This window comes from Sorex araneus, chromosome 1 (assembly GCF_027595985.1).
Source record: "Sorex araneus isolate mSorAra2 chromosome 1, mSorAra2.pri, whole genome shotgun sequence".
Taxonomy (NCBI): domain Eukaryota; kingdom Metazoa; phylum Chordata; class Mammalia; order Eulipotyphla; family Soricidae; genus Sorex; species Sorex araneus.
The window spans coordinates 129,023,650-129,167,828 of record NC_073302.1 but is presented as its reverse complement, the minus strand read 5'-3'; the positions used below and the strand labels follow the sequence as shown (position 1 = coordinate 129,167,828).

General features: G+C 43.0%; 2 protein-coding genes and 1 pseudogene across 3 annotated transcripts; 2 read left to right on the top strand and 1 right to left on the bottom strand.

Moving 5' to 3' along the window:
• Window positions 1-89,959: 89,959 nt before the first annotated feature.
• On the top strand, window positions 89,960-90,056 carry LOC129400899 (small nucleolar RNA SNORA70; annotated as a pseudogene).
• Window positions 90,057-91,848: 1,792 nt separating this feature from the next.
• On the top strand, window positions 91,849-101,277 carry SELENOP (selenoprotein P). 2 transcript variants are annotated; one of them, XM_055136429.1, is made up of 5 exons: window positions 91,849-92,000; window positions 93,911-94,126; window positions 95,490-95,702; window positions 97,629-97,746; window positions 99,915-101,277. In XM_055136429.1, exons 2-5 carry the CDS (start codon window positions 93,924-93,926, stop codon window positions 100,530-100,532), a joined length of 1,152 nt encoding a protein of 383 aa, XP_054992404.1. In that variant the 5' UTR covers window positions 91,849-92,000; window positions 93,911-93,923; the 3' UTR covers window positions 100,533-101,277. The 2 variants fall into 2 exon arrangements, with proteins under 2 accessions (XP_054992404.1, XP_004605590.2); XM_004605533.2 differs by having other exon boundaries at window positions 99,915-100,442.
• Window positions 101,278-101,442: 165 nt separating this feature from the next.
• On the bottom strand, window positions 101,443-133,390 carry CCDC152 (coiled-coil domain containing 152). The gene is made up of 8 exons (XM_004605578.2): window positions 133,304-133,390; window positions 130,354-130,459; window positions 123,032-123,100; window positions 117,872-117,936; window positions 115,326-115,428; window positions 108,267-108,394; window positions 102,015-102,098; window positions 101,443-101,592 (listed from the first exon to the last, which is right to left on the bottom strand). The coding sequence occupies exons 1-8, from the start codon at window positions 133,388-133,390 to the stop codon at window positions 101,443-101,445; spliced, it is 792 nt and encodes a 263-aa protein (XP_004605635.2).
• Window positions 133,391-144,179: the final 10,789 nt, after the last annotated feature.

Below are 144,179 nucleotides of genomic sequence, written 5' to 3'. Positions count from 1 at the left end.
ATATGGGATGCCGGGGATCGAACCCAGGTCGGCCGCGTGCAAGGCAAACGCCCTACCCGCTGTGCTATCGCTCCGGCCCCTAAAAGAAAATATTTTTTGTCCTTAAAAAATGATTTTTTTCTTTTTGGAAACTCTCCTGCCCAAAAACAATATTTTAAGTAGAAAATAGTGTCCTCTTCTGGGGTCACACCAAGCGTTGCCTAGGTGATGGTGGTGGGAGTCATGAGGAACTCAGGATCATCAACTGGGGTTCAGCACTGGTAGAGTAATTGCTGCACTTGAGCACTCTCTATCTGCCCACCCCTAATAATCCTGTTCTCAGGAAATTGGTGAGTTTCTCTGGCCAGAAAGAAAGTTTCTCATTGAGATGGAGCAGGTGAAATTAGGACTGCTGGTGCTAAGAACTAAAGAGGGACTGTGTTCGCAGTGTGGGCACAATCCCCTCTGGATCAGCCACACCTCACTAGGGCTAGGGTATTCTTTTCTTTTATTGTGATTGTGTGTGATGGAGGACAAGGAGCTTGAGGACTGTTCCAGAAGACCTCAGGGATGCCACTGACTGCTCTCTAGCCAGGCACTTATTTCCTAGCCCATCTAACATTTTTTCCCTTTTTTAAAAAAGATCTGGGGGACACTTTTATCCTTTTGAGCCTGGGATGTGACTTTGATGGAGAACACTTAACCTTTTATGTGTGCGGCTCTGGATTAAGCTTTCTGAATGGCCACCATGCCAGAGCCCTGCGAAATATAAATAAATTATATGTTTTGTTCCGTGTTTTCTCAGCTGCTGGTGTTGTTGGTTTGTTTTAATGTCTTTTATGTGAATTTTAGAATTTATTTAATTTCTTGCTTTAATTAAGTCAAATTTGCTGTTTCAACAGTAGCAAACACTAATGCTAGATTTCCCCTCCCTCCACAAAAATGGAGTACTAGATTTTCTGGTTAATCCCTTTTTTCCTCATAATGAAAACATAAGCCATTTTCCTAAAAAGGTAAAGAGGAATCACTCATAGCTTGCTCTTTGGAAACTCGCTTGTAGTAAGCAAATATTTCAAAGCAAAAAAGTTTTCTTTTTACAAGTATTTATATTTAATAATGGTGGACTGATGCAATGGTGGTGGGATTGGTGTTGGAATATTGAATGCAATAAATTGTGAACAACTATATAAAAATTAATTTGTTTTAAAAATGTTTATTCCTTTTGTTCTTGAGGAAACACACTGCAGTGTTCGGGGGTTCCTCCTGTCTCTAAACTCAGAAATTATGAGATCATATAGAATGCCTGGGTTTGAACCTAGTGAAGCCACATGGAAGGGAAGGGTCTTTCATGCAGCGGTATCTCTTTGATGCCCCCAAAATATTATTTTAATTTATTTTTCAACCCCATCAGCAGAGCTCAGACTTATTTCTGGTTATGAACTCAGGTAGGGCTCAGGGGACCATATACAATGCTGGGGAAGGTAAAGCCAGATTCGAATTCACCTTATTCCGTTGTCCAATTCCAGCTCCTCATCAAGGGACTCTTAATCTTTACTATATTTCATTCTATTTGACTCCCTCCAGATCCAATTTTTTCCTGTCTTAGAACTATTTTATTCCTTTTTAAAAAATTTTATTGAATCACCATGTGGAAAGTTACAAAGCTTTCAGGCTTATCTCTCAGTTATACAATGCTTGAACACCTGTCGCTTCACCAGTGCACATATTCCACCATCAAAACCCCCAATATACCTCCTACCCTGCCACCTCCCCCCCGCATAGCTGATAAGTTTCACTTCGCTTTCTCTTTACCTTGATTACATTCCATATTTCAACACAAATTCCTCACTATTGTTGTTGGAGTTTTCCTCCCAAAAACAGCCCTACTGACAAGAAAACATTTGATAATTAGTTTTCCATTGCTGAGAATGAAGAGATATGAAGTTGCACGGTTTGGGAGTTCTGGATTTTAGTTTTTTAGTAACTAAGTCCAGGGAGATTTATGTTAGAAATTGCATCATTTCCCTTCCTGAGGCAGCATGGGGCTATGGCTTAGTTCACAGTCTGGAGACATTGCGCCAGCACGAGATCGCCCACGCATCTCGCTGTTACAAGTTCATCCCTCTTTTTTTTTTCCCTTCCCGTACCATCAAGTTTGTACCTCCTTAATGGTCCTTATAAAATGGAGGACGTCACGCCGTTTTTTCCCAAAAAGGGAAAAAAAATCGAGAAAGGAAGACCTTTCCCTGCCTTGTCCAGCATGGGGCTAAGGTTCAGTTCACAGTTTAGAGACATTACTGCAAGCTGCTGGTACAAAAAGTAATCTAGCTGGCCTCCGGATTGTGGTCCCTCAGCAGCAGCAGAGCGGCCGCACAAACATGTGGCCACCTGAGTCGCATCTCAGCAGAGACAGAACTATTTTATTCTTAATGTCCAAGTTCTTGGAGATATTTGGAGAGGGGGTGGTGCACATTCAGTGGCACCCTGGGGTCCAGTTCATGCAGGGAGGTGCTTGGGTGACAATGACCTGAGGGTCCAGGGGTCAGGCCAGGCTCCCCCCACACCGTGAACTCACTCTGGCCCTTAAGCCACTGTTCATTCTCCTATGAATATCCTGTTCCCATGAGAGTGAGGACCCTGATGACCAGCTGGGTCTCAGATGGCTCTGCCTAGTGCCCAGGTTTTTTTTTTTTTCCTTTTTTGGGTCACACCTGGCGATACACTGGGATTACTCCTTACTTTGCACTAGGGAATTACTCCTGGCGGTGCTCAGGGGACCACATGGGATGCTGGGAATAGAACCCGGGTCGGCTGCGTGCAAGGCAAACGCCCTACCCAGTGTGCTATTGCTCCAGCCCTCTTGCCCAGGGTTTTTAACTAGTCTTATGCTCAGTCTCAAGTCTACCCCAGGGTTTCAGAGGGTGTCTGAAAGCATTCACACCACCCCACTGCTTCTTGAGACACTACACCTTGTGGGCACTTAGGGCCCTGCTATGTGCCAGGCTCCTGCTGAGTTCCCAAGTCAGTGCAGGCTGTGGCACCCTGGAGCTTTCACACGGCTGGCCAGATACTCTCCTAGGGAGCATTAGAAATCGCCTTCCCCATCACCTGAACTTTGCTGGGAGTGCAGCCATGGAGACCCTGCCAGCACAGCAACCTCCTGAGGGAAACAACAGAGCCTGTCTCACCCCTTCTGGAGCTTTGACACGGAGCAGTTCTCATTAGCATCGCACCACCACTAGCCGAGGACTGCAGTTGATGAGACAGATACAAGGATTGAGGTGACTCCCTGAAACAGTCAGTCAGCTCCAGGGGAGGTGCTTCTGAGGGAAATAAACAGGCTTGTGCTCCCACTTAGTGCACTGCTGGATTGGCACCCACTCTTCAGCACCTGCTCTATCTCAATCTCAATTTCAGGTTGGGAGAATGAGCAATAGGAAAAGAGAGGAGAGAGTGGAAGAATACAGGACTTGTCACCCATCTCAAAGGAATCATTCATTGCTGAGTGTGTCTTTGATTTTCGAGCTGGGAAAGAAGGAAATGGATCTGTGCAAAATGCACGGATTTCTATGGCGATACACTCTTCTGTAAAGATGAAAGAAGGTGCGGCCACTTCAGCAGGGGGTCGTTAGGAACCCGGGGGGTCATAAGACTCCTGAATGGAAGGCATTTCTACTACACGTGCTGGGTTTCTCTGAAAGAAGTTCCTTCTCTATCAGTTGCTTCTAAATAAGATTGTGAAGCAGAGAGCTAGAAGAGTTGGTCTGGGATTCAAAAGCGCAGTCAGTGCCTAGCAGGGCTGTTCAGGAAAATGCCTTACCTCCTCTAGGAACTCTCTCTGCAGACTCTCATTAGGCTGATTCCACACAATCTCTTAAAAACAAAGGGATAAAAACTGTGAGGTGAGTATATCCCAGGATTTAACAGAAAGGGCAAGTTTTGGTTTAAAATATAATCCTTTGACTAATAAGTTAGGAAGGGATCCATCCATTTTTCATTTTTCTTGCCCAGCAATTTGTAAGAAATGATCTAGGTTTTGCATTAAGCAAAATTATTTTTCTGGATGGATCAAGACTCCCCTTAATACTACCCTACCTCCAAGAGGATGTTCATGCTTGCAGGCATTTTAACTCACAGGTGGCATTTTAACACTTTTACCCTTGGTCCTTTTTCAGTCTCACATTATTCCACAGCTGCTGATTCAGAGCCTTGGGAGCTGAACTCGTCCCCTGACCCCCCTCCATGCTAGCATCACTGGTTCAGTTCATGAATTGCAGCCTAGCTGCCTTATTTCCCTCAGCATGCCCAGAGAGGCTGGTAACAACTCGACATTGTTGAAAGTTGGTGCAGTTTACCAACTTTCCCTTTAGCTGGGCTTTGAGTTGGCTATTTGTTTCTGTCAGATGTGATTTTCAGCAGAGATGGTAGGGGAGGACGTCTCAAGAATGGGGCAGGGGTGTCTCCCAATTAGAGGTGAGTGGTACCAGGGCTTTATTAACCACACGAGGCTAGAACAAGTTTGCAGTTCTGGTCAGGTCATCCCTACGGTGCCAGGGACCACCAAGGTCATTCCTCCCATGCAGTATTAAGGTCCTGGTGTTGGTGGGGATCGCATCTGACTTTGTGATTCTTCACCCCCAATCAATCTGTTTTCAGCAAATTGGTGAGTTTCCCTGACCAGGATGGATGTTGAACTTTGAGATGGAGCATGGGAAGGTAGGGCAGCTGGTCCTAAGAACTGTACATGGACTGATGTTTGACTATGGGCACATTCTCCTCTGGCATGGCAGTATCCCCACCAGTGGGGCAGGATTCTTTCCTTTTATTATTATTGTGTGTGTGTGTGGGGGGGCACAACAGGCAGAGTTTGGAGGTTGTTTGAGAAGACCCCAGGGGTGCCAGGGCCACTGACTGCTCTAGACACCAACAGTTATCTCCTGGCCATTTTTTTGGGGGGGATTTTTTTTTTTGGCCTTACGAGCTTGCCTTTCCCCAGGAGAGCTGGATTGAACCCTGGTCTCTGGCACCTGGGAGACACTTTTACCCCTTTTAATCTGGGATGTGAGTCGGAGCAAGAACTTTTAACCAGTGGGGCTCTGGGTTCAGCTCTCTGAATGCCACCATACCTGAGTCCCTCATGAAATAAACAACTTAAATGTCCCTTTCTATGCTTTTCTCAGCGATTGGCATTTGTACTTTTTGTTCATTTCTTTTGTCTCCATTTTAGAATTCATTTCCTTCTATTAATTAAGATAAGTTAGCTGATTTAACAAACAGAAAAACCAATGCTAGCTTCTCCCCACCCTAAAATGTGGAACAAGGTGATTTCTTGTAAATGCCTTTGATTCTCAGAACGGAAACTTAAGACCTTCCTAAAATGGTAAAAAAAGAAACCACTCATCTCCTGCTCTCTGCAAACTTCCTGTATGAAGCATTTATTTTAAAAGAATATATTTTTTCTCTTTAAAAATGATTTTTTTCTTTTGAAAACTGTCCTGTAAAAAAATATTTTAAATAGAAAATAGTGTCCTCTTCTGGGGTCACACCAAGCGGTGCCTGGGTGATGATGGTGGGAGTCATGAGGAACCCAGGGTCGTGAAATGGGAGTCCAGTAAGGGCAGAACAATCCCTGCACCTGACCACTCTCTATCTCCCCACCCCTTATAGGTCTGTTCCCAGCAAATTGGTGAGTTTCTCTGGCCAGGAAAGAAGTTTCTTCTTTGAGATGGAGCAGGTGAAGTTAGGACTGCTGGTGCTAAGAACTAAACAGGCACTGTGTTCACAATGCGGGCCACAATCCCCTCTGTTTCACCTGTACCCCACTAGGGATTCCTTTCTTTTATTATGTTGTGTGTGATGGGGGAAAAGGAGCTTAAGACTTTTCCAGAAGATCTCAGGGGTGCCAAGGGGCACTGACTGCTCTCTGGCAAGACACTTAGCTCCTATCCCATCCTTCCTTTTTTTTTTTAAAAAAAAAAAAACCTGGGGACACTTTTATCCCTCTGAGCCTGGGATGTGACTTTGGCAGAGAACACTTAACCTTTTATGTGTGCGGCTCTAGATTAAGCTTTCTGAATGGCCACTGTTCCAGTGTCCCTCTGAAATATAAACAAATTATATGTTTTGTTCAGTGTTTTCTCAGCTACTGGTGTTGTTGGTTTGTTTTAATGTGTTTTATGTGAATTTTAGAATTTAATTTCTTTCTTTAATTAAGTCAAATTTAACACTAGCTGGTTTAACACTAGCAAAAACTAATACTAGATTTTCCCTCCCTTCAAAAAAAAGGGGTACTAGATATTTTGGTTAATGCCTTTATTACTCATAATGGAAACATAAGCCATCTTTCTAAAATGATAAAGAGGAACCACACATCGCCTGATTTTTGGAAACTCGCCTGTAATAAGCAAATATTTCAAAACAAAAAAGTTTTCATTTTACAAATATTCCTATTTAATCATGGTAGTGGGCTGATACAATGATGGTAGGATTGGTGTTAGAATATTGAATGCAATAAATTGTGAACAACTACATAAAAATTCATTGGTTTTAAAAATGTTTATTCTTTTTGTTCTTGAGGAAACACATTGCAGTGTTCAGGGGTTACTCCTGGTTCTACAATCAGAAATCACTCCTGGCATTGCTAACGGGACAATATAGGACACCTGGCTTTGAACCTCGCTTGGCCACATAGAAGGGAAGGGTCTTCACTGCAGTGGTATCTCTTTGGTGCCCCCAAAATATTATTTCAACTTATTTTTCAATCCCACCAGCAGACCTCAGGCTTATTTCTGGTTCTGCTTTATGGTAGGGCTCAGTGGACCTTATATAATGCTAGGGATCAACCCGGGTTTGAATTCACCTTATCCCGTTGTCCAGTTCCTAAGTGCAATGCAGGCTGAAGCACCATGGAGCTTTCACACTGCTGGCCAGATGCTCTCTTAGGGAGCATTGGAAAATCGCCTTCCAAATCAACCTGAACTTTACTGGGAGTGCAGCCATGGCGACCCTGCCAGCACAGCAATCTCCTGAGGGAAACAAAAAAGCCTGTCTCACCCTGTCTGGAGACTTTAGGACTGAGCAGTTCTAATGCAACTTCACGCAGACACCAGCAGTTGACTGCAGTTCATGAGACAGATCTAAGTACTGAGGCAGCTCCGTGAAACAGTCATTCAGCGCTATGGATAGGAGAGGTGCTTCCGAGGGAAAAAAATGTGCTTGTGCGTTTCCACTTAGTGCACTGCTGGATTGGCACCCACTCTTCAGCACCCGCTCTATCTTGATTTTTAGGTTGGGAGGACAGGGATGGGAAAAGAGAGGAGAAAGTGGAAGAAGAAGGCAAGGCTGGCCGACTAATCTCAAAGGAATCATTTATTGCCACATACATCTCTAATTTTTGAGTCTGGGAAAGAAGGAAACGAATCTGTGAAAAATGCACGGATTTCTAGGGCAGCGCACTCTTCTGTGAAGATGAAAGAAGGAGAGCCCGCTTCAGCAGGGGGTGGTTAGGGACCTGTGGTTCATTAGGCACCCAGACAAATGGTATTTCTACTACACCCACAGGGTTCCTCTGAAATAAGTAACTCCTTTGTGAATCAGAGGGCAGAGAGTCGGGAAGAGTTGAGGTGGTCCAGAGCCAAAAGCGAGGTCAGTGACAGCCAGGGGCGTGCAGGATAAATGCCTCACACCCTCTAGGATCTCTCTCTCTCTCTCTCTCTCTCTCTCTCTCTCTCTCTCTTCAGATTCTCATCAGGCTGAAGGCATGCAATCTCTTAATAACGAAGGGGTGGGACTATGAGGTGAGTCTATTCCGGCATTTTACAGAAAGGGTAAGTTTTGGTTTAAAATATCCTTTGACAGATATGTTAGGAAGAAATCCAAGTTTTGATTTTTCTTCCCCAGTTATTTGCAATAAATGACCTAGGTTGCACATTAAGTGAGTTTATTTTTCTGGATGGATCAAGACTCCCCTCTATGCCGCCCCCATCCCTAAGAGGATGTTCATGCTTGCAGGCATTTTCATTTACAGGTGGCATTTTAAATCTCTGATCCTTTTCCAGGCTCACATTGGTCCACAGCTCCTGCCCCAGAGCTTTGGGAGCCGAGCTTCTCCCCCTTCCCTGCTAGCGTCAGTGGTTTGGTTCCTGAATGCAGCCCAGCCCCTTCCTTTCCTCAGCGTGCCAGGAGAGGCTGGCAACACCTAGATAGGCTCAGATTACCAACTTTCCCTTTAACTAGGCTTCTCGTTGCTATCTAACCGAGATTTCCGTTAGATATGAGTTTAAGCAGAGATGGTCCTGAAGGACATCTCTGGAATGGGGCCCACATCCCCACAAATGGGGCAGGATTCTTTTCTTTTATTATTATTGTGCGGGGCGGGGCACAACAGGTAGAGCTTGGACGTTGTTTGAGAAGACCCCAGGGGTGCCAGGGCCACTGACTGCTTTAGAGCCCAACAGTTACCTACTGGACAGTCCTTACTTTTGGATATTTTTGGGATTTAAGAGCTTGCCTTGCCCCAGAAGACCTAGATTGGCCCCTGGTCTCTGGCACCTGGGAGACACTTTTATCCCTTTTAATCTGGGATGTGGGTCGGAAAGAGAACTCTTAACCAGCGGGGCTCTTGGGTCAGCTCTCTGAATATCCATCATGCCTGAGTCCTTTATGAAATAAACAACTTAAATGTCCCTTTCAGCGGTTTTCTCAGGGATTGGTTTTTGTGCTTTGTTTTCATTTCTTTTGTCTCCATTTTAGAATAATTAAAAATTTCCTTCTTTAATTAAGACAAGTTAGCTGAGTTAACAACAGAAAAACCAATGCTAGCTTCCTCCACCTAAAATGTGGAACCAGATGATTTCTTATAAATGCCTTTGCTACTCAGAGTGGAAACTTAAGACCTTCCTAAAATGATAAAAAAGAAACCACTTATCTCCTGCCCTCTGCAGACTCCCCTGTACAAAGCATTTATTCATTTATTTGTTTATTTATAAATAATGTAGGAGTACTGCTACTTGTTTAGCCATTGCTTTGCTGATTGAATTGGGTATGAACTCCACATTATTATTATTATCATTATTATTATTATTATTTTATTTTATTTTTTGCCTTTTGGTTTACACCTGGCAATGCACAGGAGTTACCTCCTGGCTTTGAACTCAGGAATTACTCCTGGTGGTGCTCAGGGGACCACATGGGATTCTGGGAATCGAACCCGGGTTGGCCATGTGCTAGGCAAACACCCTACCCGCTGTGCTATTGCTCCAACCCTCCACATTAATTTTTTATTTTTTATATCACCGTGAGATAGAGTTACAAAACTTTCATGTTTGAGATTCAGTCGTACAATGATGGAACACCCATCCCTCCACCAGTGCACATTTTCCACCACTGATGTCCCCAATATTCCCCCGCTTCAACACATACATCCCAGTCCTCACCTTGCCTCCATGGCAATTTCCCTAAAACTCTCTCTCTAATTTTGGTCATTATGTTTTGCTCTAATTTTCCCATCACCATTCAAGCCTACCTGCCTGGGGCCGATGCTAGATAATTTATTTTTCATTGCTCATTTTGAATATCATGAGAGCTTGTGCAGTTGCGATTGTTAACGTAAATTTCTAGATTGTAAATTGTTGGATTCCAGAGACATCTCTGTATGGCAGTAGTTCATTTTGGGATTCAATTGGCATTCTCTGTTGGTGCACTAAGATGGTGGCGGAGGAAACTTGTGGGTGTGGCAGCCAGTCTTCTGGGTGGGCAGGGACCCAGGAAGGGACAGCCCAGGTTGTCTTCTGCCATGTGGCCTGGGTGGTAGCTCTTGGTCACTGGGATTCCATCTGGAGTAGGCGGGGAGACTGCACCTGCTCCATCCTGGGTTCCCTGGCGATATTGTGATATTGGCTCGGTATGGGACCCGGAGAGATCTCCAGTGCTGTGGTTTCTTCTGGGACTCGTTGCTGTGTCTCTGGGCTGTTGGTGTGCTAAGATGGCATTCAGAGGAAAATTGTGAGCATGACAGCCAGTCTTCTGGGTGGGTGTGGACCTGGGGAAGGTAAAGCATTTATTTTAAGAGAAAAAATTATTTTCTCCTTAAAAAATGATTGTTTTTTCTTTTTGGAAAGCCTCCTGAAAGAAGCAATATTTTAAATAGAAAATAGTGTCCTCTTCTGGGGTCACACCAAGCGGTGCCTGGGTGATGGTGGTGGGAGCATGAGGAACCCAGGTCATGAAATGGGGTCTAGCAAGGGTAGAGCACTCACTGAAACTGACGACTCTCTATCTCCCCACCCCAAATTGGTCTGTTTCCAGCAAATTGGCGAGTTTCTGTGGCCAGAAAGAAAGTTTCTCTTTGAGATGGAGCAGGTGAAGGTAGGACTGCTGGTGCTAAGAAATGAGCGGGGACTGTGTTCGCAGTGAGGGGCACAAGACTGTCTGGGTCAGCCTCACTCTACTGGGAGAAGGGGATACCTTTCTTTTATTATCATTGTGTGTGGTGGGGGACACCGGCCTGCAGAGCTTCAGGAATGTTCCAGAAGAACTCAGGGGTGCCAAGGGGTGCTGACTGCTCTCTGGCCAGGCTTTTATCTCCTGGCCAGTCCTTTCTTTTGGATCTTTTGGGAATTTAAGAGCTTGCCTTACTCCAGAAGAGCTGGATTGAACCCTGGTCTCTGGCACCTGGGAGAAACTTTTATCCATTTAAACCTAGGATGTGGGCCACACCGGCTAACAGAGGAAATAACCTTCCTTCTTGGTCTCTCTCCCCTCCGGGAGAAGGCGTGGTGTCCGACATTTTGTGGGTCCGTTGAGAAGGTATGAACTTTTGGCGTGATAAAAAAAAAAAAATGTGTGCTTTGAGCTTGAAACAGCCGCGGGATACAGGGCCAGCCCCAGCCGGGGACGGTGCTCGGCTCCGGCCGGCTGGGTTTCGGCCCGGGTGCCCATGCCTCTGCAGAGCCGGTGGATGTGGAACGAGTGGGAACCAGAGACAGCTTTAGGAATTGGGGTTCCAGCGAGTGCTTGCACCCATGTATGGAGACTGTGAACTAACTTTGGCTACATGCTGTTCCAGGAAGGGAAATGATTCATTTTCCAACTTAAATCTTCTCGGACTTAATTACTATAATACAGAAATTGTAAACCGCGCGGCCGCTTTATGTCTTCATTCTCATCAGTGGAAAACGTATTATCAAATATTTCCCTGTTAATAGAGTTGTATTCTTAGAGGATAAATTCCAACAAAAATAGTGAGTCTGTTTTGAAACTCTAACAACAATAGTGAGTTATGTGTTGAAATCTGGAATGTAATCAAGGTAAAGAGAAAAGGAAGTGAAATTATCACTCACGTACGGGGTGGGTTGGGGGGTGAGGGGTGGGATGTATACTGTTTTCTTTTTTTTTGTTTGTTTGTTTGTTTTGTTTTTGCTTTTGTTTTTGTTTTTATCAGTGGTGGAATATGGGCACTGGTGAAGGGATGGGTGTTTGAGCATTGTGTAACTGAGATATAAGCCTGAGAACTTTGTAACTTTCCACTTGGTGATTCAATAAAATAAATTTAAAAATAAAAAAATAAAAAAAAAATAAACCTAGGATGTGGGTCAGAGCAAGAACTCTTAACCAGTGGGGATCTGGGCAGCTCAGCTCTCTGAATGCCACCATGCCTGAAACCCTCATGAAATAAACAACTTCAATGTCCCTTTCAGCTGTTTTCTCATGTATTGGTGTTTGTGCTTTGTTTTCATTTCTTTTGTCTCCATTTTATAACTTAATTTCTTCTTTTAATTAAGACAAGTTTGCTGATTTAACAATATAAAAAACCAATGCTAGGTTCCCCCTCACCCCAAAATGTGGAACCAGGTAATTTCTTGTAAATGCCTTTGCTTCTCGGAATGGAAACTTAACACCTTCCTAAAATGGTAAAAAAGAAACCACTCATCTCCTGCCCTCTGCACACTTCCCTGTATGAAGTGTTTATTTTAAAAGAAATATTGTTTCTCCTTAAAAAAATGATTTTGCTTTCTTTTTGGAAACTCTCCTGTAAAAAACAATATTTTAAATTGAAAATAGTGTCCTCTTCTGGGGTCACACCAAGTGGTGCGTGGGTGATGGTGGTGGGAGTCATGAGGAACCCAGAGTCATGAACTGGGGGTCCCGCAGGGGTAGAGCAATCCCTGCTCCTGACGACTCTCTATCTCCCCACTCCTAATAGGTCTGTTCCCAGCAAATTGGTAAGTTTCTCTGGCCAGGAGGAAAGTTTCTCTTTGAGATGGAGCAGCTGAAGTTAGGACTGCTGGTGCTAAGAACTAAACAAAGACTGTATTCGCAGTGGGGGGCACAATCCCATCTCTATCAGCCGTACCCCACTAGGCGTAGGGGATTCCTTTCTTTTTATTATGATTTTATGTGCAGGGAACACCTGCCTGTGGAGCTTGAGGACTGTTCCAGAAGTCCTCAGGGGTGCCAAGGGGGCACTGACTGCTCTCTGGCCTGGCTCTTATCTTCTAGCCCATCCTTCCTCCCCCCCTTTTTTTAAACTGGGGGACACTTTTATCCACTTGAGCCTGGGATGTGACTTTGACTGAGAACACTTAACCTTTTATGTGTGAGGCTCTGGATTAAATTTTCTAAGTGGTCACTATGCCAGAACCCCTCCGAAATATAAACAAATTATATGTTTTGTTCAGTGTTTTCTCAGATGCTGGTGTTGTGGTTTTAATATCTTTTATGAGATTTTAAAAATTTATTTAATTTCTTGCTTTAATTAAGTCATATTTCTGGTTTAACACTAGCAAACACTAATGCTAGATTTCACACCCCCCAAAAATGGCATACTAGATTTTTCGATTAATGCCTTTATTACTCATAATGGAAACATAAGTCATCTTTCTAAAATGATAAAGGGGAACCACACATCGCCTGATTTTTGGAAACTTGCTTGTAATAAGCAAATATTTCAAAGCAAAAATGTTTTATTTTTACAGATATTCCTATTTAATCATGGTGCTGGGCTGATGCAATGGTGATGGGATTGGTATTGGAATATTGAATGCAGTAAATTGTGAACAACTACATAAAAATTCATTGGTTTTGAAAATGTTTATTCTGGGGCTGGAGCAATAGCACAGCCGGTAGAGCATTTGCCTTGCACACGGCCGACCCGGGTTCGATTCCCAGCATCCCGTATGGTCCCCTGAGCACCACCAGGAGTGATTCCTGAGTTCATGAGCCAGGAGTAATCCCTGAGCATCACTGGGTGTAACCCAAAAAGCCAAAAAAAAAGTTTATTCCTTTTTGTTTCTGGGGAAACACACTGCAGTGTTCAGGGGTTCCTCCTACCTAGCTCTACAATCAGAAATCACTCCTGGTGGTGCTCAGAGGAATGCCTGGAATTGAACCTTGTTTGACCACATGGAAGTGAAGGGTTTTACCTGCAGTGGTATCTCTTTGGTGCCCCCAAAATATATATATATGTATATATATATATATATATATATATATTTTTTTTTTTTTTTTTTTGCTTTTTGGGTCACACCTGGCGATGCACAGGGTTTACTCCTGGCTCTGCACTCAGGAATAACCCCTGGCAGTGCTCAGGGGACCATATGGGATGCTGGGAATCGAACCCGGGTCGGCCGTGTGCAAGGCAAACGTCCTACCCACTGTGCTATCGCTCCAGCCCCCCCAAAATATTTTTTTATTTTTTAAGTCCCAACAGCAGAGCTCAGTCTTATTTCTGGTTCTGCTGGGGACCAAACCCGAGTTTGGATTCACCTTAGTCCGTTGTCCAATTGCAGCTCCTCATCATTGGACTCTTAACCTTTACTTTATTTCATTCTATTTGGCCCCCCTCCAGATCCAATTTTTCCTGTCTTAGAATTATTTTATTCTTGGGGCTAGAGTGATAGCACAGCGGGTAGGGTGTTTGCCTTGCACTCGACCAACCCGGGTTCGATTCCCAGCATCCCATATTGTCCCCTGAGCACCGCCAGGAATAATTCCTGAGTGCAGAGCCAGGAGTAACCCCTGTGCAGAGCCAGGTGTGACCCAAAAAGCAAAAAAAAAAAAAAAAAAAAGAACTATTTTATTCTCACTGTCCAAGTTCTTGGAGATGTTTGGAGAGGGGGCAGTGCACATTCTGCGGTACCCTGGAGTCCAGTTCCTGCTTGGGTGACAATGATCCTGAGAAGACAGGGCTCAGGAACTCACTCTGGCCCTTGAGGCACTGTTCATTCTCCTACAGATTTCCTGCTCCCAGGAGGTGAGGACCCTGGCGCCCAGCTGGGTCTCAGGAGGCTCCACCTACTGCCCAGGGTTTTTCACTAGTCTAATGCTCCAGATCTCAAGCCTACCCCAGGGTTTCAGAGGGTGGCTGAAAGCATTCACACCACCCCACTGCCTCTTGGGACACTACACCTTGTGGGCACTTAGGGCCCAGCTATGTGGCAGGCCCACTGCAGAGTTCCCAGGTGCAATGCAGGCTGCAGAACCATGGAGCTTTCACACTTCTGGCCAGATGCTCTCCTAGGGAGCATTAGAAAATCACCTTCCCCTCAACCTGAATCTTTCTGGGAGTGCAGCCATGGCGACCCTGCCAGCACAGCAATCTCCTGAGGGAAACAAAAGAGCCTGTCTCACCCTTTCTGGAGCTTTAAGACTGAGCAGTTCTCACGCAGCATCGCACTGCCACAAGCAGAGGACTGCAGTTGATGAGACAGACCCAAGTACTGACTTGAACCCTGAAACAGTCAGTCAGGGCCAGGAAAGGTGCTTCCACGGGGAAAAAATGGGCTTGTGCTCCCACTTAGTGCATTGCTGGATTGGCACCCACTCTTCAGCGCCCTCTCTATCTCGATTTTCAGGTTGGGAGAACGAGCAATGGAAAAAGAGGAGAGAGTGGAAGAAGACAAGGGCTGCCCAACAGATCACAAAGGAATCTTTCGTTGCCCCTTGCATCTTTTATTTTGGAGTCTGGGAAAAAAGGAAATGGATCTGTGCAAAATGCACGGATTTCTGGGGCAACCCACTCCTCTGTAAAGTTGAAAGAAGGCGAGGCCACTTCAGCAGGGGTCTTTAGGCACCTGGATGAAAGGTAATTCTAGTACACCTACAGGGTTCCTCTGAAAGAAGTTCCTCCTCTGTTGGTGCCTCCTAAGTAAGGTTGTAAAACAGAGGGCAGAGAGTTAGGAAGAGTTGAGGTGTTCTGGAGCCAAAATTGCAGCTAGTGCCCTGCGGGGCCATTCAGGGTAAGTGCCTCACCTCTAAGAACTCTCTCTCTCTCTCTCTCTCTCTCTCTCTCTCTCTCTCTCTCTCTCTCTCTCTCTCCAGACACTCATCAGGCTGAAGGCATGCAATTCCTTAAAAATGAAGGGGCAGGACTGTGAGGTGAGTGTATTCCGGGATTTTACAGAAAGGCAAGTTTTGGTTTAAAATATAATCCTTTGGGGCTGGAGCGATAGCACAGCGGGTAGGGCGTTTGCCTTGCACGCGGCCGACCCGGGTTCGATTCCCAGCATCCCATATGGTCCCCTGAGCACGGTCAGGGGTAATTCCTGAGTGCAGAGCCAGGAGTGACCCCTGAGCATTGCGCTGGGTGTGACCCAAAAAGCAAAAAAAAAAAAATATATATATATATAATCCTTTGACAAACATGTTAGTAAGAGATCCAAGTTTTGATTTTTCTTGCTCAGTTATTTACAAGAAATGATCTAGGTTTTGCATTGCACTACAGCACTGTCATCCCATTGTGCATTGATTTGCTTGAGCGGGCACCACTAACGTCTCCATTGTGAGACTTGTTACTGTTTTTGGCATATCGAATACTCCACGGGTAGCTTGCCAGGCTCTGCCGTGCGGGTGGGATACTCTCAGTAACTTGCTGGGCTCTCTGAGAGGGATGGAGGAATCGAACTCGGGTTGGCCGTGTGCAAGGCAAATGCCCTACCTGCTGTGCTATCACTCCAGTCCTTGGTTTTATATATGTAATTATGCATGTAAAATTAATTTAAAAATATATAATCTACCACATTAACTGGCATTAAAATGGACTAAGTTTATCACCATATGCTAGGGAAAAAAGACTAATTATGTCTTGTTTAAAATTTAATCCCTCCAACCAATCTCAGAGGAAAAATTATTTTATACAGATATATATAAAAGCACACAAGGCTCAACCTTTAACAACATGTTAGTGTTGTTAACATTAAGCCCTCTTACAGAAGGGCTTAATGGCCCTGGGTGAAATACAACAATCTTCACATAATCTTTCCCTTAAGGATACTTTTTCGTAGCATTTTCAGCGTTTTTTTCATAACAAACAATACAAAATATATTATTTTGGTTCTGCCTTGGGGCAGGGATTGGGGCTCGGGCTGGAAACATCCGAAATATGGTGGTGGGAAGGTGTAATAGTGGAGGCATTGATGTTCAAATATTAAATGTAATCAAATATTGTGAACTTCTTTATAAAATAAAAAAATAAAAAAATTAGTCCCTCATAGTATTTCCTCAGGTGACCAAATCCTTGACCTGAGCTGGTGGCTCCTGGGGCCTCAAACACAAGAGTCCCCTTCAGCAGCTGCGCCATCACTGCACCGAGCTCCCTCGTGGTGAGACCGTGGCTTCCACCTGCTGCTCGCTCCCCGAGACCCCCAAGGGCGCTGTGATCCCTTTCTGTCCCTTAGTGTCCTCAGGTCCCTCTTCTACTTCAGCCAGCAGTGGGGACCATGCAGCCCACGGGCTGGAGGTGGCCCGTGGAATCTGGGTGTCTGCTTGGTGCATGGTGCGATAGCTACGGGGGCTTCCTCCTGGCTGCCCATGGCTCTCTGCCTTGTTTCAGAATGGCCTGCAAAGGACGTCAGAAGTGCCAGACGGCCCCAGGCCAAAGAGGCCCCTGCCTCTGATCTATCCTCCTTTCTGTCGCTGTCCTCATCCGTGTAGGACAGACTGCTCCAATGCCACCCAAGTTGCAGCCAAGTGCCAGACTCCACCCTTCTCCGAGCTGTGCAGTACCCTGCTGTGAAGGTGGCTCACCGTTTCTTTATCTGCCCATTTGCTGTGGGGCACGTGGGCCAGTTCCTGGCATGACCTAAAGTCTGTCCGCTTCCCTAGGACACAGCAGCCCAACACTGCCATGGAGACGAGTGTGTGCTGCCCGTCATCCGTGGGCCCTGCGTGCACGACTCAGGAAGCTCACGGGGAATCAGAAAGGTTGCCACAGCAAAATGACCCCGGGGGCGGGAGTGCACTAAGCAAAATTATTTATCTGAATGGATTAAGACTCCCCTCCAAGAGGATGTTCATGCTTTTTGTCTATTTTCATTTCAAGGTGGCATTTTAACACTTTTACCCTTGATTCTTTTCTGGGCTCACATTGGTCCACAGCTTCTGCCTTGGGAGCTGGGCTTCTCTCCTCCCTTCTCTGTGCTAGCATCACTGGCTTGGTTCCTGAATTGCAGCCCAGCTGCCTCCCTTCCCTCAGCATGCCCAGGAGAGGCTGGCAACAACCAGAGAGATTCAGTTTACCAACTTTCCCTTTAGCTGGGCTTCTGAGTTTGCTATCTGTTTCTGTTAGATGTGATTTTCAGCAGAGATGGTCCGATGGATGTCTTGGAGTGGGGCAGGGGTGTCTCCCAATTGGAGTTGAGTGGTCCCAGGGTTTTATCTCTACACTTGGCTAGATGAAGGCTGCAATATGGTTATGTCAAGGTGCCAGGGACCACCAAGGTAGGTCATCCCTCCCCTGCACTTTCCGGGTTCTAGCGTTGGTGGGTCACATCTGACTACTTTGTGATTCTTGACCTGAATCAATCTGTTTTCAGCAAATTGGTGAGTTTTCCTGACCAGGAAGAATGCTGCACTCTGAGATGGAGCATGGGAGGTTAGGGCGGCTGGTCCTAAGGACTGTGCATGGACTCTTGTTCACCTTATGGGCACACTCCCCTATGGCATGGCTGCATTTTATAAGTGGGGCAGAATTCTTTCCTTCTATTATTATTGTGTGTGTGGGCTGGAGTGATAGCACACTGGTAGGGCGTTTGCCTTGCACATGGCCAACGTGGGTTCAATTCCTTCGCCCCTCTCGGAGAGCCCAGCAAGCTACCGAGAGTATCCTGCCCGCACGGCAGAGCCTGGCAAGCTACCTGTGGCATATTCAATATGCCAAAAACAGTAACAACAAGTCTCAAGATAAAGACATTACTGGTGCCCCCTTGAGCAAATCGATGAGCAACGGGATGACAGTGATAGTGATTATTGTGTGTGTGTGGGGGGGGGCACACCAGGAAGAGCTTGGGGGTTGTTTGAGAAGACCCCAGGGGTGCCAAGGGTCACTGACTGCTGCTCTAGGACCCGGTAGTTATCTCTGGTCTGTTCTTTCTTTAGACTGTTTTCAGGTTTTAAAAGCTTGCCTTGACCTAGAAGAGCTTTGTTGACTTCTGTTCCCTGGCACCCACAGGACACTTTTATTACTTTTAATCTGGGGTGTGGGTCAGAGCCAGAATACTTAATAACCAGTGGGGCTCTGGGTTCAGCTCTCTGAATGCCACCATGCCTGAGTCCTTCATGACATAAACAACTTAGTTGTCCCTTTCAGCGGTTTCTCAGTGATTGTTGTTTGTGCTTCAGTTTCATTTCTTTTATCTCCATTTTAGAATTTATTTCCTTCTTTAAATTAAGACAAGTTTGCTGATTTAACCATAGAAAAACCAATGCTAGCCTCCCCACCTACAATGTGGAACCAGGTGATTTCTCTTTTAAATTTTTTATTTTTATAATTAAAACATTTTTTAAGTTAGTTTACAATATTTGGTTACATTTAATATTCAAACACCCATCCCACCACCATTACATCTTCCCACCACCAAATTCAGGATGTGTCCATCCGAAGCCCCAATCCCTGTCCCAAAACACAATCGAAATAATATATTTCATATTGTCTGTTATGAAGAACTGCTGAACATGCTTACAAAAAAGTGTTTATATAGGAAACAGAGTGAAGATTGTTCTATTTTGGTAGGAGCCATTAAGACATCCTATAGGATATCACTAACATGTTATTAAAGTTTGGGTGATCTGATCTTTGGTATATATATCTGAAAATATGTATATATGCATATATATTTCCCTCTGTGATTTGTTGCCTACTATCTCAACCCCATCAAATGTGGTGTGGTAATTGTGGAGAATGGGTAGGGAGTGTCTTATGATATGTTTCTCGGCTGCATGGTCCAGGAATGTGTTTACTCATATGTGAGGCTCGGCCTGAGCGTGTGGAAGTGGCCTGGAGCATGGCAGTGGTTAGATTGTGGAGTCTTTTGGCTGCCAGAGCTGGATCCCTTGGGACGGGGAGAGCTCCCACCTGCCCCCGTCTGGGGTGCCCTGGGTGAAACCGCCTGGCGTGGAGTCCGGTGGCATGGTCATGGGGTGGGGGGTCTCATGTTATGCTCCCTTCCGGGAGAAGCAGCGTGAGTGGAACCAGGAGATTTCTTGTAAATGCCTTTGATTCTTGTAAATGCCTTTGATTCTCGAAAACTTAAGACTTTCCTAATATGGTCAAGAAGAAACCACTCATCTCCTGCCCTCTGCAAACTCCCCTGTATAAAGCATTCATTTTAAAAGAAAATATTTTTTCTCCTTAAAAAAATGATTTTTTTTCTTTTTTGAAGCTTCCTGTAAAAACCAATACTTTAAATAGAAAATAGTGTCCTCTTCTGGGGTCACACCAAGCAGCGCCTGGGTGATGGTGGTGGGAGTCATGAGGAACCCAGGGTCATGAAATGGGAGTCCAGCAGAGGTAGAACAATCACTGCACCTGACCACTCTCTATCCGTTTCCAGCAAATTGGTGAGTTTCTCTGGCCAGGAAGAAAGCTTCTCTTTGAGATGGAGCAGGTGAAGTTAGGACTGCTTGTGTTAAGAAATAAACAAGGACTGTGTTTGCAGTGGGGGGCACAATCCCGTCTGGATTAGCCACACCCCACTAGGGGTAAGGGATTCCTTTCTTTCATTATGATTGTGTGTGGTGGGGACACCTGTCTTCAGAACTTGAGGACTGTTTCAGAAGACCTCAGGGGTGCCAACAGGCACTGGCTGCTCTCTCCCAGGCACTTATCTCCTAGCCCATCATTCCTTTTAAATTTTTAAACCTGGGGGACATGTCCTTTTGAGTCTGGGACATGGCTCTGAAGGAGAACACTTAAGCATTTTTGTGTGGGTCTGTGGGTTAGGCTTTCTGAATGGCCACCATGTCAGACCCCTCATAAAATGAACAAATTAATGTCCTGTTCAGTAGTTTTCTTAGCTACCGGTGTTGTTCTGTTTCCATTTCTTTTATATGAATTTTAGAATTATTTTTTTCCTTGGCTTAATTAAGTCAAATTTGCTGGTTTAACACTAGCAAAAAATAATGCTAGATTTCCCCCCTAAATAGTGGACTTCTTGATATATGTATTTATTACTCATAATGGAAATATAAGTCATCTTTCTAAAATGATAAAGGGGAACCCACTCACCACTTGCTAGAATTGCACCCATTCTTCAGCACCCGATCTATCTGGATTTTAAGGTTGGGAGGACGGGCAATGTGAAAAGGGAGGAGAGAGTGGTCAGAAGATGAGGTCTGGCTGACCAATCGCAGAGAGAAATGAGGAGGAAGACCAGGCACAAATGTAACAAAATCTGAACCAGTGGTTCAGTGATAAGCAAGGAACCAAGTTGTACGAGGCCCTTTGACCCTGCATGCAAACCCCCACTGGGACCCCCAACTCCTGACTAGGGAAGCAGCAGTGTTGGCTCTTTCTGTGTCAGGGGAGAACTCCCGCTTTCCCATCCAGCACACTCACTCATAGTTGGTGCCTCAGCTCTTTCCAAGGACATGGACAGGGCAAACACACATTGGCATGTTGTGAAACTTCTAATCTATGGGATTATCCACAATCAGGCCGTTGTGAAAATGTCTGCTGCGAGGAATAGAGACCCTTGGTGCCCACCATATCAGCCAGAGTGCCAGGGAAACTGCTCCTAGGGCTTAAGCAGTGCAACAGCCAGTGAGACACTGTGGAGTTTCCCTTGTGCTTGATGCCCCCTGCAGGCCGGGTGCCCTGGGAGGCTCATCTGTCTCCTTGGGCATCTGAGGGTGCTGGCCTGGGCCACTGGCAGCTGAGGCTGCTCTGGGTGCAGCAACATGCTCTTGAAATGAAAGTGACCACAGAGAGAACCAGCTCTAACATGATTAGGCCAGACCCTAATCAAAGCTGCCTGAGCACATGTCACCAACCCAGAGCACAACTGGAAAAACCCAGAAAGGCAGACCCTTCCCAGGACCGAGGCTGACAGCAGGAGAGAACACACCTGAGGTGTCTGCTCTCAGGATGATCCCTGTCAGTCTCAACCCAGGACTGCTGCTGCCCCAAAGCCGGATCCCTTGTGCTCAGAAATCACGGTGCCCACCAGCCAGCTGTCCCTAAGCCAAGAGACAAATGGGCAGTACAGTAAAAATGAGCTGGAAACGCTCAAGCAGGCTGAGCACAGCAAGCAAGAGGCTCCCTGGCCACAAGGGCAGGCTGGGAAGCTGCAAGTAATCCTAAATGCTAGTGGGGGAGGGGACCTTCCAGGGGAAACCAGCAGAGAGTCAGACACAGGCCCTGCTCCAGCAGAGATGCTGCCTGGGATAGACACTGTGCAAGGGGGTGGCGTCAGCCTGGACTGAAAGGGTCAGGGGTGGGGAGCGCCAAAGCCAAGTATCAGGGAAGAGCCAAGAGAGAATGTGCCCAGAGAGCGAGGTACTGGGCAGGGAGACAGTCCAGGGAAGAAAGCTCTTGCCTAGGAAGCCTGAACCCACTCAGATCTACGAACCACACATGCTTCCATGAGCTTCTGTCACTCGGGAGCATTCCTCTGCTCAGTGGCCCTGTTGGACGTTTCTGGATATGCGGGCAGCACAGAGGGCGGTGCCAGTGAGCCCGAGCGCCAAGGGACACAGCAGACCAGGAACATGGGTCAGTCCACACCTTCACATAGTCGGTGGAGGGATTGCACCGGGCGTCAGAGAAGAGAGCCGACACCGCGGCCTATGGGTCGCCACCCGGCAGGAAGCCCCCGAGAGCGGGCGGTGTGTCCAGCGGAGGAGTCGTTGGTAGCAGCGAGCGAGCAGCGGCAGAGGCCCGGGAGGGAATGAGGGAGGAGGGCCAGGAGCTGGCGCCCCAGCCGGTTCCCGGCTGGCTCCGTCCTGCCCCGCCTCCAGTGACGCTGGGCCTGGCCGCTCCCCTCCTGTCTCGTGCTGGAGTCTGCTCGGAGCCTGGCGCTGGTCACCCGGGGTTTGCTGTCCAGCCCTCGGGGGCGGCTGTGCCGGGGCGGGACAGCGCCCAGTCTGTGCGGGAGCCGCCAGCCCAGGGCACCGGGTCCCCGCCCGCCCCATCGCGGCGTCCACCGGCCCAGCTTAGGGCACCCGGTGCCCCCACGGTACCTGAGCGCGAGCCCAGAGTCCACAGTCCTCCTTGCAACCGCGGTCCTTAGCCTGTCCACCAAGCTCTGGCCACGACGGCGAGGACGGCCACGACCACCTAAGGCGGGACACACAGGCCACTACCGCGCGGCTTCCTCCTCTCCGCAGGGGCCCGGGGTCAGAGTCCTGGACGCCCTGCGGGTTCCGCCCTTCTGAGGTCTGCACTGAGGATTGGACACTCGGAGACCCCAATGCGACTGACCCCAGGGAAAGTTTCTCGGGGGTTCAAATCCCTCCCCAGGTGGGATCCAGAGATGCTTAATGGTGCGCGGGACTTTTTTTTTTCTCTTCTCTGCGAGGTGACTCTCCTGGCGCTCTCCCGGATTGTTTTCCTTGTTACTGCACCTTCCCTACTTTTCCCCCTGAGTCAGGGCAGCTGGCCGGAAACGAGGAGCGGGGGAGGCACAGCTGGGTCTGGGGGCTCCGCACAGCGATGCAACAAGGGCGATGGAGATGGAGGAGACAGAGTCAGGGACAGGGGAAGTGACTGGGCAAGGGGACACAGCACAGTCCAAGAAAGGAATCAGATGCAACAGGCTACACAAGGTCTGAGACTCGGGAATCTTCTGTGAAGTGGACATAGGAGTTTCCTATAGTGCACTCACTACTCAGCACCTGCCCATCTATACCCACTTGTTTTTCACAGGTGAGCTGGAAGAATTAGGCAAAGAGTGGTGGTGAGGCAGGTCTGAGAGCCAAAAGCACAGGCAGTGCACTGGGCGCTCCTGATTTTCAAGCTAGTGAAACCAGAAAGGGATGCAGGGCTAAAACAGCAGTGAAGACACAGTTTTATTGCGGACACTGGGTGGTACACAGAGTTTCTAACATGAAGCTGCAAGGTGGACATAAGTTCTTCTGGATGTAGCAGGGTAGACTGGAGTTTCTTATACAGTGAGGCTCAGACAAAGCAGTTTCCTCCTTTCCCTGCCAGGATGTGTGTGCGAGTGTGTGTGTGTGTGTGTGTGTGTGTGTGTGTATGTGTATGTTTTGTGTGTATGTGTGTTATCCAGTATCTAACAGAGGTCTACTGTATGAAAGGCATGTGATTTCTCATTCAGCTCCCAATATTTATATAAATCTCAGAGGGGGTTTGAGGGGACAATAGGGTTCTATATATAGGGTGCTATATATATATTTTTGCTATATACATATAAGTGCTATCTACAATATATGCTGCTGAAGCAAGCACCTTTTTAAATTTATTTTTTTATTGAATCACTGTGAAATACAGTTACAAAGTTTTCATATTTGATCCACCACCAAAACCCCGCATACCCCCCTCCTACTCCCCCTCTGCCTGTGTGGCAGACATTTTTCACTTTACTCTTTCCTTACTTTGATTACATTCAGTTTTCAACAGGAATCTCACTATTATTATTTGGAGGTTCTCCTCCAAAAGTCAGACATGCTGGATGGCATCAGTAGATTGTATGTTTTCATTTTTCAGAAAAGGCCACTAATGCGGCCACACGGTTTGGAGATGTCCCAGTCCCGCATCCCGGAGCCGTGTTAGTAGCTGCTCAGTGTCGCCGGGGCTCCATCTAAGGAAGGAGTACCTGCTGTACCTCCTTCATCTGGCTCCCTGGTGTTGCTGGCCCGGTCTGGGGTCTGGAGCATTCTCTGGCCGAAGCAAGCACTTTTGGGGGTTTGTTTTTGTTTTTGTGTCTCACCAGCTGTGCTCAGGGCTGACTCCTGTGCTCAGGAGTCACTCCTTGTGCTGCAGAGATAGCACACTGAGTAGTACTTACATCCTGCCCAGGGCCAACAGGATTCCATGCTTGCACCCCATAAGGTTCTCTGAGCACTACCAGGAGTGACCCCTGATCCAGGTCAGGACAAAACCCTTAGCATCTTTAGGTGTGACCCCCCCAAACAAAAAATTACTCCCTCCCCATACAACCCCAGGAATCACTCCTGGCTCTGTGCTGAAAAACCACTTCTGGTAGATCTGGGAGACCATATGTGGTGCTGGAGATTGAACCTGGTTGTCTGTGTGCAAAACTTGTGCCCTACCCGCTATGCTATTGTTCTGTTCTCCAAAGGAATCACACTTTTGTCATAAATTCAAAAATATATGTGTTTTTTATTTTGTATTTTCAATTCCCTTCTATTGATCCTATTGTCTTTTTTAGTTCACTATCATAAAGTTTGAATCGCCATCACCTGGTGTATTATTTGAAGTCTGATGAAATAATTCCTTCATTTTCCTTTGTTTTTTTGTCAGCATTCTCTTGGATTCATTTTTTTTTATTTCATACAAGACTTACTATGTTTACTATTTTTTCTTATTGGGAGTTTCTTTTGGGTTGCATTAAATCTAGGTATTATTTTAGCTAAAATGCAAAACATTGTATATATATTGCAATACTTAAAGATGTATAATTCTTCCCATACATCAAAATGGAATATATTTTTATATATTATAAGAATTTTTATTATTTTTTATTTTTAAATGGCTTTCCCACTGTACTATTGCTGTGGCCCCCCCTGTAAGAAATGAGCAAGGAAAATCTTATCAACAGATGGTGTTGGGAAACTGCTTAGACATGCCAAAAAAAAAGAAAAAAGAAAGAAAGAACTTGGATCCCTATCTCACACCATCCACAAAATACTGGTTGGTTTAAATTAGTTGATGTTACACCTAATTAGAGAGAGAGAACAAAAGGGAATACCCTGACCCAGTGGCAGTGTGGGGTGGGGGGAGATGGGATTGGGGGGGTGGGAGGGATGCTGGGTTTATTTGTGGTGGAGAATGGGCACTGGTGAAGGGATGGGTTCTCGAACTTTGTATGAGGGAAACATGAGCACGAAAATGTATAAATCTGTAACTGTACCCTCACGGTGATTCACTAATTAAAAAATAAATAAATTAAAAAATAAATTAGTTGATGTTATGGCTAGTGTGATAATACAGCATGTAGGTGTTTTGCCTCCCAAGTGGCCTGCCCAGGTTTGATTTCCTGCACCCCAGATGGTCCTGTAAGCTGAGCTAGGTTTGGTCTCTGAGCAGAGAGAGAGCCATGAGTAAGCCCAGAGCTGTGCCAGTGTGGTTCCCAAGCACAAACCCAATAAATAATAAATCAAAAAGTTCTTGATATTTGATCAGATTCCTTAAATTACACCAAGGAAAATACACCGTGGGGGCAGGTGGTGCTGGGGAGCTGCCTCCCATCCTCTGTGTGCAGGACACGCACTCTAGCCCTTTGCACTATTGCCACCCCTGCAATCCTAAGCCAGTCACTGGAGTTCCATGAACTGCACTAGTACGTTAACCCTATGAGAACATGACCTGTCTTCCCCTGAGGGAAGGTGGCCTTACCTGAAATCCTTCCTTCCCCTCTTCCTTGTAAATCAGAGTGATATACACATTAACAAAGTGTTCATGATTGGATTTCATTCATATAATGTTCCAACTCTCATCCCTTCACCATTGTAGTTTTCCCACCACCAATGGTCATAGTTTCCCTCCCATCCAACCCTCCTGTCCCACCGCCTGCCACTTGATTAGCACTATCGTTCTCTGTCTCTCTGTCTCTGTCTCTCTCCTTTTGGGCATTATGGGTTGCAATACAGATAATGAAAGGTTATCAGGTATATCCCTTTACCTGTGCCTTCCCCGCCCCACCCCCACACTCTTGTGGCAAACTTCCAACCATTGGCCTATCCTTCTGTCCTCTGCTTACCCTCACCTTGGATATTAGTGTCATTATATATATAATATATACATATAGGGATATATATACCACAAATGAATGCAGTCATTCTCTGTCCCACTTCTTCTGACTCATTTCTTTTTTTTTAAATTTATTTTATTGAATCACCATGTGAAAAGTTACAAAGTTCTAAGGCTTATGTCTCAGTTATACAATGTTCAAACACCCGTCCCTTCACCAGTGCCCATATTCCACCACCAAAACCCCCAGTATGCCTCCCACCCCCACCCCCCACCCTCGCCTGGGTAACTGATAAATTTCTTCTGACTCATTTCATTCAACATGACACTCTCCATGTCAATCCATTTGTAAACAAATTTCATGACTTAATTATGTTTTAGGGATTTAAATATCAAATTTATATTATGAAAAATCTTTAGAAATTTAGATCATTTATAATAGCCCTTCTGGGCTGGAGTGATAGCACAGTGGGTAGGGCATTTGCCTTGCATGTGGTCAACCCAGGTTTGATTCCTCCGCCCCTCTTGGAGAGCCCAGCAAGCTACTGAGAGTATCTAGCCTGCATGGCAGAGCCTGGCAAGCTATTCGGTTTGCCAAAATGTCTCACAATGGAGACGTTACTGGTGCACGCTCGAGCAAACCAATGAGCAATGGGATGACAGTGATACAGTGATACATTATACCTAATAGCTGCATAGTATTCCATTGTGTAGATGTACCAAATTTTCTTTGTTCTTGGGCACTCAGTTTGTTTCCAGATTCTGGCTATTGTGAATAGAGCTCCAATGAAAATTGAAGTGCAGATGACACTTCTGCTGTATGTTTTTTGGACCCCAAGGGTCTATTTCCAGAAGTGGTATTTATGGGTCAAACAGGAGCTCAATTTCTAGTTTTTTTGAGGAATATCCATATTGTTTTTCAAAAAGACTTGAGAGGTTGGCATTCCTACCAACAGTGAAAGAGAGTCCCTTTCTCACTGCATCTACACCAGGACTGGTTGCTCTGTTCTTTGGGATGTGTGCCAGTGTCTGTGGTGTAAGATGATCTCTCATTGTGTTTTGATTCCCATCTCCATGATGATTAATGATATAGAACATTTTTTCATGTACCTTTTGAATTTTGGCCATTTGAATTTCTTCTTTGAGGAAGTTTCTGTTCAATTTCTCTCCCCATTTTTGATGGGGTTGGATGATTTTTTTCTTGTAAAGTTCTACCAGCATCCTGTATAACTTTGATATTAACCCCTTATCAGATAGGTGTTGGGTAAATAAGTTTTTCCATTCTGTGGGTTGTCTTTGTGTCTTAGATACTGTTTCTTTTGAGGTGCAGACACTTTTCAGTTTCCTATAGTCACATTTATTTTTCTTTACTTTCACTTGCTTGGTCACTGGTTTCATTTTTGAAGATGCCTTGAGCTTCACTGTCATGGAGGGTTTTGCCTTTATTAAGCTTTGTGAAGCCTTAGCGCTGAGTCCCTTGTGTGAGTATGTTTTGGTGTCTGAGTAAAAGCTTGAAAAAATGTGTTCTCTCTGTGTTTCAGTGGGTGGCTGAGTTCAGATATGTATTCACTTAAAAGAAACCGTACCCACCTTTCAGCAGGAGAGAACACACCTGAGGTGTCTGCTCTAAGGTGATTCCTGTCATTCCTCAACTCAGGACTGCTGCTGCCCCAAAGCCAGGTCCCTGGTGCTCAGAAATCACAGTGGCCGCCAGCCAGCTGTCCCTAAGCCACGGGAGAGAGATGGACAGTACAGTAAAAATGAGCTGGAAATGCCCAAGCAGGCTGAACACTGCAGACAAGAGGCCCTCGCCCACAAGGGCAGGCTGGGAAGCTGCAAGTAACCCTAAATGCTAGTGGGGGAGGGGACCCTCCAGGGGAAACCAGCAGAGTCAGACACAGGCCCTGCTCCAGCAGAGGTGCTGCCCAGTGTGGACACTGTGCGAGGCGGTGGCGGCAGCCTGGACTGAAAGGGTCAGGGGTAGGCAGCGCCAAAGCCAAGTGTCAGAGAAGAGCCAGGAGAGAATGTCCCCAGAGAATGAGGTACTGGGCAGGGTATAAAGCCTTGCCTAGGAAGCCTGAACCCACTCAGATCTCGGCACCCCACATGCTTCACTGAGCTTCCCTGTCGCTCAGGGCGTTCCTCTGGCCAGTGGCCCTGTTGGACGTTTCTGGACGTACGGGCACAAGAGAGCGGACACCGCGGCTGATGGGGCGCCACCTGGCACCAAGCCCCCAGAGCAGGCGGTGTGTCCAGCGGAGGAGGCGTCGATGGCGGCGAGCGCGGCGGCAGAGGCCCGGGAGGGAGGGAGGGAGGGCCAGGAGGTGGCGATCAGCCGGTCCCGGGCTCCGTCCCGCCCGCCTCCAGTGACTCTGGGCCTGGCCGCTCCCCTCCTGTCCTGTGCTGGAGTCGGTTCGGAGCCTGGTGCTGGTCACCCGGGGTTTGATGTCCAACCCTCAGGGGCGGCTGTGCCGGTGGTCGGGACAGCGCCCAGTCACTATGGGAGCCGCCAGCCCAGGGCACCGGGTCCCCGGCCCACCCCATCGCCCCGCCCCATCGCGGCATCCATCCGCCCAGCGCAGGGAACCCGGGGCTCCTTCGGCACCTGAGCGCGCAGCCCACAATCCATAACCCTCCCTGCAGCCGTGGTCCTTTGCCTGTCCACCAAGCCCTGGCCACGACGGCGAGGACGGCAACGACCACCAAAGGCGAGAAGACACCCAGGTCACTACCGTGGCGCTTCCTCCTTTGTACGGAGATGCCCAGACCGGGTTTCCGGGGCCCTTTCGCGCGGGCTCAGAGTGTCCTGGACGCCCTGTGGGTGCCGCCCTTCTGCGGTTTGTTTTTAGTTCACTATCATAAAGTTTGAATCGCTGTCACTTGGAGTATTATTTGAAGTGTGATAAATAATTCCTTCTTTTTACTTTTTTTTGGTCAGCATTTCCTTAGCCCTATGATTTTTTTAAATATGATTCCATACAAGCCTTACTACGTTTACTGTTCTTTCTTATTAATAATATTGGAAGTTTAATGTGACTTATGTCACATTAAATTTATGTATAATTTTAGCTAATATACAATATATTGTATATATTGTAATTTCTTTTTCTTTTCTTTTTTTTTTTTTTTTTTGGTTTTTGGGTCACACCCGGCGATGCACAGGGGTTACTCCTGGCTCCTCACTCAGGAACTACCCCTGGCGGTGCTCAGGGGACCATATGGGATGCTGGGATCAGAACCCGGGTCGGCTGCGTGCAAGGCAAACGCCCTACCCACTGTGCTATCACTCCAGCCCCGTATATATTGTAATTTCTATATAATTCTTTACATACTTCAAAATGGAATATATTTTCATTTCTTCTTATGTAATCTTTAATTTTTTTTCTCTTTTTTGGGCCACACACAGCGATGCTCAGGGGTTACTCCTGGCTTTGCACTCAGGAATTACTCCTGGCGGTGCTTGGGGAATCATATGGGATGCTGGAAATCAAACCCGGGTCGGTTGCGTGCAAGGCAAATGCCCTACCCACTGTGCTATCGATCCAGCCCCTAAATTTTTAATTTTTAAAGACAAACTCCTTACCTGCTACTCACTGGACTATTGCTCTGACCCCCCTGTAGGCACATGCATGAAAAGAGCAAAGAAAGTCTTATCAACAGAAGGTGTTGGGAAACTGCTTAGACACATGCCCCCCCCCAAAAAAAAAAAAAGAAAAGAAAGAACTTGGATCCCTATCTCACACCATCCACAAAATACTGGTTGGTTTAAATTAGTTGATGTTATGGCTAGTGTGATAACACAGCATGTAGGTGTTTTGCCTCCCAAGTGGCCTGCCCAGGTTTGATTTCCTGTGCCCCAGATGGTCCTATAAGCCGAGCTAGGTTTGGTCTCTGAGCAGAGAGAGCTCCATGAGTAAGCCCAGAGCTGTGCCAGTGTGGTTCCCAAGCACAAACCCAATAAATAATAAATCAAAAAGTTCTTCATATTTGATCAGATTCCTTAAATTACATCGAGAAGAATACAGAGGCCATATATTATTGACTATAGAGGGATGTTCAATAAGTGAATACCACTAGCCAAACAAACATAAGCAAACATAATCATATGGGAATATCTCAGATTAAGAAGGTATTATACTGCAAAGGAAACAATGACTAGAACAAAAAGACCCCAACCGGGCTGGAGCAATAGTACAGAGGGTAGGGCATTTGCCTTTCACGCAGCTGACCCAGGTTCTATTCCCAGCATTCCACAGGGTCCCCTGAGCACCACCAGGAGTAATTTCTGAGTGCAGAGCCAGGAGGAACCCCTGTGCATCGCCTGGTGTGACCCAAAAAGAAAAAAAAAAGACCCCTACCAATCGGAAGAAAACATGGGCTACCACACTCTGGGGCTAATAGCCTAGATTCATAAAGTAATCACAAACCAGCTACAACAATAGCAACAACCCCATAAAAATGTTAGAAAAGCAGGGCTAGAAAGATCAGCTATGGTGCTTGCCTTGCACATACCTGACTCTAGTTCAATTTCAACCACCACAAAGAGTTCTCTGGACACTGTCAGGAATGATTCATGAACAGAAAGCCAGGAATAGGGCCTGAGAATAGCTGAGTGTGACCTCTAAAAACAAAAAGTACATACACATACGCACATGTGCACGCGTGCGCACACACACATGCACAGGTGGGTTTGGGAGCTGAACAGACACTTCCTCAAGGAAGACATACATAGAACAGATAGATATCTAAAAAGCTTTTCTGCTCCAGAGAGATAATAGGTCGGGTGTTTGCCTTGCATGTGCCCGACCAGGGTTCAATCCTGGCACCACATATACTCCCTTGAGCATGTCCATGAGCAGTCCCTGAACACTGAGCCAGAAGGAAGCCCTGTGCACCACCAGATGTGGCCCCCAAACAGAGAAACAAAAAAGTACTCTTCATCACTTAATGTCAGGGACATGCAATTCTAAACAAGAGTAACTCTCCCTTCACATGAATAACATTGGCCCACATCAAAGTATAAAAACTGCCAGTGCTGGTGGAGATGTGGCGGATCACCCTGATCCACTGAGGGTGGGAATGTCATATCAGCTACTCTGGAAAATGATATGGAGACTGTTCAAAAACAGGAATTGAGCTCCGACATGACCCAGTGCTGCTATTTCTTGGCATTGACTCCAAGAGCATAAAAGGGCATGTTTGGGCGGGTTTTGTTTGTTTTGGGGCCACGCTTGCATGCTCAAGTTACACCTGACTCTGCATTGAGGAATTACTCCTGGCTCTGCTTAGGGGCCGTATCCAAGCCAGGTTGGCTGTATGCAAGGTGAATTTCCTACTTGCTATGCTGTTGTTCTGGTCCCTAACAAAGGGTGATTTGACCAGGTATTTGGGCCCCTGTGATCATTGCAGTCTCAGTCATAATTACCAAGATTTGGAAACAGCCCTAGTGTCCCAGCATAGATGACTGGATAAAGAAACTGTGGTCTAGGTACGCAATAAAATATTCCTGTTATAAGAAAAGATGAAATCATGCAGTTTGTACTCTGTGAAGGGAACTAGAGAGTATCGTGCTAAGCCAAGTCAGTTACAAGAAGAGGGAAAATGCAGAGAAATTCCTATTATATGTGGGATATATATGAAATAACAAATGGCCAGTGGCCAATGTGAACAAACTCTGAGAGTTTGCCCACAGAACTGAGTTTCCCATGTGGGTGGGAAGGGCCGTGTGTGACAGGGGATCTTGAGACATTGGTGGAGGGACACCAACTCTGGTGGCACATTTGGTGTTGGAACATTGCATGCCTGAAACTATTATCAACAATGTTGTCAATCAGAGGCAAGAATAACAACTGTGGGGCAACAAAATAATAAATTAATAAATCAACCCTAAAATGTGTAATGGGCTCCTTTTTCTTTGCTTTAGTGCCCCCTTCAGGAAGGCGGGTAAAGAAAGAACAGGGTTTCAGGGAAGGAAGAACCAGAGACACTCCCAGGGGTTACTGACCAACCCTGCTTTGATTCAGTGTGAAGGCCCAAGGAAATGATGCTGCTTTCACCCAGTGGTGCCAGGACCCTTTGTTGCCGGGTGCCATGTGGTGTTTGGGATCTAAATTGACCCATTTCCCTTAACCCTTGTACCATTAGCTGTGGGGGAGGGCACCACATCTGGTGGTTTCTGGGTAGTGCTTGAGGAGCTTAATAGGGTGCCTGCATTGTAAAGTAATACTGACCCCGCTCTCTAGCCCCCTAATTTCTCCCCTCCTCTCCCCTCCCCTCTCCTCCCCTCCCTTCCCCTCCCCTCCCCTCCCCGCCCCTCTCCTCCCCTCTCCTCCCCTCCCCTCCCTTCCCCTCTCTTCCCCTCCCTTCCCCTCTCTTCCCCTCCCCTTCCTTCTCCTCCCCTCCCCTCCCCTCCCCTCCCCTCCCCTCCTCTCCCCTCCTCTCCTTTTCTTTTCTTTTTTCAATGTCTTCTCTTCCATAGGTTGTTTTGGGAACTAAACTCAGACGCTCACACCAGAAGCATGTGCTTTACCACTGAGCCTCTCTCCTCTCCTCATCCTCGACCCTTTTTTCCTTGCTTCTGTCCTTCCTTTTTTCTTTCTTTCCTTCTTTTGGGCCATATATTTGAGTGCTTAGGGGCTACTCCTGACTTTGTACTCAGGGATTACTCCTGAGGATACTCAGAACACTATGTAATAGCAGTGATTGAACCAAGGTCAGCCAACAACTAGGTGGGCATCTTAATCCTTGTACTATCATTTGGACCCTAGTTATTTAAAATTTATATGATGGGTGCTCAGGGGCCATTCCTGGCATGATTCAGCCCATTGGTGCTGGCCTTACAGTCCAGTGTTTAACCCCGCAGGATTTGGGGCCCACTCTGACTACACACTCCCAGGGGTACTTAGGGAGGCACGTGGCACTGGTGGCACGCAGAGCCTTGAATATGCTCACACTCTGAGTTCTCCCTGACCCTGGATTCTGGGAGGAGACAGTAGGGCCATATACACAGTGCTCCGGGTCTTCCTCTAACGCTGTGCTCAGGGATTGTTCTCAGTGGTGCTTGGGGACATTGCTATGTTGTGGATCAAAGCAAGGTGAGGTGCCTGCAGGGAAAGCTCATGATTCTTGGGTGTTTCCATGGGTTACTATATCACTGTATCACTATCATCCCATTGATCATCAATTTGCTCAAGTGGGTGCCAGTAATGTCTCCATTCATCCTAGCCCTGAGATTTTAGCAGCCTCTCTTTATTTGTTCTTCTCAGTGGAGCCGCATTGGAGGCTCTTTCAGGGTAAGAGGAATGAGATCCATCATTGTTACTATATTTGGCATATTGAATACACCATGGAGAGCTTGCCAGGCTCTGCCATGTGGTCAGGATGCTCTCGGTACCTTGCCAGGTTCTCAGAGAGGGAGAACTTGGCTATAAGAGGTTGTGACCATGTGCTTCAGGGAGCTTTGTTTTATAGTCTCTGAATCTTGGCCTTTGATGGGATTACATGGTGCAGCTGGGGGTAGTTTGTGGGTGTGGCTGCCAAGCTACTGGAAAATGGGGAATCTGGGTGGAGGAGGCCTAGTCCTGATCTGACCAGGCTTGGAGATCTCAGCCCCGGGTCCCTGCACACCTGGGTTCCTCTGCCGGTTCCTTCATACGTGAGGCTTGTCTGAATGTGTGGAGAATGGCCTTGAGCATGGTTGTGGCTGGGTTCCAGAGGTCTTCGGCTGCCAGGGCTCTGCTCAGGATGGGGAAGGAAACTCAATCCATCCCCCTCTGAGGGGCCAAGGTGAAGACAGTCAGGTATGGGGGTAAGAGACTCTATCTCCGTGGGTTACAACTTCCATAAATCTTGTCAAATGCAGCCCTGCAGTGACTTCTGGAGATGGAGCTGTGTGGGCTACAGGAAGGGGTGACAGAGAATTTGAAGGCTGGGGTGGTGCAGAGTAAACACGGATCTCTTGCACCGGGTCGCTGCCCTCTCCTGTGGTCCTCTCTTTTGACCCTAGGCCCACCTACAGCTTCCCCAACAGTCACTACTGCCCACCCTAGCCAGACTAATCCCTAACCGCAGCCCAGGGGAAAGGATGAGCAAAAAGGAGGAAACAGGGAAACACTTTATTCAATGGGCAGCTGCAATAAGACAAGGGTCCCCACATCGGCACACACAGTGATCAGTCTCTAAAGCCACTGATCATGAGAGACTGAAATGGTCGTGGCCTCCTTGGTCTCAGCCTCTGGCTCCTGGCCTCACTCTGGCTGCAGAGTGGGGACTCCCCTCAGCAGCAGGAGTCCCTTCCCACAACACTGGGTCAGGACAGGGTACGAGAAGGGCTCTGGAGAGAGGGCCTTGCTCACCCTTGACTGGCTGCCCCCAAACCCAGCCTGAATGCACTCTAGGAAGCTTGCCCCTCCCTAAGGCCCTCCCTAAAGCCCTCCCCAAGACCCTCCCTAGAACCCTTCCTAAGGCCCTCCCCAAGGTCCTCTAGGCAAGCTGTCAGTCACACCTGCAGCCGGGAGTTTGTGCAGCCTGAATTGGCCCCAGGTAGGTGTTGGATATCAACCCTAAGTGTTTTAGGCTACACAGTTGAATTGCCCCTTTCCTCCTCCCAGAGAAGTTTACCATGTCCTTGCTAACATCCCTAATTTGGTTCAAGTCTATCTTCAACCTTTCCTTTGTGTTGGATATTAACCCTAAGTGCTTTAGGCTTCATCAGTCAATTACCCTCTTTCTTCCTTCCAGAGAAGTTTAACATGCCCTTGCTAGCATCCTTAACTTAGTTAAAGTTTATCTTTAACCTTTCCTTTGTATTTTACCTCTCATAGTCACAGTTCCCCAAGTCAGTCTTGATTACTTGTAAGCCAAAACTTTCTGGTAATTCTGAACTTGTATTTGTACTGCTTTGTATTTGAAGTGTTGTGTATTTGTACCTGCTTTTCTATTTCCCCTAAAGCCTTTTTATATTTTACTATAAAGCAATGTTCTTTGGTTAAACACGGAAAGACCATTAATGCTATGCTCCTAATATTTGGGAGTTGATTGATGCTGAAATATATCTACTCCTGGGCATTATTACTTGGTCATAACATGCTTGACTCAGGCTTCAGTTTCTGTAGTTCCTAACATCCCAAAAGGGAGGTCCTGCCATGGGACTGTGATGGACCTGGGGCGAGTGGCAAAACTACCCGGCATAGAAATGGGACATTCTAGAAAGCATAAATGCATGGTCTTGATGCAAACTGTTACAACCTAAGAGACAGGACCCCCGTGGGGAAGGACAAACTGAACTGGCCTGAGGACTTAGTCTGGGATTTATGGTAAAAGCCTTGCTTGCTCTCAGAGCCCAGAGAACTAAGTGTTGGGGTCTTTGTCTCTTACTGTGTTTATCCAAACAACTCAAATATTGATAACTTATATAATTAGAGGGAAACATAAAAGCAATGTAGATGTCTCTGGAGACAGAGTGTCTTCTTGAGTTGATCTCCCTAAGAGAATTTCCTCTGCCAAATGTTTATCTATGTAAATGACCAATCACACCTGTCCTTACCTCAACTCCCCTTCAGATGTTCTATAAGTATGCTAGCAACTCTGCATTATACGAGCCATTTTCACCCTCAGACTGTGGTCCCCAGCCTCCCTGTCTCCCCGTCTCTCTGTGTCTCTGTTGGGGAGCCCTGGAGAGGTGGGAAGGCGGGGAGGTGGCTTAGGGCCACTGAACGAACACATGTGTCCAGTAGCAGCAGCAGCCTCCCAGGATTATTTTGTGAATTTATAGGAGGGTGTGGGTAAGGTGTGTCTGTGACATCACAGGGGATAGGCACTATATGAAGGCAGGGCAGGGCAGGGTGGCTTCATTCTCTCCTTGGCTGCCCCTGAGACTCTCCTCCAGGGACTCTGCAGCTGAGGCCATGGGGCACTGCACAGCCAGCTGGGAGGAGAAGCCCTGGAGGCCCAGGGGTCCAGAAGCCCAGAGGCCAGTGGGCCTGAACCCTGAGCCTGGGCCATGGACAACTTCCTGGGGCTGTGCCGCACCTCCTGTATCAGCCTCCAGCACCGCAATGAGAAGAACCCCAGGGCTCCTTATCCTGAGGAAGTGGCTGAGACTAGGAAATTCTTCCGGAATACCAGAGAGACGAAGTCCTGGAAGCCAAAGGGTCCAGAGCCCCGGTTCAGACCCCGGACTGTGGCGACTGTGGGCTGGGTCTCAGAGATGCAACCATGCTTCAGAGGGGGACACCCTCTTCCCTGGGGTCCTCTGAATGTGGCCCTGCACGGGCAGAGGCCCCACAAAGGCAGGAGACCCAAGAGTTCCTATTCCCCAGATCTCTGCCCTGGCCACTCCCCAACAGCCAGATCAGGATACCCCAAGAAGTTTGCTTTATTAACTATAAATAAATAAACAGAAGAAGTCTATTATTTACAGAGGAATTAGAAAGACTTCATGTAACATAGAGCACAGGTGTCCCGGGTGCTAAATTCAGGGGCACAACCGTGAAGAGGAGTCAGGCTGGAGGTGCTGGCTGGGACCAGCATAGAAAGGGGTTAACAATATGCAAGGCAAGGGCCTTAGCCCTGTATTATCTCTCCAAACCCTGCTCTTTAACTCCTGATCTTTTGTTAAGTGGTCAGACTTATGACCACTTAATGAAAGAAACTGCACATACCTTTCAGCATTGTGTTCGAACACCATCTACCCTGTCACAGTGTTAGAAATTCCCTCTAAAGTGTGGGTCCAAAAGAAACGACATAGTTCATGCAGCATCCATAAGAAACTACATCAAACTACAATGGCTATTTCTTATTTTATTTATTATTTATTTAGCTTTTTGGGTCACACCCAGCAATGCTCAGCGGTTACTCCTGGCTCTGCACTCAGGAATTACCCCTGGCGGTACTCAGGGGACCATATGGGATGGTAGGAATCAAACCCAGGTCAGCGGCGTGCAAGGCAAACACCCTACCCACTGTTCTATTGCTCCAGCCCCTACAATGGCTATTTTGTGATACCTTAGAACCTGCATTTACCAGCCCCATGCACAAGAAACTGTGGAATTGCTGTGACTTAGAAACTCTGCCTTCATTGCCAGGTCCTCAAAGAACTGCATTGTCCAGGTGGCATTGTATTAGACAGTCCTTCAACCACCATGCCACCTACACAAGAAACTGCTGTTACCATGAGACATCTATATGGAAACAGTCAGCTGTGCCAGCTCCACCAGAAACTGTGTCCAACATGCACCTTCCACAAGAAATGACATCATACTGCACCCGATAGTGCCTTGGCACATTAGAAACTGCATCACCAGTCCTGAAAAACTGTGATGACCAACACCATGCTCAAGAAACTCCCTCTGATGAAGGTGCACAACATTGTATCATAAACTCTGTCTGTGGTGCTGTTTCTGCATTAGAAACTGCGACTGCATTGCCCTGTCTGCCCTAGGAAGTGCCACACCACTTTCTAGCTTTACTAACTTGAAAACCAAAAGCGCTACTGTGCATAGTCTGTGCTTGCAGCTGGCAGACTTGCCTTTCAATCTTTTTGCTCGCTTCTTCAAGCCCGTCCTTTCAGATTATAGACATAGGTTAGTGGGTGTGGACTCTGGAGTGTGAGGAAACTCCTTGTCTGAACAAGACAGAAGAGGCGTCCTTCTGAGAACTCTATCCTCTTTCCACCCCTTCTTTCAGTTTGGCAATCTCTCTGTGCCATGTTGTGTACCCAGTGACCAGCTCCCTCAACCTTTCTGTATTGCTGTGCTAGTGCCACGGATCCAGCTTAGCCTCCACCCCCCCAACTTTTTTCTTGCTTATATGCCAGCTGGGGTCAAGCAAAGAAGATGCAGTAAGTTGACCAATAACCAGGAGAGAGCAAAGGGCAGCTAGCGCGCGGAGAGAGAAAAAAGCAAAAACCAAGTCCCATGGACCTCGAAGTATATCTTTATTTCATGCGGGGGAAGGGAGAAACTTACCCTGGAAGAGTCAGCATTTGTCTACGGTCCTCAGTTCAGACTACAGAGGGACACCGCCAACAGGACAGAGAGGGCACTGCCCGTTGAATCCACTCCAATCGGCCTGGGAAATATGGTGTTGGCACCTGTGGAAATGACGCGGGCTCCAGGGAGATCCAGAAGCTGATTGATAAGGGAGTGGTCTGCGTGACCCTCCATCCTTCGTCGCCGTCGACATCGTCTACCTGGGAGCCAGGGCTGGTGGGCTTGTGGTTGTGCCACCTGGCCTCCACCCTCAAGTGAATCTGGGACCCGGGTTCCCTGCGCTGGGAGGGCTGAAGGCCGCCAGGGGGCGGACCGGGGCGTGGTACCCAAGTGCTGGCGGCTCCCGCAGAGACTGGGCGGGCCCGGAGACCCAGCACAGCCGCCAGGGAGCGCTGCGGAGCAACTTCCGGGTGTGCTCAGCGCCTAGGGGTGGAGCCTCGCGGAGCTTTGGATTACTAGAGCCACCAAGGTCCAGCGTCTTCACAGGTGGCACGGGAGGGAGGCCAGGGATCTCGGAGCTCCTGTGCAACCTACCGAGTTTCCCATTAAATACACTCACCCCCCTCCCACCCCCAGTTGGTGCCTCAGCCCTTTCCAAAGACAGGTTCAGGGCAAACACACAACAGTGTCCAGTAGACCCGATGATCTATGGGGTTATCCACAATCAGGTAGTTGTGGAAATGTCTGCTGCGGGGAATGGAGACCCTCGGTGCCCACCATATCAGCCCCAGTGCAGGAAACTGCTCCTAGGGCTCAAGCAGTGCAACAGCCAGTGAGACGCTGTGGAGATTCCCTGGTGCCTGATGCCCCTGCAGGCCGGGCTCTGCTCTCAGGGCAGGAGAGCAGCTCTGGGAGGCTCATCTGTCTGCTTGGGCATCTGGGGGTGCTGGCCTGGGCCACTGGCAGCCGAGGTTGCTCTGTGTGCAGTAACGTACACTTAAAATGAAAGTGACCACAGAGAGAACCGGCTCTAACATGCAGGCCAGACCCTAATCATAGCTGCCTGAGAACATGTCACCAACCAGAGCACAACTGGAGAAACCCAGAAAGGCAGCCCCTTCCCAGGACCTAGGCTGACAGCAGGAGAGAACACACCTGTGAAGAGTCTGCTCTAAGGATGATCCTGGTCTCTCCTCAACCCAGGATTGCTGCTGTCCCAAAGCCCAGCCCCTGGTGCTCAGAAATCACAGTGGCAGCCAGCCAGCTGTCCCTAAGCCACGAGAGAGGGATGGAGAGTACAGTAAAAATGAGCTGAAAACATCCAAGCAGGGCACAGCAACCAAGAGGCTCCCTGGCCCCAAGGGCAGGCTGGGAAGCTGCAAGTAACAGGAAATGTCAGTGGGGGAGGGGACCCTCCAGGGGAAACCAGCAGAGTCAGACACAGGCCCTGCTCCAGCAGAAGTGCTGCCCGGTGTGGACACTGTGTGAGGCGGTGGCGTCAGCCTGGACTGAAAGGGTCAGGGGTGGGCAGCGCCAAAGCCAAGTGTCAGGGAAGAGCCAGGAGAGAATGTCCCCAGAGAGTGAGGTACCGGGCAGGGAAATAGTCCAGAGGATAAAGCTCTTGCCCCACACATGCTCCCCTGAGCTTCCCTGTCCCTCGGGGGTATTCCTCTGGCCAGTGGCCCCGTTGGACGTTTCCCGACGTGCGGGCAGCACAGAGGGCGGTGCGAGTGACCCGAGCGCCAAGGGACACAGCAGACCAGGAACACAGATCAGTACACACCGTCACACAGGCGGTGGCGGGATTGCACCGGGTGTCAGAGAAGAGAGCCCACATCGCTGCTGATGGGCGCCACCTGGGACGAAGCCCCCGAGAGCGGGCGGAGTGTCCAGCGTAGAAGGTGGCGGCGAGCGCGGCGGCAGAGGCCCGGGAGTGAGGGAGGGCCAGGAGCTGGCGACCAGCAGGTCCCGGGCTCCGTCCTGCCCCGCCTCCAGTGACGCTGGGCCTGGCCGCTCCCCTCCTATCCGATGCTGGAGTCGGCTCAGAGCCTGGCGCTGGTCACCCGGGGTTTCCTGTCCAGCCCTCCGGGGTGGCTGTGCGGGGGTCGGGACAGCGCCCAGTCTCTGCGGGAGCCGCCAGCCCAGGCCACAGTGTCCCCGCCCACCCCATCGCGGCGTCCACCCGCCCAGCGCAGGGAACCCGGGGCCCGGGGGCACCTGAGCGCGCAGCCCAGAGTCCACAGCCCTCCCTGCAGCCGCGGTCCTTAGCCTGTCCACCAAGCCCTGGACACGACGGCGAGGACGACAACGACCGCCTAAGGCGGGACACCCAGGCCACTTCCGCGGCGCTTCCTCCTCTCAGCACGGACACGCCCTGACCGGGTTTCCGGAGTCCTTTGACGCGGGCTCAGAGTGTCCTGGACGCCCTGTGGGTTCCTCTCTTCTGCGGTCTGCACTGAGGACCTGACACTCAGAGACCCCAGGGTGGACTGACTGCAAGGAAAGTTTCTTGGGGTCCAGATCCCTCCCCAGTTGGGGTCCAGAGATGCTTAGAGGTGCGCGGGACTTGCTTTTGCTCTTCTCTCTGCGCGGTGACTCTCCTGGCGCTCTTCCGGATTGTTTTCCGTGTGTCTGCACCTTCCTTGCTTGTCCCCGAGTCAGGGCAGCCGGCTGGGAAATGAGCGGAGAGGCACAGCTGGGTCTGGGGGCTCCGCGCAGCGATGCAGCAAGGGAGACGGAGATGGAGGAGACAGGGTTTAGCGACAGGGGAAGTGACTGGGCAGAGGGACGCACTCAGCACAGTCCAAGGGAGGAGTCAGACGCAACAGGCTACACAGGGTCTCTGACTTGGGAATCTTCTGTGAAGTCGACACGGAAGCTTCCCTGTAGTGAACTCGCTACTCAGCACCTGCCTGTCTAAACCCACTTGTTTTTCACAGGTGATAAACTGCAGGACGAACCTGGAGAATTGGGCAAAGAGAGGTGGAGAGGCAGGTCTGAGCGCTGAAAGCACAGACAGTGCACTGGGTGCTCTTGATTTTCAAGCTAGGGAAACCAGAGAGCGATGCAGGGTCAAAACAGCAGTGCAGACAAAGGTTCTAGGGTTCCCAGGAAAATGTAGACACAGTTTCTATGCGGACACTGCGTGGTACAAGGAGTTTCTAACTGAATCTGCAAGGTGGACACAAGTTCTTGTGCATATAGCAGGATAGATTGGAATTTCTTATACACTGAGGCTCACTTAAAGCATTTTCCTCCTTTCCTTGCCAGGTTTTTTTTGTGTGTGTTTGTATGTTTTTTTTGTATGTGCACGTGTGTTGTCCAGTATCTAACACAGGTCTACTGTATGCAAGGTAAGTGATTTTCCATCGAGCTCCCAATAATTATATAAATGTTAGCATGGGGAGGGGTGTTGAGGGGACAGTAGGGTGCTACATATAAAATGCTATATACATATACATAACTATATGTACATATAGTTGCTATGTACATATAGGTGCTATGTAAATATAGGGTGCTATATACAATATATGCTGCTGAAGCAGCACTTTAGGGGGTTGTTTTTGTGTCTGTGTCTCACCGAATGTGCTCAGGGCTGACTCCTGTGCTCAGGAATCACTCCCTGTGCTGCAGAGATAGCACACCGAGTAGGCTTATGTCCTGTCCAGGACCCACCAGATTCCATGCTTGCACCCCGTAAGGTTCTCTGAGCACTACCAGGAGTGATCCCTGATGCAGGCCAGGACAAAGCCCTGAGCATCTTTTTTGGTGTGGCCCCCAAACAAACAATTTAAAAATAACCTTAAAACAAAACACAAACAAACCCCCAGCAATCACTCCTGGCTCTTTTCTCAGAAACCACTTCTGGCAGGCCAAGGAGACCATATGTGAACTTGGAGAGTGAAGCTGGTTGGCTGTGTGCAAAGCTCATGTCCTAGCCGTTCTAGGCCTCCAAATCAATCACTCCTTTGTCATATATTCAAAGATACACGTGGGTTTGTGTTTTGTATTTTCAATTCCACCCTACTGATCCTATGGTCTGTTTTTAGTTCACTATCATATAGTTTGAATCTCTGCCACATGAAGTACTATTTGAAGTCTGATAAAATAATTCCTTCAGTTTCCTTTTTTTCTTTTTTCTTTTTTTTCTTTTTGGGTCACACCCTACGATGCACAGGGGTTACTCCTGGCTCTGCACTCAGGAATTACTCCTGGCGGTGCTCAGGGGACCATATGGGATGCTGGGAATCGAACCCTGGTCGACCATGTGGAAGGCAAACTCCCTACCCGCTGTGCTATCGCTCCAGCCCCTTCTTTTTTTTCTTGTCAGCATTCTCTTAGCATCATGTTTTTGGTTTTATTTTTTTAATGATTCAATGCAAGATTTGCTATATTTACTATTCTTTTTTATTAATAGATTGGGAATTTCTTGAGTCACATTAAATCTATGTATAATTTTATTGCATATATATGCAATATGCAATATATATTGCATATATTGCAACTTTTATAGATGTATAATTGTTCCCATACATAAAAATGGAACATATTTTTATTTCCTCTTGTATAATTAAAATTTTTTTTTTTTAAATTTTGAAGGCAAGTGCCTTACCTGCTACCCACTGTACTATTGCTTTGGCCCCCCCAGTAGCTACATGTATAAAATGAGCAAAGAAATTCTTATCAACAGATGGTGATGGGAAACTGCTTAGACACATGCCAAAAAGAAAAAAAAAAAAGAACTTGGATCCCTATCTCACACCATCCATAAAATACTAGTTGGTTTAAATTCCTTGATATTAGGGCTGCAGTGATAGCCCAGCAGGTAGATGGTTTGCCTCCGAAGTGGCCTGCCCAGATTTGATTTCCTGCACCCCAGATGATCCTGCAAGCCCAACTTAGATTGTTCCCTGAATACACAGCCATGCTTGTTTATTTGATCCCCAAGTGCAAACCAAATAGCCAAATAAATGATATTTGGCCAGATTCCTTAAATTACATCAAGGAAAATAGAGAGTCCACACATTATTGACTCTTGAGGGATCTTTAATAAGTGAATACCATTGGCCAAACAAACATAAACAAAAATAAACAAATAAGACTATCTCAAACTAAGAAGCTGCTATGCTGCAAAGGAAATGATGACTAGAATATAAAGACCCTTACCAACTGGAAGAAAATATTTGCCTACTACACTCTGATAAAGGGCTAATAGCCTAGATTCATAAAATACTCACAAACCAGCCACAACAACAAAAAGCAACAGCCCCATCAAAAAGTGACAAATAGCCAGAGAGACAGTAGATCAGTTAAGGTGCTTGCCTTGCATGCAGCTGACTTCTTAAAGAAGAAATAGTTAAAGGGAAAGGAACCTAGTTCAATTTCAACCACCAAGTTCAATTTCAACCACCACATACAGTCCTCTGGACACTGTTAGGAATGATCCATGAACACAAAGCCAGGAATAGGGCCTGAGAAGAGCTGAATGTGACCCAAAACCAAAAAGTACACACACACACACACACACACACACACACACACACACACACACACACACACACACGGTTTTGGGAGCTGAACAGACACTTCCTGAAGGAAGACATACAGAGAGCCGATAAATATCTAAAAAGTGTTTCTGATCCAGAGAGATAATGGAGCAGGTCGGGTGTTTGCCTTGCATGCGCCTGACCAGGCAGGCACATGGCACCACATACACTCCCCTGAGCATGTCCATGAGCGGTCCCTGAACACTGAGCCAGAAGGAAGCCCTGAGCGCCACCAGATGTGGTCCCCAAACAGAGAAACCAAAAGTACCCTTCATCACCTAATGTCAGGGACATGCAATTCTAAACAAGAGTAACTATCCCTTCACAGGAAGGACATTGGCCCACATGGAAGTATAGAAACTCCCAGCTGGTGGAGATGTGGGGGAGCGCCCTGATCCACTGCGGGTGGGAATGTCATGTGGATCAGCTTCTCTGGGAAACAGTGTGGAGAGTGTTGAAAAACAGGACTTGAGCTCCTACATGAGCCAGTGCTGCTTTTTCTTGGCACTGACTCCAAGAGCATAAAAAGGGGCATTTTTGATTTGTTTTTGTTTGTTTGGGGGCCACGCTTGTCAATGCTCAAACAGAACATCTGACTCTGTACTCAGGAATTATTTCTGGCTGTGCTTGGGGGACCGTATCCCACCCAGGTTGGCTGCATGCAAGGCAAACTCCCTACTTGCTGTACTATTCTGGTCCCCAAAAAGGGGCGTTATGACCAGATATTTGGTCTCCTGTGTCCATTGAGGTGCAAGTCATAGTCACCAAGATTTGGAAACAACCCAAGTGTCCAAGCACAGGTGACTGGATAAAGAAACTAGTCTAGGTAAACAATGGAATATTCCTCAGTTATAAGAAAAGGTGAAATCATGCAATTTGCACTCTGTGGTGAGAATTAGAGAGTATCATGCTAAGCCAAGTCAGTCACAAGAGGAGGGAAAATGCAGAATGATACCTCTTATATGTGTGTGTATGTGTGTGTGTCTATATATGTAATAACAAATGGCCAATAGCCGATGGGAACAGACCCTGAGAGTTTGCTGCAAGAACTGAGTTTACCCCGGGAGTGGGGAGAGCTGTGGGTGAAAGGGGGTCTTGAGACATTGGTGGAGGGACGCTGACACTGGTGGCACATTTGGTGTTGGAACATTGCATGCCTGAAACTGTTATCAACAGTGTTGTCAATCAAAGTGCAAGAATAAAAACTGTGGGGCAGCAAAATAATAAATTAATAAATCAACCCTAAAATGTGTAATGTGCTCCTTTTCCTTTACTCTAGTGCCCCCTTCAGGAAGGCGGGTAAGGAAAGAACAGGGTTTCAGGGAAGGAAGAACCAGAGACACTCAAGGGTTACAGACCAAGCCTGGCCTTTGGTTCAGGGTGAAGGCCCAAGGAAATGATGCTGCTTCCGCCCTGTAGTGCCAGGACCCACTGCACTAACCCAGCAACGTTGATGGGTGCCATGTAGTGTTTGGGTTCAAAATTAAGCCCTGTACCATTTTGTTGTTGGGTCTTTGTGGGAGTGGGGACCACATCTGGAAGTGTGGGTAGTACTTAAGGAGCACAATAGGTTTATGTCAGCTACATGTTAAAACAATACCCACTCTCTAGCCCCCTAATTTTGTTTTATTTTATCTTGGTGGCATACTCTTTTCTGAAGGTTGTGCTGGGTACTGAATTCAGACACTATCACCTGGAAGCTCGTGCTTTACCACTGAGCCTTATACCATAGTCCAGTATTGGCATATTTTAAGGCAACCTAGATTCAATGCTCACTCACTTTCTCTCTCCACTTCTCTCTCTCTTTCTCTCTTCTTCCTTGCATCCTTCCTTCATTTTTCCTTTCTTTCCTTCTTGGAATTGGGCTATGTCTGCCTTAGCTCTGAGACACTGCCAGAAGTGGTCCCTGAACACAGAGCAAGGTAAACCCTGAGCACAGCCAGGTGTGGACCAAAATTCAAATGTATCTATGTCTATGTTATACCTGTATCGTCTATGTACACATACAGTTCTTATAATTCTAAACCAGGCGGTATCTTTCAGGAGGAGGAAGGAGAGAGATTATTTCAAGTACCAGGATAGGAAGAACAGACAACCTCTAAAGATAGCTGTGGCTAATCCCTTGTCCCTATATGGCAACAAGGGACCAGGACCTCTAGTATAAAGGAGCATCCTGGATTAGTGGGTAGACCCAGTGTGGTCAGTGTACCTGGTAGTCCTTTGAAAGAGAAAGGCCAATACTGTCTGATTTCATTCACATGTGTGGGGTCCCATCCTGTCCCGCAGGGAGGACCCCTCGTGGGGCTAAGGAGGGGACGTAACCGAATGAACAGATGCAGAGTCAGAAGGAGGAGGAGAGAGAGAGAGTTTATTCACAGCAGTTACAATACTTATACCTCTTGGTGGGAGGGGGCAGTACGCATGCTTGGACCCCCATAGGAACAATAGTAAAATGCAGATCAGGCATGGGCGTTGGGCAGATCAGGTATGGGCGTTGGCTAGTGAGAGGAATGGCGAACTGATAAGATCAGTAAGGTCAGCAGTGGTGACCTTGTTACAGGAATCCCAAGTAAGCCTCCACTTGACTAGAGGATAAGAGCCAGGCTTGTAAAATGGCTCCCTACATCTCCCCCTGTTTTGTTTTAAATTAAATGTGGTCAGGGGAGGCATTGTCCGGTATCCCTTGTGACACAAAAACTCCATTTTTGCAGGGAGAGGAGGGAAGGGATGATCGGGTCTATGCAGGGGGCTCCTCACAGGCCCTATCAGTCCCCTGGTCTTGGAGCAACCTCTATGCTATACCGGAATACCTCACAGGGAGCCGGGCCCGGGTATCAGCCCTCCCTTGCAGTGCTTTGCCTGGCAACCTGAACCACAAGACTAAATTCCTGGGAGCCCGGCATCCTCAAGGTAGAGAACTAGGGGGGGGATGAGGTTTGAATCTGAACGGAGATGTAAGCGTCCTGCAAATCAAGCCAATGGTAGTGAACCTATATAGGCTCGACTTTAATACCAAATAAAGCTGAAGTCTTCATAGCAAGGGAGAAAAGGACTCACCAAAATCAGGCCCAAATTATTAGAGCTATATCCCAGCATCTCCCCCTTTTCTGTTTACAAAATTACAAAAATTTGAAATAGAAAGAGGAACAATTCCAAACACAATACAGTCTTATAAATTGTAGTAAAATTTCAGTCCGACCCTTGGCCAGAGCAGTGCTTGTAGTAGTAAAGCGTCCAATTGTCCTGCACTGTCCAAGGGTGAGGCAAGTCACCAATGATGAGAGTCAGTTAGTCCCATTCTGAAGAAATGAAGTGTCTGGATCAAAATTGAAGAGTTGTTTCTGCAGCAGCAGCAGTAGTGGTCACAGCAATGAGTCCTAGAGGAGCAGCTATAGGAGTCTGATGAATTTCATGAAGTACTGCATCAGGCAGGGAGCACTGGAACAGGAGCATCACAACTTCTGTCAGGAGTCCTTCAGCAGAGGGATGCAGCCATTCTCTGGTCAGGTTCACTAGCAGTCATATCTGTGCAACCTAGCTTATGTTTGGAAAAATTACTTTTTAAAGTTATTAGAGGCTTCGACCATTGGGGTTTGGTACATCTCCACGCCTGTGGATAAAGAGACAGAGGAAAAGCTCCAATACAAATGGATATCCTAGAGAGAAATGAGAAGGTGTTCCTGTTAAAAGTCATTCCTTCCTCCTTTGGAAACTGAGGCACCTGTGAATTCCAAGGAAAGGGTAAAAGTAAAGAATTATTAATCCAAAATATGGGGTCCTGGCGTTTTCCATTCTACAACCTGTAAAAGAAGGATACAAGGAATGCTCTTAATGTGGCCTTGTGATATGATAGAGGAGCTAGAGGCCTTTGCTGCAGGCCCTCTGATGCAAGCTCCTCCTCTGGTTTCCTTGTGGCTTCCAGCTGAAATCAGCTTGGTGATGGCTTGTGGCTGGAATTTGGAGGGTTATAAAACTGCAGAGTTCTGAAAGTTAAAGCAGGCAGATGAATTCAGCTCCTGATGGAATGCAAAACGGGACCCAAAGTTTCTTGGTGGGGTTGTCTGTTGAAAAAAAAAAATAAAAACATAGCCTTTTCCTCGAGTGAGGAGTCTCCCTGCTATCCAATTTGTCAATTTTAATCCACATAGGAGAATTAGTAGTTTCCTGAGTCTGTGCATTTTCCTGAAAATGCCTTTCAGCTGCTGTATATGGCTCTCCTTAAGGTAAATTTTAAAAGTTTAAAGTGAACAGTGTCAAGGACAAGGAGTCAAACGGGGCATACCTCCTTTTTTTTTTTTTTTTTTTTTTTTTTAAACTGTGCTCAAGTCATAGATCCAGTCAGACCAGAATGAGATCAGATAAAAGTAATAAAGGAAAAGGAAAAAAAAAATTCAGAGCACTTTTGTAAAACAGCTTGTAGCTGCTGAAGCAATTTTTGAACTATAGTGTTTGATGCATTTAGAGACATAGTCATAATACCAGGGAAGAAACCAACAGCATAAACTGAGTTTGAGATGATATTAGCCAGCCCTGGCACATGGGCAATGAAAAAACCAATGTGGCAAGTTACAGCCTTCATTGGAAGTTCTTTTCTGGTATCCAAAATAACCTGCTTCATAACCATGCACACACACAAGCAGAAGTATCCTAGTGACAATGCCTTCTGTCCCTCACCAGACTCAGCATCTGTAGTGGCTGAGTGGGTGAGCACCCAGGAATGAGGTGTCTCTGTGCCTCCTGGGTCAATAAGCAATTGCTGAGTGGGAGAATAACCACGTACCCACTGGCCCTGAAGCCGTTTTCCTAGAGGTGGCATCTCATGAACTAGAAGTAGAAGTTCACTTCCCCAAAAATAAAACTGTACCAGCCTGAATTTTTGAATAATCTTCTTTGGAAATAGCATATCACCACAGGTTCTGATAAAAAACTTAAGATTCAGTTGTCCAGACTGAGTTCCTGACTGATGGTCTTTGGAATTAAGACTAGAAACTAGACAAGGCTTTCTCCACCTCTGACCTGACTGAGGCCTCTCAGGGTAGCTGAGCCCTTTTATACAAAGTTCTGCTTGGTTTGCCAGCGCAAATTCACCAATAGACACAACTCTTTGATTCCAAATTTCCTTACTTTTATCCTGGCTCAAAACCTGATGCCCATTAGGTACAGAACTCAGCTCTGCATGTCCCATACGCGGGATAGCTTCCTGTTCCCTGAACTCAGCCGCTTGTTGCTGAGATTCTAGATGCACTCCATGAGTGGAGTCAGAGATTGGCGACGCCTTTACCTTCACTGTCAGGAAATCCTCCAGACAACCATGAAAACCTGATGTGCTGCTTGCAAGGTTCACTTGAGCAAGCTCCCTTTCTACCTGGGGGCTCAAATCTTGTCCCTTTACACCAGAATTTAATATGTTGGGACTCTGAGTGGGGCAAATGGTAACTGTATCAGGACAGGGAATATCCAACACATTGCTCCCTGCAGTGGCTGGTTGTAGTGAATCTATTGACTGGAGCTCTGAAGCTCCACACTGGGGAGAAGGGCTGCAGCTGGGAACATCCCCTGGTTTTTCCGGGGCCTGGGGCTGGCCCCGAATCAAGTTTCCCGGCTTGGCCTTCTGGCGGCACTCTGATGCCCAGTGGAAGCCCTGTTTGCACTCAGGGCAAAGAGTTTTAGGCCTGGGCTGTGATTTTCTATTGGGACAGTTTTTTAAAAAATGTCCAGGCTGCTGACAGCCAAAGCACAGCCTGTCCTGGCTGTTCACTGGTTGAATGGCAAACTGTTTGAAGGCCGCCCCTATAGCAAGCCCTATTTTTTGGGCGGTGGGATCGACATCGGAGCATAGCCGGATGTATTCTGAAAGGGTCTTCCCACGCTTATGGGGGCGAAGTGCGGCCTGGCAGGTGGAGTTAGCATTCTCATAGGCCAGGTGGCGGATCAGCTCATTATCTGTCTCTTCGCTTCCCATAAGTTTTTCAGCTGCCTCTGTGAGGCGGCCAATGAAATCACTATAGGGCTCACTAGCTCCCTGATGAACCTTGGCTAGGGATGTTACGACTGACCCTTTAGAGGGAAGTCTCCTCCAGGCCCGGAGGGCAGCGGTTTGTATCTGAGCAAGTAGCCCTTGGGGAAATTGAGCCTGCACCTCGTTAGAATCAAATGGTTCTTGACCCTGAAATTTAGCAAAGACCCAGGATGAGGAAGAGCCTCCTGCCGAGACATTGCCGCGCGCCATATCTTGGCATTGATCAGAATAATCTGCTTTCCACAAGAGATAGTCTCCTCTACTGAGGACAGCCTTAGCGACTGAGAACCAGTCGTTTGGCGTGAGCCATCCCTCACTAAGGGAGTCCAAAAGGCCAAGCGTAAAGGGAGCAGTAGGGCCGCAAGAAGAAACAGCAGCCTTTAAATCTTTCAGGTCCCCAAATTTTAATCTACTATAGCTTTGGCGGGTTGGTGCCTGAGGAATTACGTCCTTAGGGGGATTTTCCTCTCCAGTGTGTGCCCCTTCTTCAGGCAGATCGGCCTCCTCCGCTTCTCTATCTGAGGAATCATCATCGGGTGGAGCCGTGGCAGAGGTGGGGTAATTGGGGGCCCGAGAATGGGACCTGGTAACTGGAAAAGCAGCCACAGGTTTTAACGCTAAAGTGTGACGGGGCGAAGGAGAGACCGAGCTTTTCTTACTAGGTCCTTGAGAGGGGGCAGAAGGCTGCTGGGCACTTACTAGTTCTTTATCCAGCTGCCTTATTTGAGTCAAAAGGTGGACATATTCCTGCTTCTGTTGTAGGACTGCGCGTAAGGCAGCAGTGTCCCGGGTGAGCTGGCGGACTGCCTCACTGGTATTATATGGGGAATTAAAAAAGGCAGTGGCATGGGACAGATAAGGGGGTGGCTTGTTTTCCAACGAGGGCCAAGGGGCTGAGGGCTGATTCCTCGCTACCTCATCTTCCTGGATAGCCCCGTCCTCTGGGGGTAAGAATTCGGGTTCGGGAGGAGAAGGATCAGGGATATCAAAAATCACAGGATAAAGTTTTGGAGGTGCCTCCGCTCGGGAGGGCTCAGGTAGGGGGGCAGAATGGTCAGAGTATACATTAGTAGAATTTGAGGAGTCAGCCTTCTGCATGGAGGGGACCTCATCCCCACAAACTAAGGGAGCCTTGAAATTCTTATACTTTTTCCTTAGAAAGGTCTTGGATTCAGAAACCAGGTGCTGATTCTCCGGCTGTCTTTTTTGCGGCTTAAGAGTCTCATTTATTAAGTTCCAATAAAAAAAAGCGGAAGTAGGAACTTTCTCAGGACCAAACCGTTTATAATAATCTTCCATACAATCACCTACTCTGGCCCATTTATTTTTACTAATAGTCCCCTCCTGAGGGAACCCGGGGCAAATATCTTTTATAAAGAGAAAAAATTGCACTAGGTCTTTTTTCCTTACTTTTACTCCACGGTCTTTAAGGGAGTCTTTCAGGCTATTGATAAAGAGCTCCTGTTTAGAAGGTTTTTGTCCCATAATTCTAGGGAGTAAAAGGGCGGAATCGGAAAAGGCACCGTTCAAAAATGGAAATAGCAGCTAGGATAAAGATAGCTAGAATAAAGATGCAACAAGCGGGGAATTCCCAAGGGTGAACACAGGTGAAGGAAACAGAGGATAAGCAGACAATAAAGCAAGAAGAGAAAAGAAAGGGTCACTGGTAGGCTGTTTCTGCCAACTCGACAGAAATGAAAACACAGGACAAAGGGATTCGACCTCCCACCAGTGACTGTCTACACTGGGAGGTAGTTTCTGCCAACTCGACCGAAATGAAAACACAAAAGACACAAGAAGGGGCAGGGGGGATGGGGACACTCATAACAAACCACTCAGATGCATGTCTGGCCGGTGAGGAACTTAGCCATAGTGGATCAGCCTGAGAGGTGACTTGCGGCCGGTGTCTAAACCAGCACCACCCTAGACCATATGTTCCTCGTGGAATCGCAGACAGCCCAATCGGACTCCGTAACCTTAAAGGGATCTTAAGGATGCCAAGTCGTGGAGCCACAGACTCAGTACAAGGACGAGGACGTCCAAGACTGCACAATCACTCACACATACACACAAGACAAGGGAATTCAAGCCTTTCCGCCAGTGACCGTCTCGTCCTTAACAGAGACTGTATTCAAGCCCGGTCCCATACCAGGGTGTGCGCCAAGAGAGAGGCGACCCTCAGAGACACTCACTTTTCCGTGAATTCGCCGGCCGACGTGAACTTGACCGGGCGTTCGGTGGTCCCCTAGTGCCCCACGCTGGGCGCCAGATGTGGGGTCCCATCCTGTCCCGCAGGGAGGACCCCTCGTGGGGCTAAGGAGGGGACGTAACCGAATGAACAGATGCAGAGTCAGAAGGAGGAGGAGAGAGAGAGAGTTTATTCACAGCAGTTACAATACTTATACCTCTTGGTGGGAGGGGGCAGTACGCATGCTTGGACCCCCATAGGAACAATAGTAAAATGCAGATCAGGCATGGGCGTTGGGCAGATCAGGTATGGGCGTTGGCTAGTGAGAGGAATGGCGAACTGATAAGATCAGTAAGGTCAGCAGTGGTGACCTTGTTACAGGAATCCCAAGTAAGCCTCCACTTGACTAGAGGATAAGAGCCAGGCTTGTAAAATGGCTCCCTACACACATGTATCAGCTTAAAACAAAAACAACAACCAAAATCAGAGATCCAGAGAACAATGATTGCCAGAGCAATAGGGGAAGGGCAGGTAAAATGAGAGGACAGGATCAAAGGTACAAATTTTCTGTTACAAGCCATAAATATGAAAGGAACTCTTTACAAGAGAGAAAATATGACTGTGAGAGAGGGGTGGGGTGGGGAGAAAGAGAAGGAGAGAAAAAGAGAGAGAGAGGAGAGGAGAGGAAACAGAGAGAGAGAGGGAGAGAAAAGAGAGAGATAGTGAGAGGGAGAGAGATAGAGAGAGAGGGAGAGAGGGAGAGAGAGGGAGAGAAAGGGAGGAAGATCTATACTGTTGACCTTGAAGATGGAGGAAGGAAGTGTAAACTAAGTAGTGCCGGTGGCTCTAGAAGCTAGAATAGACACAGCATGGTCTCCCCTAAAGCCTCCAGCAGGAACATGCCCTTCCAACACCTTGATTTCAGTTTTTTTTGGAAGGGCCACACCCTGTAGTGCTAAGAGCTTACTCTGAGTTTAGGATCACTCCTGATGGGACGGAGGGGCCCTATGGCATGCTTGCAATCCAGCCTAGGTTGTGATATGCAGAGCAAGCACCCTATCCTGCTGTGCTATCGTTTTGCCCTGATTTTAACTCCTGACCTTCAGTTCAATACCTACTGGGGTTAAGCTTCTGCCTTTGTGGTAGCTTCTCAGAACACTGGTTGGACTCATAGAAATACACCCTCGTGGGTTCCCTGCTCTCTTCTCTCCACTGGTGTAGGCTTCACACCCTTGGCCACTGCTGAAGGGCTCACAGTCACTCAAATCCAGAATGCGAGATATCTCACAGGAAACTGTGACAGAGTTTCTTCAGTAGGTATCCAGATGAAAGAGGGGAAAATTGTGACAGATTTAGAGACATCCTGAATATCTTTTTTTTGGGGGGTGGGGTGGGGTTACACCCTGCTTTGTGCAGGGCTTACTCCTGGCTCTGTGCTCAGGGGTCACTTCTCGCACTAAAAGGCAAGTGGCTTACCCACTGCGCTTTCTTTCCAGGTCCCACCCTGACTGCCTTAACTTGGGTTACTAAAATAGCAGAGACTGAATCAAGGATTAAAATGCCAACAGGTATCAAGTTGTGCAAGGTCTGCTGATGGAGAGAAGAAAGAGCAGGAAAGGGAAGACAGTAAGCAGTGTGAGGCAACGCTGTCTGGCTCCTGTGCCTTCTCCACAGTGCAAGACTCAGCAGAGGTGATTGGGCTCGGGACAGCCCCAGCTGGACAGCAAGGAGAAACCATGTTTTACATTGTCCACAGAAGACAGAACTCACTGATTACCTGTTTCCTTGGTCAAACTTGATCCTTGGAGGAATTAATTTTTGTGTAGTTCATCTAGCCTTCTGCATCTTTTATTTTATTTTATTTTATTTTATTTTTTTAGGATGTTAGATCCTATACTTAGGGGGTCAGGACCCAAGACTCAGGGCTATATATCATCATCATCATCATCATCATCATCATCATCATCATCATCATCATCATCATCATCATCATTATCATCCGGTTGATCGTCGAATTTCTCGAGCAGTCTCAGTAACGTCTCCATTTGTCCTAGCCCTGAAAATTTAGAAGCCTCACTTTACTTGTCCTTTTCAATGGTGCCGTGAGTGTCTCCCATGTGGGCAGGAAACTCTCGGTAGTTTGGTAGGTTCTCCCAGAGGGAGAAGTAGGCTATAAGGTGTTTGGTTTTATAGTATCTGGATGTTGACCATTGGTGGGATTACACCAATGGCGCTGGGGGCAGTCCCTGGGCATGTCCACCTAGCTACTGGGGAATGGGGAATCTGGGCAGAAGAGGCCCAGTCCCGATAGGAGCAGGCTTGGAGGTCTCAGCCCCGGGTCCCACACACCTGGGTTCCTCTACCTATTCCTTCATGCATGAGGCTTGTCCGAATGTGTGGAGAAGGGCCTTGAGCATGGCTGTGGCTAGGCTCCAGAGGTCTTCGGCCATGGGAGCTCTGCTCGGGGTGGGGAGGGAAACTGAAGCCCACCCCCTCCGAGGGCCCCTGGAGAAGACAGCCAGGTGCAGGGGCAAGAGACTCTCTGCAGGGCTATATATATAGCCAATCAGAAAGGAGAGAGCAGCTGAAAATACCTAAGATTCATAAGTTTGTATCCTAAAGTGTTTTACTCAAATTTTCACTCAGATCCACATATCACTTCACCTTGGGAACAAAATGTTTTCACTCTGTGCCTCCTTTGCCCCCACCTCCTTTTCTTCCTTCACATTGTCTGTAAGAAGTTCAGGTCTTTCCAGTCAGATTCTACTTCAGTGCATAGTGATTGTATTTATTTTACTCTTTGTTCCAACCACACCCTGCTAGGCTCAGGAGCTAGTCCTGGCTCTGTGCTCAGGAGTGCCCCCTGGCGGCACTTTGGGGACCATATGTGGTGTTGGGGATTCAAAGTGGCAGGGCCTGTGGGGTGGGGGGGAGGGAGGAGCCCATGGGTACAAGGCAGTGCTATCTCTTTGATCTGGGAGAGCACGGCTACACAAGTTCTTTTGTTTGTTTTGTGGTCACACCCGGAGATGCTCATGTGTTATTCCTGGCTCTTTGCTCAGGGATCATTCTTAGCAGTGCTGGGGGGCCATATGGAATGCTGTGGGTCAAATTCGGGTGGACCATGTGTGAGGCAAATGCTCTAACCATTGTACTATCTCTCTGGCCTCTGCAGAAGCTTTTTAAAAGTGTAGTCACCATAATTTACAATACCTTTGATAGAGTTTCATACATACAATATTCCAACACCACATGCTCCGACAGTCAGCTTCCTTGCAACAGTGTTTCAGGGTCCCCCCCAGAGCCCCACTTCCCCCACCCTGTCTCCCCACCATACTAAAGCCGATTTTGTAGACAGATCCTTAGACTCCATTGTCTTTGGCTATTTGTTATTCCCTTGTTATGTTTCTTTATATCCCATATATACAAGATATTCATGTGTCTGTTTTTTCTATACAGAAGATATAAAGATACATAGCAATAAAGATACTACATAAATGATTTTTACTATATAAAATGATTTTTACTATAAAAATCATTCTATACCTCTCTTTTTGACTAACTTCATTCATCATGATAATCTCCAGATATGTTCATGTAGCTGAAAATTGCATGATTTCATCTGTTTTGATAGCCAAGTTGTATTGCATTGTATACATATAAAACAGAGTAACGTTATCATTTTTTTCCCCCAGACACTTGAGCTGAGAAAGCAAGAATTTAAACAAATTACATGATACAGCCACCAGATGGTGTTATTAGTCTGGACCAAGTTTTTCACATCAGGTTGGATACATAAGAACAAGAAAATTTAGGAAAATATCTCAAATAAGGGAAAACTAGTTAATAAAGTGTCATTAGCAAACTACTTTTACAATCTTTAGATGTTGTGGTGAAGACATATCATTTTATTGATGAAGAATGACTTTCGGTTTATTTTAGCAGATTTATTAGGCTCTTTTTCTGGGCTGAGCCTTGGAGCTATGGAGACCACTAAGGCATCAAGGCATTCATCACTTGTATCACTTGTCATCCCACTGATCTTTGATTTGCTTGAGCGGGTGCCAGTAACGTCTCCATTTGTCCCTGTCGTGAATGAGTGTAGCTCAATGATATCTGCTTGCTCCAGGAACAAGAAAAGCCTCAAACCGTTCATTCAGGGTTTTGACGAAGAAGTCTGACCATCTCATTGGTGGGCGGCCACATGGTCTTTTATGTTCCATGGAATCCAGTCGGTACTCATAAGCAAACAAAACACTCACACCAAGAGACAATCACAGTACAGAATGCTAACAGCAAAAACAAGCATTTTAAGCAGATAGATGTGGCAACGACATGGAACCCAATGAAAGGGACAACTTTCAAGGAAGATCCTCAGAGTAGAGGGTATCAGAATTGATTTGGACTTCATGAAAGAGAACAGCGAAGGAATGGTCTGAAGAAGCAGAACACAGAGGGCAGGTGGCCTGGGGAAGGTGATCATTTCAGGAGCCTGAGGCCTGGGGCTGGGCTCTTTTTTTTTTAATAATTTCATGAATTATTTTTATTTTTTTTATTTTTTTTTAATCTTTTTTATTTTTATTTTATTTTTTTTTAAATTTTTATTAAATCACCATGTGGAAAGTTACAAAGTTCTCAGGTTTATATGTCAGTTATACAATATTCAAACACCCATCCCTTCACCAGTGCCCAAATTCCACCACCAGAAACCCCAGTTTACCCCCCGCCCCCACCCCCTACCCCCTACTGTATAACTAATGAATTTCACTTCATTTTTTCTTTACCTTGATTACATTCCATAATTCAACACAAAACTCACTATAGTTGACATAACTCTCTCTCTCTCTTTTTTTTCTCTTTTTCCTTTTCCATTTTTTTTTTTTTTAATTTTTCCCCCTCATCCCCCTTCCTGCGCCTCATAGTATGGTGTACTCCACGCCACGTTGGCCAGCGTGGGGCTTTTGCTTAGCTCATAGTCCAGAGGTGGCTGTTACATTAAGAACCTTCAATATTTCAACAAAAACTTACTGTTATTATTTGGAGTTTCCCCCCCAAGTCTGACCTGTTCAAATGGAACCCTTTCACATTGATGACAATTATAAATGTTAAGTCGCGCGGATGCTGCCGCGTCCGCGCGGTTTTGGATTTCTGTATAAAGTCCTGGGAAAATTCTGCCAGAAATTACATATTTCCTCCGTTAGCCGGCGTGGGGCAAAGGCTTAATTCACAGTCTCCATACATGGGTGCAGGCACTTGCTGGAACCCCAATTCCTAAAGCTGTCTCTGGTTCCCGCTTGTTCCACATCCACCGGCTCTGCAGGGGCATGGGCGCCCGGGCCGAAAACCCGGCCGGCCGGAGCCGAGCACGGGCCCGACTAGGGCTGGCTCTGTATCCTGCGGCTGTTTCAAGTTCAAAGCACACATTTTTTTTTTTTTTTTTCCGCGCCACCAAGTTCGTACCTTCTCAACGGACCCACAAAATGTCGGACACCACGCCTTCTCCCGGAGGGGAGAGAGACCAAGAAGGCTGGGCTCTGACACCTAAAACTGCAGCTCTCCTAAGAGATTCTCCTCCTCTGCTAAGGAAGATCCTCCCTTAGTGCTCTGCCTCGCCTCCAACTGCTGCTTCTTTTCTCAGCTTCCCTTGATACACACACAGACACCCCAGGCAGGAATTGGTCAATTCTGGGTGGAGGCAGGACGATCTTTGTTTAGGTCAAAGGTCCCTGCAGGGGAATCAGAGTAACTAGAATGACGGAAGGAAAAGTTGATGTGGTGGGGGCTGGAGCGATAGCACAGCGGGTAGGGCGTTTGCCTTGCATGCAGCTGACCTGGGTTCGATTCCCAGCATCCCATATGGTCCCCTGAGCACTGCCAGGGGTGATTCCTGAGTGCAGAGCCAGGAGTAACCCTTGTGCATTGCTGGATTGCCTGGTGTGACCCAAAAAGCAAAAAAAAAAAAAAAAAAAGTTGATGTGGAAGTACTGGGTCTGTGTGAGAGTTGATGGGTTGCCATAAAGCTTTTAAAAGCCAGTGATTAAACCTGTTTGGGAACCAAGAGCCAAGAGCAAGGGAACTCTCTGGAGACGTGCTTGGAGCTGAGATGAACATTTCTCCTCTTCTCCTCTGAGTGGGAAAGTCTGTTAGTCCTGCAGGTGGGGGCTAGCCTGGCTCAGTGGGGCCCCTCCTGAGAAGACTGGGCTAAGGATTTAGTCTGCATCTTATCTTCCTGGTCATAGATTGCACGAGAGAGAGAGAGAGAGAGAGAGAGAGAGAGAGAGAGAGAGAGAGAGAGAGAGAGTGTGTGTTGGAGCTCAAAAGCATTTTCCGTATTTTTAACTGTCCTGGCTCAGAAGAATTGTCTGGTTTTGAATTTTGAATTTCTTTGGGGTCGGTTTGAAAAGCACGCAAATAAGAATAGATTATCCCAGGTATCTTACTTGTTGGAAGTTGGGTTAAGCTAGAGTCCTGGTAGCACCTTGACAGACTGTGTTATCACCACTGGCCCAAATTTCTTCACCTATAAAGTAAAATCGAATGGGAGGGCAGGATAGATAATATCTAGTCTCATTTGCTCAGCAGATGACTGCTCTCTAATGTATTCGTTTTGGAATTGTCACGGAAGTGAGGTGCAGTTCCAACCTTCCTACACAGAGATGCTCCACATCCTGCTTTACTGGAAGTTCAATGCGCTATCCACTGCACAACAGAACACATACCGCTTTGTGGGGGGGAGGAGGCACACTCAGCGTTGCTCAGGGCTTGCTCCTGGGTCTGCACTCAAAGATCAGTCCTGGCATATCTCAGGGAACCATCTGGGGTGCCGGGGATTGAACCCAGGCCGGCTGCTTGCAAGGCAAAAGCTTAACCCTATAGCTCCAGCCCCCACTCAGAGTATCCTGGAGCTCATGAGGCAAGTACTGCATGGGTTGCCCCTTCAGCTCTCCAGGTGTGTCTTACACGTAGCAGATATGGGCCAGAAGCCTACTTTGTTGTTATTGCTTGTGTGTGGGGGGAGGAGGGGGCAAATCAGTGATGCTCAGGGAACTAAGTGATACCTCCATAAAACTTGGGCCTCCTGCAGGCAAAAGAGGTCCTCCCGTCCTTAGCGCCATCTCCCCAGCCCAGACGCCCTGCCTTGGGGCCATATACCCCGGTGCTCCATGGGCACTAGCATAGGCATCATTTAGCCACCAAACAGACACAGGGAGCTGCTGTTAGAACCTGTAATTTAACAAGATTCTGGATGATTTGTGTGCACATTAGCTCCCTGGAATGTGCTGTCACATCTAATTGCAACGCCAGGGGTCACTGTAGTAAGTCACGCTTAAGGGAATGGGGAATGGTCATGTTTTTCTCAGTGGAATGTAAATGTAAAAAGTGAGCCTATAAAACTTATTCTTATAAATCTAAATTATTCCCTTATTAGAAAAGGATGAAAATTGCCACTGAAGTAGTCCAACTTCTATAAACATGACCTTAGATTTAGCTCTTTTCGATTACTCGTATTGAAAATTACTGACACTGAAAAACACCAGAATTTAAAATAATTCAAGTAAGTGTACCCCATTTTGCCAATGATTAAAAAAATATACCACATTCACTCAGTGGATTTTTTCAAGCAAGACAAAACTGGGTTTTTAATAAATATTCAGATGAAAAAAGAGTTGTGTTGACATTTAATTTTAAAAATGCAAGGTGTACTCTTGATACAATCTGTTAACAACTATATAACAAACAAAAAAGCCTTACATTGTGCAAGAAAAAATGACAGGAAAAATATGCACCTAATCAATAACAATTGCTTGTGAGCAGTAGACATGTTTATTATTTTTGAAAGGTTGTGAGGTAAGTATATTTTTCCAGGTAATTTTACCCATCTCCCCAGACAACCCAGAATTTATGCTTTGAGAGCAAACTAACTCTCTCTCTCTCTCTCTTTTTTTTAATAATGTAGGAGTATTGTTATTTGTTCAGCCATTGATTAAGCTGATTAAATTGAGAGCAAACCAACTCTAAACAAAATTTTTCCCCCTTTGGACCACATCCGGTGGCACTCACAACTTATCCTAAATTTGCTTGGTAGTTGGGATAAAATTATGGGTTAATTAGCTTTATCCAAAGGAAATGAAACTTCTCATGTCTTTCTGGTAGTTTTTAATAATTTAAAGCAAGGCAGCCCCTGAAGTCTGTCTTTTTTAATGGCTGTATTGCAAAGACAAGGTTCTTTCATCCTTGAGAAAGACATTTCTACATACCAAACCCAGGAGAAGCTTGCTGAGATTTCAAAAGATGAAGAAAAAAAGTTTTCTGAGCTAAAGACTCTAAGAAAAGGGAAGGGAGGAGGTCTTCTACTTTTAGCGGTGAGAAGAGGCAGCTATTATGAATGCATATTTGTCCATTCATAGTCTAGAGTCAATAGATTATTCTAAGAATGATCCATTGAAAGTCTTAATTCAATTTTAATTTTATTATTATTTTTGATTCTTTGCAGCCCCTAAGCACTGCCTTCATTTTGGCAGTACTGCCAGTATTAGGGGCTCTTTCGGTGTCAGGTGAATGAGGCCCATTGTTGTTACTGTTTTTGGCATATTAAATACGCCACGAGTAGCTTGCCAGGCTCTGCCGTGTGGGATACAAGTGATATTTTTGCTTCTTTGCAGCCCCTAAGCACTGCCAGGGAGGGCCCCAAAACAAAACAAAAACCATTATATGTGACTTCCCAATGTTTTCTCCTGCTCAGTTTATTATTCTCTAGGTGCAGCGACTATGATGCAGGTCACTTGTGTCAGGAAAGGGGTACTCCGAGCAGCAGGAAAGCTGTGATCCTAGCTGAAAAGTAGGCAGAGATGATGCCCAGGTAGATGGCGGGTAATTGGCCCTGAAGGTTCTGTTAGTTTCCCAGGCAGTGCTCAGGGACCATATGGGATGCCGGGGATTGAACCCGGGTTCTGTCAGTTTCCCAGGAAATGACAGAGCCGTCACTAGCCCAGGTGGGAGTGGGGTCCAGGGCCAGCCATAACTTCTCAGGTAGTTGATGAATAAGGAATCACATGTTAACCACATTAGGTTCTTGCTTAAATCCTGGATATGGTTGTCCGAGAATTTGATCAAGCCTGTGGTAACTGGCCACAATAAAACCAATCTGACTGGCACCTTCTACCTCTGTATACCAGGTCGGTCAAAAAAGAATGACATGGATGGATTTTGTGACATGTCCAGGTTGCAAGTGGATTTCGACAGCTGTGGACAAGGGAGTAGCCAAGCCAATTACTGAACACAAAATCTGTTCCCTCACCTTGACTCCGAGGCTCCAGACCCCTGAGCCATTGTCTTTCTTTATAAGCAAATTAAGATGGCAGGTACATTAAGAGTATGGGCTAGGATATTTACATAGCTGTGACTGTAGTGTGGTACATAAACATCAAATCCCTTGATTTTTCAATTTTTTTTTGTTTTTTTTGGGCCATACCTGTTGATGCTTGGGGTAACTCCTAGCTCTGCACTCAGCAATTATCCCTGGTAGTGCTCAGGGGACTATATGGAATGTTAGGGACTGAACCTAGGTCAGTGCTTGCAAGGCCAAGGCCCTACCCTCTGTACTATCACTTTGGAATATCTTTATAGTGTAGTATTAAAGTCATGGTAATTTCTTATGCTATTCTTGACTGGGTGTGTCTTTGCTGTCCTAATCTTGTGTGTTTTTTTCTATTCCTGCATGGATGCATTGCTGCCATTATTGTGAACTAGATATTAAAACATTTATTCTTGGTTAAAGGTTTCTGTAACTTGGCCTTATGACTCAATGGTCTTCACATCTGTTTATTTATTTTTGGGTTTTGGTCCACACCTGGCAGAGCTAAGGGCCTACTTCTCACTCTGTGCTCAAGGATCACTCCTGGAAGGGCTCAGGGGATCTTATGGGATGCCAGGGATGAAGCCCAGGATGGCAGTGTGCAAAGCAAGTGACTTACCTGCTCTACTATTTGGCCCCTGAATCAGGATTTAGATTCCCAGGTTCAGTGTGGCTGAGCACCACTTGTCCTGCTGGTGGGTCTAGTTTAGATACTGTTCCTGTTTCCAGGTTTCTGTTTTATACCTAATCTAATCACCTTCCTCTCACCAGATTGGCATCTTGCCTCATGCCCTTGATACAACAGGAGTTGAGGTGTAGAGCACCAGGTCACTCTAAATCTTTACCCATGGAATAAGTAGCCAATCAGAATTGATAATAGGATGGCTGGGATAGGATTTCGCAGCAGATAAAAGGAAGCCCCCCTCATCCATGGGTCAAGGAGAGGTCTGGATACTTAGGGAGGGACCCGACCTATTAACTTTATCTAAACAATAAACTAACTTTCAATCTCCTGAAATTTGTATGCAAGTCTGTCATATAATTCTGAAGAACCCACCAACACAGGAAAAATCCACTTTTGTGCTAACACCCTTATTCAGAATAAACACATTTCTAATGTACCCAAGACTCTGCTAGCCTGGAAACCTCCATGCCACATGAGAGCGTCAAACTTGAACCCTATGCACAGTCTGGGACCCTTTCTCTGATGCTGGATGACCCTTAGAATTTCTTTTGTCTTCTGCAGAAGACCCATTGTCAGTCCTTCTCATAATAGGGACCTCGGCACATAGCCAGGCATCAGACAAGCATCTCCAGTAAGTTTCTTGTTACCTTCTGAATATTGCACCCATTGGAATCTTCTCCCCAAGTCTCCCAACCCCTAGGCCCTTGGCACACACCTAACCCTGAAGGGTCATTTTGGTCTCTCATGAATCCTTTTCTTGTGTGTGTGTGTATGTGTGTGTGTGTGTTGTGTGTATGAAGCAGAATAGTTGAACAAAACTTGCTTAGAAAGATACTAGAAGAGAGGAAGAGAGGAAATACGTGTGCAAGAGGGAACTTCTCCAATGTGGTAAAAGCAAGCAAAGATATATAGGGATAAGCAAGGAGAATACGCTTGAAGAGTAACCCACAATGACTTTCAGGAGGTTTTATACAAGTCCTCAAGATGGGTTTTTCCTGGAGTTTTGCATACATTAATCTGGGGGTTTGTTATAGGAAAGGCTTTTATTGTTGATGGTGTTTTCATAATCTCGTCCCTTGTACTACTGATGATCTTTCATAGCATCATAGATTCTTCTGCAGCTTCTTTTTTTTGAGGGATTCATCCTTCTCTGCCTCAGTTTCTCCTCTCCAAAGAGCTCAGGATTTGAAGTTCGTTCAGGGGAATGTGGTCTTCATACCTTTGAGTTATTTCAGGACTAGGCAATCTCTTTTCAAGTTTTATTATTTCTCAAAAAAACCATTTTTGGATTTCCCCCTACCATTTTTCTTCTTGCCTCTCCATAGCTAATCAATCTGTTGGTATTTATGTGTCTTCCTTCCCGCTATGGGAATTGAGTTGGGCAAACTAGACAGCAGTGTTTTGTGAAAGGTTCCTATACTATTCAGGGGGAAATACAACTCTGAAACCAGGGCTGAAACTTGTGACCTGTTCATTTGGCACAGGTGTGAGAACTAGAGTTGTAGTTAACTTCTAAGAAATAGAAACGGTGATAGTAATGTTCTGCATGCAGGAGCCCTGGGCTTGATCCTGCACACTGCATACTTGATCCCCAATAGCACTGGGATACCCCTCTTCCTCTCCAAGAAATGTAGTTATTTTTTTAAAAAGTCTGTTTATTATAAAATCAGAAAATACACCTAAAGGAAAAAGAAAACACCTATTTGTAATCTACTCATCCAGTGGTTCTAACCCTTTGCTCATCATAATATAAGGAGATTTTGGTACGAACACACCCTTCCTTCTTTCTTTGGGACTACTGAGTTAACGTTTCTAAGCATGAGGCTGAGAATCTGTGTTTCTAAATTTCCGGAGGTTTCAAGTTCACTAATTGGAAGCCACAAATCCAGGTAGGACCACAGTTAACATTTGGTAGTTCCCAGCATTGTCTCTGCAAATAATTCTACTAATTTTTGTTTGTTGGGTCCCATTTGGTGGTGTTCAGGGTTTACTCTTGGCTCTGCACTCAGAGATCACTCCTGGTAGTGCTCAGGGGAGACCATATGGGATGTTGGGAATCAAACCCAAGGTGGCCTGTACAAGGGCCCTCCCTCTGTACTATCAGTCAAGTTCACCAATTTTATTCATTTTGGGATATAATTGTACATTCCTCATGACAGAACTCCAACTCCAATTAGCTTAAGTAAAAGGAGAGTTCATTGGCTCATTAGTCGGCAGCCTGAGGTTGGCACGAGCTTTAAGGACTATTTCATGCCAGATGTCTGATGCCTTTTTACCATCTTTAACTTTATTTGCCTTAGGAACTTCTATGCCTTCTATGCCTTAAGAACTCGAGGAAGAAGAGGTCCAGGAATTGTTCTCGTTAGACTTTCATGATGTGCCAAGAGAACGAGGTGTTTAGATTTGATCCTGTTGGCAATTTTGATCTCTGCGGGCTGGAGTCAGCACCTCTCTGAACACATGGTGGTATTTCCCTTTAAGAAAGGGAAGTTTCCTTGGTGGAAGAAGGCGAAGGATGAGTGCAGATCATACAAAAACAACAGCTGTGCAACATATTCTTTTAGTTCTGCTTCCTGCTGTTTCCACTGCAGATTGTTAACTCATCCCTTTTTCATGGCATCAAGTATTCTTTGAAAATCTACTATTTTATTCCCCCAGAAGGTTTTTGGCTGTGTGGAAACTGTGGTTGTCCACTCTGAATTACAGGGGGGTGCCTCAGTTCTGCTCCTGCCTGTTGTTGTCTGCGTCCACCCTGCCCTAGGTCTCCTATGGCCTGGGAGTTTGTCTGACGGGGGTGCAAGGGCCTCAGAGGTGCAAAAGGTTTAAAGTTCCTCGGAGGCATGGCATTGAAGGGGGATACTCTGTTTACTTCCAGTTGTACCTTTTTTTGTGGGGGGGGGGGCGGGAGAAGGTTCTGTGCACAGCTCGAAAGTTCCTGTGGGACTGAGCACCTGCTACCTCCAGCAGAGCCCTCCGTAAAGAACTTCCACCCTTTCTCCTGCCTGACTCTCCAAGCTCACCTGATCTTACTCCCTGGTACCACCTGTCAGGTAAAATTCCTGACAAGTTCTTAACTCAGGCTCTGATTTCAAGGGAATAGTACATAAGCCAACATGTTTTTAAAAAATAATATGGAACAAAAAATATAGGCCAAGGATTCACTGCTGCCCATGAAGGGCACGGGGACACTCTATATCTCTCTTATTGTGCTTTGGTATTTATTATGAACCACAATCCCCTACTCCCCCCCCCCCCCTTTTTTTTTGCTAAAAGCTTATGGCAGGGTATACAACAGATAACAATAGAAGGTATTGCATGCTAGATAATGCATTTCAAAGCATCACCAAGGTTTTTCCTCCAAGAAAAAGAGTTGGCAGCATAGTATAGTGTAGTGGGGGTAGGGTGCTTGCATTGCTTGTGGCTGACCTGGGTTCCATCCCTGGCTCCACATATAGTTCCCCAAGTCCCTCCAGGTGTGATCCCTGAGCACAGAACCAGGAATAAGCACCTGGCCAACCAAACGAAAAAAAAGGAGTAGGTAAGATTACCCAAAGTGGCACCTTCTCTCCTGGGAAATTAAGGTTTCTTGATTTTGGCAGGCCAGGACCTAATAGTAACTAAACTCTACCATTACCTCTAAAAGAACTTACCACGGATCAGAGCTTCAGACCCAATGCAGAAAGCACCAAACTTATTATGAGCACATTCTTCAAGTTGTTAATATGTCAGATATTCTAAGCAGAGTACAAGAATAGCCTGGAACTCCTAGGCTGACCATGCATCAGCTGCTACCACTTCCTGCAGACACCGGTGGACCCCCGTTTTAGCAGTGCTTGGGGGTACATGTGAAGCTGGAACTGAACCCAGGCTTCCTGCATGTAAAGCAGGTGCTCATTTTGGCTGAGCTCTTTCTTATCCGAGATGGGATATTTTCAGATTCAATTTCGGTCTCATCAAAATCTTCAGTGCTCTCCCAAGACAACTCCCTGTGAACTTGTTTGTGTGAGAACTTGATTGAAAATACTGTTTTCCAGGAACTTGTCAAGACCTGTAACTCTAAGCTTCCTGTGACTCAGGTATTTAGGTTAAGGAAAAATGTGTAAGAAAGCAATAATATTTGAAGATTGTAAATATTTTACTCAAGTTAAAACAATATTTCTAGCATGAGCTGTGGAGGTAGTTCAAAGGGCAGAAGCTTGCTTTGCATGTTGAAGCCTGAGGTTTAGTTCTTAGCCCTCCCTTGTACCCTGAGCACCATTGGGGATGACTCCTGAGCACCAAGCTGGGAGTACCCTCTAAGAAACACCTGCGTGGACTACACACCAAACAAAAAACAAATGAAAAAAAAACTGCTATCATATAAAGGACTGCTTTGATTTATGTTTAAATTTTCACATATAGTTATTCTGTTGAATCAAAAAATTATGGTACTACGGAAGTGAATTTACATAATTTTAGCTAAAAGCAAAATACCCCTTGGAAATTTAGTATGTATTTTAGCATCAGAGTAAGCAAATAAAGAGTTTTCTCAGAAATACTATTTTAAAAGAAACTTCTCAGATTTTCGTTGTTCGTTTTCAATGAACCTTCTGTAAGTTCAACAATAGTAATGAAACAGCACAGGGAAGGGGGGGACGAAAATAAACTACCAAATAATAACAGGAACATGAGTTTAGGTAGTTCTTCTGTTTCTTAGACGTGTATCTGGGTCATATGGTTCAAATCAATCTTAGGCTCCTGATAATCTGAAGTTACCACCCTTCCAAAGTCTAAGCATCTGCTAGTCTGATGATCAGAACCCAGCCTGAGGAAAGCCCTTGACCTCCAGAGATAATTCATAATGAAAGTCTCCCTGAAGGTAACTCTGACCTGTGGGTTCTGTGGGGAGAGGCTTGTCAGCCTGTCTAGGAAGCTCTCCTTTGTGAGGGCAGAGCAGATCCATCTGCAGCCCCTGCCTCTGCTGCCGACTGACCAGGAATCAGCCAGAGGTCCGAAGGGAGCCTTATTTCAAGTTGGAGGACAGAAAGTTTAGTGTTTCTGCTTTCTACTTCCCCCCGCCATACCCACCCAACTCTCCAGCCCCCTCTATACCCCAACACGCACACATCAGACATGCAAGTCTCTCCTGAGCAAGGAAATATGGCAAGAAATCCCTAAATATAGCCCTTCTCATTCTCTCTTTATCTCATGTTCTTGAGATAGTTTTCCTCTCTGTTTCTCTCTCTCAACACACACACACACACACACACACACACACACACACACACACACACACACACTCCCCAAAACTATACATAATTAAGAGGAAAATAGACTCCAGGAAACAATTTACTAAGCAGAGGCCTACAAAGTGCTTTTCTTTTTGGTTTTTGGACCAGTCCCACCAGTGCTCAGAGCTTACTTGTGGCAGGCTTGGGGGACCATATGGCGTGCTGGGGATAGAACCCAGGTTGGCCACATGCAAAGCAAATGCCCTACCTGCTGTACTATCGTTCTGTCCCAGTGCTTTCACATGTTTGAAAATAATTTCAACATGGGACTTATTTGGACAAATAGTCTCTTTCCTTTTTCTTCAGTTCTCTTTCTCATCAATAGGAATAAATGATGAAATCACAGTTTTTATAGTAAAGTGTGATGATCTTTTTCTAGGTAAAAATTAAGTAGTCAGATTGAGTTCTTAAAATAATTTTTTTCCAATTAACCTAGACATCTATCAATAAATGATTGACAATATAAGGAAGTTACAGCATAGGTACTCAATGGAACATTACTCTGCCATTAAAAAGATGCATTCATGCCCCTTAGATCAAACTGGATGAATCTGGACGTGATCAGGCTAAGTGAATTAAGTCAGAAAATAAAAGACAATTATTGGGTTGTTTCACTCATATGTAGAATGCAAATTGCTAATGCAAATGAACTCATCCCTAGATTCAGTGGAAACGATGGAGTGGGAAAGCCAAGCAAATGGATGGAGGAATCTTTTTGGTGGAGGGGATAATGCTGGAACTTTGGTGATAATTAAACACATACAGTTATAAAACTCAAAATACATCAATTTATAAGCAAAAGTAGAGAAAATCCCCCAAGTTGATATATGTAATTTGTCCCTACTCCAAAGCTCGCCTTATTTATTTATTTACTTATTTATTTTTTGCATTGGGTCACATCTGGCTGTGCACAGGGGTCACTCCTGATGGTGTACTGGAGACCATATAGGGTGCCCCATGCAAGACAAGCACCCTAACACTGTGCTATCTATCTGACTCCACCAATACTCCCTTTAAAAAACATCCAAACAATAATCCTTTTGTATTTTTGGCAAATTTAAGTTATAATCATTTAATTTAATTTAATTTAATTTAATTTGGGGGAGGGGTTGGCTACATCTGCTAGTGTTCAGGGGTTCCTCCTGGTCTTCTGTTCATAAGTGATCCCTGGCAATGATAAGAGGACTTTAAGATTATATTTTTTATTTATTAATTTTAATACTTATTTGGTCTAGAGCGATAGCAGAGCAGGTAGGGCATTTGCCTTACACTCGACCAACCTGGTTTCGATTCCTCCATCCCTCTCAGAGAGCCAGGCAAGCTACAAAGAGTATCTTGCCTGCATGGCAGAGCCTGGCAAGCTACTGGCAGCATACTGGATATGCCAAAAACAGTAACAACAAGTCTCACAATGAAGATGTTATTGGTGCCTGCTTGAGCAAATCGATGAACAACGGGATGACAGGGCTATAATACTTATTCAATACTTATTTATTTTTATTTCTATTTTTTGTTTTGGGCCACACCTGCCAGTACTCAGGGATTACTCCTGGTTCTGTGCTCAGGGATCACTCCTGGGGTGCTCAGGGGACCGAATGTAGTGTGGGGTTTCAAATCTGGGTCAGCTATACTCAAGGCAAGCACCTTATTTACTGGACTACCCCTCTGTTCTTGGTTGCAACAATTCTTAAGTGTCAATTAATGTATCTAGGTTGGTAGACTAGTTGTATCCGCATAAAACCTGCTGATACCATCCTGTTGACTGCTTGTTTTAAGTCTGTGGCTGTTGACAAAGGATCAGCTCCTGTAATTTGATAGTGAGGAGCCTTTTGACTTATTATGGTTTGCTCCTGGGGGAGCATCTTGGCCCTGCCCTTCCTCAGGGGGGCCTTCCTAGGATACTGAACCAGGCAGACCAGATGGTTGAACTCCGGAATTCAAGGATGCAGGGTTGCTCCAGCTCTGTAGTGCTGACGAGGAAAAGAGACTCTGTTCCCCTCGATGTTGAGAGAAATTGGCTCCTGTTCCCCCTGCCCCATCATGAAAACAGTCAAGCAGCCAGGAAAGAGACTGTTGCACATGGACTATGAGATGTGCTGGGGAATTCTTGAGATAATCTCCCTTACCCCATGACTGCAGAATGAGCTCAGAATGTCCTTGAGGTGGTCTAGACCTTGTTTTGCAAAATAACATGCTTGGGAATTTCTGCTTCTGTACTCTCCTGCCAGATGCCTGCAAAGGACCCACTCTCCATAAAATATTTTATAAAATGAAAATTTCCCTTTCCCCTTTTCTTCAGAAAATGATGCGTGTGTGTATGGGGGGGCGCAGGGAGAAATGCTAATCTGGACAGAACAAATGCACATTTTTATCTTCAGTGGTTCATATCTGAAACTTATATAATGTTATACAGCAGTTTTGCTTCAAAAATAAATATAGAAAACAAGACTCACATGAGAGGAAGTTGACAGAGATACCACAGATGGAACACTGTGTCCTCTGGGTCAGCAAGAAAGCCAAGAACTGTGGCAGAACTCCAGTTTTGAAGCAGATTTGCAGTTGGGGCCAACCACCTCAAAAAGTTGGAATTATTTTTTAATATTAATTTTTTTATTGGGTCACTGTGAGATACACAGCTACAAAGCACTGTTTATGATCAAGTTTTAGTCGTACAATGATCCAACACCCATCCTTCCACCCGTGTCCATTTCCCACCACCAATGATCCCAGTTTCCCTCCCACCATCCGCTCTATCCCAGTCTGCTTATACGGCAGGCACTTTCCTCTCTCTTTCTCTCTCTGTCTCTGTCTCTCTGTCTCTGTCTCTGTCTCTCTGTCTCTCTCTCTGTCTCTCTCCTCCTTTTGGGCTTTATGGTTTGCAATACAGATACTGAGAGGTTATCATGTTTGTTCCTTTACCCACTTTCAGCACCCATTATGACAAAGAAAGTTGAAACTATCTTTGTAATATTGATTCCTTCTCTATCTCAATTAAGTTGGAACTATTTTGTGTTAAATTAAACTGTAGACAGGAAATAAATGCAATTATTTGTGGTGATATATTTTTTTCCTCAGAGCTGGGGTGGAATGAGGGGGTGTCCAGTCAGGTTTTCTGTGTGCAAGGTATGGTGGATTCACCACTTCATATCCCTGATCCTGATGATGCATTTGAACTAGACTTATTCTGGTATTCTGCAATCCATATCTATATCAATTATATATATTATGTGTGCACCTAAAACTTATACAATATTTTATGCAACCATCAATCATGATCACGAAATCCCGGTAATCACTGATTTCTCGGGCAGGCTCAGTAACCTCTCATTTTGTCCTTTCCCTGAGATCTTAGAAGTCTATCTCAACTTGGCCCTCCATGTCGATGCCCTCGATATCGCACTGGGGGTTCTTTCATCCTCTGGATGTTGGCTGTTGATGGGATTACACACACCTGGGTTCCTCTGCCGGTACCTTCATGTGTGAGGCCTGTCCAAATGTGTGGAGAGGGGCCTCGAGCATGGCTGTAGCTAGGTTCTGGTGATCTTCGGCTGCCGGGAGCTCTGCTCGGGGTAGGGAGGGAAGCTGGAGCCCATCCCCTCCGAGGGGCAGTGGGGAAGACAGCCAGGCATGCGGGCAAGAGACTCTCTGCCCGAATGCAACCATATCTATATTAAAAATGAAGAGATATTAGTGGCAATATTGAAAGGCAATTATTTGGACTTTTGTTTTCTACTACAAAGGCTGCCATAAAAGTTGACCACTATTTTGTGCTATTTCTTTTCTTTCAAGAGGCTCTTAGGCAATGTTTGGGTTACTCCGGGAGCTGAGATCCAATGGTCCAGTGCTGGGCTGGGTAGTACAGGGGGCCACCGGGGCTACACCTGGCAGTGTTTGGGGACTGTGTGATAATGGGGATTGAACTCAGGGACTTACACATGCCAGGCATGTACTCTAGCCCTTTTGTGTTGCAACACAAAATATCTTCCCAGTTTTTTTGTATTGCTTTTATCTGGCAAAAGCAGTTAGCTCACAAGATGATTTAATTAGAGCTGTTTCATTGCCAATATTTCTGGAACTATGCCAAACTAAACTTTATTGAAAAATTTTATTTGCTTGGGTTGCTAGGTATTAGAATAAATTACAAATGCAACCTACTATTGCATTATCTCTTTACAGTAAACAGTTTATCAATAGCAATAAAAATATTGGAGTTCAGCCTTACACTGAGACACCACTTGGGTTGTTGTGAAAAACAGAGATAAATTATTGGTCAAATAAAGTGGTTTTGGTTAGAAAAGATTGGTTAATTTAAAACAAAATGCAGGGGGGCTGGAGCAATAGCACAGCGGGTAGGGCGTTTGCCTTGTACACGGCCAACCTGGGTTTGATTCCCAGCATCCCATATGGGTCCCCGAGCACCGTCAGAAGTAATTCCTGAGTGCAGAGCCAGGAGTAACCCCTGAGCATCGCCGGGTATGACCCAAAAAGCAAAACAATAAAAAAACAACAACAACAACCAAAATGCAAGCAGATATGTGGGCTAAATACCTGATTAAGACTTTAAGGTGTGGGGTTGGAGTGATAGCACAGCTAATTCCTGAGTGCAGAGGCAGGAATAAATTCTGTGCATCGCTGGGTGTGACCCAAAAAGTGAGAAAAAAAAAAGACTTTAAGGTGTGATTCTGACCGGATTCTGAGTCTGAAATGAAACCACTTTGAGAAAGAAAGGAAATGGTTAACTGGCCTGCTAGGAAAACTACTTCAAGGTAAAGGGTTTGTCACCAGAAGTCGCCAGCAGAATCTTGGCAACACTCCTGTTCCTGAACCATTTTTTAAAAGAACCCCTGGCGGGTGTAGAGATTTCTTTTAAGGGTGGTGCTGGCACCCTCCTCTGCAAAACGGCTTGGCAATGGCGTTTACAAAGTTCCTTTCAGAACAGCCAGTCAGACAAAAGAGATCAGAAAGGGTTGTTTTGAACACAGACTGTTTCAGTTTGACTTTGCCCGCAGAAGCCACTGCTTCTGTTCACTTAACACTGGGCTTTGTGCGCTGGGGCACGGGCAGGGCAGGGATGTGGGGCAAAGGGCCGCCAAGCGCCAGTGAACAATACTTCAGCATACAGACAAGTAAGCACACCAGGAAGAGGAACGGGGAAGGTGCGGGTCTAAGGCAGACAATGGGGCCCAGTGTAGCTCCTCCTCGTCCCCAGGATGTGGCAGGGATGAGGTACTCCATGTTCCCCCAGAAAATAGTTCACGAACCCGATTGCGGTCTGTCTTTTGAGCGCTGGTTATTTCTGTTTGTTTTTTAGCAAATAATCAGAAACATCAGGCCGATAGTTTGAGACTTGCTTGCCTATGTAAACATTACTTTTTTTTTTTTTTTCAACTGGAGGCTTGAAATATTGGTTCTATTAAAGGGAGATGGAAGGAAGTTCTTGGAAAAGACACCGCATTCTTCTCTTTTCTCCTTTGACTCGACTTAACCCACTTAGCTACTGATGAGCTGAAAAAGCCAAGGGAAAGTAGCACCTGGACTTGCAGAAAGGAATGCAGGTAGGGAAGAGGGGAGAGGGGAATTGAGGGCAGGGCAAGGAAGGGGAGGGAAAGGAGGAAAAGGAGAAGGAGAGAGAGGGGCAGAAGAAAAGAAGGGGAGGAAGAGGTGGAAGCAAAACAGTAGGAGAGGGAAGGGGAGGAGGAGGAAGAGTAGAAACGGGACCTATAGGATGGGGGAGGGGAGAGCTGGCAGGAGGGGCAGAGGAGGGGCACCAGTGTCCTCGCAGATCTACCATCATTTGCACATGGTTGAGCAGGAGAACCAATCTCACCTTCTCTTTCTTTCCCTTAGTAGCAAGCCACCATGCGGAGCTGTGTAGAGCCTTGCACCATGCCACTTACAGTGTGTGCTTTAGGTTCCTGTCCTTCTCTCCAGGGATCACTAACAGCACCTACGGACTGGATCCCCTCAGTGTTTAACAGGGCAACACCAGTTTGAACCCAGTTTGAACTCATAGCCTTGTCAGGCAAGTGCCTTAAACCACTGAGCCATGCCCAATGGGGCATGCCCGTGTTTCCTCCATCTGTAAGAAGCAAATAACAATAGGCCTTAGGCATGGGTATTTCACAAGACACCCACTAAAAGTACTTAGTACTGTAGCTATTCCGCAAAGTGCTGATACAAATAGTAGGTGTTTTTTGTTTTATTTTTTAACTTTGTTTTCTGGAGGGTGGCATACCCAGGGATGCTCAGGGGTTACTCCTGGTGCTGTGGTCAGGGATCATTCCTGGTAGTGCTTAGAGGATCATAGGGGATGCCGAGAATCAGTACGGGCCAGAAGAGTGCCAGGCAAATACCTTACCCTCTGTGCTATAACAAATGCTGGTAAAAATCATTGCTCCTTCTACTGAAAACGTCTTTGAATTTCCCCTAGGGCCCTCTGGCTTGTGAGTAAGGGAGGCCTTGAGCACAAGCAACTAATGGTAAAAGAAAGAGAACTCTGAGTAGAATATTCTTCCTTCTGGAAATCCTCAAAGATGGGGAGGTCATTGTTAACAGCTGGCTGAAGCACCATCCCCTAAGCACTAAGGAGCTCAGATGAGGAATGCTTGTCCCCAAGAATGCTGGTATGTGTCATACAGAAGGTGGTTTTTACACCAGTAGGTCTGTATTGATGCTGGGTAAAAAGGAATTATTCATCTTGGTGAGAGAGGACAAGTGTGCATATTACAAGGGGGTCAAAATCTAGGATTAGTACTAAAAAAAGTATATATATTGGTTTTGGGGCCACACTTGGTGGTGCTCAGAACTTACACAATGAATCCATGATGTTTGAGGTAGACACCATTGCAATGTTTTAAAGATATGTATGTATACATGTTGATGTTTTGGGACATTTTGGCTCACACCTGGTGGTGTTCAGATCTGTTCTTGCTCTGTGGTCATTAGTGTCCCCTGTTGGTGCTCAGGTGCCGTATGTAGTGTCAGGGACTTGAACCAGAGTTGGTGGGATGCAAGGCAAGTGCTGTGACATCTATACTCCCTCTGGCCAGATTCCTCAATTTCTAGAAACTCCAGTGCAAACTTCAGGACTGTGTACTTCGACATTGGCAAACTACCATTGTTTCTAATTAGCACAGATAAGTCTTTTGATAGCATGTGTTTAGCTTTGTACATGATTTCCATACAGACCACCAGATTCCTATCCTTGCAGCCCTTCCTGTTTCAAGAGGCAGAGTCTCCTACTTAGAGACCTGGGAGATATGGAAAAATGGATAAAAATCTTGCTACTTGAGAGCCTCTGGAGTCAGCAGTACATGTAATTTGGGTTCTATAGCAAACCTATAACCAGAATCTTGCTTTTGTATGTTTTTAGGTCACATAAAGTGGTGCTCAGGGATTACTCCTGGCTCTGTGCTCAAGGGGTCACTCCTGGCAGTGATCAGGGGACCACATAGTATGCTGGGAATGGAACTGGGGTTGGTCAGGTGTAAGGCAAGTGTCTGGACCCCCTTACTATCTTTCTAGTCCACAATAATCTGTATTTAAGCAAGATTTCTGCATGCTTTGTGTATACATTAATGTGAGAAATGCCGTAAAAAATCCAGATGTGCTTCGTGACTTCTCAAAGTCCTTCTCAGTCTAGTGGGTCTTTAACTCAGATGCAGCCAGCCTGGTCAATTTTGATGGTTGCTATATGGTGTATTGAACATGTTAGCAATATAAATGTTTGACGGTTGTAATGCATAAACACATTTACTGTTCTTCCACACCTTGGAATCATGCAGGAATGTTTATCTTTACAGACCTCAGGAGCGTTGCTACATTGGACAGGCATAGACTAGACAGTAATAGCAGCCGGGGCAGGGGCTAGAGAGATAGTTAGGACATTTGCCTTGCATGTGGCTGACCCAGTTTGATCCTCAGCATCCCATATTGTCCCCTGAGCTCTACTAGGAGTGATTCTTGAGCACAGATCAAGGAGTAAGCTCTGAGCACTGCTATGTGTGGCCCCAAAACAAACAAAAATAGTACCCAAGAGTGTGACCTCTATGCCAGAGACTTATATTACTAGAGTTACATCAAGTGGCTATTATATCTTCATGACACACACTTTCAGATCCTCAGATAATATATTTTATTCAGAAACATCTCAAGATTGTGGATATTATCATCTCAGAGGATGAGCAGAGTGATGGTTCTAGAATTTGAATTTTTAGCTTTTCTGCTTAGTTTATGTAAGATCTGGGGTAAAAAGCACTGTTTTCTCTTGACTTTTTTTTGTTGTTGATGGATTTTACAGATACTTAAGGATTCTTACAGCCCGTCAAAATATGCAAGCACCTCCATACTCCTTGGCAAGACAGACTTGGAAAGATTAGCTATCTGATTAATAGCTCTAACAGTATGACTGTCCTCACGCAGGTCTGCTCCATATCAATGTACGAAAATTGCCCAATTAGAACATGAGAGTGATAAACATAGACTGATAGACTTGGAAAAACTTGGAAAGGATACAAAGATTACTCTTCCAGGAAAATCCAAAGATAATAATAAACTAGAATATGGAGATCACTGTGACCCAGGGGTCAGCTGTGATGTTGGGACAAGCCTGATTCATGTGTTCAAAGTTCAAATGCCTTCCCGGGACACTTCTCTTACAGAAACAGAAAGGAACATATCATCCCCTTTTGCTTCTGCAGGGGTGAGGCACAACCTAAGCAAACAGATTTGCTGGTTCAGTGTCTTTATTTGGTGGAGGGTCAGTGATTATCTCATACGGGATTAAGCAAAGCTGGTCAATGAAAAGCTCCAAATTCTTACTCTTATACAAAACCAATTGTCAAGTACTTTTAAATATATAAATTATGGACTCATATCTATTGAACTTAGAAATAGTAGCATATTGAACTTACAAATAGTGACATTTTTCCTTTTGTGCTTTCTTACAGAAATGAGCTATGGCTATTGTTAATCACATGGACTCCTACATCCATTCTAAAAGCATGACTGAACTGTTGTTCTTTTGAAATTAGATTGCAAATTTATTTCTGCTATGGTTACTCCTATATTAAAAATAATACAGACTCTAGGAAAGTTAACATTGGCGTGTATGCTGCCTCAGCCCATGTGCTTCTTGTGCCCACACGGCCGAGCACATATGGCACCCAAGCACATGCGTCACCTGCATCTCCCATCTTGAGATGAGTACTTTCATGCTTCTGTATCTAATGCTGGGGTGTGTGTAGGGGATCTCTGTGACCTTGGAGAAGCCCGAATTCCTTCTTTAGCATGTTACTCTCCACTCTCTCTCTCTTCCTAAAAGCCTGCAAATAAAATCTGTTTTACTTCAAGAAAAAAAAAAGAAAGTCAACATTATGCGGCATATTGCCTGTAAATTTATGCTATGTATCTTATAGTATCAGGTCTTGCATCTAAGTCTTTAATCAATTTTGATTGCGTGTGTCTGTGTTTGTACTGTGAAATAAAGAACTAGTTTAATTCTTTTGCATGTGGCTATCCAGTTTTCCCAACTATTTAGGTATCATCACACCTCTTTTCCTTTTTCTTTTTTTCCCTCTCTCATGATTGCTTCATCTTTTGAGGGTCTGTTGTGATTCCATACAAACTCCAGTAATATGCACTGTTTCCCTTGAAGAATACAGTTGAAAGTCTGATAGGGATTTCATTGATTCTGTAATATTTCTTGGCACAGTATTGTGATTTTAACAATGGTAATCCTGCCAATCCATCACTGTGGAATATTTTTTCCATTTCTTTGCATTTTTTTCTATTTCTTTTAACAATGGCTTATAGTTTTCATGGTACAAGGTTTTCTACCTCCTTTGTTGTTTATTTCTAGGTGTTTAATTTTCTTAATTAATTTTTAATTAATCACTGTGCATTAAAAAATTACAAAGATACTCATGATTGAATTTCAGGCATACAATGGTCCAGCACCAACCTCTTCACCTGTGTTCACTAGCCTCTATCGAGGTCCCCAGTTTCCCTCCCACCTCCCAGCCTGCCTCTGTGGTGGGACATCCCCTCCATCGTTTTTCTAGTGTTTCCTTCCCTAATTTATGCCCCCTTCCCACCCCCATGACAGGCTTCCTACTGAAGACAAATCCTTCTGCATTTTGAAGTATTTAATTTTTTGATAAAGTTATAAATTAAAAAATTATCTCTTCTGCTCATTATTTATATTTTAGTGTTACTGTTCTTAAAATTCCTTTTTTCAGTAGTCACTGATATTATTGCTACTTTACATAACCAATGTCTATATACTTATTTATCAATTTACTATTTACAGTTTTTTTGCACTATATTCTTTCTGTTTTAGTTAAAATTCCCCTTTCTAAAGTATATATTCCTGGGCTGGAACGATAGCACAGCGGGTAGGGCGTTTGCCTTGCACAGGGCCGACCGGGGTGGATTCCCAGCATCCTATATGGTCCCCCAAACACCACCAGGGGTAATTCCTGAGTTCATGAACCAGGAGTAACCCCTGTGCATCGCCAGATGTGACCCAAAAAGAAAAAATATAATATATATTCCTACTAGTTTCTCCAAGGACTAATGAATACCACTCATTGCTTATGACACACTTAGAGTTTCTTTAATTGCTGTTCTTAAATAAATAAATACTTTCATATTTATTTGTTTGTTTTGGGCTATACCCAGTGGTGCTTTAGGGATTACTCCTGGCTCTGCACTCAGGAAACACTCCTGGTGGGTTTGGGAGACCATATGGGATGGGATTGAACCTGGGTTGGCTGAGTGCAAGGAAAGCACCCTACCAGCTGTATCACTCCTCTGACTCCTTTACTTTACTTTTTACTTTTTAGTTTTTTGGGGTCACATCTGGCAGAGCTCAGGGCTTACCCCTGGCTCTATGCTCATGGGATCATAGGTGATACCAGGGATTGAAGCCAGGTTAGCTGTGTGTAAGCAAGTGTCCTATCCAGCCCCTTAAATGATACGTTGGTTAGTATTTCTTTTTCCTCAGCATTTTCCATTACTTGTGGTCTGCACTATTTTTCTGTTGAGGAGTCTGCTTTAGTCTAATCATCTCTCAATCTGTCTCTGCTCTCATTATGGGTTGGCTTTCTGGCATTACAAAACAAAACTAACCAACCAACAAATCTAACTCCTGGCCTCAGTGAAGATTGTGGAGGGAGTAAGGAAGTGGAGGGAGGATGAGTACAGGCGTCTCTCTATTGGTGGGTTGGCACTGGGGCTAGTGTGGTGATTGTAGCCTGTTATTCTTCAGGGCATCTGTGCTCTATGCTAGCTAATTCCAAGCAGAAATCTGGATTAAGAAAGCATTAATCGCACTTGTTATATATTAATTGCATTAGTTACATATCTGACCAGCTAACCTTTCTCATCCCTGAGTCCTGTGACATTCTAACTTTTACGGTATAATCTGGTACTGTTTTAAATTTTTTTCTGCACATTATCGATATCCGTCTGTATTTTGGGTTCTATACAAAAGCTCCAATAGCACCTTAGTGTGCACTGCTTTGCCCCCCATCCACTACGACTATGCCTGTACCAGAATTATTTCTATTAAAAGACTAATCCTTTCTCATAATCATCAAGTAACTTTTGATGCCCAACTTCTGAGTTAAGATGTTGTTTACAGGTGACATTTATTTGCTTTAAGGTGAGCTCTGTCATGGAACAGTTTTTAAAAGTGAATGATAAATTAATTTCCTTTTTAAGTGTAACTAAAGCAAACTACATATTATGTTGTTTTGTTCTTAGAGACTCAAGAGAATGAATTTTGAATGCGGCTTTTTTTTTGAACATGTGATCTTAGTCAGCAAGCATTAGAACATTTGAAAATGTATTGTTGACTTATTGCTCAATCACAAATCCATAGCCTTGTGAAAGTTAATATTTTCTGGGAATGGCAACAGACTGAATAAGATAAAGCTGCAAAAGTAGACGTTACCCCCAGTTTTGGAATCCCCAGCATGGGAGTTTATTCTCGTCACTCAACCATTGCCATGGGGGCTGCGTTCTCATGCTTAATCTCCTGGTATCTGTTACTTCTTCCCTTAGAGTCAACTACCTTAGACTGCTCTTATTTCCAAGTCTGACTCCTTCCAGAGAATTGATCAGTATAGAAGAGAGTCAGCCTATCTGTCTTGGTTTGGGGCTTTGTGTGGAAAGGAGAGAATATAGCAGGACTGAGACTGCTCTCTTGAAGGGCCTGCTTGCAAGGTTGACCTTTGACTGATATTTGACTGTTCTCTCTACAGATCAGGGTGGTGTTGTGTGCCTAGACTGTGCAAATAATGTGTGTGCAGAACACCTGCTTTCCTACTAGAAGAAAGGAAGTTTGGTATGTGCTAGTCTGAGTTTAGATGACACCAATTCCCCCCAACCCCTACCCTCTGCCATAACTCCTACCCCAACCCAAATATTGGATATTGAGTCTTAGGAGTTTCTGGGAAGAAACAATATGCATGTATTACTGCATGTTTTCACTGCCAAAGAAAGTAGCAAGCTCTCCTTATAGAAGAAAGGGAGTTTCGTTGTAAATAGAGGAAATCTGTGCACGGGTTTTCCTACATTCTGTGTCTTTTATTTCATTATAATCTGACTGTATTTTTCTGTCATTGCAATACATCTTAGCATTAGTCTATGTGTGGGCTCCCTGAGTCCTTCTGGAAAATCTCTAAATATGGGAAAAAACTTGGGGATCCTATTATAGGTCAATTCAATAAACCCTGGAAAACTAAGGTATGTACAGGTGGGCCTTGGGCAGAGCAATTAACACACAGCATCCATTAATCATATAGGTTCGAAAGTAGATAGAAAAGTATTTAATCTGGCTACTCTAGTTTATGGAATGGTCTAGAACAGTAGTTGTCAACCCAGGCTACAAAATTTTTTTCTTCTGTGATTGCTTTAAAAATTGGACCCTCTGCGGCCAGAGCAATAGTACAACAGGTAGGTCACTTACCTTGTATGCGACTGACCTGGGTTCAATACCTAGCACCCCATATGGTTCCCCAAGCCCTTCCAGGAATGATCGCTGAGTATAAGGCCAGGAGTAAACCCTGAGCACAAGTGGGTGTGGTCCCAGAACAAACAAACAAACAAACAAAATTGGACCCTCATAGGACTGACTGGAGAGATAGTGAAGCAGGTAGGGAGTTTGTCTTGCATATAGTAGACCCGGGTTTCATCTCTGGCACCCCAAATGGTTCCCCAAGCCCCAACAGTAGAGATTTCTGAAGATCTCTGAACTCAGAGTGAAGAGAAAGACCTGAACACTGCTGTGTATATACAAAAACAAAACCAAAAATGGTACTCCTTCCAAGGTTGAGACTCTTGGAATTATAATATAAGGGGGTCTGGTTAGTAACATGTTTTAAAACCGTGTGGTGCCCCTCATGGTATACTCAGAGTTGGGAAGCATGATCTGGAGAAAGTATTCTCTACAGTGCTCTGAATGAGTTTTTTTTTTTCTGGTCACAAGTGGTAATGTTCAGGGCTTACTTTTGACTCTGCTGAGGGATCACTCCTGATGGGGCTCCAGGGACTATATGGGGTGCCAGGGATTATACTCAGATTGGCCAAGTGCCTCTGTACTATTTATTGCTCTGGCACTGGATGGCAGTTTTCTTTAGTAGCATACTGTGAACTTGAGAGGCATTACGACACATCTAACCCAGTAAAAAAAGCACATTTTTCACACAAAGAACAACCCATATCTTCAAGCATCCTGAAAAAAAAAACAATGAGTGGCACTGCTTAGCCCTACTTGTAAGTACCACTCTGGGAATTATGACGTATAAGTTTCTACTATGAGGATGGTGTTGAAAGTTAAGCCCATGTTGACAGCCTCTTATGCTTCTGGTGGAAAACTAAAATGGGAAAAGTATACTAAAATGTATGTAGCCAGTGACAGCACTACTTTGTTACTAATCTGCTTTCTTGAACATAATTGTTAAAGAAGAAAACATTTGCAACAGACCATCTGTTTTTCAGGATAACTTAGAGATTTATGTTAAATGGTTTGTTCTGATTTGGCTGGGGGGGCGTCTCACTTTGTCTTTGCGAAGCTGGTAGCTGGTTTGCAGGAAAACCCAACAGGCCAGCAAGAGTGACTGGTGCTCTTGCCTTTGCAGTGCAAGAGACAGAGAAGCTGCCCTTTGAGCGTGAGGTGTGCCCCGCCAGGCTTCCTGACCCAGGTCCCTCACAGTCTTTGCTAACAGCCCTGAGAGATGCCTGGAAATTGGCTTTTGTTCATTCATTAGCTCTGCCTTAATGCAAAGTGCTGGTCACGCTGGATGCTTGGCAAATATTTGTGCAGGTAATGTGATAATGGAACTACCTGAGGAACTGCTGGCAGTGGAGACCTCACTGAGTCCTGGTCTTCTATAAAGCCTGAGGCCGCTCCTTTAAAGAAATCAGGTCTTCCTCTGTGGAAGTAGCAATAGGTCCCCAACCATTGGGAAATAGCTTGGCACCGTGTTAGGAGAGTTTTTTCCTTGGGATACAGGTAGTAGAGCATCAGTAAGGGACCCCGAGTAAACCATCACCACGGGAACAGGACTAACTGCTGGTCTATAGCTTCAGTCTCCAGTGGCTGTCACCTTTGGAGCCAGTGTCTTTTTGTCTCCCTTAACGTGCTCCTATCTCCTCATCAAAACCTCTTTAGGAAAGGACTTAAAATTCATTTCTGGACAACTCCAGATTTAAACACTTTACTATTTGTATTCTAGAGAAACATAATGAACAGGGGCTGGAGCGCTAGCACGGCGGGTAGGGCCTTTGTCTTGCACACGGCCAACCCGGGTTCAATTCCCAGCATCTCATATGCCCCTTTCCCCCCCAGCATCGCCAGGAGTAATTCCTGAGTGCATGAGCCAGGAGTAACCCTTGTGCATTGCCGGGGGTGACCCAAAGAGCAAAAACAAACACACAAACAAAAAACCCCCAAAACATAAGGGACAAAATGTCAGGGGAAGGAGACTGGTTGTTTTTTTGTTTGTTTTGTTTGGGGCTATACCTGGCTGTGCTTAGGGATCACTCCTAGAAGTACTGGTGTGGGGACTGAACTTGGGCCGGCTACATGCAAGGCTAGTGACCTACCTGCTGCACCCTCTCTTTGGGAGGAGGTTGGTTTTTGATGCTGTATAAATATGTGTGTGGTGACTTCCTGGGACTCTCCCAGTTAAGAGTCTTCTCCAGTCTTTTCCAACTGGGAAAGCCTGGCTCTGATGTGTGGGCCTGGGCATAGCTGACCCTAACAACTAATAATGCCAGAGGGATCAATTTCTGTTCTGCCACCTCCATTTTGTGCTCGCTAAGCATTTAACTTTGCAATTCCATTTTGTTTTTGTTTCCACTGTTAACCAGAGCAGCTGGCAGGCATCCTGCAGAGTCAGCAGCAACAGTTCTGGTTTCTATTCACTACTTGGCTCGAATCTGAATAAGTTTTCAGGCCTGGCTGAGCTTTTGGAAGTTTTCCCAAATACAAAGTGATGAGGGCCAACAGACAGAGACTCTTCAAGAGGCACAAAATTTTACAGCAAGAGGCCTGCAAAAAGGCTGTTCAAATGAAAACACCAGGAGATCAGGAAAAGTTATTCTTAAAAAAAAATCTCTTTATTTCCCCCTTCCCTTTCACTGCACACACTTGGATGTGGTGCTTGGCACAGGGTGTCGGAGAACACACTTAGTTGTGGTGCCAGGGATCACAAGTGGCAGAGCTACTGGCATCATGCTTGGCTCTGTGGGGTGGTGCCTGGGGTCAAACTCAGGGATCACTCTTGGTGGTGATCAGGGGACCATATGGTTTGCTGAGATTGAATCTGGGTCAGCCACGTGCAAAGCAAATGTCATACCAGCTGTATTGTTTCTACCAGTCCCAGCCCCATACTGGAGAGATAATAAAAATTTTTAAAATTTGTTTGTTTTGTTTTTTTTTGGCGGGGGGGGGGGGCGGCTGGAGCAATAGCACAGTGCTTGGGCGTTCGCCTTTCACACGGCCGACCCGTGTTCAATTCCTCCGCCTTTCTCGGAGAGCCCGGCAAGCTACCAAGAGTATCGAGCCCTCGCGGCAGAGCCTGGCAAGCTACTGGTGCATATTGGATATGCCAAAAGCAGTAACAATAAGTCTCTCAATGAGAGACGTTACTGGTGCCCGCTTGAACAAATCGATGAGCAATGGGATGACAGTGGTTTTGGGGCCAGAGCAGGTGGTGCTCAGGGCTTACTTCTGGCAGTTCTCACGGGACCATTTGTGGTGTGGGGGACTGAATAGTGCCAGCTGCATACAAGGCAAGTTCCTTAAGCCGGGCACAATCTCTCCAGACAGCCATCTGCTTATATCCCAATCCTTGGGAGAGGGAGTTTGTTAAAAGAGTGTATTATGTGATAAGAATTTTTGCATGTCTAAGTAAATACATCCGTGAAAATCTGTATTAGATAGGTCCCAAATTTTCTGTTGATAGAGTATCAGTCCTACCATAGCCAAAAGCTAATGAGAAAGAAGTACATTGCCTAGAAATTTTCACAAGAACCCTCAGTTGCCTCATTCCTCTAGAGAATTCCTGAGTGTTGAAGAATCTCATCACCAAATACAAGACATGTGAGAAAACAGCCTTTCAAGTGTCAAGTGCTCTGGCAGCTCAAAGTTCCTGAACAAACAACTATTTATAACCCCAGCAGCATGTATGTGTTCCCAACTGGGCTAAGCACGGTGGAGGCTCCGAAGCACCAATGTACATTATTCCTGCAGTGTAGTATCTAATGGCAGGTTGGAAACACAAGTTTAGTGACAACCATACAACAGTCCCAAGACAGAAGAGGAGAATTGAGCTTGAAGATATGTGCCCACTTCTTAGAGAAAAAGAAATATAAGCTTGCAGGGCTCTCTGGGCAGGTGGCAGTTTGGGAATCGCTGGGACTCCCAACTGGGGAAGGAAGCGGACACTCTAGTGGAGGATGTGGTGTTGGGACACTCTATGCAGGAAACCCTATCATTAACCATTTCATAAATCACATTGCCTCAAATCAATTTTCAAATACTTAGCATGAAAATCTACCCATGTGCAAAAACAAAACAAAATTAACCACAATGTAAGATCTGTGTGTGAAGGAAGGCTGTGGCGTGGGATAGGTGGGCCTCCACGGGCAGCCCATTAGAAAAGCCGGCCATTGAGAGCTAAGCCACTTACGCAACTTTGTATAGTTAATGAGTAAAAAGGCTAGACACAAACACAGGAATCTGATTCTAGAGCCTCAGCCTTCAGTCCCGCACTGGGATTTGAAGCAGAGAGCAGAGAGGCAGAGAGGCAGTGCGGGCAAAGGAGGAGGAGGGGAGAGAGTCATGTTTACATGAGGTCCCAAGGCTGGAACGAAGACCAGCCCTGAGGAGGGGTGGGAAAGAAAGTGGGAAAGGCAGCTGGGGTTCATTCCATCTGCCTGACTTTGCTTTCAGAGTTGTGAGTCTTACCAGTCCCGCGAGTCTTATCAATTCCGAGATTTAGATGACAATGACATATAGACAAACGTGCAAAAAGCAAAAAAAAAAATGTCTAGAGAGCAAGACATAATCAACAATTAAGACCAGTTCCATCTTTTTTTTTTATTTAATTCTTTTTTGAATCACCATGTGGAAAGTTACAAAGCTTTCAGGTTTAAGTCTCAGTAATACAATGCTCAAACACCCATCCCTTCACCAGTGCACATATTCCACCACCAAGAATCATGGTATACCTCCCCCATTCCCCCCACCTCCCCAGCCCCACACCCCGCATGTGTAAAGACCAGTTCCATCTTTGGAGATGCCAAATGTGAAGAGAGTCAGAAGCCAGGATTACAGCAGCTTCAAGGTGAAGCTGGAGCACTTGAGAAGAAGCAGCTCACCATGTCTCAGGCCCACACATGGTCTGAAGGGCCAGATGCCAACAGCAGTTGTAATGATGTAAGAATTAGAGATCAGTCTTTGAGTGTGACGGTGTGGGGGTCAGAAAGATGAAGAACTGAAATCTTGCACTAGTGCATACTTGAGGCCTGATTCATTTTCAGAGCAACATTTCTACCTTTCAGCCTGGCAACATTATGGGCAACCTGCCTCACACTAGCTCTCAGCCTCTCTAGTGAAACATCTTTAAGAGGGTGTGAGGACCTCAGGCCATCAGAGCATCAAAACAACAGAGCAAGATGTTTTCCACCGGAAATCTTCTTTTCAAACATTAACTCACCTCTGTTATTGTGGAGTAACTGGAGTGGAAAGGCAAAGACAAAGGCAGACTTCCTAAGAAGGGCACTTCTCAAACACACCAGTTTTATGGGATATATGCTTTTCAGAGCAGTTCCTGGGCGCTGAGACTCTATCCTGATATTTCATGTCTATTGAATGGGACATTGCTTACTACATTAAAGGCTAAAAGGCAAATAACCTCTAATGAGGTGAATTTTCCACACTTATCATTAATATTTGTTTAAAAATTAGTCATATATTGACAATGGTGCTGACAGTTATGGTCTGGGTATACACAGTTGCCTCGCCTCACCACCACCGCAGTGCCCAGGCCCTCCACCCCTGCTCTGTGTTACCTCTAGTCAGTCCACTTACTCATTTTTTTAAGCAGCGCCCAGAAGTTTCTTTAGGGGAAAGGTTTTAGAATTGTCTCCTGCAAGGTGTCTTGAAAAGGGAGTTTGACATGGAGAGTATCATGCTAAGTGAAATGAGTCAGAAAGAGAAGGACAGACAGAGGGACTGCACTCATTTGTGGAGTGTAGGGTAGCATCACATGAGGCTGACACCCAAGGATGGTAGATACAATGGCCAGGGGGATTGCCCCTTAGCTGGAAGACTGCTTCATGAGCGGAGGGGAGAAGGCAGATGGAATAGAGAAGGGATCACTAAGAAAATGATGGCTGGAGGAATCAGTCGGGATGGGAGATGCGTGCTGAAAGTAGACAATGGACCAAACATGATGACTTCTCAGTGTCTGTGTTGCAAGTTATAATGCCCAAAAGTAGAGAGAGAGTATGGGGAATACTGTCTGCCTTAGAGGCAGGGGGAGGTTGGGAAAGGGGGGGTTTACCCGGGATATTGGTGGTGAGGAATGTGCACTGGTGGAGGGATGGGTGTTTGATCATTGTGAGATTGTAACCTAAACATGAAAGCTTGTAACTATCTCACAGTGATTCAATAAAATTTAAAAAATTAAAAAAAAAGAAAAGGGAGTTTGAGATATCGAAATTTGCATTTTAAGAATTATACCACATGCTTACCTGAAGTCAATGTGAATTTTAGGCTCCAAATAGGAATCTGAACAAATGCCTTTCCCGAGTTGCTATCGGCCACACAAGAGAGGGCCTCAGAGCCTTCTTGCCCTTAGCACGGGTGTTCCCTTTCTCCAACTGAAAAAAACCCAACACAGTTATTGTGGGCCTGGAGAGAAAATACAGTGGCTAGGGCACTTGCCTTGCATACAGCCAACCTGGTTCTGTCACAGCATATGGTTCCCCAAGTCTTGCCAGGACTGTTCCTGAGTGCAGAGTCAGGAGTAAGCCCTGAGCACAGCTGGGTGTGGCCCCCAAACCAAAGACAACCACAAATCAACCCAGTGCTTGCCCCCCGCCCCCCACAAGTCCCAAACAACTCTTAGCACTTGGAGTATTTAGGAAAATAGTCTAATACTATTCTCTAGCAACCAAGAGAGTAGAATTTGACCTAAGGCACTATGCATTTATCTGAATGTACTAAGCCTCAGCAGGAATCAAAATGTTTGGGCCAGAGAGATAGTACAGGGGCTAAGGGGTTTCCCTCGCATGCAGCCAATCCTGATTCAAGTTGCAGGCACCCACATATGGTTCCTCAACACCTCCGGCAGTCACTCCTTAGCACAGAATCAGGAATAGCCCCTGAACACTGCTTGGTGATACCCAAACCTCCCTCCCCACACAAGAAGTACACATTTATAAATGCACTTAGATTTATGTGGAAAAGTAAGTTATGTTTGCTTTTGTTTTTAGGCCACACCCTGCTGAATTTAGGGGCTATTTCTGGTTCTGTGTTTAGGAGTGACCCCTGGCAGAACTTGGGGGTACCAGATGCACTACCAGGAATTTGGAACAGGTTTGGCTAAACACAATACCAGGAATTTGTAATAGGGTTGGCTGGATGCAGGACACTCAATTAATTGCCTTACTTCCTGTATTATTTCTCTAGTGCAAGTAAAGCGTGTTTACTGTAGAAGTTAAACTTTTGAACTCTAGAACTGCTGAGTTTGAGTCCATGTTCCTCTGCTTTTAAGATCCAAATTTGAAATATGCTATTTAGCATCTTTGTTACAGGTTTTCATCTCAGCAATAAGAGTAAGGACTGTGAGAATTAAATGAGCTATAAATGATTTAGGATCCGAATTACCATCAGGATCATGACTGGCACAGTCATCAGATTGCAGACTTTTGGGGTAAAATCTCCATAAAAATACCTAAAAATCAAAGGAGAGCCAAAGTTATTCTAATAGTCTCTCTCCAGTCCTTTTTCATATGCTTGTTTAACCCCCTTCAATCGAGGAGGGGTGAGCTCTCTTCCTCCCCCCTCCCCCCCAGTCTGTAAGTCTACAGTTCCTATTGTAACAAACTAACAAAAAAGTACAGATACTACTGTACAATTGAGAAAACTGTGGCAGGGTGTAATAAAGTTGGGTTCCTAAGGGCCTCTGAGGAGTAGCACTGTCCTCCAGAAAGAGCCAGTTCTACTAAATGTCTTTCCTTCTTGTGGGGATGCCCACAGGTCCAGAGTCAAAACAAATGACATTTCTGTTTAGTTCAGGGGATGGATGGTGTTTGGGGCCTTGCATTTTTCTTGCAAAATGATGCCCTGTGCATTTCAAGATGAGCTCTAGTCTGATGTGGACAAGTTGAAACCATTTCTTTTTAATTAAATTGATAGCATCCTATTTCATAAAAACTTCTGATGTTTGCATGTGCTCTGATTCCCAATGAAACTGGCATGGTATGTATTTATCCATAATTGCATTTATGTTTGATATGCTAAACAATTTCAGGTCTGTAAACTTGTGCATCTGAAGAAACGCTTTCTTCAAAGCATGCTTCAATTTCAGATGAATCTCAAAGGATCAAGTAAATTCTTATCTAATCCACCTGCTGTTCCTGTTCCTTCCTCTGACCATTGTTCATACTTATCTCGTGTACTTTGAGAACATCATGGGTTTTTTGTAGATACTCTTTCCATACTGGGTGACTTACCTTTCATCATGAATAACCAAACAGTATTGCATTGAATATAATGCACAAGATGAGGTATAAGGCAACTTTTTGTACATGAAAGGCAAAGGAAGATGAATTTAGGTGAAAAGCCATCATTTTCTCCAATATTGGGGAAGCTTCATTTTCTTTTGCATTTAAAACACTACCTAACACTCAAGCTAAAATAATTAATATTTTACATAGCTCCTTCATATAGTCATAACACTCACCTTCTTTTTGTTGGGGGAGGGGGCACATCTGGCGATGCTCAAGGTTACTCCTGGCTCTGCACTCAGGAATCACTACCAGTGGTTCTCTGAGAATCATAAGGGATGCCAGGATTGAATCTGAGGTGACTTACTCACTGTACTATTTCTCAGCCCTCTTTTACTGTCTGGTGTTTGAGATATCCATGTCTTACAAATGTTAATGAATAAATGTTACATTGTCATCTGCAGCAGTTGTCAAATAGATTAACAAAATAGTAATTCACAGTCCTTTTCTCTTATTAAGTATGTTTAGGGGTTCACAAATTTGTAGGACCCTATCCTCCATAGAAAATACTACTCCTCGGGGCTGGAGCGATAGCACAGTGGGTAGGGCGCTTGCCTTGCACACGGCCTACCTGGGTTCGATTCCCAGCATCCCATATGGTCCCTGAGCACCGCCAGGGGTAATTCCTGAGTGCAGAGCCAGAAGTGACCCCTGTGCATCCCCTGTGCATCCCCGGGTGTGACCCAAAAAAGAAAAAAACCCAAAAAAACCCCAAAAAACAAACAAACAAGACAGTACTCCTCATATAAAGGTAAGAATTCTTGTTAAAGATGAGGAATAAATGTATGTACACTCTTGGAACAAATGATAAGGGTGTGGAAGAATAAGACAGTATGAGCATAGATTCTTGGTTCCAGGTTGGAAGCTGTGAGAGATGAGATCATTAAGACAGAGTTCAACCTGACAAGATTCATTTAATTACTCTCAGTGATCATTACTCCATCGTGTGATCATAGCTGGAGCAACTGATCAGCAGATTTTAATCACTCATAAAAGTCGAGACAAAATAACATTCTAGATAGTGCTTCAGACAGATATGCTGGGAACTCTGAAAGTAAAGGGGAAAATAAAAACCCAAGATAAAGTACCTAGTGAACTTTGAACTTGGTAGAGATTATGTTAGCATATCTTAATCCAGTCTAGAAACATTTCCAAATTTCTAGACTGGGTTAAAATGATCCTTTTGTCATTTCCAAATTTCCAACAGAACCTCAGAAATATGTGCTTACAGCCACTCTCTCAATGGTTTTCAAGTAAACCATCATATCACACTTCACACAGTGTGTGCTTGTCTGCCAAGATTAGGAGGTCCTTGAGAATTTAGCATTGTGTCTCTCATGAGCACTGAATAAATGTTTGCTTGATTTGGTGAAATTCGACTTAATACCATTGAAGGTTGTTTGAAAATTCTTTCTTGGGCTGGAGAGATAGGACGGGAGTTAAGGCACATGCCTTGCTTGAGTCCACCACAGGTGGTCCCCAAAGCACTGTTGAGTGGTTCCTGAGCACAGAGTCTGTGTGTGCAATGGCTGCAGAGAGTAAACAGCTGCCCTGGTTGCATCCATGGCCTGTGGCTTGTAAGGGCTGTTCTAAGGCACCTTTGAAATAGTCCTTTGGGCGGACATTCCTGTCTGTACTCAGGCTATCCCCATTCATAGGCTCAAAAAAAATATGCAGATGCCTTTGAAAAACTTTGACACATCTGCATCAAATTAAGACCAAGGAGCATGTGATTGAGCCTCCAGGCAGGGTCAAGTTCAAGTTGCCAAGATGCCAGAAGATCCACATCACCCAGAAGTGGGGGCTTTACCAAGTTGAATGTGGATGAATTTAAGACATGGTGGCTGAAAAGCAACTCATTCCAGATGGCTGTGGAGTCAGATTCCTAGCCACGGGCCTCGCTGTACTCCCGAGGGCTGGGTCCTTGGCTCTCTGAGCCCCTACTCCTCACCCCACCCCCTCTATAAGAAGTCTGTGCCTTAAAAACAGCGACAACAAACTGCTGACCGCATCCGCATCCAGGCTGCCCAGCACAGAAGAGGCCATACAGAGAGATTCTCTTCACACACCCCAAACACATGGCTGGGGTTACTTTGCTTTGGGGTTCCACTGTAGGCTTTGAGCCAATCCTTTTGGGGGCTAGGCGGCAGCGCCTACCCCCAAGCGTGGTAGGAATCAGTTTTTTTGTTTTTGCTTTTTGGGTCACACCCAGCAATGCACAGGGGTTACTCCTGGCTCTGCACTCAGGAATTACTCCTGGCGGTGCTCGGGGGACCATATGGGATGCTGGGAATTGAACCCGGGTCGGCTGCGTGCAAGGCAAATGCCCTACCCGCTGTGCTATTGCTCCAGCCCCAGGAATCAGTTTTTGACACCGCTCCTTACCCTCTCCCACTACGCCTGAGCTTGTTGGTAGTAGTGAGGGGGGAAAACTCCCCCTTACTTTTGTGTAGAAATTTTCTCTTCTACTTGTACATTTAAAAAATCCCCATACTCCCTTTCCATATCCAACTATTAAATGGAAAAAGACATTTTGTTTTGTTTTGTTTTGTCCTTTGTCTTTTGCTGTGTGGTTCAAGAACTTAGCTAACCTGAACTGGGGGAGCTTTGTGACAAATGGTCACAAATAAAACTTTTATTTGTATGCTACTTAAATTGGTACATTTGGAGAGATTCTTGATGCATTCTGTGGGATACATAGGTCTTTCAGGGAGTGAGACGTCTCTGGTAATATAAAAAGGTCTGGTTTCTTTGCCTTAAATGAAAAAAGAGCGAAGTCTGATGACATCCCACAGAGACTCAACTTTGAACACAGCAAAGACGGGAGCAGGTGGATGGAGCAATAGTACAGCTGCCAAGGCGGGCTTGCCCTGCACAGGCCTGCCCAGGTTCAACTCCAATAAACCCATACGGTCCAGAATCCCACCGGGTGGGATTCCTGAGCGCAGGGCCAGGAGTAAGTCCTGAAAACCCGGGTGTGGTCCCCAGATCAAACCAAACAAACCCCCAAGCAGATAGGCAGAAACCGCAGCAAGAAAAGCAGCTGGAGATAGTACAGAAAGATGGGCAACAACGGGTGACTTGTCTCACAAAAGTAGCTGGACACCACAAAGCAAAAGGACAAAACAAAAAAAAATTTTTTTTTCTGTTTTTCTTCCATTCAGCAGCACAACTAGGTGAGTCAGCAAAAGTTTTTGTCCATTATAGTTTGGAGAAAAAAAAATGACTTGGCGGCCTTCATTACCCCTTCCTCCCCGCCCTCGACTGTACCATTAAATCCTAGATACTGGGGTGACCAAGAAGGATGGCGAATCAATCAATATTTGCCCCAAACCTTTCCGCATGGCAGATTTTGCTACTTTCTAACACTTTTGTTTATGACTGCCCGCTTAGGAATTTGTTCTGCTTGCAAGGTCGCAGCAGAGCGGGCACTGAACTTTGGTCGCTGGCTGAGGGGTGAGGTAAACAACGGGACTATAAATATCAGCTGTTGTCTGTGCCTTTGTGGCGCTGTGGAGCTGAGGAGGGGCAGAGGCAGGCGCCGCGGAAGGGGCTGTAAGTAGGGATTTGGCCGCTTTCTCTTTCAGAGTTTGGTAAATCTTCTGATTTTGAGATTTTGAGTCCGACAAACATACTCTTTTATTTTTAAGCATAGGTTTTTTTGTTTTTAAGAAATAGGTGGAGGGGTAAATGAAAGGCGGGAGGGGGGAGAGAGAGAGAGAGAGAGAGAGAGAGAGAGAGAGAGAGAGAGAGAGAGAGAGAGAGAGAGAGAGAGAGAGAGAGAGAGAGAGAGGGAGGGAGGAAGTGAGTGGGTCAGGTATCTTTTTACTGAATGAGGCTAGAGCCTCATATTTTGGGGGGAAGGAAAGGGGAAAAGTTTCTTCATAGTATGCCTTTCAATGGGAAACATGTTAAGTGTTGCTTTAGTATGTGGCAAACTTCTAGGTCTGTAGTTGCAAAGTGGTGAGATCAGTGGAATTTGCAGCTATTTCCTAATTTGTATTGACGAGACTACAGAAACCCCAATCTTGCTATTTATCATTTTTTTTTTGTTAGCTATCGTTTTTTCAAGCTGACTCTATAATTATGAAAAAGTTGATTTTCAAAAAAAAATGATCTAAAGAAACAGAGTTGAACAATCTGTTAATTGTGGCAAAGGAACATCTGCAAGTGGAAGCATTTATTCCAATAACATCCAAAATCTTTTTTTGCCAAAATATTTAAATGAGGAAAATACCATTTCCATTTGATATTACCTAGTTAGCTATTTAGAACATTATGCCATTTGGAAAAAATGAAGATATCAACTATTGCATTGATGCGTAAGATTCTATAACTACTGAGTTTATATTCGAGAAAGTAGGGGAAACCTAATCATTTTTTGCATGAGGCAGACATCTTAAATTATTACTTTGTTGTTTTGGGGGCCATATCCGGTGGTGCTCAGGGATTACTCCTAGTGAGTGTGGGTGACCATATGTGGTGCTAGGATTGAACCTGGGTTGGCCATGTGTGGGGCCTTTCCCACTATACTATATTTCCAGCCCCCAAACAGCTTAAATTATTTTGGTGGTTTTTCTTTTTTGTCATTCAGGGACACAAAGAGAACAGTTGCTGCTATAGTTATACCTATATAAAAACTGACAACATATTTCAGTGGGTTAGAGGTTATGTTGGATTGATTAGCAAAATTGGCTTGAAACCAATCTTGTGACTATATGTATAAACTTGGGCAAAATGCCCAAATTCTCCTTTAGTCATAGTTTCCTTAGCTGCTGAAAGGATAATGATCAGAATTAGAAAGTTTAACTGACAAGTTATAAAAGCAAGCTTGACACACTGCTAGTCAGTAGGTATAAGAAGGATAATTGTGGGACCGGAGTTATAATACAGTGGGTTGGGTACTTAGTTGCATGCTGCCAACTTGGGTTCCATCTCTGGCATCCCTATATGTTCCCCCGAGTACCACCACGAGTAATTCCTGAGTACAGAGCCAGAAGTAACCCCTGAGCACTGCCCCCCAAACAAGCAGCCTCCTTCCCCACCACGAAAGGATAATTGCATTATCAATACTAATACTGTCTTAATAATTCTCTGGAGATTATATATATCCTCTTTGTTTTTATTAGATAATACACTAAACCATTTTAGGATAGTTGGAGTTTTTTTGTTTTGATTTTGGGCCACAACTGGTGATGCGCTGGGCTTACTTTTTGGCTATGCACTCAGGAATCACTCCTGGCGGTGCTCTGCGGGGACCATATGGGTTGCTGAAGATTGAACCCCCTGCCTCTGGGTGCTCCTGTAGACAGATCTCTGGCAGGAAGGTCCAAATTAATAAGCCAGGTCACCTGGAGACAGACTGAACAGGTTAGGTATTTATGGGAAACAGGATGATAGCTGTGAGGGTTATTTTCACCGGGGAGTCATCTGTGAAGGTGACAGAAAGGCTTACTTTCTTACAGGACAACCCCACCAATGTGGAGAGGCTTGGGGCTGGCCCTGGCTCTCTGTCTCCTCCCTGGAGGAGGAACAGAGAGCCAGGGGCAGAGCTCCTTGTGTAAGAAACCTCCAGCCTGGAGCATAAGGGACGAAGATCCAATGCTGAACTCAAATGGCTCAGTGACTGTGGTTGCTCTTCTTCAAGCCAGCTGACATCTGTGTATTATCCAGGCATCTAGGTAAGGAATTCTTTCTGTGGGCTTGAATTTCTTAAGGGCAAAGTGTTAGATATATAGAAGAGGTAAGCTTAAAAGAGTGGAAAAGATGCATTTGTTGAATCACATTTTGGGAAAAATTTTATGTTCACACAGAACATTTTAGAAGACCAGGAGGATATACACCAACATGTTTACAGTTGTTTCTAAGGTCATGAAAATTTGTATTTTTTTGTTTTATGTTTTATAATAGTCTTCTAAACATGTATTTCTTTTTTGTGGTCTCATTGCTTTTATTTATTTTTACTTATTTATTTATTTTTATTTATTTATTTTTTAATTAGTGAGTCACAGTGAGGGTACAGTTACAGATTCACACATTTTCATGCTTGTTTTTCCCTCATGCAATGTTCGAGAGCCCATCCCTCCACCAGTGTCCATTCTCCACCACTTATGAACCCAGTATCCCTCCCACCCTCCTATCCCATCCCCCCCACCCCGCTCCGCCTCTGTAGCAGAGCATTCCAATTTGTCCTCTCTCTCTCCTTTTGGATGTTGTGGTTTGCAATAGGGGTATTGAGTGGCCATCATGTTCAGTCTCTAGTCTACTTTCAGCGTGCATCTCCCTCCCCGCTCGGGATCTCCAATCACATATTACTTGGTGTTCCCTTCTCTATCTGGAACGACTTTCCCCCAGCGTGTGAGGCTAGCTTCCAAGCCATAAACATGTATTTCTTGTATAATTAAAATATCCTAAAATGTACTTCTACAAGTGGATTTTAATATAGGAAGGAAGCAAAGATGCCAGTGTGGAATGAAGCTAGGCTTGACCACAAAAGTCATTAAGTAAACATATATAAACAAATACATGTTAAGATACTTTATTCTTTAGTCCCCAAATATTTATTGGGTAGTATTCTAACTGTAAAATGTATTAGCAAATAGGGGCCAGAGTGATGGTACAGCGGGTAGGGCGTTTGCCTTGCATGCAGCCAACCCGCATTTGATCCCTGGCATCCCAAATGGTCCCCCAAGCACTGCCAGGGGTGATTCCTGAGTGCAGAGCCAGGAGTAACCCCTAAGCATCGCTGGGTGTGACCCAAAAGGGCAAAAAAAAATGTATTAGCAAATAACTAACATACAGTTGTTATTAATTAATTTAAGAACTAAAAGAACTTATTTGTGAAAGTATTTAGCATAAAGTTTTAATGGAACACCTTTCAAAAAATAATTTAAAAATGAAGCTTTTTAGCTTTCTAAGCCAAAAATACAGAAGAGGTACAAAAAATAGTACTAGAATTTCCATGAAAAAAAATAGGAGAAAGAAAAGTGATGAATGAAATTAAGGGTGTTTTATTATTTTTTTTCCTTAACTAAACTATTTCAGATTGGAAGACCTGCGAGTAAAACTGGAGGAAGAAGGATATTCTAACATTTCCTATGTCATTGTTAATCATCAAGGATTCCATTCTCAACTGAGATATAGACATCTTAAAAATCAGGTTTCAGAGCATATTCCTGTTTATCAACAAGAAGAAAACCAAACAGACATCTGGACTCTTTTAAATGGGAATAAAGATGACTTTCTCGTATATGACAGGTATGTATATAAACACAAAATACTCAGACATATTCCAAATCAAAAATTATTTGAATATTCAACATTAAAAAGATTTTAAAAATGACATTTTCTTGTTATTTTATTGACAAATAATCTGCTGCTTTGTGAGTCATTTAAAATGTTTGGTTTTAATATTATTGAAATAATATTCCTTGGCACAAATGAATTGAACATTTCAATTGGAAAATTAAGAAAAAAATGACTGTATTCCTCTCTCCTGCCCCTTCAGTAAATTGTTATTCTGGTTAAATAGAAAAAAAGCCCCCATATTTGTATCATGTATAATTTGAACCTAAGGATTTTGTATGTTAATAACTATACTTGCAGACTACTCGTTTATCACTAATGCAATTAATAGTTTTGAGGTTACTTACTTGACTTTACAAGCTGTAAAGTATGTTAACCATATAAAGTATGTAAACAGACCACATAAAGTATATTAACCAGGGGCTCGAGTGATAGTGTAGCAGGTAGGGTGTTATCTTGTACGTGACCAAACCTGGCTTGATCCCTGGCATGCCATATGGTCCCGCCTATCTGTCAGGAGTGATCCCTGAACACAGGAGCCAGGAGTAAGCCCTGGGAATTGCCGGGTATGGCTCAAAAAACAAACCAAACAAAAACAAAAAACGAAAAGCCAAAAATATGTTAATCAAAATCTGCCTGAATTGGTTTTTGATTTCATGAACCATTATAGCAATCACATTTTGAAGGAACCTCATGGCATACTTTATTAGTATTTCTAATTGGTGCTCTAATTGTTTTCATTGATCTCCTAAGAAGGGGTAAGCTAGACTCTGCCTAGACTTACACTCTACAGGGTCTTTATTTGTTTCATTTTGGATGGGTGGGGGTTTGGACCACACTTGATTGTGTCCAGGGAAATACACGTGGTGCTGGGATTCGAACCTGGGATAGTGGGTTGCGAGGCAAGTCCCTTATATCTTGTGCTGTCTCTCTGAACCCCGTGCCCTAATTGATCTTATAGTAAATCTTTTTATTGGAATTCATTCTTTTAGATCTCCAAATTTCTGATTTAGTTAGTTGCAAGCTATAAGCATTCAATATTTACATAAAATTATATAGGGGTAAGATGTGGGCATTTTAGCTCTACCTTTTGTGAGAATGTTAAGCGTTGTGTAATTTATTTTCATTGTGATGAAATTTTTATATATACACATACATTTTTAAATGAACAACTATCTAAGACTTGAGCTCTTTTATTCTGCTTTTGATCTCTTGTATGGAATTTTTGTTGTCTTAGAAGTTATGAGAAACTTATGTAATTTACAGAGCTAAGCACATCAGTGGTTTGGGCACTTGAAGTAGAAGTTATAGGTCTATTACAAAACTGTATTTGACCAAACCACAATGATTATACTAAAGGTGATCCTATTTTTTTCTTTTTATTTTATTTTTTCTTTTTTGGTCACACCCGGCAATACACAGGGGTCACTCCTGGCTCATGCACTCAGGAATTACTCCTGGCGGTGCTCAGGGGACCATATGGGATGCTGGGATTTGAACCCGGGTCGGCCGCGTGCAAGGCAAACGCCCTACCTGCTGTGCTATCACTCCAGCCCCAAAAGGTGATCCTATTTAGACAGGTCTATAAAACATCAGATGCCAGGATTAGATGCACTACAGTCTATACCATAACCCGACCTTGTAGATTATGCAAGGGAGCTCATCTGAAACCCTGTTTAAGGAAATTTACAGAAGGAACACAAGGGTTTTAAGTCGTGTTTGTTGGTTTCTTGGGCCACACTTGGTGGTGTGGGGCTACTTCTGGATCAAATGGTCTCATAGTGTTAGGACAAGAAATATCTATCCAATACTATGTTTAAGTAGAATCACATTACAGAATATAATGTAATAATTTTGTATTTCTGTTTTCTTTTTCAGATGCGGTCGTCTTGTCTATCATATTGGCATACCTTTTTCCTTTCTATCTTTCCCCTATGTAGAAGAAGCCATTAAGATTGCTTACTGTGAAAACAAATGTGGAAATTGCTCTCTCACGGTATTTTTACTTATTATTTCTGAATTATTATTTACTGGGAGAAAAGAGGAAATCTTTTAAGAGTTAGTAAATAAATCATTATTTTATGATCAATTAGATAATCATTGTTTTTGATGATATACTAAAAATAAACAACTGTAGTTTTATAATTACATTCCCTTTGTTTTGCAGTGTATACTTTAAAACATCTTTTCAAGATCCAGACTACCACTTTTTTTCTTTTTTTTTAGACTACCACTTTTAACTAAGGATTTTAGAAAGTAAAAATCAAAAATCACAATTTCAATACTATCAAATGATGTTGCATAATTGCTGGAAGTATTTAACCAACCTAAAATAAGTGTATAATATTGTATATTCTAAATGTGTAAACACAAGCGCACATTGACTTAGTGTGCAAGACTTAGTCATAGCATTATCTGAAATGGCATTTGGGCTGAAATAAAGAATGTAGGACTGTAACTTTTCTGTGAAGTCTTACACAAGCTGCCCATTCTGCAGCTGAAATTACTACACTTCAAAATAGATTGTTTTCTACTGGTTACTGTTATTTTCTCTTTATTAGCATCTAGGATATTTACTCTTGGATATGAGAATCTGTTAGACAAAAAAAAAAGTTAGACCTAGCTGCTAAATAGTCGTAATATAGTATATTTTAAACACTGAACAAAGTGTTTTGTCGAAAGAAATTCAGAAATAACAACAGAAGTACTACTTGGTATTTGTATGCTAAAATCCAGTGAAATTTATAACCTTCCCAAAATTCCAAAACATCAGACCACTCCCCTTAGTCATTCTTTGGTTTCTCAGGTTGATGTTGCAATTTTACTTAGAAATTGACTTTAGATTGAGGTTTAACACTGCATTGATATATCTTTAAACTCTGAGTCTATGATTTGTGGACACACATAGCAATAAAGACAGCACACTAAAGATTTAGATTCATGCAGAGTGGAATTTCTGGGTCAGTGGAAAATTAGTGGTAATTTGTTACTCCAGCTGACAGAGCTATGGTAAGGACACAGTATTAAAGTTTTGGTAGTTCTGATCATTTCCTGACATACACTGAGGTACTAAAAATACCAATTTGGAATATTTATTGGCATTTTTGAATTATCAGAGAGAAATTCGCTTGTATCAGAATATAGTATTACCTATGATGCATTGCTGACATGACAGTCAGCTGATTTTAGGATTTCAGAGTTGACCAACTTTATTTCAGTCTAAGTTCTTTTAATTAGTTTATTAAGCTTCACTTACATAGCTATAAATATAAGGGTTTGAGTTTTTTTTTTTTTTTTTTTTGGTTTTTGGGTCACACCCGGCGATGCACAGGGGTTACTCCTGGCTCTGCACTCAGGAATTACCCCTGGCGGTGCTCAGGGGACCATATGGGATGCTGGGATTTGAACCCGGGTCGGCCGCGTGCAAGGCCAACGCCCTACCCGCTGTGCTATCTCTCCAGCCCAGGGTTTGACTTTTTAAAAAGCCTTATATATCTCCAGACTTTTCTTCAAAATAGCAATGCTATTCTGAAGAAGAGGGCAATTTAAATTCTGCTGTTGATTTAACTACTATAAAAGCTTATGTGAACTACTGAACTTTAATTGTATTATGCGCTTTTAAAAAATATTTTCAAAATAGATATTAATTCACTTGTAAAATGCTTGAGGATTCTTTTATGTTTTCTCTAATTTTTATGTAGACACCAAGATTTACAAGAATGGTCCTGATAGTTTCAATACCACACCCACCACCCGTGTCCCAGGGCCAGTGTCCCTCCTGCAGTGTACCATAGTTCCCTTCCACCTCCCAGTCCTCACTGTTCCTTAGCAAAACCAATTTTTAAACTTTATGTATTATAATTTGGGTCTCATTCTTTACAATTGTGTAGATTCTTGTGGTTTTGATGGCTTGGAAATTCTGTGATTATAAGCTTTGTACAAGAAAGACAGAATTAGATAAGGAAGGGGACAAAACTTGAAAAAAATAATATATGTGCTACTGAGACTGACATCAATTTTTATTCATAAAATGGTAGTAAAACAAAGCCATTCCAGTTTAACTAGCTACTTGGAATTTATTATTGTTAGTTTTGTAAATAATATGTATGCACCCTTGAAAATAATTTTAAATTTATTTATGAATGACTTCTGTATTTGTTGCAGACTCTGAAACACGAAGAATTCTGTAAGAACATTTCTTTGGCATCTGCAGAGAAGCCCACCGAGGCTCCACACCATTTCCATCACCAGCCCCATCATCACAGGCATGGGCACCAGCAGCTTGGGCACCCTCAGTTTTCAGAGCACCAGCAACCAGAAAAGACAGAAGCTTCAGAGCATCCCTCTCTTACACACCTCCATCACCACCATAAGCACAAGGGCCCACCGAGTCAGGGCGACCCCGAGAACTGAGATATGCCTGCAAGTGGAGGGTCTCAACTTTCTCTTCCACAAAAGAAGCTCTGACGAAAGAGATGTATAAATCAGCTACTTTGAAAGTTGCCCAAAGATTCAGAGTTGGCTCCCAGTAGCTGATGCTGACACTGCCGACATCTGGTCTTTGAAAAAACAGGGTCTGCCATCACCTGACAGTGTAATGAAAACCTCCCCTCTTTATGCAGCTGACAGGGTCTTTGGGCAGAGGAGAATGTCATTGAATCCTGACAGTGACGTTTGCCTCCTGCTGCCTGACAGTCAGGTCAGCAGCCCAAGCCCACAGTAGACAACACCAAATGAAGCTGAAAAAATCAGGCAGAAATGTGAAAATGACCTGCAAACTAAACAGTTTAATTGGATTACTCCCCAAATTGGTCTAGGCACAATTCCACTTCCAGCATTTTACTAGCTATCTAATTTGTGATCCAAAAATAGAAAATTAGATTTGTGCAAACATAAAGAGAGATATTATTTGGCTTCAAAATTTTAAATTTATTTCAAAGAAACATTGATCCATACCAAAATTTTATTATTGGGCAACTGAAAGGTGATTGCAGCATTTGGTTAATATGTCTTTCTTTTTCTTCTTCCAATATTCTATTTGCATTAATGAAGACAGAAGCAAAAACTATGACCTAGGGGCTTCTGTTGGATACTTAGCAATTGGGATGGAGAAAGAACAATAAAGACATGTTTTCCATTTTTTTCTAACTTCTTCTAACAATATTATCGTTTTCTTTTTAAACTTATCTTTAAAACTGACTAAATCTTTAAGTGAATTCTTTTAGGATTCAGGAATACTTACACATGACTATTTTGCTATCCATTTATATACTTTTTTATATCTAAGACTCATATTTTGATTTTTACTATCACATAGGAATGAAACTTTTATCTGGTTTCTTTAGCATTATTTCACACTCTGTACAATTTGAGAATTTCTGTCTTGAAAGATGTAAGGAGAAGATCCAGAATGCTGTCTATGTTTTGGTTGCTTAGAAAGTATTTCCATAGTCAATGATGGTTTAATAGGTAAACTTATTTCCTGTAAACCTGAACTTCTTTATGGTTAATACCATTAAGCAAGAATGCAGTCTTGCAGTCTTGCACTGTTGGACAAGGTGTGGATATGCTGAAAATAAACTCAATAAAAAGCATAAAGTTATTTGTTGTTTCTGTTATTATTGACAATAGAAGTAAAAATTCCAACTATTTTTTAAGCAAATTAATAGCACTAATGAATTTACTGCTATGCTCAAAGTCGTCTCCGCTTAAGGTTAGAATTTTTGTCAGTAGATTTAAGGTGGGAATCTCTCACAGCAGAAAGGCGTTGTTGTAATTCATGAATGGTATTTCGAAGAATCGAAATCTCCTTGTTTTTTTCTTCTAAAAGATGCTGAAATTTCTACATGAGACACACACACACACAAAGAAAACCACACCAAAACTGTTACTGTAATCCAGGAATAGTCATACTAAGCACTGCATACCTAATGCATAAAGCAGCTTCAGAATGTAAAGTAAAAAAAAAAAAAGAGAATATAAAGTCAACCTTAGTTCAAACTATATTACAGGATTTCTCAGACTATAAAGAGTTAAAAGGAATTTCCAATATTTTACTGAACTAATATTTACTAGTCTAAAATTATTCAAAGGGTCATAAAAATTTTAATTCCTTTCTGATTAGGTGGTGCATTTTAAGAAAAACTATTACGTATATTCATAAATATTGCATTTAAAAATAATACACAAAGACTAATACTTCTAATACTTATAGAAACCAGTAAAAATTCTCTTAAGCAGCAGCTGGAAGGAAAACTCACATACCTTTTTGTAGATACTATGTGCTAAAGCAGTAGAATCTGGATTTGATTTTGATTTAACTTGAACTGTTGCTAGTTTGGCATCAAACTGAATCAAGTTTAAAAATAAGGTTACTATTAACATTCAAGTTAAACAATGAGTAAAACTATAAATACAAGCAATTCATTGTATCCCTTGACATACCTTTAAGTGTATTTTTCGTATGGCAGTACTACTGAAAAAATATTTTAGAAATAATTATTTGCTTAAAAAATATTTTTCAATTGGGAGAGGGCACAACCAGTGATGCTCAGGGGTTATTCCTGCTCTGTACTCAGGAATTAGTCCTGGTGGTGCTTGGGCACCCATATGGGATCCTGGGGATCAACCTGGGTTGGCCGCGTGCGACCTCTCTAGCTCCTAGAAATAAGTCTTCAGAGCAATAACACCTAAAGAAGATTAACACTGGCTGCATGCAAATTTTATCTGGGTGTTAACATTTTTTATTATTACCAAATCAATATATAAACAAAAATTAATACTAGTTTAAAATATGAATTAAAACATTAGTGATTATATCACCCCTTCATTGTTGTGGTAACAGGGGCCACACACATACTTGCTGTGATGTTCACAAATTTTTTTGCTGTGAATTCACTGAGGGTCCCACATCCAGCTGCAGTGCTTGCACTGTCACCGAGGTGCTCGCTGAGGAAAAACTCCAGTGTTTGTGCCCATGAACATTCTGGCTATAATGCTCACTACGGGTTACTGCGGTGCTCACTTGGCCTTAGCAGAACCACACTTTCCGGTTATTCCCAGTGCTCAAACATCTTTAAAAGTAATGTTTTTCTTTTCAAACATTTTTTTAGTGGTGCCTATTAAAGATTGTATTCCTCTACCTGTGTGCTCACATGCAACCGGCTATGGTGTGGCAATATAAGCTGGTAGTAGTACTGAGGACAACAGAGCACCAGGATCATGCTTGGCACATGTGGCACTGGGAATCAATGATGTTCCCCTGGCAAGGCAGTTTTTCCAAGATAGGAACCTATCCCTGGGCCCCATATTTATTTTTATAGGGGCTAGCACTTTAGAGCAGGAGGTGGGTGGATCCTGGGCCAAGCCTGGAGATGTTCAGTAAGGATTTGGGTTTGAAGATGAAGTGCTATTAAGGACTAGTGGTCCTGGGGCCATGTGGGGACACCTGAAGGTACTCAGGGGTCATTGTGATATTGGGACTGAACTCTAGGCCTGGAGACGCCAGGTCTATGCTCTACCAATGAGCTATTCCCTGGCCCTGGGAAACTTCTTACAGGTAACAGATACTCAGGCTTTACACAGTGATTTGGAAGGGGTCAGCATCTTCTTCTTCTTTTTTTTCCTCAAACATTTGGACTAACAATCTAGCTAACAAAGGTTGAGAATCTAGTTGATTTAAAGATACTAAAAATATTTTTGTGTTGTATCAATACTTTTTTTTTTGTGAACAAAATGAGGTGGAATCAATAGTAATGGCAGAAAATTTACTTTTCTGTGGAAAATTTGAGGTTCAATAGTAGAATTTGGACATAATTTTGTTGATTTAGTTTTAACTCTTCCTGATTTGATATGAAAAGCAGTAAGTTAAAAATATTTCCCACGTAGACTTTTTTTTTTAAAAAAGGAGAGTGTCAAGCTGAGCTCAGGGCCATAAGGGGCCATTCCTGCCGATATCTGGTCAACTGGTCTGGTTCAATTAGTTCTGGGCAGAACTGCTGTACCGCTTGTTCCCAGAAGTGCTGGGGATGGCCACCAGGGCCATTTGGTGGTGCTGGGGGTAAGGTGGGGAGGCAGTGCCTGATGGGGATCAATCTCAGGTCCTTGAGCATGCAAGGCATACACCCCTGAGCTATTTCCCAGTCCCTTACAGGCCACTCTTAAGAGGTCATTATTCCATGCCCCCACCCCCCAGAGTCTCTCATATTTTTTCTGGTTGGATTGAATTTAAGGTAGTCTTTCTTAGGGCTAAGAAGAAACTATTTTGTGATTGTCTCAGTATATCAATAAACAATGTTGTAACAGGACCACTAATCATGCGGCTCTTATTAGGATGGCAAAGTGCCATTCACTTTGTGCTAGCCACCAGGAAGCTTTGAGGGAAAGCAAGCTGTATTACTGACAAGATAGAGAAACTGTACAGTGCTCTTTGGGCCAATCACTGAAGTCATGGTGGGTGGGGGAGTGAGAAGAAGGGGAGGAGAGGGACAGAGATGGAAAGAAAGCTGGTGAGAGAGAGAGACAGAGAGAGACAGAGAGAGAGAGAGGAGAGGTTAGGGAGGGAGAGAGAGGGAGGGAGAGAGGAGAGAGGAGAGAGAGGAGGGAGAGAGAGGAGAGAGAGAGGAGGGAGAGAGAGAGGGGGAGGAAGGAGAGAGAGAGGGAGAGAAAGAGGAGGGAGGGAGAGAGTAGGGAGAGAGAGAGCACTAGTGCATACGTGGGTCTGGGGGTTCAGCTTTAATTGGGGAGGGTGGTTCAATATTGGTGAGCCACCAATATTGAATTAATATTAATATTAATATTGTAATTTAATATCTAGAAACAGAACAAAACAAACGAAAACCCAAAACAAGTGGCCCAAATATTGGTGAGCCACCAATATTGTAATTTAATATCTAGAAACAGAACAAAACAAACCAAAACCCAAAACAAGTGGCCCAAAGGGTCAGTTACTTAAATCAATCATGATCTCCAAAACAAAAGAAAACTGACTCAGTGGGAAACCAGTCTGGCACTTTCCCTAATTTATAGTGTTCTGAGGTAGCTCTCTTTGAAGCAGATGCCTTAGCTTCAGAGGAAGTGTCTACTTGCATTACAAAAGGAAAAGAAAAATCTAACCTTCAGGGTTTACATAGGCTAAATGCTGTGAGATTATTTGGATTTGGGAAGAGAAATAGTTACAATGAAAAAAAAAACAAAAAGTGCTACATTATCAAACAAACTTGGGGTTGCCAGAGGCAAGGTCCAGATGGCAAATGAAATATGCATTCCCAGTGCATGATTAGAAATTGCCGGGTCATTCTGAAACATGTCCTATGGAATCGGAGATCCCCATTCAGCCTCTCTGTGGCCTGTGGGTATACTTGACTAGAAGCAAGACTAGAAGCCTCTAAAGTCATCATGACTCCCTTTTTGTCAATGACTACAGTCTTCAATACCATCCATCCCTCACCAAGTAATGCAGGGATTGTAACCTTCCCGTTGACAGGGTAATTTATCATATTTAAGTTAGTGAACTCTGAAAACATGGTAAAGTGGGACCCAGGCTGAGGGATGGTGATGGAAAGGAAGATTGGCAGACTCTAGAAAAAAAAATTAAGAACAACTATTTTGTCAAAATAGTAACATTTTTGTGATTCTGACATCCAGTTAAACAACTGCTAGAAAAAAACCTTTAGAGCAAATAAATGTAACCTCTACCTTTTATTTATTTATTTATTTTTAGATTTATTTATTTTTTAATTAGTGAGTCACTGTGAGGGTAGTTACAGATTTATACATTTTTGTGCTCATGATTCCCTCATACAAAGTTCGAGAACCCATCCCTTCACCAGTGCCCATTCTCCACCACAAATAAACCCAGCATCCCTCCCCACCCCCCCCACCATCTCATCTCCCCCCACCCCACCCTGCCACTGTGGCAGGGTATTCCCTTTTGTTCTCTCTCTCTAATTAGGTGTTGTGGTTTGCAATAAAGGTGTTGAGTGGCCATTGTGTTCAGTCTCTAGTCTACATTCAGCACGCATCACCCTTCCCCCGCGTGGCCGCCAACCACATTTTACTTGATGTTCCCTTCTCTATCTGAGTTGCCTTCTCCCCAGAATGTGAGGCCAGCTTCCAATCCATGGAGTCAACCTCCTGGTACTTATTTCTACTATTCTTGGGTGTTAGTCTCCTACTCTGTTATTCTATATTCCACAGATGAGTGCAATCTTTCTATGTCTGTCTCTCTCTTTCTGACTCATTTCACTTAGCATGATACTTTCCATGCCGATCCATTTATATGCAAATTTCATGACCTCATTTTTCCTAACAGCTGCATAGTATTCCATTGTATAGATGTACCAAAGTTTCTTCAACCAGTCATCTGTTCTATGGCACTCGGGTTTTTTCCAGATTCTGGCTATTGTAAATAGTGCTACGATGAACATATAAGTGCACATGTCATTTCTACTATACTTTTTTGCTTCTCTGGGATATATTCCAGGCAGTGGTATTGCTGGGTCAAATGGGAGCTCAATTTCTAATTTTTTGAGAATTGCCCATATTGTTTTCCAAAAGGGCTGAACCAGTCGGCATTCCCACCGCAGTGTAGAAGGGTCTCTTTCTCCCCACATCCTCTCCAGCAGCGGTTGCTTTTGTTCTTTTGGATGTGTGCCATTCTCTGTGGTGTGAGGTGGTATCTCATGGTTGTTTTCATCTGCATCTCCCTGATGATTAGTGATGTAGAGCACTTTTTCATGTGCCTTTTGGCCATTCGTATCTCTTCCTTGGTAAAGTTTCTGTTCATTTCTTTGCCCCATTTTCTGATGGGGTTGGATGTTTTCTTCTTGTAGAGTTCAACCAGTGCTTTATATACCCTTGATATCAACCCCTTATTGGATGGGTATTGTGTAAGTATCCTTTCCCATTCTGTAGATTGTCTTTGTATTCTGGTCACTGTATCTTTTGTGGTGCAGAAGCTTTTTAGTTTAATGTAGTCCCATTTGTTTATCTCTGTTTCCACTTGGTTGGCCAGTTGCATGTCGTCTTTGAAGACACCTTTATCTTCAATATCGTGGAGGGTTTTGCCGACCTTGTCTTCAATGTACTTTGTGGTTTGTGGTCTAATGTTGAGGTCTTTAATCCATTTTGATCTGACTTTTGTGCATGGTGTCAGGTTGAGGTCTAAGCCCATTCTTTTGCATGTGGTTGTCCAGTTGTGCCAGCACCATTTGTTAAAGAGGCTTTCCTTGCTCCACTTCACATCTCTTGCTCCCTTATCAAAGATTAGATGACCATACATTTGGGGTTGTGTGTAGGGATATTCTACCCTGTTCCATTGGTCTGCGGCTCTGCCTTTGTTCCAGTTCCATGATGTTTTAATTGTTACTGCTTTGTAGTAAAGTTTGAGGTTGGGGAAGGTGATGCCTCCCATCATCTTTTTCTCAAGAATTGTTTTAGCTATCTGTGGGCGTTTGTTGTTCCATATGAATTTTAGGATTGCTTGACCTGTTTCTTTGAAGAATGTTATTGGTATCCTTATAGGGATCGCGTTGAATCTGTATAATGCTTTGGGAAGTATTGCCATTTTGACAATATTGATTCTCCCTATCCAAGAGCAGGGTATATGTTTCCGTTTCCTCTTGTCTTCTTTGATTTCATGGAGTAGCGTTTTATAGTTTTCTTTGTAGAGGTCTTTTACTTCCTTGATAACCTCTACCTTTTATTTTGTTGTTGTTGTTGTTGTTGTTTTTTTTTTTGCTTTTTGGGTCACACCCAGCGATGCTCAGGGGTTAATCCTGGCTTTGCACTCAGGAATTACTCCTGGCGGTGCTTGGAGGACCATATGGGATGCCGAGGATTGAACCTGAGCCGGCCACGTGAAAGGCAAACGCCCTACCCGCTGTGCTATCGCTCCGGCCCGGATAACCTCTACCTTTTAGATGTTCTATTTGAAGTCCCTTTATTTAAAACAATCTGATTTGTCTGTCCTCTAATTTTTTGTATGTTACTTTAAAAACACATTTATTAGGGAGAAATTTGTCATTTCATCTCAAATGTAAGTTAATGGAATTTCACTGAGATGTATAATATCAAGAACGGAAATGCTCTCCCTACTGTTGGTATGTCCTAAGGAGCTTGCACAGACTTCCTGAGTAAAATGTAGATACTTCCTGAATAATTCTGTTGTTTTCAGAAGAAACAGTATCATTTTTGAAACCAAGGACTTCTGAATAACTAAAGAGTGCCACCTTCAGGCTAAGTGTTGAAATGGTTATTTACTACATTACAGGTGACAGAGGGGGAGAGGTGTGTGAGAGGTCCTCTCAGAGAGTTATTTCTACCCTTGAAATTAATCTCACTTTGATGACTAATAAGCAGAATGAGACCTACACTGAGGGATGCAACTTTATATGGGGTATTGGGGTCACACCTGACAGTGTGACAGTGTTCTGAGGCTATTCTTGGCTCTGCGCTCAGAAGTGACCTCTGTTGGTACCTGGGTGCATATGCAAACTTAAAAAACTTAACACCCACCTCTAGCTGTAGTTGGAGAGTTTCATTTTGTTTTTCCTGTTCTTGAGCTCTCAATTTTGCATTTAACTCTGAAATTTCCACATCCTTTTTCCCTACAAGTTCTTTATGCTTCTCTTCACATAATTCAACTGAAGAAAATGAAAATAATTAATTTACCTTAATATTTCAAATTTTAAAATGTTTCATTCTAAACCATTCACAGTAAAGTAAATTTTATTACTAAAACATTTTAGAAAATGGTTATGTTGAATAGCTTTTATATATTTTTGATTAGCCTGGAAATTTTACAGATTTTTAACAAGCATGTTGGAATATTTCTATTTTTATACAAAGCATTTGTAAAATACTTGAAATTCAAAGGCTCCCCATAAAATGCTTTCCTATGAATAAATGGATTTATGCTCTGACATACCATGAACTGTAGCACGGTCGTACGTTGTTCATAGATTTGCTCCAGTGGGCACCAGGAACGTTTCCATTGTGAGACTTGTTACTGTTTTTGGCATATCGAATACACCATGGGGAGCTTGCCAGGCTCTGCAGTGTGGGCGGGATACTCTCGGTAGCTTGCTGGGCTTTCCGAGAGGGACAGAAGAATTGAACCCGGTTGGCCGTGTGCAAGGCAAACTCCCTACTCGCTGTGCTATCACTCCAGACATACCATAGACTAGAGAATAAGTGAAGGATTAGTGGTTAAAGAGGGAAACAGGCTCACAGAGATAGTACAATGGGCAGGGCGCTTGCCTTGCATGTAGCCAACTCTGGCACCACATATGGTGCCCTGGGCACCACCAGACACGGTTCCTGAATGCAGAGTTAGAAGTAGGCCCTATGCACTGCAAGATGTGGCTAAAACAAAATCCCTGCTGCCCCAAAGAAAGAAACAAATCTAGGTTCCTAGATTTAGAAGGCTCTAAATTACCAAACAGAGGACTCCAGAGCCATATCAAGCCAGTTATACTCTTTCATGTAATTGGGCATTTTTCATTATTTACACCATGTCTTTATATTTCATTAAATTTCCTCTTCTAGTTAATGACAATATGTAATCCAGGATGGGAAAATTCAGAAAGCATTTTTTTTGTTTTGTTTTATTTTGTTTTTGGGTCAGACCCAGAAATGCTCAGGGGTTACTCCTGGCTCTTTCCTCAGGAATCACTCTGGCAGTGTTCCGGGGTCCATGTGTGATGCCAGGAATCGAACCTGGATAAGGTGTGTGCAAGGCAAGCACCTCGCCTGCTGTACCTGGAAAATATGTGGTTTTAAAGAGGGGGGGAAAGATGTCAATTAATCTATAAAATATAGATAAAAGAAATTTCTATCCATGACTGTTCCACTTAATTTGAGGCTCCATTTTTCCTTGCATGGAGTCACTCTGTGTCTAGGTTCTATACTATCAGTTCCTACCTACTTCCTCTTGTTGGCTAGTCTGCCTGGAGCATACCTCCTTATATGGCAACCACTTTATTAAAACCTTCAGCCATTAATCATTTCCTTAACCTTACAATTCAGTCAAAAACTCCCAGGCCTAGTTATGGTGTTTGCCCTTTTCTTGTTGACTCTTCCTTTGTAGTACGAAGAAAAAGTAAGCAATATCACTATTATTCCCCATTACGTCCTTTGCTTCTCTAACATGATTTGGCTTATATTTTTCTTGGCCTAGAGGTTTTAATTACCTCCACCAATCAACCTTACCCATATTTAAGATTTAGGATCAGGGCCCTAGTACAAAGGTTTCATGTTTGCATGAGATAAAGGAAGGCCCAAAAGAATAAATTTGCCTATTGAATGTCTTAGAGAAATTGACTTCCATTTAGTCTCATTCTGTACCCATTATGTTTCTGGAGGTAAACTGTTGAAAATAGAACTTCAAAGAACTTCTGTTGAAAACAAGCTAAATTATTAAAATGGAATTATATTTAGAATCTATATTATAGAGTAGGAACATGATGTTCTTTACCATAATTCCCATGAAAGGGTTTGCTATCAAGATTGTGAGAGCTATATTAAATGAAGTGGAAACTGTTTCCCCTCTTTTTGTGTTATTTCTCTGAAAGTTTACATAAAATTGATAGTTTTCTCCCTAATTTTGGTTAGAATTTCAGATATGCCTTCAAATGAATTGTTCTGTTTTTATTTTGTGTGCTGGATATCCAATCTGGAACCTCACACATGTGGGGTAAGTAAGTGCTCTACTCCCTAAGACACGTCCCCAATCCAGGGAAGTCTTTTGAATCTGCAGTTTTCTTCACAGGAAAGGTTTATTATAGAGTTAATTTCTTCAATAGATATAAAACAATTATTTTCTATTATATTTTATGTTTTTATTCTCAAAGATATACAATTTATCTAACTATTCAAATTTACTGGCATTTATGCATATCATTTTATAGTTAATTATCTTTTTGAAGTTTGAACTAGTTTTTGCCTTTTCATTTTTGATACAGGTGATTTATACTTTCTCCATCCACCTTTTTTGGGAGGCACACCAGGAGGTATTTAGGGCTAGCTCCTGACTGTGCTCAAGGATCATTCCTGGTGGGCTCAGCGGCCCTGGTGAGATTAAACCCAGGATTGGTCACTATCCTATCTCTCTGGACCACTTTCTCTGCTTTTCTTGATCAATCTTGATAATTGATCATTCATTAGTATTCAAGTGCTTTTGGGTTCTGATTCTACTAGAAATATAAAATTTATGATTCTATGAAATCATTGTTAAATTTCTTTATGCTTAGTTAAAACTCTTCTCTAATTTTTTAAGCAGTGCTCAGGGGGCCCATGGGCCATTCCTAGAGATAACTGGCCTACTGGGACAGGCCATTCAATGTGAGGCTTGACACCTTGCAGATTTGATCTTCTGGTGACAGAAACCACCACAGCCGAACCCAGGAGTACTGGGGTCAGGTACCTGCTGCCTGGGATCAAACTATTCCCTCCTTAACTTCTTAACACAGATATTAAGATATTTAATTTTTAAAATTTCCTGATATCTAAAACATAAAAACCTGGAATCACCAGGAATTACAAAGCTACAATTTCAGGTGTACAGCATTTCGACACCATTTCCTTCACCAGTGTCCACTTTCCTTTACCAATGTTCTCAGTTCCCTCCTGCCTTTCTTCTTTTTCTTTTATTTTTTTTTGATGAACATTTATTATATTGCTTCTAAATCTTGGCTATTTGAGTTTGCTACCGTGAGCGTGGGGTTCCATATAACTTTTTTTTAAATTTATTTTTTAATTAATGGGTCACATTGAGGGTACAGTTACAGATTCACACATTTTCATGCTTCTTTTTCCCTCATGCAATGTTTGAGAGTCCATCCCTCCACCAGTGTCCATTCTCCACCACCAATGAACCCAGAATCCCTCCAACCCTCCAATCCCATTCCCCTCACCCCACCCTGCCTCTGTGGCAGGGCATTCCAATTTGTTCTCTCTCTCTCCTTTTGGGTGTTGTAGTTTGCAATAGGGGTTTTGAGTGGCCATCATGTTCAGTCTCTAGTCTACTTTCAGCACGCATCTCCCTTCCCGCACGGGATCGCCAACACATTTTACTTGGTGTTCCCTTCTCTATCTGGGATGACTTTCCCCCAGCATGTGAGGCCAGCTTCCAAGCTATGGAGCCAATCTCCTGGTATCATATATTAGTATTCTTGGGTATTAGTCTCCTACTCTGTTATTTTATATTCCACAGATGAGTACAATCTTTCTATGTCTGTCCCTCTCTTTCTGGCTCACTTCACTTAGCATGATGCTTTCTATGTTGATCCACTTATATGCAAAGTTCATGACTTCATCTTTTCTAACAGCTGCATAGTATTCCGTTTTATAGATGTACCAAAGTTTCTTTAACCAGTCATCTGTTAAAGTCACCTGTTCTTGGGCACTCGGGTTTTTTCCAGATTCTGGCTATTATAAAAAGTGCCGTGATGAACATATAAGTGCAGATGTCATTTCGACTATACTTTTTTGTTTCTCCAGAATATATTCCTAGAAGTGGTATTGCTGGATCAAATGGAAGCTCAATTTCTAATTTTTTGAGAAGTGTCCATATTGTTTTCCAAAGGTCCTGCCCTTCTTCTTGTCTTTATGGCAGGCACTTTTAAAAAAGTTTATCCATAAGTAAAGTTTTATCTGTGCCATACAATTTCTATATAGCACAATGGTAGGGCGTTCGCCTTTCATGCAGCCGACCCGTGTTTGATTCCTCCGCCCCTCTCGGAGAGCCCGGCAAGCTACTGAGAGTATCATGGCAGAGCCTGGCAAGCTACCCGTGCGTACTGGATTTGCCAAAAACAGTAACAATAAGTCTCTTAATGAGAGACGTTACTGGTGCCCGCTCGAACAAATCGATGAGCAACGGGATGACAGGTTACAGGTTATTGTCTATGTTCTCTGTGGCTGAAGCGATAGCACAGCGGGTAGGGCGTTTGGCTTGTATGCGGCCAACCTGGCAAGCTACCTGTGGCGTATTCGATATGCCAAAAACAGTAACAACAAGTCTCACAACGAAGATGTTACTGGTGCCTGCTCAAGCAAATTGATGAGCAACGGAATGACAGTGATGATGATGACAGTGATGTTCTCTGTGGCTGAGGGATAGCACAGAGGGTAGGGCATTTGCATTGCACGTGGCCGACCCAGTTTTGATTCCTTCGTCCCTCTCGGTTAGCCTGGCAAGCTACCGAGAGTATCCCTCCCGCACGGCAGAGCCTGGCAAGCTACCCATGGCGTATTCGATATGCCAAAAACAGTAAAAACAAATCTCACAATGGAGATGTTACTGGTGCCTTCTAGAACAAATCGATGAACAATGGGACGACAGTGCTACAGTGCTATGTTCTCTGTGTTAATACTAAATTTACATGTTTTTAGTATTGTGTGATTTAAACATTCTCATTATGATTATGATTTCAGATCTGCCTCTCCTACAAGTTTGGTCAATTTTTATTTTATATTTGTAAATATCTATTATTTGGTACATATACATTTAGAATTGTTGTTGTATGAATCAAATTAGAACATTCTGGTTGAAGATATGGCTAGGTCCCAAGGAAAATGTACCTTTCAACAATGCCTCTTTTAGGTTCTCCTGAGGAATAAAGTTCCACAGGAACCATGGAAGAGCTGATCCTGAACTCGTGAGGAGAAATTGATTTGTGCAGGACAAAGAGTAGACTGTTGAGGGTATGAATATGCATCTTTCAGACATCAAGCTTCTGAGAGGATAATTGATTGACTGTCTTCAGGACCATGTTTATGCATATGCTAAGTCCATAACTCTCCAGGGATGCTCCCAGCCAATGACTGAGCTTGGCAGTATACTAAAGCAGACTTGTTCCTGACAGTTGCAGAACTCATTTTATGTGCAACTTTGGCTCAGCTCTGCTAAAATGTTCTTATAAATATGTCATAGTCTAAGAATTTTTCCTACTCAATACTTCTTTCTTCTCTCTGTCAGTTGTTAAAACTGACTGTTCTTACCCATACCCTAGTCTCAGTTTTCACTACAGTTGCCCTCACAAGTGTTTCCCCCAATAAATGTCTTGAATATCTAATCCTATCTTGGCATTTGATTTTCAGAGAATCCAAACAAACTGCAAAACTACTAAAATGGTGGTATAATTATACAGTCGCACCATTCATGTATGAATTCCAGTTGCTCTACAGTCTCATCAACGCTTGGTACTGACAGATTTTAAGATTTTTGCAATTGTAAAAGGTTGCAAAGTAGTATTTCATTGTGTTTTTAATTTGCATTTTTGTATTAACTAATTATGTTGAACATGCTCTCATGAGTGTACCTTTGAGGATGTGTCTGCTTAAATATGCTGGCCTTTTCATTGTTGACATGTTTGACTTAGAGAGTTGTTAGAGGTCTCTACTAATCTATTTTATTTAGGCACTGTCATTCATAAGGAGTTGAAATTTCAAATCCACCACTAGTGTCAACATTCCTTCACCAATGACCCAAGATTTCCTTTATATATTTTTGCTATAAACCCTTCATTTATAAGCCTGATCACCTCGTTGGTGGTTTGGGTCTTTTGTTTGTCTTGGGCTCAAGGACTATTTTCAGTTCAATGCTTAGTGGTTGTTCTTGGTGGTGTTTGGGGACCAAGTAGTGCCAAGAATTGAACTGAGGGCAGAACAATAGTACACCCTTGCATGCAGTCAACCTGGGTTAGATTCCCAGAACCACATGGTCCCTGCACTCCCAGGAGTAATTCCTGAGTACTGAGCCAGGAGTAACTACTAAACATATCTGGGAGTGACCTCCCTGCCAAAAAGACCTGAAAATGGGCTGGCTTCCCACGTGCAAAGCCCACTGACTGATGACCCATGATCAGCCTCGTTTGTTTCCACTTTCTTAACAGTATTGAAGGACAGAAATTAAACATTTTAATAAAGTTCAATTTAGAATTTTTTTTATTGTTTATACCTTTTGTTTCTTTTGAGGAGGGTATAAAGATCACAAGGATCATTATTTTCTATGATTCTAGCATTTTGCTAGGTAAAGGTTTACATTTATACCTAACATGTATTTCAAGCCGATTTCTGGATATGTGGAAGTATGGGCTCACTAAAAAAAGTTTTTATTGTATTTATGAAATCATTGAAGCCTCAACATAAGTTCATGAGACCTGTTTTACTACAGGAGGAAAATTATTAGTGAAATTGTATTAAACATGTAGAATATAAATTCAATTATCTATTATACATTTTTATATTAACTTTATAGGGATATCTGGTTTTATACTAGATAATATTATGTGAAAATCATGTATTTATTTCCCATATAATGTCAAAAATCTAAATTAATATGCAACAAGGTAATGTTATTTCACCTAGTATTTGCAAGGCTCTGAGTTCAATTCCTGAGTGCTGCTGGATAAAGCACTGGTGACTCAAACATTGCTGAATATGTCCTGGGTAAGCCCTAAGCACTGCACAGTGTAGTCCCTTAAGAAAATACTTGCTCTTACTGAAAATGTTTTATACACATTTAAATTATTTTGTTTTATAATTTAGTAAATTTAAATATAAAAAACATACCTTTTTTCTGCATGTCCTGATAAAGTTTTCCAATTTCTATCTTATATTCTTCCTCTTTGGCTTTCATTTCACTCATAAGTTTGGCAGTATTATTTTTATACTCCTAAATATTAAAATATATGCTTATTCTTCAATTTAAATATATGTACATATCTGCTGATATAAAGGTAAAGGTCTCAATTTTTATTAATTTTTGATATGCAATTATACCCAAAAAGGAAAGACAGTGTTTATTATCTGAGGAGAATCAATTTCTGATCCAATAAGATAGAGACCATCTAGAGACAATTTATCTTTATTTTTGCTTCCTAAATATTTGTTTCAATGTGTTCTTAAATATTTTGTCTAAATATATGAATAAATTCCATGACATTAACAAGTGTCTAATAAAAATCAAAGCTATACTTTAGAGTCAAAGAAAGATTATTTTTGTAAACTTATCTTAATATAGGATGAATCCTTTGAGTGTGGGATGAGCCTGTTTCTGAAAATTAAAATAAATGTCCTTAATTCCTAAGGGGAGGGTAAATACTACCCGTGGTTAAAGTTATATAATGAGGAGTAAGCTTGACAAGGATAGATTCGTAATTTGAGCAATCCTCAACAGCTGTTCAAGATTAGCTTCTTATGTTGTTGAAATAACTAAAGAAGTGATTTACTATGCTATTGGGGAGGGGGGAATCTAGTGAGATGGCAGAAGAGATATCTTCCAAGGATAAGGTTGGCAATTTCTCCAGGGTTATGGCCTTACACAAAGAAGCCTCTAAGGGCTAAGATATAGGCAAGAGGAAAGAAAGCAGGAATAAAAGTGAAGTAGAATAGTAAGAAAGAAACTACAATGAATAAGACAAAAACAAACAAACAAAACCAACAACAAACCCACAAAACAACAAAAACAACTCCTCCCCCCCATAAAAAACTTCCCAAACCTCCAAACACCATATAAATAGGGATGCTGATTTTACTTAGTTTATTTTTTACACTGAAAATACTATTGTATTATCCCACTCTTAATGCATCTCTCTCTGAAGAAAGAAAGACTATTCCAATGTCTGGGCTCAAACCTGGGACTGGGTGTGTATCACTAGGTTCTTCTTCCTTTAGACTATGTTAACCATAAGAAATCCCTTCCTTCTAAGGGGACTAAGTCACACAAGTTATTCTTGCCTTATTTTCATTTGTCTTTTAGAAACTTTTAATTTCAAGAGATGGCCTTTGATCACATCTTTATTGTATAAAATGTAAAGATTCTCTGTTTATAGTTCTGCATTACTTAATGACCAAATTCATTATTATGTGAACACCACAAGATATAATTACACTAAGGAGGTGGTACTGTTTACTATACACATAGTTAAAGTATATCTTTAGGGACTACCATTTATAGATGGTCAGTCAATGACCTTAATGTCATTCAGTGATGCACAGCTGTTACAAGGTACAGTAACCTTGCCAGTTCCATAAATATGGGCATTACATATTTCTAGAATTTGTATTTGTTTAGACAATAGTTTCCCATATGTTTTGGATACCTAGAGGTTGTGTACTAGAGAACTGTCCTTAAAAAGAGGTCAGCTTCAGTTAGTTTGGGGTATTGTAAAGGGCAGTGGGGTGGAATTGGCACTTGCCAAGTACCTTTTATTTATTTGACACTATGTTATATATTATATAATTGTCATTTATACGCTATACTATGTAAATGTATATTTCCATAGGAGAAAAGAAAAAGTAGGAGAGGCTAAGGTGGCCTTCAGGATTGAATGAATCTGTGATTCACATAAAACACTTCCTAGATTCAGATGGTACAATAAAATTTCAGTATATTACTCAAATCATAAAGACTCATTAACTTTAAATTCAGAGGTTAAAAACACCAATTAATATAGCATATTATGGGGTGGGGAACTTTTACCTGCCAAAGACCATCTGGATATTTATAATGTCAATTATGAGTCATACAATATAGGCAGATAGGCTGCAGAGCAGCTAGGAAGAAGCATATGGGTCTGTCCCATAATGATTCAGGGCCAGACCACATGATTTCATGGACCTTCCATATCACAGACTGGATGGTGTCCATCCCTGATCTAAACTAAGAACCCTATTAACATAATTTTAAAATATGAGCAAAATAATTGTTACCTCTTTTTTGTAGAAAGAAAAAGTAATGTATGTGATATATAGGTAAAGAAAGATTAATGCTGTCAAAACTTGTATTTCATTAAAATTTTTCATTTATTAAAGATTCTGACATACACATATATAAAAAGATTTATATTATGCTGGCTTTTGGCACCTAGTGATGCTCATGGCTTACTCCTAGCTTTATGCTCAGGAATTACTCCTGGCAGTGCTCAGGGGACAATATATAGTGACAGGGATCAAAGCAGAATTGAGTACATACAAGGCAAGCACCTAAACCTCTTTATCTCTCCAGCCCAAGGTTATTGTGCTTTTATAGATGAAAACAATATTTTACTTGTTTTCTAACTTGAGAAGATTACTCTAGAGAGAGTTGATTGAATAGGAAGACAGTGTAAACTCACCAGTTCCTGGGATTTTAATTTTTCTTTCATAATTTCATCATTTCTTTTTAGTTGTTCAATTTCATCTGTGTAAAAATAATCAAAGAAATTGGCTTAACTGAGAGATGAAAGACATATACAAAAAATTACAAAATATTACTGAAAGAAATAAGAGGACAGGAAGAAAAGGAAACACATGCCCTGCTCATGGATTGGGAGGATTAACAATCAAAGTACATCTACACAATGGAATACTATGTAGCTATTAGGAGAGATGAAGTCATGAAATTTGCTTACAAGTGGATGGACATATCATGCTAAGTGAAACGAGTCACAGAGAGAGGGACAGACAGAATGACTGCACTCATTTGTCATTTGTGGAATATAGCACTGTAGCACTGTTGTCCCATTGTTCATCGATTTGCTCGAGTGGGCACCAGTAATGTCTTCATTGTGAGACTTGTTACTGTTTTTGGCATATCGAATATGCCACGGGTAGCTTGCCAGGCTTTGCCGTTCGGGCAGGATACTCTCGGTAGCTTATTAGACTGACACCCAAGGACAGTAGACACAAAGGCCAGTAATATTGCCCCATAGTTGGAAGTCTGTCTGATGAGATGGGGGAGAAGGCAGCTGGAATAGAGAGGGATCACTAAGACAATGATGGTTGGAGGAATCGTTTGGGATGGGAGATGTGTGCTGAGAGTAGATAAAGGATAAAATGTGATAACCTCTCAGTATCTGTTCTGCAAACCATAATGCCCAAAAGTAGAGAGAGAGTATGTGGGAAATTGTCTGCCATGGAGGCACAGGAAGGGTTTAAAAGGGGGGGGGTTATACTGGGGACATTGGTGGTGGAGAATGTGTACTTGATGGAGGGATGGGTGTTTGATCATTGTATTACTGAAACTCAAACATGAAAGCTTTGTAACTGTATCTCACAGTGATTCAATTAAAAAAAAATGGCAATACTCCCCAAAGTACTATACAGATTTTATATAGTCGTAGGATAACATAGCCTCAGGTAGTTTAGGTTTATTGGGTTACTCCTGTTACGGTGCTCCCATTCCTCTGTGTTTATTTGTAGTTTCTTTCTTAGTGTTCTGTTGACTTGTAAATGTTTTTCTCTTCTCCTTGAGTCCTTTGCATAGTTTATTCAGAGCAATGTCCTTTTTGTGTGGACACAGAAAGACTTAGCAAATGCTATGCTTTTGTAACCTAGGAGTCATTTGACTCTACATGATATTTTCCTCCTGGGCATCTGTTCTCTCGACCTAAGCCTCAGCTGCCCTTACTTCCTAGCACCCCCAAAAGCAGGGTCCCGACTAGGGATGAGACGGACCCAGGGCAAGTGGTGAGTTGTGTGCTACCCTGGCATCGAGATGGGCCTGGCCAAAGTGCCTAATGCTTAACCATAAGTTAAGAGCTTGATCATGGACAAATGATGTCATGTTGTCATGATCCAAACAGTGATAATTAGATCTGGACCCTGCTAGGGTGAGGAATGATTAATCTGGCCTGAGTGCTGTAGTTGAGTCTGGCAAGATGTTCCCAGGAGAGCTGCCTTGCAAGCCTCAACGTATTTCTTTCTATGTCCATACAAAAATAACTAGTATTAAGATGTTAATGAGTGTTTGGACTAATGAAAGGAGAAAAACACCTAAAGAGTCAGGAAGGACTTTGGAGTGCCCGGCCCTCAGGAAGGGCTTCCTTATGATGATTTTGCTACCTGGCAGTGTGTAGCCTAGAGGGCAAGATGGGAGAGACAAGTTGGGAGAGAGACAGAGACTGAGGATCCAGAAGGCTGCAGTAGATCCAGAGAGAGGACGGAGCTAGAAGTGCGGGAGATGGGAAAGATGGAAGACTGAATAAACGGTAACTAATCAGCCACTAGCTTGGTCCTCATTCTTTCTTCGTCTGTCCTTGGCCAACGGCCGTCCCATCCAGCCCATACACAGCGGTTCCAGAGCACCGAACGCGGGCGGTGAGACAGCCGCCCTGGAGAGCCCGCAAGTGCACACGCCCCTCGGCGAGCTTTAGTTTTTTACAGATACCCATGACATTTTTTCAAAGAAATAGATCAAACACTCCTGTTATTCATATGAATCAATAAACCCCTATGATTAGCCAAAGCAATCCTTGGGAAAAAGATGGCAGGCATCACTTTCTCCATCTTCAAACTGTACTAAAAAGAAGTAATTAAAACAGCACGGTACCATCTCTTTAGCCCTAATGTCTTTTTTTTTGTATAAATTCAAATTTATTCTGATAAGGAATGGTGGAGAGGGAATAGTGTTTAGAATTTTTCTCTACACACTCTTATTAATGGCTAGATATTTTAAGAAAAAGCAGACATAAGCTGTATCAGTGGGTTCAGCTCCACAACCTCTTCTGGCTCCTTTTCTAAGTGAGATTAATCTCCTGGTTGATATCTCTAAGGTTTGTCAAAACCAGAGGCAGATGGAATTTTCTCCTTCTAGCTAAAATCCTGGCTGCCTCCAAGCATGACCTCTGCTCCCACATCAACGAGTCCAGCTCTCTCTCCTGAACCTCTGCTTGCTCCCCCATCCCTTCAGATGAAGCCAAAAAACAACTTCCAGCCTTCTCATAGACTCCCCTGGGGGACTAACAATAAAGATTCAATAGAGCAGGAACTACTCAACATAGCAGGAACACAGAAATCTTAATGGGGAAGATACAGAAACTCATTAAGTCCAATGACTGAAAATACTAACACGGAAGGCTCAACTAGCACCAAGTAGGTCTGTAAATCCTCAGAGACTGACTTCAGTGACACCACAGTTGAGAATATTTAAAGCTCAAAGAAACTGCACAGACAGAAAAACACAAGAAAGTATGAGTCAAAATGAGAAAACTACAATCAGAAATGACATAAATGAAGAGTATGAAAGGTGATGTCAAAAACTCAACAGAAGGTCCAAGCAGCAGAGTAACAACAGCTGAGAAAAAGACTGAGGAGATCCAAGATGAGATGAAAAAACCTCTAGAAATCAATAAAGTCTGAAAAGAAATAACAGCATACCAGAGCACTATGAAATGAGTTCAAGAGGAACAATATAAATCAGTGGAATTCCTGGAGAATAGGAAGACTAATTTGATAAAGAAGCAATAGTTAAAGAAATCTTGGATAGAAATTTCTGTGATTCCCAGAGTTGAGGAAACAGGCACCCAGATCCAAGAGACCCTAAGGGTCCCAGTGAAAACAGACTCACAGAAAAACTCTAAGACACATTGTACTCAGAATAATAAGTCAAAGACAGAGACAGAATACTGAATGCAGCAAGATCAAAAAAGGAACTTACATACAAAAGAAAGTTTCTAAGATGTACAGCAGATCTATCAAATGAGATTCTACAATCCAGAAGTGAATGGAGGGATATAATACAAAACTCAACAAAATGAACATGTCACCATGAATACTTTACCCAACTAGATTATCACTCAGATTTGAAGGAATGATACAGAGCTTTAGGGGAAGGCAACAGATTATCAAATTCACAGTTTAGAAACCAGTTTTCAAGAGGCATTAAAGGAACTTTTTTAAAGGACAAGACTTCTTAGCACTTGGTATTGAATATACCATACACTCATGGTGCTAATGGTTGCTCTCTACTGGATTAAGAAAAGTTTTTTATGCTTAGCTTGCTAAGATGTTTTATATGTTTTCAATAAATGAATGATGTTTCATTTATATTGATTTTTTAATGTGTGATCAGGTGTTTTTATTTTGCTTTTGTATTTTACAACCATATTTTCATTATAATCTTTTACTTATTAATGCAGATATATAAGCAGTATCTATAATGTATTTTTCTAACATAATATTGATTTTTAAAAATTTAAATACCCATGAAAATAAAGATATAACTTTGGAAAAATTTTACTTTATCAATATATCATTAATTTGCAATTTTATGAAATTTCAGATTAGTTATATTTACCTATATGTGTGTAGGTTTTACCACCTCAAAAATAAATTAGAGAAAATCTCTCATGTGAGATAGTTAGGGAATATTAGATGATCAAAGTCATTGAAACTGAATAACTTGTCTATATTCAGTCATTGAAACTGAATAATTTGTTACATGGGGGCGGGGGTGGGATTTGGGACACTGGTAATGAAAAGCAGGTTCTCAGGTGGTGGGTGTGGTATTAGAATAATGCATGCATGAAAAGCATGACTAACAGTATTGTAAATCCATATACCACAATACAAATGAACAAATATATATGTATGTGTTTACATACATAATATATACAAAGCAGATATAGTTAGACCATAAAAGAGTCAATCTAAGTAGAATGCATGGTGAGCGTTAGAAATATAGGCAGGATGTGTACCTGAGCCAGACACCAAATTGCTCAGTGCTAAAAATAGGTCAGGAGAAGGCATGGAGCCAGGGCTTTAAATGGTGTGAGAGTTTAAATAGTGTGAAACTGAGACCATGGCCTGAGTTTAGTGCTTGACAGGGATCAGTGACAGGGCATAAGGTACTGACCTGGGTAAATATAATTTCAAATTCTGTGTTATCATGCCCGTCACTTTAAATAGGAAGGTTTAACAATTCTGTTAAACTAAGGATAAAGAAAAAGAAAAAGGCAAAAGAATACCAAAAAAAGAAAAAGAAAAAAAAAGAGAAAAGAATACAGAGAATAAGAAAAATATATGACTTATGTAAAATCTTCACATTACTTCACTGTTAATTATCTGGTAATTGTGTCAGATCCTAAAATACAACTTAAATTTTACTAAAAAACCAAAAGACAGATAATTATTCAAGTATTTTACCTCTTATTTTGAATAATAGTAGGCTTTGATAAATCTTTTAATTTAAAACAAAGTTTTATCTTCAGAAAAGTTTACTGATTGTGAGCAATAACCTATTATTAATATATCTAATTTTAGCAAAAATGTCAAGATAATCAATAGTTAATAATTTGTGATTCATAATAATCACAACAGTAAAAAAAAAGACATGAAGAATATAGATGTGATACATTACCACATGAATTACATTCTGACAAAACCAGACCCATAAATAAAAAATGTATGGGGTTGGAAAAGTCAGTTTAAGAAGGCCTTATTTCCATTACGTAAACACTCAACATTTAAAAGTGCTCAAATAAATAATTTCTTTTAGATTTTATTTTCCAGCTTACCTTTTAAATTATGGTGATACTCAATGGTGTGTTGTAGTCCTTTGATCATGTTATGAAGTGTGACACATTCTAAAACATAAAAGATAAATTTGAATTTTTCTGGTTTTCATTTTGGAATTATTCTCTCAGTGCTGACATGCTTAGTAGTATTTCGTCGCAATTATAAACTCCTAATAAGCCACTTGATATCTCAAAATAAATTATATGGCACTCTATTTTGTTGCATAACTGTTGTTGAATCAGGCTCTCACACATATAAGGCATGTGCTCTACCTTTGCGTTGTACCACCAGCCCAAATTAGAATACTACTTAGTTATTTTTTAAAAGTCAAATGTATCCCAGGATTTGGTAATGAGTATTCTTTTTTTTATTAAGGCACCATGATTTATAAAGTTCTTCATAGCTGAGTTTAAGGCACACAGTGTTCCAGCACCAGTCCCACCACCAGTGTCCCCAGGCACCTGCCAAACCTTCACTTCCAACCCAAGCCGGCAGGCACATTTTTGTTTGGTTGTTATAGTTTAGATCTCAGGTTTTCAGTGTGTTGAGTCTGTGGTTTGGATATACAGCTATACCATCCTCTAATCTAGTACAGTAGCGATTTACTTCCACCTCAGTGGAACTACGCTAGTGCCTCAGGGATAACTACTCTAGAAGTAAGGCTGAACAAATACTCAGGAGAGGAGAGCCAAGGAAATTGTTCAAAGATAGGTAATTAATGCTGGTGAGGATGTGTATTTTGGAATAATAATTTTCTTCCTCACTGTTCTCCAACATGTCTTTGTGGTATTCATACCTAACTCCTATGGCAATTGAGTAGCAATAAAATGGGTTAAAAACTCAGTGAGCTGAGTTACAAGTTATTGACAATTTAATTGTCAGTGACTTCTGCCATAATGGGAGATGGAGCCTGCATTGCAAGCATTAATGCTTGAATATCAGCTACAGGTTTTCATTATTATCTGGTTATCACCAACAAAAGTTAAGTCTTTGCTGGATAACAAGAGTGAAACTGGAATCTTCTATAACTTTTAGCAGTACACTTGGTGGTAGGTTATAGGAAAGCAGAGATTATTTCCTATTTTCTTTTCTTTATCGTTTAAAAATTTTGCATTTAATTAAAATTTTTTCAAAATTTGTTTTTTAAAATTAGGATACATGATTACAACAGTGCTAATTTTTAAGGTATTGATTTGCACACCACACATCATATTATTCTCCAATATAGACAAAGCACGTACAAAGCTCAGCAATACAAAAACCTCTAATAAATTTGTCAAAATATGGGGGGGAGGAGATAATAGACAATTCCCTGAAAAATTGTTCACTGTCACTTATTATGAGGGAAACCTAAATTAAAATGACAATAAAGTATTACAGCTATTTAATTAGGTACAGTTAACTCTATAGTTAACTGAAGCAACAAAGGAGTAAGTGGATGGGGCTGGAGAGATCTCAGTGGGCTCGAGTGCATGCTTTGCATGCAGGAGGCCCAGGTTCAGTCCCTAGCATTGCATAGACCCTGAGCATAACCAGGAGCAATTGCTAAGCTGGAAGCTGGGAGTAGCTCCCGAGCACCACGCGACTGGGTGCAGCCTAAAAACAAAATGAAAAACAAAACTGGAGTAAGTGGAGAAATTCTGGCCTGGAAGTAGTAACATAGTGTATTGCTATTTACTCTAAGCGTTTTGCAATATTAAATATCAAATTATTTGACCCTCTTATCACCAGGAGGCAAGATCCTAGTATTCATTTCATTTTACATATGAAGAAATTTATGCACAGAAATTTAGCACACTGGGCAAAAGATAATGCAGTGCTTGTCTTGCATGTGGCCAACCCCAGATTCAATCCTCAGCAACTCATATGGACCCTGAGCTCACCAGAAATGAATCCTGAGTGCTGAATCACCAGTAGTAACCCTGGAGCACTGCCAGGTATGGCCCCAAAACAAAAACAAAAAACCCAAAACAAAGCAAAACAAACAAAAGAATTTATTTAAAAAATTTTTTAAAATTGGGCTGGAGCGATAGCACAGTGGTTGGGTGTTCACCTTTCACACGGCTGACCCGTGTTCGATTCCTCCGCCCCTCTCGGAGAGCCGGGCAAGCTACCGAGAGTATGGAGCCCGCACGGCAGAGCCTGGCAAGATACCCGTGCGTATTGGATATGCCAAAAACAGTAACAATAAGCCTCTCAATGAGAGATGTTACTGGTGCCCGCTCGAACAAATTGATGAGCAACGGGATGATAGTGACAGTGACAGTAAATTTTTTAAATTGAATCACTCTGAAACAGACCCTTACAAAGCTGTTCATGATTAGGTTTCCATTATACAGTGTTCCAATGCTCATCCCTCAACCAGTATACATTTCCCAGCACCAGTGTCCCCAGTTTCTCTACCATTACTTGTACCCCTCCACCCCCAGCCTGCCTCTAAGACTCTCTCTCTCTCTTTCTCCCCTCCCCACCCACTTTTGGGCATTGTGATTGACAATACAGATACTGACTGAAAGGTTATCAGGAATATCCCTTTACCTACTTCTAACACTCAGTTCTTGTCCAGCGTGATAATTCCCAGCTATTATTGTCATAATGATCTCTTCTCTATCTTACCTATCCTCTGCCCCACACAGACTCATGGTTGATTTCAACCATTGGCCAGTCCTCCTAACCCATTTTCCATGGTCATGGATATTAGTTTTTACTATATATTCTTTGTATACCACAAATGAAGGCAATGATTCTATATATGTCCCTCTCTTTCTAATTCATTTCACTCAGCATGATATTATCCATGTCCATCCATTCATAGGTAAATTTCATGACTTCATTTTTCCTAACAGTGGAAAACAAAGGAATTTAGTAAATTTTCCAAGGTCACTTTTAATTAGTAAGTGGTAGAACTAGAACTTAACTCCTAGACATCTAGCACTTAGTCCAGGATTTTAGTTACTTTGCCAACACAGGCTTAGTTACTTTGAACATCTCCTGGTGGTGGTTGGGGAACCATATATGGTACTGGGGATTGAACCTGGTCGGCTGTGTACAAGGAAATTGCCTTAACCCCATAAAGCTCTCCAGTTCCAAGTGTTGTAATTAAAAAACATACACACACAAACACAGTTGAAATAATTAAGAAAAAAGACTGTCATTATTGCTCTTTGTGCCTTTTAGAGGCAGGAATCTGTAATTTGTGAAACATGGTGGGTGAAGGTGCTCAGTAATCAGTAAATTCAAAACAGCCATGAAGCTAAATGGAGTACTGAATGTTTTCAAGATGTATACTTTCAAAATCTGAACACAAGGTGGCTCTCTCTACATATTTTTGTTGATCTTTTTTTTTTTTTTTTTTTTTTTTTTTTTGCTTTTTGGGTCACACCCAGCAATGCACAGGGGTCACTCCTGGCTCATGCACTCAGGAATCACCCCTGGCGGTGCTCAGGGGACCATATGGGATGCTGGGATTTGAACCTGGGTCGGCCGCGTGCAAGGCAAACGCCCTACCCGCTGTGCTATCACTCCAGCCCCTTGTTGATCTTTTTTTAAACAAAGGAAACTTGCTCAATAGTGAAAATGCACAGCACCATTATTTTAGAGAAAAAGATACTACAAAATATTTTATAATATTTTTAATTCTCTTTGCAAACCTATATTATCATTTCTATTGGACTTTACAATATAATTTGAAGAATACTGTCCTATGCAATTCTTCCTAAACACTATAGCTCAGAATATTAAACTACTGTATAATTTAGTAAATCAATGCTTATTTTGAGCTTAAATTTAGGCCTTACCATAAACTAGCAATTTTGGCATTGCATCTATTACAGAGTGGTTGGAAATATTAAAATACAATTATATATGAAAAGGGTTTTTTACAGTGCTTGTTCCTGAATGCTAATATTACCACACTGAAATAACAAGGAAATTCTTTTTCTGTTACAAAAAGCAAAATATCTCATTGTTTATTGTTGGACAAATAAATAAAAATAGTTTTTCTCTAAGTAAATTTTAAAAGTTAGTTCTGTAAATTGTCACTCTTGCTTTTGCTGTGTATTATCCAGCAACAAATTCTTGGATTTTGAATAAATAAATTTATTTTTTGAATAGTTAATACACATGGAGCACAAATGTAATGAAAATGAATGCCTCTCCAAATTCTGCTCTAAAGCTAACCAATATTCTTCCAGCAAAGGAAAGCACCATTAGCAGCATACAATTTCCCAGTGACAAATATGTAAGGGAAGGAATATTTTTATGAGTTCAAAAATATATTTTTTAAAAATTTGGAACTTGAGTTACTATGTTTACAATTCTTTTACAGACAGGGTGTCAAGCATACAGTGTTCCGGCTCCACAGCCTCTGCCAGCGAGTCTGCTTCTCTCCACTATTGTCTCCTGTTCCCCCTATACCACACTATCCCCCAGTATGGCTTCTTAGCACTAAAGGCCAGTTCTTAGGTTTGGTCTTTGGCTATCTCTTATTCTCCTACTATGTTTTTTATAACCCACATATGAGAGAGATCATTCTCCATCTGTCCCTCTCCTGAGTAACTTTACTCAGCATGATATTCTCAAATCAATCTAAGTAGCAGGAAAATTGCATAATTTTGTCTTTTCCTATAAGGGTAGCATTCCATTGAGTATAATTACTATAGTTTACCTAGCACTGCACTGTAGCACTGTCGTCCCGTTGTTCATCGATTTGCTAGAGCGGATACCAGTAATGTCTTTACTGTGAGACTTGTTGTTACTTTTTTGGCATATCGAATACGCCACGGGTAGCTTGCCAGGCTCTGTGTGCAGGCAGGATACTCTCAGTAGCTTGCAGGGCTCTCTGAGAGGGATGGAAGAATTGAACCTGGGTCGGCCACGTGCAAGGCAAATGCCCTACCCGCTGTGCTATTGTTCCAGCCCACAGTTTACCTAGGTTCATAAAATTATAGCTATTATATACAATGATGCTTTATTCACTGTTTTTTAGAGATCAGTCTGTAGTGTGGTGACTTATAATTTTTATCACTTTAGCACTTAATTAAATCTATCATGGTTTGCTCGGCCCAGATAAGATCCGAAGCTGCTGCTCGCAAAACAGACCCTCTGCTCCTAAAGACTAAGATCCAAGAAGTCTTCTAACCCATTTTGGCACCCAGAGTGGCTTTTTACAGAAATGCATCTAAACTGTGAACTGAACTAAAATATCAGAAATCCAAAACCGAGCTCATAGAATCTTCATTCTCAGCAATGAAAAGAAATTATTAAATGATGCCTTTTCAGCAGGCCTGATTGTTGGGGGGAAATTCCAAACAATAATAGTGAGTTCTCTATTGAAATATTTAATGTATTCAAAGTATAGAGAGAATAAAATGAAGATCATTAGCTACTTAGGTGGGGGCTGGGTGGGAGGGGGGTATATTGGGGTTCTTGGTGGTGGAACATGTGCACTGGTGAAGGGATGGGGGTTCAATAATTATATGACTGAGACTTATAAAAAAATAAATAAATATACCATGGGTCATTTATTCAGGTCTCTAGTGATGGATGTGACACCTAAAAAGGCTTTTTAAAATTTATTTACACTTATCTAGATTTTTTTTAGGCCTGGGGTATTGGGGCTTATTCCTGGTTCACCTTTCCAGTCACTCCTAGAAATGCTCCAGGGACCATGAAGTTCTGGGGATCTGCATATAAAGCATGCCCTCCACACTTTTCTTATTTTTTGTTCCTGACAGTATATGGAATACTGGTCAATTATTATGTAGAATGCCTTTCAGTGGTGGTTTATCTACCTTTCATTATCTATACTGCAAACCATTAGGTCCAAAAGAGGAGGATGGGGTGGGGGTGGGATAAGTTGGGGGTAGAGAGAAAAAGAGAGAGAGAAAGAGAAGGGGTTAGAGAAAGAGAGTTAGAGAGAGAGAGAGAGAGGGAGACAGACAGAGACAGAGACAGAGAGTGAGTGCACTAGTGCATACGTGGGCCTGGAGGTTCAGCCTTATGGTTTGCAATGAAGGATAGTACCATTTTTCATCACATTGTACTGAGGTTACACACTAGTTACATGACATCAAGTTGAGCTTCATTATTTAGGTTGTTTGTATCAGATTTATCTACTGCATAATTAGTTTCCACCACTACCCTCTCATACTACATATTTCACTGTGGTGAAGAAAGTCATTACACAATTACACTTGTGTTGGGCATTATGATTTACCTTCTTGGGAGCAGATAATTTACATAAATAATTTGGAAGTCTTCTGTAGGTATTTGTTTATTCACCTTATTAATTTATGAAATAGCTTAAAATGAGGGCAGAGTGCTGGTCTTGCATTTGGCTGACCCAGGTTCAATCACTAGTTCCCTGAGTCTGACAGGAGTGATCTCTGAGCAGAGAGCCAGGAGTAAGCCCTGAGCACTACTGTCTGGTGTGGTTTCACCAAAAAATAAAATATTATATTTTTTGGTGAGCACACCCAATGGCACTCAAGGGCTACTTCTGGCTTGGTGCTTAGTGCTGAGAATCAAACCTGAACCTTCCATGTGCAAAGGTGCAAAGCATATATGCTAGTTCACTGAATTATTTTTCTGACCCTTGATCATTTATTTTTATCACTATGAAATCATCTACATTTACTATATGCTTTGGGTCAGAATCCAATATTATATTTTCTGTTGACTTAAATTGTTCAGCTTTGGCCATTGAGAAACCTTTGTATGTATGTATCCCGTTGACATTCTTCCATTATTGTGGAATGCTGCTTGTTTCCTCGTACTCCAAAATACTTCAGGCTCATCTGACATATTTTCTCTTCTAATTCTTGAACCAACCATTTCTCCAAGGTGCCCTGGCTGTTTTTATTATAAAGTGTTAAAAACCATGATCTAGGTTTGAGGCCAGGAATGAATCTTGGATTTGTCAGTTCTTACTGAGTTACCTCTGATTACTTAACTTCTTTTTCTGTTTTTAGTTTTTTGGGTCACAACTGGATTTCAGGGTTTACTCATGGTTCTGCACTCAGAAATACTCCTGGTGACACTCAGGGGATTATACATGGTTCTGGGAATCACATCCAGGTTGACTGCATGCAAGCACATACCTTACCTGCTATACTATCTCTCTGGCTCTATTTAACTTCTTTCATTCTATATTTCTTCATAATTAAGGCAGGACAATGATATAATTCCTATCTGCCTTTCATGGCTACAGCAAGGATAAAATGAAATAGAAAGTTCTATGAGAATTTGGAATAGTCTATAAATGTCTGGTACTGAAAAGAATTCAGAAGAATTAATTTTCTTCATGTAGCAAAGAACTAACCTTCTTTAATAGAAGCCTCCTTTGTTTGCAGTGCTTTTAATAAGCAGTTAGTTTTGTCCAGCTGAATATTCAATATGTTATTCTTTCCACTGGTTTCCAAGATTTTCTGTAAAAGAAACAACATACATTATTATCAAGTGAATTATGAAATTTTTATACTTTTTATCTAAGATAATGAAGACTTATCTTGAAGACTTATAATGAAAATATAAATCACCTAATATCTGAAAGTTTAAGTCTGACAGATTTCAAGATAACTCAAATTTCTAATTTCACGTTAAAAGTAATAGTAATATGGTAAAAAATTAAAACAGAATAATAGCTGTAAGTAAAAATATAATCTAATTTTAATCCTTTTTTAAAAGACAGTGAGAGAAATTTTATTAAGAAAGAAAATAATACTCTAGAGTTTGTAGATTTAAAAAAAACATTGGAATACACTCCATTAACATTGAAGTGCACTATCAAGAGTGGGAACAGTCAGATCTTTCCAATTACTCAACCCTCAATTTAATGGTTAAAAATTCCTTGCATATATTTCCAAAGTACTTTATGAGTGTACTGCAATAGTAAAGGATTATATTAAACTCTCTTGTGTCTTTGCAAGTGCCACTTTGTACTACTGTCTGGAAATGGTGTCATATAGGTACCTCATGTTTAAAAACAGCTGCAATTAATGTATAGATGACTGTAATATAATTACTTAATTAGTTCCCTAGTGAGTATATGTGACTGTTTAGTGCTTACAGACATTAAGTAAATATTCTTGGACTTATCTCTTTAGTATTCATGTGAATAGTATAATAGCCTGGCAAGCTACCGAGAGTATCCCGCCTGCACAGCAGAGCCTGGCAAGCTACCCGTGGCATATTCGATATGCCAAAAACAGTAGCAACAAGTCTCACAATGGAGACGTTACTGGTGTCCGCTTGAACAAATTGATAAACAACATAAAGATAGTGCTACAGTGCTACAGTATAATAGCTGCCACATAGCTTTTATTATTATTATCATTATTATTATTTTTTGCTTCTTGGGTCACACCCGGCAATACACAGGGAATACTCCTGGCTCATGCACTCAGGAATTAACTCCTGATGGTGCTCAGGGGACCATTTGGAATGCTGGGAATCGAACCCGGGTAGGCCGCATGCAAGGCAAACGCCCTACCCTACCTGCTGTGCTATCGCTCCAACCCCCACATAACTTTTAAACTGTTAAAACAATTATAAATTTGTTACAAAATAAAAAAATTATAAATTTTTATCAATTATATATCTATAACTATCAACAACCCTATCATCACTTAATGAATTTATCTTAAATTTGTCTATTGATATCATTAAGTCACACCCAAAAATTGCCCCTGGCAGCGCCCGTGTAATCCCATCAGTGGCCACCATCCACAGACTATAAAATCAAGTTCCTGGGCCACACGACATCTGATGGCCTAGTTCTTCCTCTTGGAGAACCTGGCAAGCTACTGAGAGTTTACTGCCCGCACAGGGGAAAGCCTGGCAAGCTCCCTGTGGTGTATGCATATGCCAAATATGGTAACAATGATGGGTCTCGTTCCCCTGCGGCACCATTGGGAAGGATGAGTAAAGAGAGGCTGCTAAAATCTCAGGGCTAGGATGAATGGAGACGTTACTGGGCCTGCTTGAGCAAATCGATGATCAACAGGATGACAGTGATACAGTGATATCATTAAGTATAAGCTGACACTGTAATATGAACTTCTTGACATTATTTCACTGATAAATATTGCTACCCATATGTATCTATGAGAGTCTTTAAAACGTGACTGTAATTCTATTATTATGTCAAATGAATAATAAAGTATTTTAGAATATGCTATTTTCAAATAAATGTCCCAAAACTTTGCATAATTCATCGTTCACTCATAGTACACTTACTTTGGCAAGAGCCACTTGGTTAGAAATACCTAAGTTCATTGTTTAAAAAAAAACCTTGTAATGTTATTTCAGAACACTGTTATAAAATTACTGTATTATGGCAATACTTCATTGTGCAGAGGAAAGTGAGAAAAGAGAGAAAAATAATTAGGAGAAGAAATAGGTGCTATTTTTTCCTCCCTCTCTTGCTTTTTACATCCATTTCTCAAATTTTTAATGTATCTTGAACATTTTAACAACTCCTACTTTTTTTCAGCAAAAAAATGCAATATATACTTGTGGGTTTGGTCTATCATGTAATTTGCCCACAGTAGTAGAAGAGGAGTTTAAATGGGTCTGCTTTAATACAAAAGAGTAGGAAAGCAGGTAAGAATAGGAAAGACTGGGGCTGGAGCCATAGCACAGCGGGTAGGGCGTTTGCCTTGCACGCGGCCGACCCGGGTTCTAATCCCAGCGTCCCATATGGTCCCCTGAGAACCACCAGGGGTAATTCCTGAGTGAAGAGCCAGGAGCAACCCCTGTGCATCGCTGGGTGCGACCCAAAAACCAAAAAAAAAGCATAGGAAAGACTGAAAAAAAAAAGGTGATTCATAATGAGTCTACTTCAATTAATTGTATTTGATTAATTAAGTAATTCTCTTTAATTAAGTAATTAAGTAATTAAGTAATTAAGAAAGCAGGTAAGAATAGGAAAGACTGAAAAAAAAGGTTACGCTTAATGAGTCTACTTTTATTAATTGTATTTGATTAAGTAATTCCTGAATTTGAGAACATCCTGAGAACTTAAACATACATTCTTCCCCTAGCAAAATATGCCAATAACTTATTACCTTGTCCTCAGGTTTTGATAAGTAAAAAAAATTAAAATATTAAATGAAGATCATAAAAATGGGAAAAGGTTTGGCAAAATGCATCTTGATCTTGCTCATGCTCATTTTGTGGTATATTTTTCTCTTTTCCAACTTCTGTTGGGAAAATCTGATTTGCTTTCTCTTACATACTATAAGAGTTGTAAGCTTGACATCTTTACATACCTTTTCTATTTGTGAGAAGTCACTTATAAGTTTGTCGAGATTCACACTGCTAATCTTTTTCACACATCCATTGTTGCTTTGATCCATACCTAGTAAATAGTAGTGTTTAAATACATAAATAAATTTAAAGCACCACAATCATGATAATGAATCAAAAAGTAGTTTCTGTAGTCCATATATAGATGGCACATTCAAATAATTTTTGGTTATGTCTATTATTAGGAATAGTGGAATACATCAAGACTTCTTTACTCCTCTCCACCCTACCCTAGCAAGGTTGTATGTAAACAAAAATAAAAATAGCTCAATGGTGGGGCCGGAGAGGTAGCGCAGCTGACCTGGGTTCTATCTTCAGCATCCATAGGGTCCCAGGAGAACTGCCAGGAGTGACCCCTGAGTGCAAAGCCGTGACTAACTTGTTAGCATTGCTGCGTATGGCCCCCAAAACAAAAACATAAAGATAATATAATGGTATAAGCATTTAAAAAATGATTTGTCCTATTATAGAAAAACATAAATCATGTCACCATTAGCACTCATGTTCTTTAACCGTCAGTGTGGGACTTCAGAATCTGATGATTTATTAAATCTGATGCAAATATCTTAATTGAAAATATTCTCAATATAGTTGTTAAAAATATTTGGTTAATTATCACACACACACAAAAACTGGAGGGGGGGGGTCTGTATTTTCTGGTACTGTGCTTTTTAGTATAGAGAAAATGTCCAATTCTCCTCCCGCCCTCACCTCCCAGTGCCTATGTTGAAGCTCTAATCCCCAAATGTGACTGTACTGAGATATGGTGTTCAGGAAATAATTTTGGATTAGTGGTTAAGATTTAATAAGGTCATAATAGTGTATCCTTTATCCTTAATCTAGTAAATGGTATCAGAGGATGGGCTAAGATAAACATTACTGGTAAGACTTGGTCTTATCAGAAGAGGTAAAGAGAAAGCAACATCTCTTTCTTCCTCTCCCTCTATCCTTCACCCCCTTGAGCACAGAATATGAAGGTGGCCATCTGCAACCCAAGGAGAGAGTTCTCACCGGATACTAGTCCAGCTGGTATTTTAACTTTTCAATCTCCAAAACAGTAAGAAATAAATTTTAAGTCAGTTTGTAATAGCAACCCAAGTAGATAAATAACTTTACTTTTCATATATATTTTTTGGGGTGACCAATTTGGTAAATAAAGAACAGTGGGAACTCATGTACTCAAAGCAATCAATGTTTCTATTCTCCTGTTCATTGTGTGAGATCAACTTTTGTTTCCAGTTAAGGGTTTAAAGAAAGGAGTTTCTGTTTTTGCTCCTTCGGAACTAATGGTAAGAGATTCTGCGAAGCTCCAAAGGTAAACTCTTCCAGGCAGAATAGTATCCTACCTGCTATACTATCCTCTCTGGCTCTGGTTCCTATTATTTCAAAATTAAAAAGGGCCAGAGCAACAGTACAGCAGGTAGGATGCTTGTCTTGTACCAGCCCCTCCCCCCCACCAGCCCCCAGCACCCCACTGGTGTCCTGAACACCACCAGAAGTGATCCTTGGGTGCAGAGTCAAGAATAATCCCCGAGCACTCTGGGTGTGGCCCCAAAACAAAAAGGGGGCGGGAAGGTTTCACCAAGGTTTTGTGCAAGAACCTGGTTTCTGGATTAAATGCATTTTTCTTTTTTTTAGCTTGATTTTCTCCCAACTCTTCTGTCCCCTGAAGAGATACTTGGGTGTTTCCCCCTCCATCCCCCATGTTCCTTCCATTCAGAACCATTCGATTCACTTCCAGGGGGCCTCAATGCCCATCTCCAGTTTCTAGGACAAAAGCTCCTCAGTGGACTTGGTCTTAATTACCCGGTGAAAACTTAGTGGACCTGGCCCATCATTCAGTTCTTTTTTGGGGGGGTGGTAATGTTACACCCCGAAGCGCTGAAGGGCTAGTCCCGCCACTGCTCCTGGAGGAGCTACTGGGCGGCTGTGGCGCTGCGGGTGGAATAGCGCATGCGCAGGAGCCTCTGACCCCCCGACCACGCGGAGGCACTGTGACCTGTGACCCTGTGACCTTCATGGCCGCACCCGAAGCCGCCCCAGGGTGGGAGAGAGCCTAGTTCCCGTCCTTGCCCTCCCTGCTAAGCTGCTCCCAGGCCTCATTCTCCAGCCGCCGGGACAATGGCCCAAGTCCTCTGGCCCAAGTCCTCAGGAGGCGCGAGGCCGGGCTCAGCTTCCCCGCTCTCTCCCCACTCTCGCGCCCTCCCAGAGTTAACTCAGTCCCGAAGCCTCGGTGGGGCGCGGGCACCGGCGCACGTGCCCACCTCAGAACCCGGGTCCCGGGCGGCCACACAGAGAGAATCTCTGCAGAGAACGGGGACTTCGAACCCACTGACCGCAGGCCGTGGAACGGACTGATGGCAGCCCGTGGTTCTCCACAGTCTCGCGAGATCCCCGTGGCCGTGGGGTCCGGTCCGCCCCTGGCTCCCGTCCGTGCCCAGGGAAGCAAGCTCCCCCAACGCCCCCCAGCACTCTGCGCCCGGCCTTCTCCCAGCCCACCTGCCACTGGCCTCGCGTTCACTCCTCTCCTGCTTTTTATGGTGCTTCTTAGGCATTTCCCAGTGACACAACTTGACATCCAGTGATGCTGGGTCAATTATTATTTCCCCAAAGAACTAACCAGGTCGGTTTCTGTTTTGATTTGTTAAGTTAGTATAATTGAATGAATAATAATTCACATAACTTATTAAATAGGCTCTGAGAATCACAGAGAAAGTGTTGGGGCTGGGTTGCAAACATAGGTAAGATGCTGCCCGCACAGTCTCGAATCCTCCCAGTTACAATTTCATCTTAGCTTAGTGGTTGAGGGTGGATAGAATTTGCTTCAAGCTTCAAGCTGGAGTCATCTGTTTATCAACTGGAAGTTCTTAATTATATGAACCCCAATTTCTTTATCTGTAAAATAAATTTTAATAATAACCCTATTCAGAGAATTGTTGTTTTGATTAAATTATTAAACTGACTACTTTAAGATGCATGATTTTATTTAATGACATAATGGAAAGTGTTCCAAAATATTAATTTTATCGGTTATTAGTATTATGTGTATATTCTGTTTATTGATACTGTCAGAATTTCTAACTTTTGTTCGATAATAGTTTGAAAATTTTATGGACTGCCAACATTTCCATGCTTTTTTAATACAGAAAATGGGAGTTTTATTTTTATTAATTTGGTTTTCGTGTGAAATTTAGAAGCTGGCAAGCAGAAAAATGTAAACGGTAACAGGATAATCCTAACTTTATTTATTGAAAGATAGTCTAGCTGGGTCACATGAAAACTAAGTCAAAGAGGGAAATGTGGGGTGGAGGCTTTTCTCTGTTGCTAATCAATCACTTTGGAAAGTTTGCTTAGTCTTTCCTAGTCTTTTTTTCTCTCTCTCATGTTTAAGATAAGAGAAGGTTTAAAGAACAAAGCTGAAAGCTTAGAATTTTGTTTATTTTTAATTATTTATAGTGAATTCTGCTTCACAATGATAGGAAGAGCTGACATGGAAGGATCAAAAATCGACCTCGCTATGAATGCTTGGCCGCCACAAGCCAGTTATCCCTGTGGTAACTTTTCTGACACCTCCTGCTTAAAACCCCAAAGGTCAGAAGGATCTTGAGGCCCCGCTTTCACGGTCTGTATTCATACTGAAAATCAAGATCAAGCGAGCTTTTGCCCTTCTGCTCCATGGGAGGTTTCTGTCCTCCCTGAGCTCGCAAAGTGTCTGTGCAACACATCATCATAAAGGGAAAAAATATATAGAGAGATAGATAGATATATAGATATCTATCTATATACCTATCTATATATTACTGTTTTTGGCATATTGAGTACGCCATGGATAGCTTGCCAGGCTCTGTCGTGTGAGCGAGATACACTCGGTAGCTTGCTGGGCTCTCCGAGAGGGGTGGAGGAATGAAACCCGGGTTGACCTCATGCCAGGCGAATGCCCTATCTGCTGTGCTATCGCTCCAGCCTCCATATATATATATAATATATATATGTATATATATATTATATATATATGCATGCCTCTTGGAGAGCCAAGCAAACTACTGCGAGTGTCCCGCCCACACGGAAGAGCCTGGTAAGCTCCCCCGTAGTGTATTCGATATGCCAAATACAGTAACAATAACGGGTCTCATTCCCCTGGCCCTGAAAAAGCCTCCAATCATTGGGAAAGACGGGTAAGGAGAGTCCGCTAAAGTCTCAGGGCTGGGACAAGTGGACATGTTACTGGCGCCTGCTCGAGTAAATTGATGAACAACAGGATGACAGTGACACAGTGATGACAGTGAAGACAGTGATAACAGTGAATTATTTATAGTAAAGGTAGTATGCTAGTGCAGGAAGAAGACCTGGGCCCTACAAAAACAGGATGAGAACGCTATTCGGGTATTCCAAAGAGGAATCGAAAGAGTTTTGCTTGGACTATCATGTTTCACTCAAGTGGGAGAAGGAATCTGGAGTTCCAACCTCTGTGTACGATCAAGAATCAGGGATGCTGTCTTATTTGCCAAGGCGTCAAAAATCAGATGGGCTGGACACATAATGTAATTCAGAGACAAACGCTGGACTAGAGCTGTTACTGACTGGATTCCACGGGACATCAAAAGACCATGTGGCCGCCCACCAACGAGATGGTCAGACTTCTTCATCAAAACCCTGAATGAACGGTTTGAGGCTCTTCCTATTCCTGGAGCGAGCAGATACCACTGGGCTACACTAGCACGTGACAGGGACGAATGGAGACGTTCCTGGCACTCGCTCGAGCAAATTGATGATCAATAGGATGACAAGTGATATAAGTGACAAGTGATAGGTAGTATGATTACATTAGCATTTAGGTTTTTGACATTAATGTACAAAGTTACAGCACATAACCACCACCAAAGTGCCCATAATTCTCCACTACCATTCATATGTCACCTCTGGTCTGATCTTTCAAAAATTTTAGAATTTTAAAGGTTGGAGCAATAGTGCAGCAGGTAGGGCACTTGCTTTGCACACAACTCACCCCGGTTCTATCCCTAGCGTCCTATATCATCCCCTCAGCAGTCCAAGAGTGATTCCTGTGTGAGTAGAGCCAGGAGTAACCCTTTGCATCGCCAGGTGTGACTCCCCAAACCAAAAAAAAAAAAAACCCAAATTCTAGGACTTAAAACTTATCTTATGAAAAAACATTGCTCATCAAATGATATTTTGAATGATAAATGGTCTTTAAATGATATTTTGTTATGTTCCTTCATTTCTATCACAAAATTTACACATATGATTTGATTTTCAGAGATCTTTACAGAGATGAAATTTTTTTTACCACTTTATTTTATTTTTAAAATTTTTTTTAAAATTTATTTACTTTTTAATTAGTGAGTCACAGTGAGGGTACAATTACAGATTCACACATTTTCGTGCTTGTTTTTCCCTCATGCAATGTTTAAGAGCCCATCCCTCTACCAGTGTCCATTCTCCACCACCCATGAACCCAGTATCCCTCCCACCCCCCCAGTCTCATCCCCCCCCACCCCACCCCGCCTCTGTAGCGGGGCATTCCAATTTGATATCTACAGAGATTAAACTTGAAGCATCTGGTTACTCAAATAAGCTTTCTTTGACACTAGTAACAATGTATAGATATTTAAAATGGTCTTTTTTTTTTTTTTTTTTTGCTTTTTGAGTCACACCTGGCGATGCACAGGGGTTACTCCTAGCTCCGCAGTCAGGAATCACCCCCGGAAGTGCTCAGGGGACCATATGGGATGCTGGGAATCCAACCCAGGTTGGCCGCATGCAAGGCAAACGCACTACCCGCTGTGCTATTGCTCCAGCCCCTAAAATGGTTTTTCAAATTGTATTATATTTATTGATTATATTGACTATAATTAATTGATATATATAAAATATGCACCTGCATGGCAGAGCCTGGCAAGCTACCCATGGCGTATTTGATATGCCAAAAACAGAACAAATCTCACAATGGAGACGTTATTGGTGCCCGCTTGAGCAAATTGATGAGCAACGGGATGACAGTGATACAGTGATACTCATATCATATTAGTTACCAAAACAACCTCATTTTAACACCCGCCTAAAATAATATCTTCTCCATGCCTTATTCATTGGTCCCATCAATCAATGGTGACTTTTCTGACTTTATGCTTTCGTCACTTGTTACTGTGTTGTAGACCCTAGCTTCTTTTCTCTGCATGCAGTAGGTCAAGGATTTGTTCTGAGACAGGTTTATTGTGTGTGTGTGTGTGTGTGTGTGTGTGTGTGTGTGTGTGTGTGTGTAGGTTATGCACAAGAGAGACAATATAGAAGACAAGTGTTTATCAGCTGCCTTCTGATCTGGGTTTCAAGTTTGTGGGGAACTGGAGAGCACTTTTGTCCATTGTGGCAACTTTTTTGTGTTTATTGCCAGGAGACATGGCTCTTGGCCCCAGAGACTGTGCACTCCTGTTTCTCTACAATTGACTAATTGGGGTTTGTTGCACAGTGTTTCGAAGATTGCATTGAGCACAGAGTACACCAGGCTGCTCATGCCTCCTGGAGATTAATAGCACAGGAGCCCACTATGATGGCTGAATTGCTCATTGTTGCTAACCAGGAAGGTCGTGTGTACTGATACAATTGCCTCCCTAGTTGTCAGCATTTCTTGTGATAATTAGACAAAAGACATACCTGTGCCCGGTCAGTGACCCATGGTAATGGTGCTGGTTGTATTCACTCCCATGCTTTCCCCTATGGAGAGAGAAAGTTGGATGTGGTTCCAGAAAAAACGTGGACCATGCAATACTTGGACCGCTTTTCTTAAAGCAATCATCCTTAGATATGTAAATATTCCATCTCTCAACAGTCTTCTGTTTAAACTAGTATCAAATTGCTTACTGGAGAGAGTTTGTGTTTTTGGTTGAGAACAGGAAGTGCTAGAATTCTATTTAGCTTATTGAGATGAAATCAATATACTTTAGACTTTGAGTATATAGAAAGGGGATAATATTTGGGGTAAGATCTGGACTACACATGGCGGTGCTCAGGGATTAGTCCTGGCTCTGTGCTTAGAGACCTCTCTTGGTGATGCTTGAACCACCATATGTGGAACCTGGGATCAAACCAGGGTTGGCCATGAGCAAGGTAAGCGCCTTACCTTATATACTATTTCTCTGGTCCAATAGGGTGTGATTTTTTTGGGTGAAAATTAAAATGTCTAATCAAGTAAATTCTTAGTGACATATAATTACATAATTATTTAGTGTTTGCTATGGGTTAGTCAGGAGAAGTTTAGATCTTCTTTCAAAATGCAGCTTTCAAAATATACAAGTAGATGGTGGCTTCAGTGTCATAATAAAGCATGTGGTATATCAGTACAATGAAATACTATTCAACGTAAGTACGCTATTGCTCCAAGAAAAGATCAGCTCCTCATAATTTCTTGTTCATATAAGTAGGTTAAGGATAGAGGGAGTATATAGTCTGAAACATTTCTAGTTTCAAAGTCTGATTCTTCCCCTTCTAGATGTATGATTGTAGGTATGTCAGTTAATATCTTCATACCTTTGTTTCAAGTTTTATCATTATCTACTAGAAACAAAATTTTGAAGATTATAGAAGAGATAAAATAATATTTAAAAGTATGTTTGCCTGGGGTCTGACTGAGAATCAGCTCAAACTATCTACTGAATGATTAAAAAATAAAGAATCACTGACAATTCTAGTTCTATTATTCTATTATTATAATAATATATAATATATATTATTATATTATATATTATGTGCTATAAATTAATCACTCTGAAACAGTGGTTTGAAACATCATTTACTTAGTGAATACTATTTAAAGGAAGAAATTTAGACTGATTGATGTGAGAGAGATGAGAATCCTGGAGAATTCTGCCAATGTTTTCTGGAAGCTCTATTTTTACTTTTTTTGAGTAATCTCCATATGGTTTTCTATAGTATCTAAACTAGTTACCATTCCAGTCAACAGTGAATGGGAATTCATTTTCCACCACTTCCACACTTGAAGGTGTTTCATTCTATGACTTTTTTTTTAACTGAGGTATTAAAGTTTTCATAATATTGAGTTACTATTTTTATAGTTGCAGAGAACTACATAAAACCCTCCAGCATTATCCCATGGTCCCTTTTTCCTCCTCTTCTTTTCTCTCAGTTTCAGATTCTATTGATTACATCTCAGGATTTGTTTATGTTGTATTCCCTAATTCTAAATTACATTATAAACTATAGTGATCAAAACGGAAATTAAGTGATCAAAACGGAAACAATACAAAACTTGTTGGAATAGAGACAGATTTTCAGACCAATAAAATAGAACAGAGAGCCCAGAGATAAACACTAAGATATATTGGAGAGTTAATCTTGATATAGGGTTAGGTGCATGAAATGGAGCAAGGGTAGCCTCTTCAATAAATGATGGTGAGGAAGAATAGTCACATGCATTAAACAAAAATTGAATCCATAAAAGTTGGATTGTAGATCTTGATATTGCACCCACATTTACAAGGAAAGTATAGGCAGAACTATTTTTTAATTTTAATTTTTAAAAATTTTAATGAATCAGGGGCTTGAGCGATAGCACAGTGGGTAGGGCATTTGCCTTGCACTCGGCCAACCCGGGTTCGAATCCCAGCATCCCATATGGTCCCCAGAGCACCGCCAGGGGAGATTCCTGAGTGCATGAGCCAGGAGTGACCCCTGTGCATCACCGAGTGTGACCCAAAAAGCAAAAAAAAAAAAAAAAAATTAATGAACAGACTTACAAGCTTTCGTGATTACGTTTCAGTCATACAATGATCAAGTACCCATCCCTCCACCAGTGCACATTCTCCATGACTAATGTTCCCAGTATCCCTCCCGCCACCCCTCCAAGCCCCGCCTCTGTGGCAGCCACATTCCCTTTTACTCTCTCTCTCCTTTTCAGTGTTATGGTTTAGGCAGAACTCTCTAGGATACGGGCCTGAGAGGTGTTTTCAACTACTTGATTCCACTGGCAAAGATGACAAATCCAGAAATAGACAAACAGGACTACATCACTTAAAGGATTTACATGACAAAAGAAACAGGTTAACATAAAAAGACACCCTTCTGAAAGGGAAAAGATATTTGCACACAATGCATCAGATAAGTGGATAATATGCAAATATATAAAGCACTTACAAAGCTCAGTCACAAAAAAACTCAGGATCTTATCAAAAAATGGGGAGGGGAGGGGCAAAGAATGAGAATACAGAGGGTAGAGCATTTGCCTTGCATGTGGTTGACCCAAGCTCTATCTATCCCAGCATCCCATATGGTTCCCAGAGCCCACCAGGAGTAATTCCTGAGTAAAGAGCCAGGAGTTACCCCTGAGCATCACCAGGTATGGCCAACCCCCACTCCACCATTGCAAAAATAATGGGGAAAAGAGATGAATGACACTTCCATGAAGAAGATATCTGGACAGCCAATAGACATATGAAAGTCCTGATCACTTATTGTTAGGAAAATGCAAATGAAAACAATTAAACAATAATCTCACATGAGTGAGAATGCATCTAAGTGTTTGAAATTTTTAAAAAACTTAATCTTGTTTAGGATATTATATTTTAAAGTCTAAGTATTATGCAGTCACTTTAAGCAAATTTTCTTTTATAAAACAATCCAAGATCAGAGAGATAGTACAGAGGTTAATAACAGAGGTTAAGGTGCTTGACTTGCACACAGTTAACTAAGTTTACTTATGTTATATGGTATGTAAATTTGTTGTAGAATTTAATTTTTTTCGTTTTTCGGGGCCACAGCTGGCAGTGTTCAGCGACTACTTCCAGCTGTGTGCTCGAGGTACAACACTGTGCTGGGAATCAAACCTAGGCCTCTGCATGCAAATTACAAACCAATCCCTTGGGACTCTCTCTCTAGTTCAAGAATTTAATTCTTAATTCAAGTTGGGAGGTATTCTGGATGCATTTTTTTTCCTAAAGAAATACAGTAAACAAAAAAAAAGAAAGTTAATTGAGAACATAAAAAAATATACCTGTGGGGACTGGAGTGATAGCACAGCGGGGAGGGCATTTGCCTTGCATGCGGCTGACCCGGGTTCTATTCCCAGCATCCCATATAGTCCCCTGAGCACTACCAGGGTTAATTCCTGAGTGCAGAGCCAGGGCCAGGAGTAACCCCTGTGCATCGCCAGGTGTGACCAAAAAGCCAAATATATATATATATATACATATATGTGTATATATATATATATATATATATATATATATATATATATACCTGAGTGGGGCTGGAGTGATAGTACAGTGGGTAGGGTGTACTATCACCCTACCCGGGTTCTATTCCCAGCATCCCATATGGTCTCCTGAGCACTACCAGGGGTAATTCCTGAGTGCATAGCCAGGAGTAACCCGAGCATTGCCAGTGTGACCCAAAAAGAAAAAAAAACTTTATTTTTAACCTTTCTTATATATTTTCTCTTATTCTATAATATTGAAGTTTAAGAAACATCAATCTATTATTATTAAAATAAATTTATTATTTATGTTAAAAAAGGAATACAGTAAACAAAACAAAACAAACAAACACAAAATATAGTCAGAACTTATGACAAGGAATACCTATTGAAGACTACTTATATTTCAGTGTAATAGAAAGGTTATATATTCAAGAAATTCTCCCTGAAAACAAGTCTCATCATGTCAACTAAAGGTTGAGAAATAAAGTAACAATGATAAATCACTGCAGCCAATGTCCTTAAAGCATGAGTTCACCCAAAAATTAGCAAAAGGCACATAGGCCACTTGCTTGATTCAAATATATATTAGGGAATCCAAGACAACTTATAGAAAC

Coding starts and splice junctions, on each gene's coding strand:
- CCDC152 (XM_004605578.2), bottom strand. CDS start 133,390: ATGGATCAAAGCAACAATGGATGTGTGAAAAAGATTAGCAGTGTGAAT. Junction 123,101..130,353: donor GGAGGCTTCTATTAAAGAAG/GTTAGTTCTTTG, acceptor TTTATGTTTTAG/AATGTGTCACACTTCATAAC. Junction 108,395..115,325: donor TCAGGACATGCAGAAAAAAG/GTATGTTTTTTA, acceptor CATTTTCTTCAG/TTGAATTATGTGAAGAGAAG.